This window comes from Clinocottus analis, unplaced genomic scaffold, assembly GCF_023055335.1.
Source record: "Clinocottus analis isolate CAN_PGR_092001 unplaced genomic scaffold, fCliAna1.0.p SCAF_25, whole genome shotgun sequence".
Taxonomy (NCBI): Eukaryota; Metazoa; Chordata; class Actinopteri; order Perciformes; family Cottidae; genus Clinocottus; species Clinocottus analis.
This window is the reverse complement of record NW_027175987.1, coordinates 5,084,330-5,187,308: the sequence shown is the minus strand read 5'-3', so window position 1 is coordinate 5,187,308 and position 102,979 is coordinate 5,084,330. Positions and strand designations below refer to the sequence as shown.

Here is a 102,979-nt window from a genome sequence, read left to right as displayed (position 1 = left end):
AATTGGATTAAAGTGTTTACTTTTGCCACAAAATTATTGTGCGGAGGGGGGGGCAAGTTTGATATACGTCATAGGGAGCCATGTTTAGGTGTTAGGTTATATGCTATAGTCATAATCTTCCCTGAATAGTACAATTTAATAGTTTAGCAAGTGGCAAAGGGCTAATCAAATTGCAAATGTGTGTATGAGTGCAAAGTCAATCGAAGCACGGAATCGGGAAAATCCATTTATTCAGCTGGTCCTGTTTGAAAATTGACTCAGAACTATGTTTTGCTTCAAAAGGTCCAAAGTCTTTCCGCAAGTCTGGTGTCTTGGTATCAGTCCAAATCACAGCGAAGGAAAACCAGGCTGATCTGTGACTCTTACCCTGTGTGTCAAAGCACAGGGCAGTTGGAGGCGACGAGCTCGTAGTTAAAACATTGAGGTGTGTGTTCTCTCTGCGGCTGAGCTTTGGTGTATCCGGGTGCAGTCTGACAGGAAACAAATGGTCCAGCTTTGGTCTCTATTTACTATTTATCGCACCAGCATTTCTCAGCGGTATCGGAAGAGGGATTTGGTGCTTGTGTGTAATTGTGTTAGAGTCCTCCCACATGCTCTCCCCAGTGCATCTTCTGTCTCCTCTCCTAATCTATGCTGTTTGTCTCCAGATAAGTGATATCCTCCTCAGATTAGGATCTGGTGTGCCTGCCTTGCCCACCTGGAGGGGAAGGGATCCCCAGGGCATCCCTGTGAGGTGCAAGCTGTATTTTTAGCTTCCTAATCCTTTTATTGCTGAAGCAGAAAACACCACCCGCTTCCATTAATTGTCCGAGGTAATCATGATACAATATGCCAGAGAGGAAGTGCTGGCTTTTGCAGGTTTGACATTCAGGAATTTTGCCTGTTCTGGTCGTAGAGGCTGGGATTTGTGGGAAAAAAAGGCAATAGTCTGTTTTATGGCCCTTCATAACAGGCCATCTCATATCAAGTTGGACACCCTGCATGGCTTGAGTTTTGCAGATCAAAAGAAAATAAGTTCACAGCCTGTAGTAACGACAACTTCCTCAAAAACCACAATGATCTTACTACAAATTACACTTTGTTAAATAACGCAGGTCAGATTTACTAAACTGTTCCTGCTTAGTCTGTAGAGACATGCTGGCGTGAGAACTGAGCTGTTCTAATCTTTGGTTGAGCGGATGTTTCCTTCAGTCTGTCAGCATCGCTGTGTGTGTGGCTCTATATTTATTTCACTAGCCTAAAAACAATCACTGTAACTATTCCCCGGGGACATGTCTCAACACAAGATGATACAGCATGACAAGAAGAAGAATGTTGGATCCTGTTTATTGTGACAGGACTATATAGCACTGTGTTAATATAAGAGTAAACTCCCTGCAGAAATGCACAATGAGCAACAAAAGTTGCATTAAATAGCAGCTCTGGCGCTTTTTTTTTGTTTGTATCTCTTTAAATTCCCATACATATTGTGTGCTGACATTTTCTTTATCTAAAACGAAGTTCAGTTGGACATTATGTTCACTGCATATTACTCAAACATGTCACAAGTGCATTGCATGTGTCAGGAGTCCGTTCAGCTTTTGCTGAGCTTTATCCAAAGTACTGTATTTGGTTCAATGGGACATGAATTGCTCAACATCCTGTTGAGTTCCACAGTCCAAGAAATAAATGGAAGCTTTGCTTAACTGCCCTAATTATTGCAACAGACCCCCAATACAGGGGAGGGAATCACCACAGGTCCCACGATACAATATCGTCACGATACTTGTCCCGGTGCGATATTATCGCGATACTACGATACATTGAGTATTACGATAAATCACGATTTATTACCTTTTTTTCAACCGCAAATTGTCTCCAAAGGGAAACTTTGTCAACAAAAAATGTATTGATTTTACTATTCTAGGACCAAAACGTTTAGAATTGATTAAATAAAAGATAGATACTTGGCTTCCGTGTATCAATACAATATTGCCATGCAAAATATTGCGATAGTATGCTGTATTGATTTTTTTTCCCCCACACCTACCCCAATACAGGGAATACATCAATTGTAAAAAAAAAACATCTTAGAGGAGCACGCCCCTCACACAAGACAATGGAGTCTGGGATAAATATTGAGTTGTCATAATAAGCCGACAGACACTTTATCTGAATCCTCTTCATATTTTCCCTCATTCCCCTCATCTCCAATAATAGCAACACATGCTGTGCTTCAATATTCTTTATTGTTCAATACTGCAGTGCATAATCACCACTGTTATCATTCCATACGTTTTCATTGTCAGCAATCACTCAAGTGCCAAATAAAATGTAATGAAGACAACACTGAAGCATGACAGATCTTTCAGACCAGTTTCAGAATATAATATCATCACAATAGTGGAAAAGGAATTCATATATGAGAAGAAAAAAAAATCCTCTCCATCACATATGACTTTTATAAACAAATGAATCTGATTTTGAATGATTATGAAGTATTATACATACTTTTAATAAATAGGTGTATTTAATATTAATTTGATGTTTCATACAGGTACATGAAAATAAAAAGCACATCCATGTAAAAAGCAACAATGTCGATCAGCATTTAAAAAAAAAAAATAGAAACGCTTTAAACACAACAATGCTCATATGACTGCTGTGGATTGGAAGGCACTTCCTTGGCAACACATTGATCCCTCTTTCATTTTTTGGGACCTGAAATGGAATAAGAAAAAAAGACTTGATAAGAGTTAAACATCTTGGGTTTCTGCATGCTTTGAGGCTCTGAGTAATCTAGTAATGGCAACGACACATCTTGACATCTCCACCTTTCTGAGAAAGTTGTGTTGTCAGCTTTTAAAGGGAGTTATTACTGTTCGGCCATTACTGGCATCTCTCCATGTTATGTCTGTTATCGGGATGACTAAATAATGAAATAATGAATCACGCTTTCAAAAGCCCCTTGATTGTGATATACATTTGTCAGATTTCTCAGAACAGTACAGACAGTATTATCTAATTCACTTGAGAAACTGAATACCCGAGAATGTGTCAGCCTCCTTATTTTTATAATCACCTATAACACAAAGAACTCAAATTAACCTAAATGGACACTTGTAGAGGACCTCTCTTGACACAATCACTCACCAGCTAGAACTTATTGCGTTCACTGAGCAGATGTTGGATTTAGGACTAAATGGCAGTGAACCCATCAGGCCGGCTGTCATGGAAGATCCCTGAACAAAGGGATGACTATGTCCAAAATCACTGCTCTGACGATAGTCTGAGTCCCGGCGTCGTCCAGCGAATGTCTATGTTGAGATTTAGTGTGTTTAATGAGAGCCAAAGAAGCACAGAGCGTTTTTCATTGATAAGAAATCCACCCTCATCTGTTCCTGTTCATCGTTCTACTTTTCTTTTTTGTCCTCAAGTGTGCATCATGCTTTTTATAAAATTTTTGGTTTTAAAGCCACTGATAGAAATGTGTAATGTTTATAAAAATCAGAGGGAGTAGGACGAAAATAAAATACAATAAAATAAATAACATTGTGAGTAGCATTAAAAAACATGTAACTGTCGTGGAAAACAAATTTCTTGTTGAGATAATCAAATTGACCTGTTTTTTAACAATTGAACATTTGTCTATAAAGTACAAATGTATATGAAATGTAATATGTATTTAAATTCATGAAAATACATAAAGAAACTATCAATCATCAAAGGCATCGTTTTACTCTGACCACTTCACATCTAAACACTGACCCAACACCTGTTCATTACGCACAACTGTTTCACAAAGAGCTGGCATGACACAGTTAATAGAAATAGAGCTGAAATGGTTCATTAGTCAGTCGACAGAAAAAGTAATTAACAATTTAAAGAATCGATTAATCATTGCAAGTAATTCTTGAAGTGGAAAAAACGCTAAACATTCACAGATTACAGCTTCTCCATTGAAAATATTTTCAGTATAATCTGAATATTTTGGTGTTTTAGCTGTTGGTCAAATCAAACATGACATTTTAATATTTCTTGGGCTTTAGGAAATTGTGATTGTAAAATTTTAAAACGATCGTGAAATATTTCAGACAAAAAATAATCAACAGCTTAAAAAAAGTGTGTTACATTTGCAGATACACATCACTTGTTCACACATCATAATGTTTCAGATAAATAAATACATGAAATACAATTATTTCTGTCACTTACTTAGTGAGTGATGTGTGTGCAACTTCAGCAACTATTAATAGTGTTGAATTAATAAAGATAAAATACATAACAGGACCGTGTTTTAACACAAACAGTAAAGAAAAGTCTATATTTTAAAAGCATAGAAATGTTGCTGGCAGATGCACTACAGACATGTTTCAGAATCAGATTTCCTCCACATCTCGCTGAGAGAAATTTATATAAATATATATAATTAGTATATCTTAAGTCTTAATTAACCATGTTACTTTGCCACAGGGGATGTTGGTAACAAATCGGAGTGAACTGAACCCCACCCAAGAAGAACAAAAACGCTTTTACTCACATGCAATATCTACGATTGCATGCAGAGTGGACTCATTGCTAACCGTGTTAGCAATCTTGCACATCTTTTGTAATCTGAAAAAAAAGAAAGTGGAAAAAAAAATCCATGAATATGTTATTTTAACATCTTGTATTTCAAACGCCCACAATATGATTTGCCTTGTCTTGACAATTTAAAAAAGTTACAATTTTCCTAAAAACTGTACAGGCCATATATATATATATATATATATATATATATATATATATATATATATATATATATATATATATATATATATATATATATATGTATATATATATATATATATATATATATATATATATATATATATATATATACAATAAATATATCATACAGCGGACAAACACGGTGATATTTAAGATGTGAAATGAGGTTTATAGGATTTGTGTGCAATAATTACTTAAACAAAAGTAGGCAGGTGCATACATTTGGGCACCCCAACAGAAAAATTACATCAATATTTAGTTGATCCGCCTTTCGCAGAAATAACAGCCTCTAAACGCTTCCTATAGCTTCCAATGAGGGTCTGGACTCTGGTTGAAGGTATTTTTGACCATTCGTCTTTACAAAACATCTCCAGTTCAGTCAGGTTTGATGGTTTCCGAGCATGGACAGCCCGCTTTAAAACAGACCACAGGTTTTCAATGATATTCAGGTCTGGGGACTGAGATGGCCATTCCACAACGTTGTACTTGTTCCTCTGCATGAATACTTTGGTAGAATTTGAGCGGTGTTTAAGGTCGTTGTCTTGTTGAAGTATCCAGCCCCAGCGGAACTTCAACTTTGTCACTGATTCTTGAACATTGTTTGCAAGAATCTGCTGATACTGACTGGAATCCATGCAACCTTCAACTTTAACAAGATTGCCAGTACACAGCCCCACAGCATGATGGAACCACCACCAAATGTTACTGTGGGTATATAGCAAGTGTTTTTCTTGGAACGCTGTGTTCTTCTTCCGCCATGCATCCCGCCCCTTGTTATGTCCAAATAACTCAAGTTTAGTTTCATCAGTCCACAGCACCTTATTCCAAAATGAAGCTGGCTGTTTCAAATGTGCTTTAGCATACCTGAAGCGACTCTTTTTGTGGCATGGGCGCAGAAAAAAAGGCTTCTGCCACATTACTCTCCCATACAGCATCTCCTTGTGCAAAGTGCGCTGAATAGTTAAACGATGCACAGCAACACCATCTGCAGCAAGATCATGTTGTAGGTCTTTGGAGCTGGTCTCTGGGTTGAGTTTGACTGTTCTCACCATCCTTCGTCTCCGCTTATCTGAGATTTTTCTTGGCCTGCCACTACGGGCCTTAACTAGAACTGTGCCTGTGGTCTTCCATTTCCTCACTATGTTCCTCACAGTGGAAACTGACAGATGAAATCTCTGAGCTAGCTTTTTGTATCCTTCCCCTAAACCATGATGTTGAACAATCTTTGTTTTCAGGTCATTTGACAGTTGTTTTGAGGCTCCCATGTTGCCAGTCTTCAGAGAAGATGCAAAGAGAGCAACTTGCAACTGGCCACCTTAAATACCCTTTCTCATGATGGGCTTCACTTTTGTATGTAGGTCAACCGTCAATGAGCTTACCAAACAAATTTTGTGTTCCAATAATTAGTGCTAAAGGTATTCAAATCAATAAAACAATAAGGGTGCCCAAATTTTTGCACCTGCCTACTTTTGTTTAAGTAATTATTGCACACTTTCTGTAAATCCTATAAACTTCATTTCACTTCTTAAATATCATTGTGTTTGTCTGCTATATGATATATTTAATTGGAATTGCTGTTCCGAACAACCAATGATACATAAAGGAAAATCTTGAAAATGATCAGGGGTGCCCAAACTTTTTCATACCACTGTATATATATAATATTAAAATATTATTAAATCCTGATATAGTGGGGAAGTATGTCAGATACACTATTTTTAACTAAGCTCAGCAAACATACCAATAAGAAGAGCATAAAAAAGTAGAAGCTAAAACTTCCGCCTCAATAAAAAACAATCCAACCTGGCGTCTGGAAAGTGAAGCAAATGCAGTTTAATGCAAGTTTAAGCTTAAACTTTCATTCTTTCCAATAGCCAGCAGGGGGGAACTCTTCCTGTTGGGAAAATATGTCTAATTGTACAGAAGTATTTGAGGAAATGAGCCTACTTCTCACTTGATGTAATACTTCAGTAAACATGGTAAACAATGAGTTTATGGTCTTAATCGCTAGTTTCAAGCCTTCTTTAATACAGCATAATGTTCATTTAGTAAATGATGATCCCATTTAGAGTAAAATAGACCATGATGCAGGATATACGTTAGGTCGTGGCTAGGTTATAATAGACAGGTCACCATTAGGTGTGTTGTCTGGTCTGGGATTGGTCTATGTTTTAGTCTTAGAACTTTAACCCTTTCACAGTGCGTTTTCAGTTCATGAAAGTTAATTGCAACCTTTTCCGTTAACTAAAAGTGTCGTATTCAATGTTCGATTGTTCTAATCTCCATCCTCTACTGTCACTTCAGGTTGCAGCAAGAAAAGATGGCGATGACCAAAATGCTAAACCGAATGCGGAAGTCCACAAACCAATGGGCGACGTCACAGTGATAACATCCAGAGTATACACACTCTTCAACTCTGGCAGTTTGTGTTTTCACTTATAAAAGCTTGTTAAAAAAAATAAATCTGGGCCTTTAAAGCACAATACTTGATGATGAAGGATGGCACCACAGAGACTGAGCACATTATAAAAAGAGCAACATGAGAGGCAAAGACATACATACATGCTGGTCTTGAGCAATCCCTTGTGTTGTGATAAAGTCTATGAAAGTGTGTTCTGCACTCCGGCGAGAACTTGACTGGTCCTGCTTAATAGAAAAAGTCTCATCAGGCAAAATGATAAATATTTCAATTATTATTTCCTCTTCATCAACTTTTCTAGTACTGTTAAACTATCTAAATAAAATACAAGAAGATGATAGCTTTACAAAAAAGAGAAGGCATATGGAGCGTTAAACAACAATATTAGAAAGAACAAGATACTGTGAACGTGAAATGTCATACTGAGTGTGTATTGATACGACAATGAGGCATCGCAAACACAAACTCAGTTGTGTCTTGTCCCTCCAAACTCATAAATTCCAAAGTGAAATTTAATTTGCTAAAGTTTCCCTTAACATAAAGCTGGGGATAGACAACCTTTACTTACTAAAGGCCGGTTTCTTTTCTTTCCCGATTCTCTAAGATATTGGGAAAAAATCTGTATGGAAAGGTTGATGATCACAACGTTTAATCGACAAATTGGAAAGGTGTGGTATCAGAGAGATTGTTCTGAATTGGGTGAGACGCTATAAAGAAACGAGCAACAATTTATACACATAGGTGAGCAAAGATCCCACCCATGGATAATACTTGAGAGTCCCTCAGGGTTCATTATTTGACCCGGAATTGTTCGTTTTGTACATAAATTATATGCAAAGTGTCAAAAACACAGACGCTTTGATTTATCTGCAGACAATATTTTGAGAATTTGATGCAGCTTTTGGAAGTGATCACGATGGGAATAAGTATATTACAACTGTGGGTTGACATAAATTATTATTCAATTTCAACAAAACCATGCTTATGCTGTTTGGCGTTGGATGGTGTAGGATAAATATTAACGTACACGTTATCATAGACAATGTTACAATAAACAATCTTACCATAGAAATGGTATATGAAAATACATTTCTGGGTGTGATATTATACCACAAGATCTGTTGGAAACCTCATATAAGATATGCAAAGTACAAGTATTGCAGTTCTGGATCCTAAAGCATTGCAGCCTCTGTATTGTTCACTTGTATTACAGTATCTGTGTCAAGGTGTTGGGCAATGCATACGCACGCACATTGCATTCATTATGCATCATAAATAAGAGCCATACGGACAGTAAACAAAATATGATATCACAAAAACATAAACACATTTGTTTAAAGTCACAAGCTTTGAAGTTCTTGGATCTGGCAGAATTTAGGACAAATTATGTACAAAGCAAGAAATATAGTAGTTCCTTATAATTGCATCACAAACTAACTTATTGAGTCTAACTAACTTATTTATTATGGCATTGTTAAACAACCTTTTGTGTTTTATAAAAGTTAATACATATTTTATTATGCATTTATAAGCAGTTAACTATGCACTCATGAACACCTTTAGTCATAACACAAAACAATAGTAATGAGCATCCTATAAGTTAGGCCTTATTGCATATTGTGTATATAGTTGTACAAAGTGGAAGGGAGCAATACCAGAAAGGGTTAAGGAGTCAGGGTTCAACGGGGCAGAACAGAAGACTTGAGTCTTCACTTATAAATCACTTGGGAGAGTTTCTACAACAACATTTAAACTTCCAGATTTTCACACCAATAATGAAGTCTCACAGCTCCTGAGACAAATAATCAGCTTAACCTGGCACTGCTTTCAACTTAATTCTGTCGGCTTTAGACCATGTGCTGTTTCTCTGCACTACTGCCGGCTAAGCCAAGCAACCCTCCTCTGACCCATAGGAGTGCCAGTGTTCATGACGCCTCCAAGACTTAAGTATACTGTATGTTGGCTTACAGGAATGATTTTCTCAACGTTTGCGATGGGAATGTAACTTCTCTGGTCCAAAACAAAAAAAGGGATCTTTGCATTCTTGATGTTGTCTCTGATTGTGATTTTCTTACCTGTGAAATGCTGAATGAATTTGCCTTTCAAGTTTACATCTCTAGGAACAATTTCTGGAAAAGAAAAATCCCTGTTAGCTCGTCAATCAACTGTCATTTTTCAACAATTGAGAGATTGACAAAAGTTACACATTAGTCATGATAAGTATGATTATTATTGTCCTCCTGCAGGAAATGTGTCAATATGACCCTTTTAAGGTCAACAAGTGGGTTCACTCTTATTATTCATGATTAATGTGGATTAACATATGTCTAGCACGCACTGCATCTTATAATTTTGAACTACAGAAATCTAAATGAAATTGATTAATTGTGAATCATCATTCTCGATGGAGATTTTTTATTGTCAGTGGGGGCATTTCATAAAGTCTAGACGGGGTTATGGCGTCCATCTCCCCCATACTCAATGCCCATGCAAACAACTCACAGAGGTGTCTGATAACACACTGGCAACTCTAACAAGATAAAGAGATTATTGTTTGGGATTATAATGATCATCAGATTAAGTCCTCGCAAGTAGTTACTGGGCTCACGTTACATTAGCCCCCAGACCCAGGAACATATAACACTGTTTCTGCAGGACGATGAAAGACAGAACATTTAGCCAATTTGAAAGCCAGCAGAAGAAATGTTTTTTAAATACATAAAAATTCCTAACCAGACTATTCAAACACAACTATGTATTGTAATATTCTACAGTATGGACATGTAAAAGCAGACTGTGCCATCAAACCAAAACTGAAATGTGAAGAGTGAAAATGGCAGCCTGGATTACACAAAGCCAGCTAACATGATGTATACTGCACCAGTGTACTGTATTTCCCAAGCCTTCATAAAATATATGTCAACAAAACTAAAACAAAAGGCAATAGCTGCCAGTCTAAAGCTCATTTATTGTCCCATACATATGAAATTAGAAACAGAAAAAGCATCTTATGATTAACACGCAAAAACAACACACGTGTTTCTCATTCCTCCTCATTGTGTTCAAAACATCTATCCTCGCGTGACCATGAATCTTTTGGTAGTGTCACACGCACCATTTGCTAATATGCTGCTTTTAATAACCTCAAAGATAAATTCCATCAAATCACTGGTCTGAGAAAGGTACTTTTCCAATTACATAAGCTGGGGCCAACACTTTGAGCTTTGCGATGCCTGTGCAACATCACTAAAACATTATCTAACTGAGAGTGAAGGAAAAGCTCATCTAATGGTGCAGATAAATAACACCGTATGTTCACTCTGCTCTTAATAGACTCCCAATGGATATGCCACTGACGCACAACTGTACGCCAAAGCCTCATGCAACTTTGTCTGTGAGCTCAGATGATTGAAGAGGTTTGTATCAAAGACTTAATTAAATGGATTAATTCCATTCTGAGCATAATGCTTCATTTAACCAATAAAGACAAAAAGGCACCAAACCCATTTTCACTTGCCAGAGTCATCTAATATGTCCAACGACCATTTTTGAGAGGAGAAAGTAACAGGGTCTATTTTTTTAATCTAATATTTAGAGCTGAAGGTCTGTAACCTGGACTGGACTCTTTCTAAGCCTCCTCGTATGGACTTATCCCGTATGACTATCAAAAAAGAATGCCGTAAACTACATGAATGTGACTCAACAACATCCGTGCCCGTGTCTCTGCTCTGCTGGATGCGTCTTGCAGAGATGCTCTCGATTGGAGATGCTTTCTGAGACGTCACAGTGGCGGTCATCATTCATATTTAAGATTCCACAATGAATCACACTGAATGAATCATTCACAAGTTTGGCACATCGATGCTCCTCCTACATGAGCTCCTACTACCCATCATGTCTTCGTTCATCGATCAGTCGCAGTTTGAATGATGGAGCGATATAGCCAAAACACAGGGTGAAAAGGAGAAGAACACCATACATATCCCAGTTTCTGATAGAAGGTCTATGGCTATAGCCCCCTTTTCCATACACAGATGAAGTACACCTTCAATACATGCATTATATACAATTTAAACTGAGTTGGACGTTTCAGAGACAGACAGATCTACACGCTGTACCCAGTCTTTTAAGCATATTCTTGCTATTTATGGGAGGAAAACCTTTTTTCCCCTTCCATATGTCTTGAATTAAAATGCACAGACCAAGTTCCATAAGGCTCCACAGACCAGACTGATGACAGCTGTCTCCAACAGTAAAATGGGGATTATGTTTTCATCAGGACCTAAAAATAAATCTTATCAGCTTACCAATGAGTCTACTGTTATCCAGCCTAGGAACATAGAAAGGCTTTTCACGGGAGGAGAACTTCATGTCTTGGACTGAAGTGAAGAGTCCACTACAGCGCCTGGAGATGGGTTTGACCCGATGCTGGCTGTCTCTGACAACCTGTAAGATTAGATCCAACAGGGTTCTTCTTTCTTTCTGCTTGATGTCCTTGCTGTCCATACACTGGCCCGAAGTGATGAGCAGAAAGAAGATTGTCAACAGAATGTGCCATTTCCTCTCCACCTGCATGACTTCACTGTCTGAGAACATAAGCAAATACGTTTTTCTTTACACATGCTGTTGAGTCTATCTAATATGAACAGCCAAAAAGACAGCTGTACACTTTGCATCATGCTGAACCCCAATTGCTGCCATTTGAGATCCTTGACATTCCCAAAAAAAGACTCCAAAAAAAAAAAAAAAATCAGTCAGAGATAACATACATCTAAAAGTGGAATTAATAACCAGAATGCACTTGACGCAGCAGCTACATTTCCTGTGTAATACATGGGTAAAACAAATAGTCAATCTGACTTTAGACTTACTTTGGGAGTTAAATGTGCGTATGTCCTGGAGAGGGGACGCAGTTGTCTTCAGCAAATTCTTCCAGGCGTTGTGGTCCGGATAGAAGATAGAGAGAGTACAGCCGGCAGATTGTGCTCACCACCGTCTTTCTTGAAATAATGCGTCCCTATTTATACGAGGAGCCACCTTCTTGAAGGTAATACAATCGATTTTGTGTGGGTGGTTAAGCAATGTTGACATCTTTGGTGCAATTTTTTCCAGCGGCATTCGCTCACTTCGCCATGCGCCCCTCCTTTACGCACCAAAACATCATAGTTGGATTTTTACAAGACAATTCTGCTGCCAAAAAATATATCCCTTACAGGCAAAGTAATGGTGAAACATCTAAAAAAAATAGCCCAAGTGAAATTTCCATTGACAAAATATATTGATAAAGAGCGTGGCGCGGCAGCGCGCAGGAAAGTAGTTTTCCAAATGGACCAACTTGTTGAACGTTGGATGCAGAAGATAAGAATCTGTGGGCCTGTAAGCTTCTAGCTGACCTGTCAGCGTGTCGATGTTTTTGCTCAACGATGTCCAAGTCTTGTGACCGCCTAAGCGCTGCAGAGAATGCGCCTCCAGGAGCAGCCATCCGGCCGCTTTCCACCCTTCCTGAATAAAATCTATAATTGTGAAGGAACTTTTAAAAAGCACGAGATTTCAGGGCACATTTAAAAAGGCGTTTCAAGGGAGTTCAAAAAGTGAGTGTACTTCTGATTCAGAAAAGCAATCAAACAAGTTCAATGTACCCAAAATGAATACAATATTTAAATATATATTTAAGTACATTGGTTCATATTTTCATCTGTAATTTATTGTCGGAATGTGGAGGCTAAAGCTTCTTTTATTTCTGCTGAGAGGAAGTTTGGCACTGGCAGCTGGACTTTGCATGCAGCCTTTTATATTATACGGGTGGCGTTGGACGAAAAACTCATCTTGACGAAGAGATGTTATGTGTCTGTAAATCCAAAGGAAGAATGTCCCCTCACTTGTGATGCAAATTTAATAAATTGGGGAAATGGCCAACGGTGTAATTATCGTTACTATTTCTTCAGTAAATAATACATGTAGTGAACCAGTATACCTCCAATCCAGTCAAGCAATTACTCATCAGGTCTTCCTTGAGAAAAATGAAAGGCGTCCTCCCTCAGAAACGACTGAAAGCTCTTATAAGGATCTGGAGAAAGCAGTGCTTTACTCAGGTCGCTCTCCTGCCTGGTTTAGGGTGCAGGCATGTAATCAAAAGCTTCTATCATGACACTGGATCAATAATTCTTCCCCTCGTTTTACAGTTTGAAAAAGATGCACAAGTTCACGACCTCTCTTCGAGTTGCATTACAAATACTGCCAACAATTTAGCTATTGGACGCCTTTGAAAAACAAATAGTCCTTAATGAACTCAGAGGTAATCCGAAATGTTGAGCAGGTTCCAAAAACAATTCCGATTAAATGAGATTTACTTTCCAATGCACCAGTTTCACTGCCAGAGTTGAACAAGTGTGAATTGTTAGCTACACATGACTGACATCTTATGGCGGCGTATGGAACCGCTGTTAAAAAGACATGCAAATACTGAGGGGTGCATATTACAAAGGATACAATAATACATTATATTTATATTTGGAAACAAAAAGAATGAATGCAAATTTAGGTTATAATATGATTAACAATGTAGACCAGTTCTCTCTTTGGTCGCTTATATGACAAAGATGGAAAGGCCTTTCAAGGTGCCTTATCCAGTTTACTCTCTTCCACAAGATTATACAAGATGATTGTCTGTGTATTATTGCGTGTATTTCTGTGGTATCAGAGAAGTAAAGATGTTCTTGCATGCTTGGATGTGCTTTGTGTCCCGCTCGAAGCGACCATTAAGTCCATGCAGCCCAAACTCCATAATGACCAGAGGGCAGTGAAACCGGAAACTTTGAAAAAAAAATACAATTTCACGTCACACAAGGTTCCCACCTGAAACTGAAGATCTGCAATCCACTGTTGTTTTGGAACTGTGTCTTTCTTTTTCAACAACTTTATGTATATACTTTACAGAAAGTATATACATAAGTACAGAAAGTACTTTTAGAGAAATTTTGTAGTCCATGAAACCGAATCTCCAGGCTACGATGTGATTAAAAGCATGCCAACTTGTGTTATTTTGATGGCTGTAAATGCTGCCCTCATCCCCTTTCATTGGTGTGTGATGATGTGTAACATTTTGCCAAAGTGATCCGGAATACACGTTTGTATTCTTTACAATATAGCAGGAACTCGGCTTCTCATACCTTTTTTTTTTAGCCTGCTTTAAAGAACATGCACATTACGTTCTTAAACTTAGACACAAGTAAAAGAGTTTCACTTAAAATGTCCTTCAAGAGAACTACACTACATTTCAAAATTGATCACAATAACTGTATATTTTCTCTTAGAGAAACTACAGATCTTTTCCGTTCTGTCTTTAGCAGTACTTTCCGGTGTGATGGTTGGCTATAGAATCTGAAATGTGTTAATTTCTCATTTTACCAGAACTAGTACAAGCCTAATTATAGTGCAAAGGTAAGATGGATTACCGTTGAATTATTTCTTTACATAGTTTTTTTTTAAATCTATGAATGTAAATATAATTTGACAGCACTACTACAGCAAATCAAAAAAGTATATTCTCTGTGAAAGAAAACAACACAAAACTACTGAAATATTATTGATGCTTTTTAGCTAATTATAAAAGAGACCCTTCATTCTGTCATACATGTATTACCAGGGTCTGCTCTTTATTTTAAAGAGCCCTAAGACGCTCCTCTGAGATAAGACGCCCCTTAACAATACTGATATTGTTAATATTAGATCAGATCACACTTTGAAATTCGCCCACTGCATTCAAACATAAGTTTAAATTATAATGTTATTGATAGTCACGCTCTAAATGTGTTTTCCTTGAGCATACTTCTCGCACATATATTTGTTATATTGATGTATTATATTTGCCACTTCCGGACGGTTACTATGGAGACGGGTCGAGCGCCATGTCAACTTGTTGAAGCTGACTTCACGTTTCGTGGTTGAGCTCCACGCGCTGTAAATTGCGTGGATATTTGATCGGAAACCGGGAGACATGTCGCAAAAGTAAGCATATTTGATCAGAAACATGTCGTAAAGTTATGGGTATTTGATCAGAAACAGGGAGACATTGTCGCAAAGCGTCCCAGCTGCCTTCGCAGTTATTGCACCGTGAGATTCATGCAAACAGCCCGAGCGATGTGTGGGGAAACAAAGTTTCACTGTCATGCTGAGCATAAAACATAAAGGAAAATACATTTCATTTTGCATTAGTTATAACGCCCCACGTTACTTCGACGTGTGACGCAATGTAGCGTTTAGAAACCAACGCGTACAGTTTTGAAACTGCAATTTTGAATTGTCAAATGAGTTCAGCTTAAGTTCAGCATCCAACTACACGACGGTAAGCAATGCAGGTAAATAAAAAAAAATAAGCACTACTGTTATTTTAAAGTGTGTACTAGAGACACTGGTTCTCCTGCTGGCTTCATGTTTGTTTCTGTTTCATTGACTACTGAGCTCTGGCCATTGTTTTCTGGCCTCGTTTTTTCCTTTACCTTCCTCACTGTGTTACCCCTCCGCATTTGTAAGGTAGGACCTTTTATGAAACCAAGTTACAGATACCACAAAAGACACACAAAGGTACAATCTTACCATGCATATCTTCCATCTTGGAGTTGTTTCTCTCATGTTGGTATTTTCCCATGATGGCCTGCAACAATAAGACTTATTTATTTTTGACTATCACTCACCCACCATTGATAACTGTTTCCCTGGCCTCATCTCATCATATTGTTTCCACTATTTCAGGACTAACAACGAGCTGTGGGCAGATGCTCAGTTAGAGTTGAGCCGTCTGCTCACTGAGGAAATAACTGCTGAACCCCGTCGCCCAGAAAAGGACAGGGTAGTGTTCTTCCAGCGTCTGGCCATGCTTTTTGTGCGCTACATCCAAGTCTTCAGACAGCTTGAGACGGTCTATGACCAAGTGGTCCACCCTCAAAAGAGAAGAGTTATTCGGGCAATTCTTGAAGGTGTGATTGGGAGGGTGTTAGAGCTGAAGAATGAAATGGTGGAAAAAGAGTTTTCAGAGTACCACTACATGGATGATGTCCTTCACGATTTGAAGCTTACACCTGTGAGTTTCATTTTTGCCAGAGCAAGTTTTATGAAATTGTTTTTCTGAAATCACCTGAGCAAAATGATGTTGACTCGTTTACACAGCAGGCGTTGTCTTGATCTGTGATGACACCTCAATAATGATGATACTCAACAGCTTTTATTTTCTTTGTTGTCCCTCCAGGCAGACTTTGAGATCCCTATCCCTCGCTATTTCATCAGTGATCGCAGCGAAGAAATAAAAGAACGAAAAGCAATGCTGACAGAAATCCTTAAAATGGTAGAGCTCACTGAAAGCCCAGAAGTGAGTTCAAAAGAAGTTGTCTGTTCTTGATATTCTTGTTACAAAACATCAAGGAAATAGGCACACAAAAAACAAAACGATTGTTTTAATTCATTAATTGTTATATGTAATTAATCATGTAAAACAAATGTTTCAATTATTTTGTCCCTACAGCCTCTAACGACTAAGGACATGAGTCAAGAGGAGGCCATTAAGATCATTCAAGTGGTGGAGAGGGCCCGTCAAGGACGCCTGAGGGCCAAATTGAAGGAGGAAAGCAGAAAGATGAACAGGATACAGAAGATCAAGGACCCTGGAAAAGCTGCTATTGAGTCGGCCACAGTCTGCATTCAGAAGGTCATCTGTTACCAACATAACTCGACTCACTTCTTTCTCAGCCGCTGTCATTGGCTTATGTGTCGTCTTGCATGCTGGACAACGTGTGTGAATGTGATTTGCAGGTGTGGAGGGGCTACATAAACAGGAAGAGGGCCAAGATTGCTCGGGAAGAAGAAATTATTTTTCTGGGAATGGTGAGTGCCATCAATTTTGCTACTGGCCTTAAACTGTAAAAATAGATCCCCACTTTTTACTACTTCCAATCTAAAAGCTGAAAGATATATACTTTAAGACCTTTTGTGTTCCTAGTCTTAAACCTGCCATTTTCCCAATTTGCTTTTCTGTCAAAAAAGGAGCAACCACATCATGGTAACTGTAAATAATCACTGTATTACTCTTCAGTATAAAATAATACAGCACTCTGTCCTGGTTATTTTTTTTCGATGAAACCTTTGAATTTAGTTTCCTTGATTCTAGTTTCCTTTCGTTTTTATATATATAGTATGGTCTTTTTTTAATGTTATAGGCCGTGGATCCTAAATACCAGGTGCCATGCCCTGCAGTAATCAAGGCCCAGGCTAATGAAGCTTGCACACGGATTAAACGGGAGGAGCACAGCGCAGATTATTGGAAGTCTGTAGTGGCGGTCACAAACCAACTACGAGAAGTAGAGGGTCATGACATGAGCAAGTCCATGAAAGACCAACTCCGGCAGTGGTTCATTGAATGCCGGTCAGGTTTCACAGAGGGCTTGTTCTGAATTTTGATAATTAAGAGCATTTTCACGTTGAATAAATCAAACAGCTGTGTTCTCACCGTCTTCCTTTTCTGTTTGATTTTTTTAAATAGTGATGCAACAGGATTGTTTCCGGACTACCCAGACGACGAGGATGGAGGCTCAGCCCTCATTTTTGCTGAAAAGACCCCTACGCAGGTAAAATACACCGTCAAAAGTCAGAGGAATGATTTATTGCATATTTTTACTTGAGATTTATGTTTTGGTGATATATTTTTCAGTTATTGGAAGAAATTGCTGCAAAGGAAGAGGAGGAGGCCAACACCAAAACAAAAGGAAAGGCCGAGAAGAAGGACAAAGGAAAAAAAGACAAGAAAAAGGAAATTGAGGAAGTAAGTTGTATCAAATAGTTTATTGTTTATTGTTTGATATAGTATTCAGCAAATTCTGTCAATAAAAGAAATGTATCTTATGCAAACCAATCCTTGTCTACAAATTCAGTGACGCAATGTATCTTTATTCTGAACCTCAGGAAGAAGAAGCAGGATTGAAGATGCTACCTTCATCTTTTCTGTCAGACTTGGAAGTGGAAAGCAAAACCTTTGCTGGTATGTTTACATGAAAGAAGATCAAAATAATATGTTGGATGCCATTATAAAGTGTAGTCTCTCAATGTAATTAAAGTAATAACTTGTAACATCTTCACATGCTAAAAGTATGATTCCACATCCAGTTCAAAAATAGTAAAAAAAAAAAAAAAAAAGTATGTTTATGGTAAACATAAAATTTGAATGATTATGCAACATATCTTTAAGCTTTCCTTGTATTTTGGCAATCACTACCTCTCAGTCTAAAGTATCTGGGCGGCTCCTCCTGTCAGTATGTCCTATAGTGTCCTTAAACAAGACACTGAACCCCAAGTTGCTCCCGTTGCAGCTCCAGACCATTAATGTATGAAAGTGTGCATTTATGTATGAATAAGATGCAAATTGTAAAGCACTTTGTCCAGCAAGGTAGAGAGAAGCGGTATGAATGCAGTCTATAGTAATGTACTATTGTAACTCATTCACAGAAAGCCTGAACTGAATGTTTGTCATCTTCAGATTTTTGGAAAACCCGCAATGAGTCCAGAAACTTCAACCAAAGGCACGAGGTGGAGCTGATAAAGGAAGAAAATAGGAAAGTCATTGAGGCAGAGATTCGAGTACAGGTAATGCTGACTACGTGAAATAAAACATTTTAGATTTTAAACAACACGTGTTAGAAAACTAACAACAAAGCATTCAGTGCCCAGGTGACTGGTGTTTTAAACTGATGACAGCACAACATGTAGTTGATGTGACACTTCGTGGCCTGTTCTGCTTTCATCAGGTAGATCAGCAGATGAGGCAAGAGTTGGCTGAATGGAAGCTCGCTGTGGATAAAGACAGGGGTGGTAAAACCAAAGGAAATGCCAAGGTAATGATCGAGAGGAAAATCTACACTGTCTGTATGTCTGGGAGGTTGGGTCAGATGCTTTAGTTGAGTTGTGTCTTGATATTTATTTTTCTTTACAGAAAAAGAAAGGATCGAAGAGTGGGAAGAAGAAAAAAAAGGAAAAAGATTTGACATCTGATAGGTGAGGTCACACAGAGGAGGCACTTGTGACGTACATGGTTTTCATTAGATAATTAATTTGTATGAAGTCAATGAATTAGTAACAGTTGCTGGAGAAAACATAATTTGTTCACATCTGCTAGGACCCTTGAGTCTCTGTGTCAGGAGCTGGTGGAGCAGGGCTTGTTGAAACAAGCAAATAGTGTTCGGCTGCAGGATTACTTGGGTAAGATTTTGTATATTGTTTGTAGAAACTAGTCTCCTTTTGTCCTTAAAATCATAATTGTATATGAGATCTTAATCTGATTGCAATCACTGTGTAGACAAAGTGCAGAACTCTCACAATTGAGCATTTTGTAACAGTCAAGGTGACTGGAAACTGCATAGCAATGATGTGCTGCCCTCTGCTGGTTTGTGGTGGCCAAAACACTATAGATCACAATGAACAATGTCACATTTGCACAGTAATCCTAATGCTTCACTGTGCAGATTAATAACTATTGGACTAATAGTTGTTCCTCATTGTTGCTAGGCGACTATAACTACCTTGGGACCACGCTGAGGCAGAATGATATTGAGCCCATGCCATCATTGTCAGATGTGCGCCAGGTCCTATCTCTATATGCAATTTTACCATTGGGTATGAACATTACTTAATTGATATTGTAAATAAATGTAACTGAACGTATTGTTCCTAGATTGAATAGATGTGTGTTGTTGCAGGCTCTCAGGTGGTACATGAGAAGGCAACTCTGATAAAGACCATCCTGCTGGCAGGGCCTGCAGGTGTAGGCAAGAAGATGTTGGTCCATGCAATCTGCCAGGAGACAGGTGCCAACCTGTTTGACCTTTCTCCTCTGAACACGGCAGGAAAGTACCCGGGCAAGAGTGGTCTCGCCATGATGCTCCACATGGTGTTTAAGGTGAAACAGTCATTGCCATTTAAGTTCTAAGTAATGATGCCGATTAAGTTGTTTCAATGACTGCCGATAAAGTTATGATTCTTTCCTACTAAATTAAGGCATAAGTATAACCTAGCCTATACTGTACATGCAACGCTTATTCTCATCAGGGAATTTATGACAAAAGTACAGTTTTTCATTATCACCTTCACATAGGTTGCAAGATTACTTCAACCATCTGTCATATGGATTGAAGACGCGGAAAAAATGTTCTACAAGAAAGTTCCCAAAGAAGAAAAAGAGGTATTTATGGGCAGAATATAAGATGAACAGCATTTCTATGTTGTTTCAAACAGAGCACTTTTTTTTATATGCATGGTAATTTAAATCATCTGATCTGCGTTTGCACAGTTAGATCCCAAACGCCTGAAGAAAGACTTGCCCAAATCTCTCAAGTTGATCAAAGGGGAGGATCGTGTTCTGATAGTAGGAACCACTAAAGACCCGCTAAGTGCTGATATCAAGGCACTGTGTAAAATGTACAACAAAATCCTCCTCATCCCAAGACCTGACTACGGCTCAAGATACAGTAAGAATTGGCACTGTGGAGAACACTTTTAGTTTTGGTTGTTGTGAGGAAAAATGACCTTTGACTCTGTTTGCCTTCAGTCTTGTGGAAGCAACTGATCAGAAACCAGGGAGGTGACATAACCAGAGCACTGGACCTCAGCTCTCTCGCAAAGATTTCTGATGGCTACACACCAGGTCACCTGGTCCAGGTGGTCCAGACCATTGTCACCAAGCGTCGCATCCTTCAGCAGGCAAACAGACCACTGACTGCTGCCGAGTTCATTGCTCCATTAGCGAAGATTGACCCTGTGTACCAGGCAGAAGAAGAGGCTCTTAAAGTACAGTAGATATATCATATTATGTTTATATATATTGTAACTGTTTGTTTGCATATTCATTTAGTTTTTGTGTATCACCAGAACTGGTATGCAAAGACCCCCCTGGGAAAGAAGAGGATCAAAGCTGCAACAGAAAAGGAAGAAGGACAGGCATCAGCTAAAGACAAAAAATCAAAGAATAAGAAAAAATAAGTTGGTCATGTTTTTTATCGGAACTGAATGTATTCATATATATTAAAGCTTGGATGTGAATTGCCATCTGATGGCTGTCCGTTTTGTGTGTGTTTTTAATTGGTCCTTCCATTTCAGGATTTAGAAATAGTGAGCCATAAAAAAAATACTTACACTAGTGTCTGGTGTTAGAAACACAATGGTAAAAACTTCTTGTCCCCAGATTCCATGCTTCACAAAGGACTTTGTGCGATCTATAAGGAAGGACAAATTTTCTCCAAAGATAGAACACTATTCGTCACTCTATTTCTGCTGTTAGCGATAATCAAATCTCATAATTGTGTGTTTGTGTCAATGTTTGCTTTATTTTCACTATTGATCTTGCATTGCATACTTCTACTACATTGGATTGTGCCTGGAGTTGACTCTTGAATCGACTTGAAATATTTACCTCAATAACATCACCCATCATAGACGCGCATATGCAGCCAACCAAACTACAAGCTATTTGAATATGAACTGAAGTAAATTCAGCCTGGCTCGGGTGGACAGACTGTTATACTTAAGGCCACTCTGTGGTTAGACATACTAAGACTGTCAAGGGCATCTAATGTCGCTCTGCTCTATGGCTACCTGGCTCTCTGGCACATGGTTATATGGTTACATATAATACTACAATTGGAATGTGGCTTACAGAAATAACACAGAACTAACGTCACTGTGTTACACACAGCATCTGGGTCATCTAGTCTGGGCTCATGGTCAGATGTCAACTGTAGACTTGTTTGTGATCAAATGTATGTATTGAACATTTCTATATTCCTATACTATGACCGCTGTCAGGTGTGGAGAGTCTGGACCAGAGGAAATGTGACACACAGGAGGGAGGGAGGCAAGAGGGTGGGGGGTTGTCAAACAGGGGTCCAGAGGCTTAGGTGGAGTGTTCAGCTGTTTTGTCGAGTTCTATATTCACTCAACACATCCTCACATTGCCTTGGTCCCTTTAACGTCACTCTATTTTTAGCCTGTGTGCATCATCAGAAGGATGCTGCACACGAGAAGGCCCACATTTCATAATATCAAGTTGATCTGTTGTCCGTTTCCACTGTGACACGATTTGAGGCCTTTTCTTAGATCTGTTTAAGTTCAATCTTGATATGACGTTCTGTTTAGAAATAAGCATTGAAAGCCATTAAATGCCCCGATTTGTAATCTAATATATGTTTATTTGGGGACAAAAATCTTCAAGTAAATGTATTCTCTTCATCCTTTCCCACTGAAATGTCAAAGAAAGTTGTTAAAAGCTTAGCAATAGAGGGGCTGCAGGAGATCTGCAAAACAGGAGGCCGTTCCCCTCTCTGTGACGACAAGCGTTTTTTTTGTGCCTCAAGAGATTATACTGTCAAGTTTCACTGGATTTAGAAGTGCTCAGTGGCACATGGAGCTGTCTATCAACGCGAGGCGAACACAATGCTGGGAAGTGCTCGTTTTGTTCTGTCTAGCTGTCTAAATTAGGGAATCCCACAAAATAAAACCCTGTTTTTTTTATGTAAACAAACCCCTCAGCAATCAAAGATGGAGGAACAAGAGGAATTAATGTCAGCATTGCACAGCTGTTGTTTTATGTGTATTTTTGGTATCCAGAGCTCTGCAATCATGGTGTGCAAATCACCTCGTCACTTACTCTGATGTCAGTGAATGAGCTCACACAGGAGTGCCCATCAAGGGATACAAGTGTCTTTGTATATGTTGTTTAATCTTTTGTGACCTTTTGACCACAGCAGTGATGGAATCCCCCTGTGGGGATGCATGGACCAACCTGAGGTTCAAGACACTGAAAGATATGAGTCAGCATTGTGAAGAGCATGTGATTAATCTGCATATAATGTACAGAAGCTTGGACCTGTCGCTTTGGTGGAATAGCGATCTAAGTTCAAGCAACCTGGTAGTGAATTTGATTGTATGTAAAACAACAGACAGTAAACATAATATGTAGACACTGAATGTGCTACATGAAGGTAGCTTAACTTCTCTGCTGAGATGTGTTCAAGTCATTTGTACTACGTGCGTCTCTCCCTCACTCCGGCCCACTAGAAAACCATCAAACACACTCAGCCTATTGCATACATTTTGATGGTTTTCGATAGTTCCATTGATGCTGGACATGAGTTGCCTCACACTATTAAAGCCAAAGCTATCTTTGCCCTCGTACTGACAGAAGGCTATTTTGGAAGTTAGTATGTGGGGAGAGATATGTCAGCTGTTCAGCACTATGCTCCATCAAAGCAAGAAAAAAAGAGAAAGCGCTATAGGCTGTCTGCTTTGGGGACGGGAACGCAGCTTGTAAACCTGGGCATGCTCTCCTCTGGCTAAACGTTTGTTGTTAATCTTAAAGGCTTTGTGTGAAGCAAGACAAGACTCGGCCCCTTTGCCATGGTGGAAGTTTATATTTTTGTTTTTAAGTTGAAGGTTTTGGGTTTTCTTGTCATCGGTGGATATATTCTCTTTAGGGAACCCTTGTTTAGGTTTGAGGTGGGTACATTGCTGCAGGTGATCTGATATACTGTATGTGTGTGTGTGTGTGTGTGTGTGTGTGTGTGTGTGTGTGTGTTTATATATATATATATATATATATATATATATATATATATATATATATATATATATGTCTATTTTTTTCTCGTTGTTATTGCTTTGTTTGCATACTTTAATATGAGAGGACCAAATCTTGAACTCTCCGTTGTTTCAAGTTCGCTGAACTAATTGCAAAGATGTAATTTGCTTTATTTTCTTCGTTATTTATTTATCTTTCATGCCATCTTGGAGAAGATATGTATGGGTATCATAACTGATCAGGCCTCTTAGAGGTGGTCTAGATAATGGTTGGTAGATGCAGTGTCATTGTGTGACGCTTTCTGAAATGTCAATTTAGTTCATGAGAAAGAATGGCCCTCCTCTTGGAATACGTAGAAAACATCACAGTGATAGTGGGAGGAGGCGGCATCTAAAAAGCGTGCCATGATCTCACGTATTAATCAATCACTGATTGGCAGTTCTCATTTGGTCTCTTGTTTTTTTTTGTTTTTTTTTAAAGCTTCCCCTTCTTCCTATTTCTTTGCATGCAGCCTGATCACAGCTGAGTCTATATTGGTGGTGCTGAGCTAATCCACGAGAGGTGACAGAGATTAGTCTGCTCTTCTTAACCGAGTACTGGCATGCCATCGCTCCAAGGATCTACTACACCAGAGGGATGCCATGTGTATCCATTTTGATTGGCAAATGTTGCCATCTTGGAAGCGATGGTTTATTAAATTATTAGCCTGAATGGAATTTGTTTGGCATATGAACTTAAGTTTAGTCCATTACCTGAAAGAAGCTGACTGGCAGCAAACATGAATGAGGCAGATTTGGGCAGACTGTTACCTGACATATATTGTTTCATCATCACCATTCTAGTTGTAACCCCGCTGTGACAAAAAGCAAACAACATTCTCCAATCATACTGAGAGAAGAGCTGGAGGCATGGGAGACAATATACCTGGAGGAATAGTAGCTGCTGCAAGTAAGTTTTCTTCTCGCACATCAATTTTGGTGTTGTAGCAAATATGCTTTTGAATATCTAATGCTGCGTGTGTTTATGTGTCAGAGAACCGTCTGCAGGTGGTGAAGGGCTTGGAGGATGTGGAGGTGTCTGAGTGTGAGATCTGCTCCTTTGAAGTGACCCTCAACCTGGCCTATGTCGAGGGTCTATGGTCCAGAGACGGGATGCCGCTTAAGTCCAAGCCCAACTGTCGCATCAGCACACATGGGAAGAAACACTCCCTCCTACTGAACAGGGTGGCTCTGGGAGACGCAGGGCTGTTCGCTTTTCAGGCCAAAGGCATTCAGACCTCTGGCAGACTCAGTGTCACAGGTAAGCTAGTTATGTAGAGTGTACCACTAGCCACAGCATCCAATTGTGTCCATGTGACCAAGACAATGGCCAAACTAAGTTGAACATTTTCCAATACATTGTTTTATGGTCTTGCAACTACATTTCCTTAGTTGTACTTTGTGTTGTGCTAATTAATAAATGGTACCATGCTGATCTGCTAAACTAAGATGGTAAACATTATATCTGCTTTACATCAACATATTAGCATCAATGTGAGCATGTTAGCATGTTGATGTGAGCATTTGACTCAAGGCACTCCTACTGTTAGTACAGTTTCAATATGCCACTAACATAGTTGAAGACTCTGAGTCTTGTTTTAACATTATAAAACTTATTTTGAGCTTCATCGTGTGTGAACAAACAACACTAAAAATACAAAAAATAATTACATGGCTATCAAAAAGCGACCTTACAAGCAACTTCGATAAAGTCTGTTTGGTTAAGTCACGGTTTGGTTATCTTCTGCCAGCTAGGGACATCTACATAATGAAGGAGCTGGAGGATGTTGACACGATGGAGCGTCAACCCGTGAACTTCCTGTGTGAGGTCAACCAAGTGGATTTGGATGGTCGGTGGTATAGAGATGATGGCCGAATTCGGCCTGGAGACAATATCAAGATCAGACAACAGGGTGAGAGACCAACCATGGTTATTACAGAAACTAATACGCCTCAAGAGTATAAATACTCCTAGGTCTTGTGCTCAACTTTGCTAAGAAGCTGTGTCTGAATGGTCATAGTGGTTGTTTCTTGGTGTAATTATGTGAAAAATCAAATATATCACCTGGTTAGGCACAATTCATAATGATAAAACATTTTAATTTGATCTGATTGCAGGTAAAACTCACTCCCTGTTCTTCAAGTCAGTCAGGCCACAGCATGCTGGAGAGATTAGATTCACTGCAGAGCGTGTATCATCCTATGCAACTCTCACAGTGAAAGGTGAGCCGCCAGACATGATTTAACATGGCTTTATGGATAACATCATTTCAGGTTTACAGCCTTTGCCTCTCCTTCAGAGCTCCCAGTCCAAATAGTGCGTCCTCTAAGGGTCAAGATAGCTATGTATCGCCACCGGGGTCTGCTGGAGTGCCAGGTGTCACGGACCAATGCTCAGGTCAGGTGGTACAAGAACAGGAAGGAGCTCCTGCCCAGCAAGAAGTACCAACTGATCAGCCAAGATGTCTACAGGCAGCTGACCATCGACAACGTCTGCTCTTCAGATGAGGACACCTACACCTGTGATGCAGGAGATGACAACACCTCTTGTCAGCTTCTGGTGGAGGGTGAGATGGCTGCAATCACAGTAATCAAATTAAACAAAATAAGGTTTATGGCCTACAATATGTTTTACATTACTTTTATTTAGAAACAGCCACATGTTTCAAATGTGCCAACTATGCAATCCAGAGTGTTTGTAAGTGAGAAGTTGGGTCAGTACTGGTTACTGTGTTTCATGGCTGTGCATGCAGAGCAGGCTATCAAAATAGTGCGAGGGATGAGCACAGTGGAGGTGATGGAGCCAGAGCCAGCGCTGTTCCAGGTGGAGACTAGTCTGAAATCAGGGAGGCCTCCCCGCTGGACCCTGAACGGGGAGGTGCTGGAGCCATGCGCAGCAGTGAACATCAACAGGGAGGGCACGCTCCACAGCCTCTGTCTCACCTCCACAGAGAGCTCCATGTCTGGGTCCATGGTCTTTGTAGCTGGCAAGAGTCGTTCCACTGCTCAGCTAATTGTCAAAGGTGAGTTGGCTGAACCTTTGTAACGAAATTGGATTTTTTGTAATTTTAAGATTATTTTAATATTATTGTAATATTATTGTACAGTAATGTAAAAGTCAGTAAGAACCTCACTCAGTGCAGTTTGGATAGACTTTTTTATTTTATTTCTTTATATATATATATATATATATATATATATATATATATATATATATATATATATATATATATATATATATATCAGCAATCTGCATTCCCCCGAGAGTGGTTTGAGTTAAACAATATTAGCACTTATTTTCATTTTGAAGTTTTATCCTGCTTTGTTCCTTATGTGTGCTCAGGAGACCTATATCCTCTGCATGACCCTGAATATGACTAAATGGGTAGAGTGAATGAATTCATGATTTTGCAGGAGTGTTTCATGAAGTGGCTTTACATCTCTCTCCTTTAGAGCGACCTCTTGAGGTTGCCCGCCACTTGGACGACGTACAGGCGAAGGAGAACAGCTCTGTGACTCTGAGCTGTGCGTTCGTGCCCTCTCCCAGACTGGTGCGGTGGTTTAAAGGCCGTACAAATCTGAAGACCTCGAACAAGTACAGCATGAAACGGGAAGGGAAACGAGCCCAGCTGACCATTCATGGCTTGATAGGGATGGATGCGGGGCAGTACCGCTGCATGGCTGGAGGTTCACAGAGCACAGCACAAGTTCAGGTAGAAGGTAGGCTAAACATGGTTTGGGGCAAGCAATAACACATTTTCTGTGTTGGATATTCATTATTTTCTGATAATAATTCATATCCCTTTTTATTGTAGTGCGAACGCTAAAATTGGTTAAACACCTTGAGCCAAAGGAAGTTGAGGAGGATGGCCTTGCCACATTTTCATGTGAGCTCAACTATGTCGTTGCCAATGTGGAGTGGCTCCTCAACAATGTTCGCATCTATTGCAACGCCATCTACAGAATCCAGCACATGGGCACGATGCACAGTCTCACCTTTAAGAAGCTGCGGCCACAGCAGAGCAGGGTCACCTTCAAAACAGGACTTCTTGCAGAGACAACCACGTTAAATGTCAAAGGTCAGCCTAGGATGTATTTCTTTTTTGATTTAAATTTGTTCATTTCTGAGAAACATGCTCATTTATGTGTGATGATCTTGGCTGCAGAGCGCCCAGCAGTGTTTCTGAGATCTCTGGAGGATGCAGTAGGGGAAGAGCAAGGGAATGTCCGCCTGCAGTGTGAAATCTCCAAAGAGACAGTGACCCCTGTTTGGAAGAAGGATGGTATGGTCCTGACCGCTGATGATAAACACGAGTTACTCCAGTGTGGGAAGTCCATGGCACTGATCATCCATTCCCTGAGCAAGGATGATGCTGGACAGTACACTTGTGACCTGGGCACCAGCCAATCAAAGGCCAAAGTTTCTGTACATGGTGAGTAGTGCTAAAATATTGCTGATTATTGGCAAAAAGCTCTACTGCATAAAAAATGAAGTGTGTTTTTCAGTCACTAAATGATTGATAAAATGACACAGGGAATTATGTTGCATTTTTGAATTTGCATCGACACTAAAGCACTTACAGGAATTCAAATATAGAGACAATTGGATGTAATTTTAACACAAAGATGCTCAATTACTTTCTGTCGTGTTACAGCAAATGTGTTTCTCTCTTTTCTGGTTCTCTGTGAAGATCTATTTAATGTAATAAGGCTCTTTTGTTGTCATATTTGCCGACAGACTTACACATCACTATTTCGCAACGTATGAAGACAACATCTGTTTTGGAAGGTGAAAACTGCACTTTTGATTGTCACCTTTCTCATGACGTTGAGGACGAGCCTTCCTGGATGATCAATGGCCAAGTGGCGGTCACCAACAGCCGAATTCAAGTTATCAACAATGGCCGTAACTATAAGATGACCATCAAAGATGCTATACTGACTGATGCTGGAGATGTGGTCTTCACAATTAAAGATCTAAGCTGTAGGACCATGCTTTTTGTTAAAGGTATGAACCTGGTTGTCTGAGATAAAAATTATGTGTAATGTTTCATCTTTTCCTTTCATGTAGGGGGAACTTGTATCTGTGTTTTATTTTTAAAATGTATCTCCTTTAGAGAAGCCAGTGCACATCTTCAGGGAGCTATTAAATGTCAAGGCGGTCCTGGGCGAGGACGCAGAGCTGAGCTGTGAGATCACCAAACCAGAAGTCCCCATCCGTTGGCTGAAAAATGGCCACTTGATCAGACAGGGCCCCAAGTATGAGATGACTGTGGAGAAGAACCTGGCGCGATTAGTCATCAAGAACAGCATCATCAAAGACTCTGGAGAGTACTGCTGTGAGGCCGATGGCATTGCCTCGCGTGCCAAGCTGGATATCAGAGGTAGGTGAGGGCTTTCAAAATAAATGTTGATGATGGTTATGAACAATACAATGTATTGTTCTGAACTGTAGTATCGTGCAATACTAGCTTCAAGGGACATATCTCATTTTGATTTGTGGATCGGCAACTGGTCTCCTAAATGTGAAGCGTATTATTGCTTATTAAAAACACCTTTCATTCTTCATTTTTCCTTTCAGAACTCCAGCACACTTTTGCTATCGAGTTAAGGGACACGCGAGCAGAGGAAAAGGGTAAAGTGACCATGGAGTGTGAGACCAGGCGGCCAGCCAAACGAGTGACCTGGCTGAAGGGCATGGTGGAGCTGAGGTCTGGCAGGAAGTATGTCATCAGGCAGAAGGGTGTGGTGCTGTCCCTGACGATCACCAGTCTGGACAAATCCGACACAGACATTTACACCTGTGATGTCGGTACCATGCAGAGCCGGGCCCAGCTGACTGTGCAGGGTGAGAACATATATGGGGAATACTGGGTATTGCATCACTGTGGTTCAGAGTCACGGTAGTTGGGCTAAAGCTACTGTGTGTGGGCCACATCAGGACGAATAGTGCATGTCAGCAAAAAAAAATGTAAAAATCCGTGGGTATAAATGCTAAGCTAAACTTCTTTGCCAAAATTACCCTTAAAATAAGTTTTATTAATATTAAAAGGCGCTGTATTATAAATTTTGAGCATTAATATGACAGCAAAGAGCCATTTGCCATGAACAGATATAGTTGAGTTATTCCTACCTGAGCAGAGAATAAAGACACTCTCCCTCTCTGTTGGTTATCTAATCTTCCCCGTGCTTTGTTGTCATAGCCGTGCTGGTCGTGCATAGTTTTAGGTCATGTTGTTGCATGTGAGCATGATCATGACTGCCGATCTGCACAGACAATACATATAGGCGTAGCACTCCTCTGATTCCTTCTCAGGGAACCACTGTTAGCTCGATCAGCAAATGCAATGTCAAGCGCTGCCAGCACCGTTAGCACCTGTAAGCTGCCGGTTTGTGATTGCCTTGTTACATCGTTGTGAGGCAATCTAAATGCCCCCAATCTCGTATGTTTTACCTTTAAGTGTAATGCTCAGTGAACTACCAATGCAATATTTGATGTTGATAGGAATTTTAACTTTTCGATCTGTTGCATGTTTCTCTCAGGTGAGAAGGTGTTGATCCTGGATGAATTAGAGGATGTTGAGTGTCTAGAAGGTGACACAGTCACGTTCAGGTGTCGGATTTGTCCCAGTGACTACATCGGAATCAAGTGGTACCTGGACGAGACTCTGCTGTACACCAATGAGCTCAATGAGATCCAGATGGTGTCCGGAGGCTACCACACCCTCACATTTAGACAGCTTGCTCGCAAAGACACGGGCACTATCTCGTTTGCAGCGGGGGACAAAAGATCGTATGCCTCACTGTTGGTTAGAGGTGAGTTTTTAATCTGCCAGTGTTCTATTGTGCATTCTCACAAAACATTCCTTATTCAGGGTTAATTTCTTCATGTTACCAGAGAGGCGTCCCACCATCATTAAATCCCTGGAAGACTGTGAGGCTTTTGAAGGAGGTGGTTTAGTTTTGTCTTGTTTGGCCTCCAAGCCATGTCACATCCTGTGGTACAAAGATGGCTGCCTGATGTGGAACTCCTCAAGGTATTTTGCCAGTCGTTCCGGCTGTGAAGCCCGGCTGACAATTCGGGAGGTCAGTAACAGCGATGCCGGAGTGTACGAGTGCAGTGCTGGATCTGTTACAACTAGGGCTGTTGTAACTGTCAAAGGTATGAAAAGATTTGTATTGACCTGTTATTACAGGATTGGTATTGTCTACAAGTCCAACATTAAATGCCAGTGGGATGTGACTGATTATAATGGCTTGTACAGTTAGTATTTTCTAATAATATTATTAAAAAATGTGTATCCTTCAATTTTTCCTGTTTGTTGTTGTATTTTTAGCCATCCCAGCAGAGTTCACCCAGTCTTTAAAGTCTGTGGAGGCCAAAGAGGGGGAGACCGTGACCCTGACCTGTGAATACTCCCTGCCTGGGGTCCAGGTCCACTGGAAGAGAGGTTTTGAAAGCATTAGGTCTGGAGACAAATATCTGATGAAACAGAGGAAGACAATCAATTCTCTGACCATTAAAGCTCTGAAGCCTGAGGACTCAGGAGAATATACCTGTCAGTGTAGAGATCATCACACTGCAGCAAGCCTCAAAGTACACGGTATGCCATTCACTTGTACTCACCTTCATGTGCATTTTATCAAACCTAATTTGACCAATAACCAACAATGCACAGTTCCATCAATGCACAATTTCACAGAAGTGTATTTGAAAGCAAAATTCATCATTTTCTGTGTCTGATTCTCACATATTGGCTGTTGTGCTCTGCAGTAATATTGACCCATGCACATTAAATCAGTCTATACTGTGGGCATTTGTCATGAAAGGCAGCCAGTGGAGCCAGTTCACCAGATTATTTAGACTAAAACCACCCATGGAAAAAGTTTTTATCTTCCAAAATTCAATCCAATATTGCCACTGTAATTGTCAATGCTTGATTCTCTTAAATCATAAAACTACTCTGATTGTTAAATATTTCAATTACACAGAAGGATGCTTTCTGTTCTGAAGGGTTAAAGTGTTTTATTGAGTTCTGTGTGGTATTTTCAAATGTTTATGCTGACTGGCTGCCATAGTATTCATGTGATGAAGCATCCCCATGCATCAAACCTTCATCAATACTGTGCATAGTTTCACCATTTTCACTTTGACCTTCACTGTATTATGTTCCAGCTATTCCCATCACATTCGTACAACAGTTAAAGAACATGCAAGCAGAGGAGGGAAGCAATGTCCTACTGCGCTGTGAACTGTCTAAACCTGGAATTCCAGTGGAGTGGAGTAAAGGACATGAGCTGTTGAAGAATGGAGTTAAATACCAGATCAGGAAAAGGGAGACCACCTTGGAGCTTCTGATCTGGAAGCCTGTTTCAGAGGACACTGGGGTTTACAGCTGCCTGTGTGCTGATCAGGTGACAACCTCCACTGTCAAAATCACAGGTAAGATAACTAATGGGCTCATGGGTTTCAGTGTTGTAATGGATTTAAGTAAACCTTAACAAATAATGTTGATAATTATCAATAATTCATCCATCTCACCTGTGATTTCTCAGCTCTCCCAATAGCCTTCAAGCAGAAGCTGAGGAATGTGCTGATTGAGGAGGGCAGCACTGCGACTCTACGCTGTGAGCTGTCAAAGTCTGGCCACACCGTGGAGTGGAGGAAGAGCGGGAATGAACTCATCAAGAATGGAGAGAAATACCACATGAGGCAGAGAGAAGTGCTAATTGAACTGAGGATCTTTGACGTTACGCTCGAGGACAGCGACATCTACACGTGCATCTGTGGGAGCATAGAGACCACCGCAACGCTGACCGTTAATGGTAGGCGTTTGCGATTGAAATTGTGTTTTATTTTTTATATGGAGCAGGAAGATATATTAAAAAAAGACAAAAGCAGATCAGTAATGTTACTCGTGTGATACTCCTTGTTACTCAGGTAGCATTTATATAACAAAATATAATTAAAAGAGCAATACAATACTGAATTTAATTTTCTAAACAATGTGCACATGTGCTTTGCCAACTGTGCAACTGAACTATGAATGTCATTTAAACTAAAGGTTTTAAAAAAAGAAAGGTTTTCAACATCTGACATTTGATGGCCTACAAACAAAAAAGAGAGACAATAGAGATGGAATCATGCAGGAAGTAGCCTACAGATCTGAGCATTTACGAATGAAAATTAAAAAATTGCAACGAAAACTCAATTTCTCATCAAAGCAAGGGCACACAATTTTGTTTTAGCAAAATATCGCAATGATACACAATATTGCTCATTAAATTATCGTGATTATCCATTTCTTTCTCATGACCTGACTTTATCTTTGCCTGTCAGCTCTTCCTGTCACCTTCAAGCAGAAACTGAAGAACTTCCAAGTGGAGGAAGGACACACCGTCACGCTGGATTGTGAGATCTCTAAAGCGGGAGTCCCAGTGGAGTGGAGGCTTAATGGAGAGCTGCTGGGGAATGGAGAGAAGTACCAGATTAAGCAGAGGGGCTCGGCACTCGAGTTGATCATCAGAGACGCTGAACCAGAGGACAGCGGGGTCTACACCTGTGTGTGTAGAGAGCAGAGGACAAAGGCCACTGTTAAAGTTATTGGTATGTTCAATGTGTGAGATGAGTGAAAGTGAAGCATACATTCTTGTCTAATTGTTAATTGATCCTTTTTTTAGAAGTATTTTGAGCTACTTGTAAACATGCTCACTAACAGACATGTATGCTAAACCTATTTTTCTCTCTTTTTTTGCCTATTCTAAAAATAGTGTATTTAAATATTCCTAAACTCAACAGCCTTAAAATTGCGTACATTGAATAAGACTGGAAAGCTATGACTTTTGTCGAACTAATGAGCCCAAATGTATTCATATGTGAGGATGTTGGTCCCCATAGTGGCCATTTCCTTGCAGCGAAGCTATTTTTTGACCCCTTATGACCTTTAACATAATCATAGCCTCATGGAACTTTACAACAACAAACTAGAGATTCATGACTTTAAATTTTTAACTCACAGCTGCATCTGAAATTAATATTCAGGTTCCCAGCTCTCGGTTGATGTGTGCACCACATCTATGCGGCTTATACTGTTGACCTGCTATTTCGCGGAGTCTCTTGTGGTTACTGGTCATGCCTGTGTTCTAGTTTACATGTGTAGTACAGTATCTGTGTTTGGCTCCACAGCCGTTCCCGCCACATTTAAAGTAAGTCTGAAGAACCTGGAGGCTGAAGAAGGGAACAGTGTGACTTTACGCTGTGAGCTGTCAAAGAAGGAAGTCCTGGTGCAGTGGCAGAGAGACACTCAGGTGATATCTGAGCAGACATATCGGGGGAAGTATCAGACGGCGCTAGAAGGAAAGATGGCTCAGATGACCATTCTCAATGTCCAGCCAGAAGATGCAGGGAAGTACAGCTGTATCACAGGGGATCAGAAAACCACCGCTGAAGTCAAAGTGAAACGTAAGTTTTAAGCGTGCAAAGAACAATGAGAACACATCCGTTGCCTACATTAGATTTGCAGTACATTTAAAATAATAATTGTTTGGTTATAAACAAGTCATTGTGATGATAATATTTATAAAGCTGTTGTTATGGGTGCTGCTCTTTGACAGTCCATGACTCAGCTGTCTCAGTAGATCTCTTATTTACTACTTAGTGATACAAAACTACAGATCCCATAGATTTAAAAAAGTCTATGTACAGTTCGTTTTGAGCAAAATCCCCAAGCCCATACCTATGATGCCAAAGTTTAATGGTGGCACAGAGAAGTAGGATATGAAAATGGAAGAATTACTCTTTGTTTTGCAACAAAAGAAAACAACTCGAGGAGTTAGGGAAGAGCATGAGGGCAAGAGCTTTTGTTTAGGAGGAAATGACACAAAGCAAATCAATGAATACGGGGTTTTCTTCTTTACCCACAACAGAGCTCCCTGTGACATTCAAACGACAGATCCAGCATCTGGAGTTGAAGGAAGGTGACAGTGGAGTTTTCTGCTGTGAGCTCTCCAAACCTGGAGCTCCAGTGGAGTGGAGGAAAGGCAGGGCGATCCTAAAGCCTGGAGACAAATACCAGATGAAGCAGGAGGGACCTTTCACTAAACTGGTCGTCAACAACGTAGAGCAGAGCGATGCTGGCAAATATATCTGCAAGACTAAAGACAGCCAATCGGCTGCTGAGCTCACTGTCCAAGGTAAGAGAAAGTCAAGTCCCCCACATATGTTGAATTCAATATTTTATGAAGCACATTTCTTGAACATTTTTTTGTAATCCTCCCAATGTATTCAACAGAATTACCTGAGCGCAGGCGCCAAAGAGGTCAGCTCTAACGTAGTACAATAAAAAACAAAATAGACCCAGTGTGTATTGGCACTGTGTGAGCTCCATTATGTAGCTTCATTGAAGCTCAATGGAGAGATTGTTTCATATCTGGTTATGGCATAATGTCACAGTACTTGGCGTGTACTGTACATTACTTCTCATCAGCTGGGTGAACAGATACAGTAGATGGGATCATCAGTATTAGCTTTAGTGATTTTCATGTCATCGATATTACATGTTTAATATGTAATATTATTCCATACAATTCATTCCACTGTCCAGTTTGAAATGAATAGTTAGTTTAGTAGAACAACTGATTGTTGAGCATGAAAGATTGTCTTGTGATCATACCGGCTGTCTTGTTTACTCCACTTTGAACTTCCATGTAATATTTATTATGTTCCTTGTCATACTTAAGACAAAGAAAAACATTATTGAATTCAGTAGAATTGTGCACAATCATATCATAATTATAATTTCCTCTGTTTCCTCTTTAGTGTTTTTGAGATGAGATTAGCTCTACAATCTTTATTTGGCTCTAAATTGTAATTTTTGGTAAAGCTTTAAGCTGCAAAAACATTTTGAAAATGAATTCTCATGTGATCATCTAAGTGTGAGAAGTACCTTTTCTGCTTTTATTTCTTTTCTTGATTTCCAATTTTATGTATTTTTTTAAAATACAAGATTTTACTATCATTGACAGATTTACCAGCAAGTTTTAAGATGCCACTAGTCAACCAGGAGGTGACGGAGGGCAACAGTATGGTTCTGCGCTGTGAACTCAACAAACCGGCCCCTTCGGTGGAGTGGAGGAGAGGAGGAGCACTGCTGAAAAATGGAGACAAATATCAAATGAGGAAGAAGGACCTTCTGGTGGAGATGAAGATTTCGGACCTTAATCTGGATGATGCTGGAGATTACATCTGTATATGTGGAGAAGAAAGCACAAAATCTAGGATTATTGTGAATGGTGAGTACCGCATACATGACTGAACAATAAGTTGCATTAAGTGCTTTTGAACATAGTCAAACAGCTCATGTATACAGTATATCAAAAGCTAAAATATCAAGATGCTAAATACAACTGAATCAGTCAAGAGTCAAATAACACAGAACTAAAAGCAAAACGGGCAAAATTGACAGAAGCAAATCAGTTGTTGGTTTCTGTGCTTCACAACTTGCATAATAATTGTTGGAATATATCAGTACAGTATGGTGGTATAATAAGTGATGCATGTTTTTGCTATTATGGCACAGCTTAAAAAATGTATCCAAAAGTCCAAAAGATTCCCAGATATTTTTATTTTGGGGACATCTTTGCTAGTGTACTTTTCAGAACTTTGAAACTATGTGTCTTGTATATTAAGCTTTGTCTTTGATAACCTTAGATTTTCTGTTTATGATGCATTTTATTTTTCTGCCCACTTGTTTTCTTTGGGCTCATAATGTTAAAGTTACTTTTGTGTTCATCCCAAAGAAACCAACACCTAAAATGAGACCAGGTGACATTTATCAGCTATCAAGGCTTTCATTGCGCTGAGAGAGCAGCAAAACAGACATTCCTCTGTACAAAAATGTTTTGATATTCCATCCTGTGGTCCACTCTAGAGCGGCCCATCCAGTTCCTTCAAGAACTGAAGAACATTCAGGTGCAGGAAGGCAATGGAGTAGCACTGTGCTGTGAGCTCTCCAAACCTGGCACTCCAGTGCAGTGGAAGAAGGGAAACAATGCGTTGACCAACGGAGAGAAATACCAGATGAAGCAAAGTGGCTCCACCTTGGAACTCCTCATCAGAAAAAGCCAGCCTGAGGACAGTGGCACATACAGCTGTGTTTGTGATGACATAACAACTACGGCCACCATCATCATCACTGGTGAGAGCCATTACACATTAGGTTTCAGAAAACATGGTGACACTTTGGCGATTTGCACATTCTATGCAGTATTTTTACGTTCATTCCTCAGCAATCCCGGTAACTTTCAAGCAGAAGTTGAAGAACCAGGAAGTGGTTGAGGAGGGCAGTGTGACACTGCGCTGTGAGCTTTCTAAACCAGGAGTCCCAGTGGAGTGGAGGAAAGATGCTCAACTCTTGAAGGAGGGAGACAAATATCAGATGAAACAGGAAGGCAGGATGGCCGAGTTGCTGATCAGAAATTTGATTCTCACAGATTTGGGGGAGTACAGTTGTTTTGTTGGTACAGTTGTGACTTCAGCTGACATCAAAGTAAGAGGTATGTTGCACATGAAAAGACACCGTTCAGCTGCTTATTTGGTGTTGTTTGTTTAAAGAAATCTTACAAGAAACAAATGAAAGTTAGCGTGCACTATTCCAATTTTGCATAATTTCTTGATGTTTTTTCCTCAGCAATTCCTGTAACATTTAAACAAGAGGTGGATGATTTGGACGTGAAGGAAGGGGACAGTGGAGTTTTGTGCTGTGAGCTCTCCAAACCTGGAGCTCCAGTGGAGTGGAGAAAAGGCAGGGTCGTCCTCAAACCTGGATACAAATATGAGATGAAACAGGAGGGACGTCTCACTAAACTGATCATCAACAACACTGAGGAGAGTGATACGGGGAAATACACCTGCAAAACCACAGACACACAATCCACTGCTGAGCTCACCGTCAAAGGTAAAGTAGAAAACCCAGGCTAAAACCATGATATGCAAGCCTTTCTTAGATTTAATTCAATTAAGAGAACTGACTAAAATAGGGAAAAGTAAAATGGTACAAATCAATACAAGATGTTATACAATTTAAAATTAGAAGTAAAAATTTCAAAGTAACTGCTACTGATTAACAAAACATTTTCAAAGAAATCAACCAGTCCCTGGTTCTTGTCCTCGCAGCTCCTCCAATCACATTCAAGACAAAGTTAAGGAACCAGCAGGTGGAGGAGGAGAACAGCGTGACGTTGAACTGCGAGCTGTCAAAGCCCGGCCTCGCTGTGGAGTGGACGAAAGGACAAGAGGTGCTGAAGAATAATTTTAAGTACCAGATTAAAAATCGAAACAGCAGCATGGAGCTGACCATCAAAAACGCGCAGCTGGAAGACAGTGGACTTTACAGCTGTGTCTACAGGGACGTTAAGACCACAGCCAACATCACCATTACACGTAAGCGAAGATTGCAAATGCATGCAAGTGAAAAATGAATTGCATTTGGCAGTAAAGTTATGAAAATAGTATCTTTCAAGGAAAACACGTTCCTTGTTACAGCAGCCTCTTAAAATGTTCTTAATTTTGCTTCATTCATATACACATTTCCATTATTAATTCATTGTTTTTCATTGTCGAACAATGGCTTTTTTTTCTGCTCTCAAAAGTACAGTGGTTTCACCTCATGAAAGTCAAAGGCAGGCAGGCAAAAAACAATACGTGAACCTTTTCCACAGTTATCCCCCTCACCTTTAAAATGGGTCTGAAGAACCAGGAGGCCCCCGAAGGAGGCAACGTGTCCCTCCGCTGTGAGCTGTCCAGGGCCGGGGTTCCTGTGCAGTGGTGGAAAGCAGACGACCAGCTCCATCATGGGGGAAGATACCAGATGACACTGAAGGGGAAGACAGCTGAGATGCACATCAAAAACATCCAGCCCGAGGATGTCGGGGAGTACAGCTGTGTCTTGGGAGAGCAGAAGACAACGGCTGAAGTCAACGTGAGAGGTATTTGACATGCTGCCGTTTACACTTCAAACTTGTCTTGTTGTGCGTGTAGTTGTTGTTGTTGCAGTAATCTTTCATGATCCATCTTTTGCCGATGCTGCTCTGTGTTCTGTGATAGCTCTGCTATTTCACTGTATTTCTGTTGCTTTGAGAAGCCATCGCCAGAGTGAGAACAAAGCCCAACATAATTACGTCAGTATTTTGTAGGTGTAAATTCAGCATTTCTAACACAATGTTTCCTTTCCTTCTGTTACCAGCGGCGGCGTCAGTGTTCTTTGAAAAGGAACTTGAGAACCAAGCAGTGATGGAGGGTAAACCTGTGCTGCTGTCTTGTGAAGTTTCAAGTGCTACTGTCCCTGTCACTTGGAAGAAAGACAACACTTTAGTGGAAGAAGGGGGGCACTGCATTTTAAAGAAGAAAGGCCCCACTCACACACTAGAGATCAAGAAACTTAATCTGGAGGATGCTGGGGAGTACTGCTGTATCAGTAGAGGCAAGAAGACCACCGCCAAGCTGATTGTGAGGGGTAGGTGGATGCGACAGCAGAATTTTACTGATATGTTTTACTAACCCCATGAATAAAAACAATAGGTTGCTCTCATCTAAGTTGTTGTAAATATTTCCCATTCCATCTCTAAAAAGCCAGCTGCATATAGCTTCCTCTTCCTCCACAGAGCGCGTGCGGATTGTCAAAGAGCTGCAAGGTATTACGGTGACAGCCGGTGAGGATGCAGTGTTTGTGTGTGAGCTGAGCCATGCAGACGTGAGTGAGGGTGTCTGGTGGCTCGGCTCCAGCCCTCTGCAAAAGAACGAGATGAACCAGATGTCATGGCAGGGTCGCCATCACCAATTGGTCCTTACCATGACAACACCTGAAGAGACGGGCATTGTGGCATTTGTGGTCGGGGAGGAGAGGACCTCTGCACGTCTGCTGGTTATTCCGAAGGCCAAAGGTGATTCACATTGGAGCCAAGAGTACTTTTCTTTTTTATTTAGCAGAACTCAATGACTTGTTATTTTAGCTAAACGCTTTCCCCCGAGTCTTTCTAAAGTGGCATTTTGTTTCACATTGTAGTTGTATTTGAGGAGAAGCCTAAAGACACCGTAATCATGGAAGGAGAGACAGCCACTTTGTCCTGCACAACCTCTGATTTCACCTCGCCGGTTACGTGGAGACGCAACCACATCCCCCTCCAAAATGGTGATAAATATGAGATATGCAAAAAGGGAAAAGTCAACCTATTGCTCATCCATGATGTGGATCCCCTGGATACTGGCACATACTACTGTGATACAGGAGATGTGCAGAGTAGTGTCAAACTTACTGTAACAGGTAAAAATTAAAGTAATGTTGCTTTTAGATGGTAGATTGTAGGTGAACATACTAATAAAAAAGAGACTGTACAACATACCTTCCTCTCTTGGAATGCTAAATGTTATGCATGCTTTCTTAAAAAAAAAAAAAAAAAATTAAATCTGTCATACTATATTATACTATAGTACTGTACTAAATTACTACACTATCACCAGACGGACACATCTCTTTCTATCCTTTTTCCCAGAGCTCCCACCATTTTTCCAAGAAGAACTGCAAAGTGTGGATGTCGAGGAAGGTGGTTCAGCCTCTCTGTACTGCGAGCTGTCTAAACTTGGAGTGCCGATTCAATGGCTGAAGAACAGGCTGCCACTAAGAGCCGGCAGGAAGTACGAGATCAGGCAGGACGGCTGTCTCCTCCAGCTAAACATCAAGGATCTCAAACTGGAGGACAGCGGCAATTACACATGTCAAGCAGGAAGTGCAGAGACCACTGCAACTGTGTCAGTGAAAGGTGTGTGCATCTGGCAGTTCACAATAGCTCTGTTTCCTCTGTTTGCATTCAACCACACAACAAAATAGAATGTACTGCAAATTTTAACTACGCCAGAAACTAAACTTAGTCCTAGAAAAAAATATGTATTTGTTACCCATTACTTTTTAGTACAATTTCCAACATATAAATTGTCACACAAATGTTTCCAAATTGAATTTAATCAGTGCATTTTGTTGATAGAACTGAATGCAGTCCAGCCCACATATTTGCGACAGTGAACCAAATTGCCGCATGTTCTATTATACTAAACTGACACGCTAAACCAAGATGTACAATTGTGTTCTTCCAAACCCTTTTTCTCAGAGCTCCCTCCATTCTTCAAGAAAGAATTAAGAAGTGTGGAGGCTGAAGAGGGAGGTACAGCCTCTCTGTGCTGCGAGCTGTCTAAAGCTGGAGTGTCAGTACAATGGAAGAAGAACAGGCTGCCACTAAGATTCACAGGGAAGTACGAGATGAAGCAGGATGGCTGCCTCCTCCAGCTGCACATCAATGATCTCAAGCCTGAGGACAGAGGCAGCTACACATGTCAAACAGAGAGTGCAGAGACTACTGCTACTGTGTCAGTGAAAGGTAAGAGCATTTAAAGATTTGAATGGGAATTTAATTTTCAGTGTTACCATCATCTAAACATAGTGATTTTTCACATATTTTTGTGATAATCAGAACTTCCTGAAAATATATAGAATGTATTGTTATATGGAACAATACATCCACTATATCCAATATAGTCCACTGATCATAATGTATTACAGAAGTTGGCTGCAAAAACATTACTGTAATTTCAACTGCTTATTTGGGTTTTACTTGCTAACGTCTTCTTCCGTCACACTAAAACATTTTACTTCATCATTCTCTTGCCCTCTTATTTCTCCCAGAACTCCCAGCTTTTTTCAAAGAGGAATTGCAGAACGTGAAAGCTAAAGAAGGAGGTACAGCCTCCCTGTGCTGTGAGCTTTCTAAGCCTGACGTACCAGTACAATGGAAGAAGAACAAGCTGCCTCTGAAAGCCGGCAGGAAATATGAGATGAAACAGGATGAGTGTCTTCTTCAGCTCCACATCAAAGAACTCAAACCTGAAGACAGTGGAAGCTACTCATGTCAAGCACAAAGTGCAGAAACCACGGCTACTGTGTCTGTAAAAGGTTTGTTCATTTAGAAATAAGCGCATTTTACAGTATAGCTCTATATCATGGACAACTATTTTCAAATGATTAGTTGTTCACATCAGAACTTGCTGAAACTTAATATTTCCTTGTCCAGTAAATCTATTGTATTCATCTTGCTTTAGCCTTTACCTGATTTTGTCTTCAAATAAATTTCTGTTCTCTAAAAACATCCCAATATGTTAGTTCCTACATATTTTATATTTCACAGAACTCCCACCATTTTTCAAAGAAGAATTGCAGAACATGAAGGTAGAGGAGGGAGGTACAGCCTCCCTGTACTGTGAGCTGTCCAAACCTGACGTATCTGTACAATGGAAGAAGAACCGGGTCCCGCTAACAGCCAGCAGGAAGTATGAGATGAAACAAGATGGCTGCCTCCTCCAGCTCCACATCAAGGATCTCAAACCTGAAGACAACGGCAGCTACACATGTCAAGCAGGAAGTGCTGACACCACTGCTACTGTGTCGGTGAAAGGTGTGTGCTTTTGGAGAATTCAGACTTTATTACTCTCTCTAGTTTATCTGGTTCATTATGTTGGAAAAATAGGTTTTCCAAAAAACTATTTTGTGCTGGTGAGGTTTTGAGCCTTTTTCCCATTGCATACTCAACTCTATTTTGCCTACCTGATTTTCTCAGAGCTCCCTCCATTCTTTAATAAAGACTTGGTAAGTGTGGAGGCTGAGGAGGGAAGGACAGCCTCTCTGTGTTGTGAGCTGTCTAAGCCTGGAGTACTAGTACAATGGAGGAAGAACAGGCTGCCACTGAGAGCCAGCAGAAAGTATGAGATGAAACAAGATGGCTGCCTCCTCCAGCTGCACATCAAGGATCTCAAACCAGAGGACAGTGGCAGCTACACATGTCAAGCAGAGAGTGCTGAGACCACTGCTACTCTGGCAGTGAAAGGTAAGTGTATTTGGCAGTGAACGTGTAGTATTTGCTCTGCATGCTTTTGGGCATTCTCTGAAGTTTATGGAATATGTTATGTTGCTGTTATTGTTTTTCCGCTATCTACATTCTACGTTGGTTGAACATTGATATATCTGTATTATCAAACACATTTCCTCCTATTTGTTAGGACTCAAGCATTCTCTAATTCCAAAAAATATGTATAATTGTGTGTTTTTTCACTCAATCCATATCCATATTTGCAGAGCTTATACCATTCTTCAACAAAGAATTACAAAGTGTGGAGGCTGAGGAGGGAGGCACAACCTCTCTGTGCTGCGAGCTGTCTAAAGCTGGAGTGTCGGTACAATGGAAGAAGAACAGGCTGCCACTAAGAGCGAACAGGAAGTATGAGATGAAACAAGATGGCTGCCTCCTCCAGCTGCACATCAAGGATCTCAAACCAGAGGACAGTGGCAACTACACATGTCACGCAGAGAGTGCCGAGACCACTGCTACAGTGACAGTGAAAGGTGTGTGTGCATTTGGCAGTGAACATTTTAATATTTTCTCTGTAAGCATTTGGGCACACTTGAGATTCTCTGACGTTTATGGAATATGTTATGTTGCTATTATTGTTTTTCAGCTATCTACATTGTAAGTTGGTTGAAAATCTTTGATATCTGCATTACCAAACACATTTCCTCCTATTTGTTGGGACTCAGGAATTCTCTGATTCCACATAAAATAATACCGTAATTGTTTTATTTTAACCCCCAATCCATATCCATATTTGCAGAGCTTATACCATTCTTCAAGAAAGAATTACAAAGTGTGGAGGCTGAGGAGGGAGGCACAACCTCTCTGTGCTGCGAGCTGTCTAAAGCTGGAGTGTCGGTACAATGGAAGAAGAACAGGCTGCCACTGAGAGCGAACAGGAAGTATGACATGAAACAAGATGGCTGCCTCCTCCAGCTGCACATCAAGGATCTCAAACCAGAGGACAGTGGCAACTACACATGTCATGCTGAGAGTGCTGAGACCACTGCTACAGTGACAGTGAAAGGTGTGTGCATTTGGCAGTGAACATTTTAATATTTTCTCTGCATGCATTTGGCCACACAGCAAACCCCAGTGTACTTTCTTGAGATTCTCTGACGTTTATGGAATATAATATGTTGCTATTATTGTTTTTCAGCTATTTACATTGTAAGTTGATTGAAAATATTTGATGATATGTGCATTATCAAACACATTTCTACCAATGTGTTGGGACACTGTCCAATTCCACATAAGATGTATAACTGTTTTTTTTTTTCACTCGATCCATACTCATATTTGCAGAACTTGTCCCATTCTTCACCAAAGAATTACAAACTGTGGAGGCTAAGGAGGGAGGCACAACCTCTCTGTGCTGCGAGCTGTCTAAAGCTGGAGTTTCAGTACAATGGAAGAAGAACAATCTGCCGCTGAGAGCAAATAAGAAATATGAGATGAAGCAAGATGGCTGCCTCCTCCAGCTGCACATCAAGGATCTCAAATCTGAAGACAGTGGCAGCTACACATGTCAAGCAGAGAGTGCTGAGACCACTGCTACTGTGTCAGTGAACGGTGCGTATGTTAAAAATGTAGTGTTAACAATGTATTCAATATGGAAGCCCATTTCCACTAGTAACATAATTGGAAATTCTGACATAAAAAGTCATAATTATGAGACAGACAGTCATAATTATGAGATAGAAAGTCAAAATTCTGTGCTTTAGTGGTGCTGCTGGCTTTCATTTTATTTTTTCACCAGATAACAGGAAGGAAAAAAAGAAAATAAATTTCAAAAAGCCAGTGCATTGTATGTATTAAAAAAAGAAAATGTTGTCCTCTTCTGGTTTTAAACCTTTTTCCATTCCATACAATCTGCACCCATTTCTCAGAGCTCCCATTATTCTTCAAGGAAGACTTAGAAAGTGTGGAGGCTGAAGAGGGAGGTACAGCTTCTTTGTACTGCGAGCTGTCCAAAGCTGGAGTGTCAATACAATGGAAGAAGAACAGGCTGCCACTGAGAGCGAACAGGAAGTATGAGATGAAGCAAGATGGCTGCCTTCTCCAGCTCCACATCAAGGATCTTAAACCCGACGACAGTGGCAGCTACACGTGTCAAGCAGAGAGTGCTGAGACCACTGCTTCTGTATCAGTGAACGGTGTGTATGTTCAAAACATTTTGAGAAAAATGTATTCAAACACCTACACAAAACGATTTAAAGGAATTTGATGATTGTCTACAACTTTTAGTAAATATTATTTGGCCAATATTGCAAACTCAACCCACAACATTGTAGGTTGAAAGAAAGGTTGCAATATTGTATGTATTAAAAAAAGAAAATGTCCTCTTCTGCTTTTAAATATGTTTCCATTACACTGAAGATGTATGATTTTTACAATCTGCACCCATTTCTCAGAGCTCCCACCATCCTTTAAGGAAGACTTAGAAAGTGTGGAGGCGGAAGAGGGAGGTACAGCCTCTTTGTACTGTAAGCTGTCTAAGCCTGGAGAATCAGTACAATGGAGGAAAAACAGGGTCCCACTAATAGCCAGCAGGAAGTATGAGATTAAGCAGGATGGCTGCCTTCATCAGCTGCACATTAAGGAGCTCAAACCTGAAGACAGTGACAGCTATACGTGTCAAGCAGGAAGTGCAGAGACCACTGCTTCTGTGTCAGTGAAAGGTGTGTGCATCTTGTTATCTAATTGACAAACCTACAGTTAAATCATGTTCTTTTTCTGTTCGACCTCCACCACGCATCAACAAAATATGTTTAATTCTCTTGTCTAGCACTACAACCGACTCCACCAAAGGTAGAGCCTTCTTCAACAATACTGCCACAGGCAAAGGGCACGGTTTCCAAAACAACAACTCCATTGGACCAGAAGCCTGGACTCCAAGAGCCCAAACCTGTTCCTCCAGAGCCAAAAAAGAGAATGAATAGAAAAGCATCTACTACAAGTTTAGAAAAAGATGTGGAGCAATTGTTTGACCAAAAGCAGGGCATCCAACCTGCTAGGTCTACAGAGAAAGACTTTGGTGCAAAGAACGAAACACAACTGGTCAGGCCAAAGGAGAAAGACAGTGAGACGGTCAAGAAAGTTGACAAGTCTATAAGACTACTGGGGAAGGAGGATGAGGTAGACATGCAGGTGGAAGAGACAGCAAGGCCTTTGGAAACAGAGAAAGACATTATCATGGAGAAGAGAAAACCAGGGAGGAATTCAGAGCAATTCGTCAATGTTGACCATAATGCAAGTCAGCCAAACAGGGTTCCAGGAAACACTGTGTTTGAACAAAAGAAAAAGGAAAATGAAGTTGAACATAGTTTAAAACATACAGGAAATGCTTTAGAGAAAACAAGTGAAGTTGAGAGGAAGGAAAGCCATCCAGAAAAAGTCCAGTGGAAGAACAATGAGGATGAGACACAGCTTGTAAAACCATCAGAAAGGTTTATTGGGAATATAACAACACAAGAAGAGAAGTCTACAGTAAAGGAGGGAAAAGTAGAAGAAGGAGAACCGTTTAAACCACCTCTAAGGTCTAAAGCAAAGGTAACGAATGTAAAGGAATTACCAAAGGAAATTGAGAAGATCATTGTCCAATCAGTGAAGCCTACTGTAAAGGATTCTGACGGAGACCATGTGAAAATGCATGTGTCCACAGAGGCAGAAAGAGAGAAAAAGCCACAGAAAGTAGTGCCATCTGTAAATCATCTGGACAAACAGTCAGTAGAACAGCCTGTGAAGACTTTAGAGAAAGAGGCTGCATTTTCTCCTCCAAAACCGCCGGTGAGGATAAAAAGCAAAGTTAAGGGGTCAATAGAAAGGCAATCATCAAGGGACACAGAGACAGATCAAGAGGATCAACAGATGACAAAAGTGTTGGTTAAAACAATGGAGGCTCAGCCAATTAAACAGTCAATAGGGTCTTTGAAAAAGGAGGTTGAAGAAAAACCAAGAATTCAGAGGAAACTATCCTTAACATCAGACACTGAAATAATAGAGAAAATGAAAAAACCTGTGAAAGCTGCGGAGGACGCAAACATAAAACAGGTGATCAAACAACCAGTAAAACCCATGAGAAAAGAGCCTGGACTAGATCAGGAAATGAAACTGGCAGTCGAGCCAATGAGCCAACAACAAACACCAAAAACAGACATTCCTCTCCTTTATATTTCTGAAGATGAAACTTTCTCAGAGGCTTTGACTGACATAACTTCAAACCACAGCAATGTCCAGCCGCCTGCTTCTTCTGTTGAGCGGTTGACCCAACCCGCTACTCTTCCTCCAATTATTGTCCCCCAGAAGGTACAACCGCCAAATGAAGCATCACCAGAGATGGACATCAGCGTTGAGGATGAACCAGAAATGCAAGAGGCTGCAGTCAGGATCCAAGCTGCCTTCAAAGGCTACAAAACCCGCAGAGAAATGCGACCTGTCTTTAAAGAGGTGTTTAAGAACCAGAGTGCAGATCTTCATGGTACGGTCACTCTAGTGTGTATTGTAGAGGGGAAACCCAGCACAGCACGCTGGCTGAGAAACGGCCAACAAATCATCAATGACCAGCGATGCTGTGTTCAGACTACAGAGAACGGTGTGTGCACACTGGTGATTAAAGACCTGACCATCATTGACAGTGGAGTCTATACATGTGAGGCTGTGAATAAGTTTGGTATGACCTCCTATAATGGAAATGTAACAGTAGGACAGCCTCAGAAGCCTGCCCCGATTCATCCGCCACTTGCAACCATAACCCCTCTGCAACTCGCCCCGCTGCAGCCTGGAGCCCAGGCCAAACCACAGACTCAGGATCTGCCTCAGACTCATACCCAGATGCCCACTTCAGCTTCAGATTCTGCAAACTATGTAGAAAATGTGAGTGTCTCTCTGTGGGAGACCTACAACCTGACGGAGCAGGACACTCAGATGGCAAGCCTACAAGAGAGGAGAGGATCCTCACTCATTGCTGCCAGCTCCAGTGAGTTATACAAAAATGATCCAACTGTAATCCTAAGAAATATGGATTTACTTATATACATTTATATATTTACAGAACACTACTAAATGGTTTCTGCTTTAAACAGTGTCGAGTCCCTCGGATTATGACACAGCTCCGGATATGATGGAGCCTGATGGAACTGGCCCAGCTGTACCAAGGTTAGACAGCAGAGAGAAGATCTGAGATCTATTTTGTTATCTGACTTGTATTGCTAATCTTTTATCTTGTGCTCATGAAGATACACAAACTATATATGAATATTGTTACAGGGAAGTGCTAAAAGCAACAGACCAAGTGCTTCCAAATGATGATAAAGAACAGATGGCTCCTCCACAACCTGCTAAAAACCTACTCAAGGTCAAAGGTCAGCAATATTGATATCTTTAAATGCTGTGCTTAATTGATCTTCCCACAAAGTGTCCCATCAAGTATATTATACTAAATTTCCTCTGTAATTAGGGGCTCATGATGGTAGACTGAGGACGCCATCCCCTAAGCACCACCGCGCTCACACACCCTTAACTAGTACCATCTCTGGATCAGAGTCAGAAGGGGAAGAGGATAGACGAGAGGTACTGTCTTTAAATGTTTTTGTATGTTGGATGTATGCACTAAATTAATAGTCGCAGTAGTAGGCATAATCCCATTTGATTGTATGAAACGTAAATTATCTAATATCTTTTCTTTTTTCATTCCAGACATTTGAAATGTACGTGGCTTGTGCGGATTGTAGTCCAAGCATCGAAAATAAGGACAGTTTTGTTCTGAAGGAGGGCCAGTTTGTAGAGGTCCTGGACTCTGTTCACCCTGACAGGTGGCTGGTGAGAACCAAACCCACCAAAACAAACCTTGCGAGACAGGGATGGGTGTGTCCAGCCTACTTGGAGAAGAAGAGGAAGGTATGCTGTATAAATCAAGGTTTCTGCACTAATACTGTGTAAACATGTTATATTATGAAACATTAATGTTATAGTTTGTTAGGTGTTCTGTTAGCAGAGACACTTTCTTCAAGTAATGACAAGTGAAAAGACTTTTAGTAACAACAGTGTTTTTAATAGGAGATCTTCCCGCAACTGAGAGCACCTCAAGAGGATCTTGATGGAATAGGGTCTACAGGAGAAGAGTACAGGAGAGCTTTGAGGTCTGTTATTGTGCATTTAACAGAACACTATAACAACAGAACACTGTTGTTATTGAATACATGTATTGTTTCATTGCATTTATGCTTATTATTGTTTCTACTTGTTGGTTATTCTTGCACGTATTCCTTCCAGCTTGTTGATAATGTGCATTTAGTGATGATGGAGAACTTATTTGTTCTAATAATAAACAGTAAAAACGAATACAGTTGCATCATATCTAATCTGCCTCAAATTCCCTTTATCTTTAGCCAACTGATCCAGGGCCTGATTGATGGAGAGGAGGAGTTTGTAAAGGAGATGAAGATGTTCACCTCTCACCAGCTAAATTATTTGGACTCGAGCCGCCACGTTCCCATTAACATCCTCAACCAGAAAGAAATCATTTTCAGAAATGTCAAGGACATTGTGTTTCTGCATGAGAGGTAACCAACAAGAAATGCATTATGCGTCTTCTTTTATAGAAGAGATATTGGATGTTTCAAATGGAGATCTTTCTGGACAGCTGTCTGCATGATGTTTTCCAATGTCCTTTTGAACTGTGTCCTTTTCTACTATAAAGTGTGATGTTGGCATTATTGTCTCAGGTCCCTCCTTCCTGGGCTGAGAGAATGTGCCACAGACGATGACGTGGCCATGCACCTGATCAAGTATGCTGAGGTCTTTGAGAAATACCTTCACTACATGGTGGGACAAGCACAAGCAGAGGCCTGCGTCACTGACAAGGCTGTCCAGCAGTATTTCAAAGTATTCACAAAATCTGTTTGCATTTCGACATTAACATTTAACATGTACATTGTGGAAAGTCAGGTGAACAGGCGCATTGTTATACTAATCTATTGTTCTTTGTCGCTCAACACACTTTAGGAGTTACCGGAATCTGGGAAGTCTGACGCACCGGTCATGGATGTCCTCACCTTCCTCCAGCGACCAGTGGAAAGGATTCAAACCTACCAGGCTTTACTAAAGGTCAGCATACAGTTTTATTTTTTACAAATACATGTGCGGAACCTTGATCATTATTTGTCAGCGTGATAGTGGTAATGCCTGGAAATTACTCATTTCCATGGGGCTGAATAGTACATTTTTGCTTATTTCCTTATCTTGCAACTCTCTTTTAAACAGGAATATAGTAGAGACATTTTATTATTTTCATACAAGAAATATATTTCATTGTGTTCTGCTGTTTCACAAATTGCAATATGCCCTTCAAAGTGTGTCAACTTGTGCCTGAGATGTAAAAAAAAAAAGAAAAATGTTATTTGCAGGAGCTGATCAAGAATAAAGCCAAAAGTGGCCAGAGCTGCTGTCTTTTGGAGGATACCTTCTCCATGGTGTCCTGTCTGCCCTGGAGGTCTGACAACCTGCACCAGGTGTCCCTCATTGAGAACTACCCAGCTCCTCTAATCGCCCTGGGTGAGCCTGTGAGACAGGTAACTACAGATGACTGACATTTTCCATTATGAACATAAAAACTTAACCCAGGGTTTGTTTAAGCACATGAATAGTGTGACTGCAAAATAGCTCATAATAGTTTAGTCACAAGTTTATGCTTTCTTTCCTTTGAGCTGAAAGGAGTTTACATTTTGCCAAGTTAACCAGAAAAAAAAGTATATTTAGTTTTTATAATAGAGTGTAAGACAGCCTTTTTTTATTACCAAGTTGTTCTATTAAGTTAAAAACGGTGTTCCACAATACTGCCTAAATAACCAAATTACTTGAGAGGATACCATTCTTCTATGTGCCCTCTGATTAAAAAAAACTGCCTCCCCTTTAGGGAGTCTTCACAGTGTGGGAGGAATCTCCAGAAATAAAGACGGCCGCTAGAGGGCATCAAAGACAAGTCTTTCTCTTTAAGGAATGCATTGTACTGTGTAAACTGAAAAGAGACACCTACACCTTCAAGAACAAAATGAAGGTAAGATCTGTTCTCCTGCTCTCTTCCAGACTTTGCTTTCTGACAGTAGGTAAAGCAGTACAGAAAAATAAAGTGTTCAATAGAATGGAAACTTTATTCATCCCCAAGGGGGAAAATTGGTTGTGGCGACAGCAGCAAGCAGATTTACATATAAGACATTTAAGAACATTAAAAAATAAAAATGCAAAGTATAGGAAGTGTGTAAATAAATATAGTATAAACAGTGAAAGCGGTAAAAAAAGAAGAAGAAAGAAGCAGATATAATATATACAGTGAAAGCGGTACAATACACAGATGGGATGAAAAGTCCTTTTCTGAATCTCACATTTCAATCTCCCCAGCTGAATGATGTGGAAATAAAGGAGACTGTGGGTGGAGATGAAAAGTCTTGGGGGCTGTGGCATGAGCACAGGGGTTCAGTGCGGAGGTACACACTGCAGGGCCGCTCCACGCTGGTCAAACTCTCCTGGCTCAAAGACCTGAAGGAGCTCCAGCAACGCTCCAGCCTGCCCACTAACAGTACGTGTGTCAATCGTACGACGATCAAATATTTTCATATCTGTTAACGCTTAATATGCTATTTTCCTAAAACTACAATGACAGCTGTGACAGCTAAATCATTACATTGACCATTACATTGATATGGCATAATACTTTCAATGCGTGGTGAGTGATTTCTGTATTTATGATTGTGTTCATCAACAGACCCACCAGTGTTTGAGTCACTGTTGTCTGACTGCACAACTAAGATGGGACAGACAATCAAACTGACCTGTAAGGTCACGGGATCACCTAAACCATTGGTTAGCTGGCTCAAAGGTCAGAAATACTATATGATGTGTATATATTGTACAAAGATGTTGCATGAATTACCTTTATTAATCCAAGGATAAAGTATGGTGTGGTTTGGTTACAACGATTGCTTCACACTATATATCTGATGTCCACCTCTTAGACGGCCTTCCACTAGAGGACGACCCCCGTCACATCATCACAGCAGACCGCTCAGGCATCTGCAGTCTAATCCTGGACAGCATGACTGCAGAGGACTCTGGACAGTATGCCTGCTATGCGACCAGCTCCATGGGCAGTGCTGGTACTCTGGCTAAGGTCGTGGTGTGCGGTGAGTCTGTGCACGCAGTTAGCAATACCAGCTCCTGCAGGGGCGTTATTAAGAAAATAAATGAATTACAAAGTGTGTGTGTGGAGGTGAGGGGGGTGGGCCGGGGATATTTACCGAGAAATAACTCTGAACATTCTATGATTTAAGTTGTACATTTCCAAGAACCAACGTAGATATTCTGGAAAGTGGTGATTTTACATGCGGAAAACTTAGAAATATCCTCACAAATGATTATTCTTTAAGATTATTGAATCATAAATGTGCAAGAAAACAACTCTCTGAGATTAAAGCCACAAATGTATGTCTGAATTTCATTGTGGTTTAAGTGGTTTTCTTACGTCAAAGATGACCTCTGAGCAAGGAAAAGGTCCTGAAAGATACATATACATGTTTTCTTTTATGTACTTCATGAACATAAATAAATTTGCACTCTGAGGCTCACGTTACCACAGTGGTTGCTTAACAAACGAGAGAAAAAAAAGAAATATATATATATATATATATATATATATATATATATATATATATATGTATATGTATATGTATATGTATATGTATATATATATATATATGTATATGTATATGTGTATATATATATGTGTGTATATATATATATATATATATATATATATATATATATATATATATATATATATATATATATATATATATATATATATATATATATATATATATCAGACAATATCCAAGTTTTGTTTCTCATAAATGGATTTTAAACCATCATATTTCTTCTTCTGTCCAGCTCCACCCAGATTTGTGAGCCGACTGGAGAGTGCTTGTCTGATAGATGGAGAGGATATACAGTTTACCTGCTCCACACTTACTGCTCCTTTACCACGAATCAGGTATGGCAAAACAGAGCAAAGGTAACCACAGTATGTTACATACTATTTTGGTCATTATGTGTTTGAAACACATGCACCTTTGGGTTGGGAAGGTGGTTGAAAGATGGAAGAGAGTTGACTGACCAGCAAAAATACTTCATCCTGAATGATGCTCGCAGTGGAATCTTATGTTTGACGATCATCAGAGCAACAGAGGCCGATATTGGACAGTATGAGTGTGAGGTATACAACTCCTATCCATAAAATCTACAATGTATTAAGATATCCAGATCCGAGATTTCTCTGTAAGACACATAACATCAAATGTTTTGTGTCGTTTAGCTTTTGAATGAGTTTGGCTGCATCAAGTGCAAAGCAGGGCTGTGCCCCGCTTACGTTCCAACCATTGACATCGAGGATGACCAACCACAAGACTTGCCTCCTAAAGGTAGGACAGCCAGAGTCACTGAAGGTAAAAATCCTCCACACAGGATGCAAACCCAAGACAGGGTTTGTATATGGATGCTCCTCAGCTGTGTTCGCGAAAGGATGAAGCACATGCCATTGTCCAGCTTCACTCCAGTTCACCTCAAATCTGATCATGTCACCCTTTTTACTCCACATCATATGACATCTCTTCATTTTCCAACAAACTGCAACAATGTGCATCAATGTCCACATTCAACCACTACCACCATTCTACCCACTTGATGTCATTGTGGGATTGTTCTCACGTTGTTCTCTTTTTTTTCATTTCACACCCAATCACACCATACGCAGCTCCAACTACCATACCAGTTGTCACTTGATCCCCAGGGAGTATGGCATGGACTGGCTGTTTATAATGTGAAATGCATGAGTTAATAGCACCCGCTCTACATGTTCATTTTCTTGCCATTTATAGTATTCCCATTTGCATAATGTAACTGTCAAAGTTACTTAACGTAAAAGGCAACATGTGATGACTAATGCACACTTCATACTAAAAGTTAAAATGTTCTGTCTCTGTTGAATGCAAAAATCAGTGGCTACCCTTCTGTCAATCCACTACATTGTACCACATTAAACCCATACCTAAACACAACCATCTCTAACCTAATACATTAGAATTTGAATCTCTCCTCTTTCGTCTAATATGTTTTTCACTTTCACTTTTGTTATAGTCAGTCATGTGAGAGAAACTCCCTCAAACTTAACCCCTAACAATACATGTTTCTAACAGCCTTCTATTGCCATCACCCAGCGGGATCTCGTGGCTATCATTCAACATAGACACCATACTGTACTTCTCAGCATCCTCACCCATGAAAAGACATTAATACATGTATTGTATGGAATGTTTTTTTTGTGTTTTTCATCATGTTTCCACTTTCCACAGAGGGCATGCATTGGAACAGACTAGACTGATATTAGGATACAAAAGTCAAACGAACCTGGAGATGCCAGAAACTAACAGCAATCATTTGAATAAGGAGATAGCAAGTAGTACTAATACTGTGCAATATAATATGTAGTGATTTTACAACTGAAATATCTGTTAATGTACCACTGTTACTATCATAGGACATTTTGTAGACTAAAGTAGAAAATGACTCAGCCAAATTAAATGGATTTATTAGATGTTGATAAAAAAAAAGATGTACTGTAAGTTTAACACATGATATTCTCTATACAAGCTATAAATACATTTTTTTCTGTATTTATGATACCAGTTCACCATGTTTGCCCTTCCATTGTCCATACCCTACATGTTTTTTCATCTTCCCTCTACTATTCCTAAAGCAGGAACTTCCTCACATGGACCCTTCCATGTAAGTCATCATTGTCATGATAACAAATAACCACTCAACATTCTCCTCTTGACAACGCATGTCCAGCTAACTCTTCACTCCTACGAACACGAGATGGTCATGTGCTGGGCAGGTGTTTCCTTTACCCGCATGCAGGAGTGGGCGTACGCTCATGTCCTGTTGATGTGTTGGGTTAGTGGGTTTAAACCCTCACGTACTGAGGTAAGAAAAGCATTATTTCTGTTCCCGGTATGTAAGGTAATGTAATGTTTTCACTTTTCCAATGATTCAGTAAAGTACAGCCAGTGCAACATAATAACTTCTTCAAATATATTTAAAGAGTGCATATTCATTTTAAGTGACACTTTTCGTAGACGCGGACTCAGAGGGTTGGTCAACTGCCTTTGTGAAGAAATGGCTCCAGACTGATTTCAGCCCCACTTCTATTGCTAAGATGCTCTTCCCTCCTGGACACCCTGAACAGTAAGTTTAGTGCCCCTCACATTACTTCATGAACCTTCCTTTAAACAGACATCCACCTCGACCTGCTACACTTTGTCAAAGGTTGGTTGATATATTAGTGTCCCAATTGTTAGAATCATGTGGTTAAAGAGTAAAAATTTTAAATCGTAGAATCTAATAAATAGTTTTGTGACTAGATAGTGTTTTTTTTTCTCGATTGATCAGATTTTATTCTTTTGTTTTGTTTTCTTTGTTTTCTTTGTTTTCAGAGCTGAATGTAGTCCTGAAGAGGCTGTTCCTGCCTCAATATCCATGGATCAGGTGGTCCAGCAGCCTCTGTGTTACGTCGAGGAGGAAGAGGAGATCTACATCTCCGAGCAAATGCAGGAAATTACAGATAGTATGTTATCTCTTTAACGTAAGTATGACTTCTATCCAACTTTGTGTGAATTCTAACTGCTCTTTTATGCTGCTCAGCTCCTCCCTCCATCCATGTACCCACGGAGGACATGTGTGTAGAGCCTGGCACACCGGCCACATTTACTGCCATCGTTACAGGAAGGCCTACTCCTACTATACAGTGGTACAAGGTAGGAGCGCTGCAGATCTGTGGGTCTACTTGGAGGGTTGGTGGCAGGAATGTTTTGAAGTTACATGAAAGGACAGACAAAATATCGTATTCCTATTATGCAAGTTGCTTTTGTATATACACAGTAGTATTTTATGTGCCTGAATTTAATAAGATAAACATGGGTACCATGCAGATAATAATTATATCTCGCACACTTTTCTTTTATTTCAAGTTTATATTGTCCTATGTAAAATACAAAATAATTTAAAGTGGCACTGTCAATGAAGCATAACATTATTTTGAGGTTAAACTTCCACCCTTGTAGGTCACAGGGGGATCGCATTGTGTTTTGTCACAAGATAAAGTTTAACCAGATTTTGTGGACCTTGTAGCTGTCCCTAATTAAACGTAACTCTTTCCTCTCTGATTGGAGGATGGAGAGGAGCTTGCAGCCAATGATAATGTGGAGATATCACAACATGGAGCCCGCTGCTCAGTGACCATAGTGTGCCCTGAGGGAGAGGACAGTGGCATATACACCTGCTTCACCTACAATGACTCTGGTCATGCCTCATGCCAGTCTGAGCTGACTGTGGAGGAAGGTGAGACAACAGAAATGCATCATTAATCTTCTAAAGACAGATTAATTCATCAGTTCTAACTGCGATGGCCTAAAGCATGTCACAAAATGATAGTGCTGTAAGGAAGTTAAAAAAAATCTATTGCGATTAATGTTGTATTCAAAGGTTTTGTTTTCTTTGCAGGTCCACTGGAGTATCAGGAGAGAGAGGTGGAGCTGGGGAAGAGAAGGAAGCTATTCTCCGTCTATGATGTCCATGAGGAAATTGGAAGGTGAGTCTTTACTTGAAATGTATGGAGTTTAGTCTTCTCACAAGCACTGTTAAGATTTGATACGATCAACATCACCTCCTTGTGTTTTAGGGGAACCTTCGGGGTAGTGAAGCGTGTAGTCCACAGACGAACAGGGGAGGTGTTTGCTGCCAAGTTCCTGCCTCTGCGGAGCAGCACTCGGACCCGGTCCTTCCAGGAGAGGGACTTACTATCCCGTTTGGCTCACCCCAGAGTGGCCTGTCTGCTGGACTTCTTTTGTACCAGACGCACTCTGGTGCTGATCACAGAAATGTATCCTTTCTGTTTATTGCGACAATATATTCAAAAATTGTTTTCCTCACAGTAGATTTAGTTTGTCAAGTTGAATTTGTAATAAATTAAGAGTTCTTTAACAGCATTTCTAGCTGCTGTTCTCATGGACTGTTGGATCATTTATTATTGAAAGGATCAGTTGCAGAAAAAGAGGTGAATCTTCTTTACAAGTTTAAATATTATGTATGGCTGTTGGCTAATATGCTTTATTTTATTTCAGATCCAGTTATACATCCAGCAAATCCTTGAAGGAGTTGGTCACATTCACAGCATGAACATGCTGCACCTGGACATTAAAGTGAGACTTCAGGTTCAACATTACATTATTGACTGTCATTATTTTTATCCGTTTCTTAACTTTTACATTTTTATTTACACTCCCTTCAGCCGGATAATATCCTCATGGTGTATCCGCCCAGAGATGAGATCAAGATCTGTGACTTTGGCTTCTGCCAAGAAATAGACACATCCAGACACCAGTACAGCATGTTTGGTACACCAGAGTTTGTGGCCCCGGAGATTGTTCACCAAGAACCAGTCACTGTGGCCACTGATATTTGGTAAATTGAATAACTATTAATCGTAATTGAAACTTGCATCAGATAGTATTTGTGTGAATTACAAGGAGATTTAAATATAGGCTAATAGAAATGTACAATAAATTGTGTACAATTGTAAATTACAGTGCAAAATGAGTCACATTAATACCTCTTACTCTCTCTGCTAGGTCTGTGGGTGTTATAGCCTACATATGGTATGTATCAAGGCACTTGTGATAATACTCTTAAAATCATCACAAAATACAATATGCAATCATCAAGAAGCTGTGCATTTGACCTGAGTGTCTTTTGACTCTTTACACCACGCTTTATCTTTTTCTTCATAGTTTGGTGTGCCGATGCCCTTTCGTGGGGGAGACTGACCGTGCTACACTGCTAAGAGTGGAGGAGGGCACCCTGAACTGGGATTCCACTGATGTCACGAACAGGAGCCCTGAAGCCCAGAACTTTCTCCACATGCTCCTACAGCCAGATCCAGAGTAGGGAACCTGTTTTACTATTGCCTCCACTGCCACATCAATCCAGTCACTCAAAGGCATCAAACATATGTCCTCATATGCATATGAGTTCTTACAACTCATGCAAATGAATAGAAAGTCCCATTTCATGTGACAAATGAGCATGAAGTGATAAGCATCATGCCATTTCTGAAACCAATGTATGTAGTCCTGTAAAAGCTGCATTTATCTAATTTCAAACCTAAGTGATCAAAAGTGATATCATGTGAGGCTCAACCAAAAATCTGCAAAACCAAAAATAAATAATAAAATGACTGAATGCCGCATTAAGTAAGCTCATCATTCTTTGTGACTGTAGCTCCTTCTTCCACATTACTGCCAGATGAGAATAAGATAGTTTGCAACCACCATGGTACATTCTCACACAGCTGCAGGGATGGAGTGGTGGACTCCAGCACACCCTGACTACACTAAAAGGTGTGGTTTCATGGTGCAACGTAACACACGTTTGACTCTTCCCAATTTTCCTCTACCCAGGAAGCGACCATCTGCCTTTGAGTGCTTAAGCCACGAATGGCTCCAGGTGAGAAGAAATACAGCTCAATCTGTGTTTTAATCAAGCTTCACTGGATTAAAAATAATACTACTCAAACTAAAGAACACAACTAAACACACACATCTTGTGTCCACAGGATGAACATGCAGGTGAAGATACGGATGAAATCAACACAAAGACTTTGAAAATCTTCATCTCAAAAAGGAAATGGCAGGTGAGTTACCAGTCTTCGAAAGTAAACCACAACGTCAGGGGACAGCAGGAAGTACGAACTGGCTACGTGTATTGTTGATAATGAACATGATTACATGAGTTGATGTCACTGTAGATTGTATCTTGTCCTCAAAAGGAAAGCTGTTGTCTTAATCCGTCCTCACCAATATCTGTTCCATCTATTTCCCCAGCGTTCTTTGACTTGCATTGGGTCAGTTCTCACATTGAGGCACATCCCCGAGCTGCTGGACGCTCCTCTCAGAGACACTGCAGTGACAGTTCCCCGCGAGCCGCAGGAACACAGCAGCACCTCTCCGAGCAGTGGCTCCTCTTCAGAGTATGACGAGGCTGACTCTTTGGACTTTTTCCAGTACTGCAGCCCGACTGAAGAGGAGGAAGACACTGAGGAGGAGTATGATCCTTTAACGGAGCGTGCGCTGATCCCTGAGACTTTAGCCAAACTCCACCTTGATGCAGAAGAGGAAATGACATTAGAGGAGGAAGAGGATGGCGAGCTGGGAGGAAGGAGGAGTGTACTCGAGCGAAGTATGAGTAGACAGTCGGTTGGGTCATCAGATGTATCCGGTCAACTGACGCCTCAAAGGGAGCGTAGGTTGAGCAGTAGTCAATCTCTCTACCTCTCTGACGGGGATGAGGGTTCAGGGAGTGACGGGGGTCGTATCCCTCGTGGCAGCGTCATCCGAAGCACTTTCTACAACACCTCTCATCAGCTTTCACCCATGTCCGCCAGACACATGACATTACGGGACAAATTCCAGGCCAAAAAGCAGGAGAGAGGCCGCAAGCCACTCCGGAGAAGCTTTTCAGGACGTCTAAACGAGCCTCTTATTGAATATGTGGAGGATGAGACAGAGACCAATCGTGGCCAGAGACGGGGATCTGTGCAGCCTACAATACAGAAGTCCTGTTCTTTTGACAGTGGTGTTGGACTCACCCACGCTAATGTTCCCCCCCACAGGAGGAGCAGGTCTCTTGATGAGTATTCTCGGCGATCTCCCAGTTCACCCAAGCGCACAATGTCAGGGGAGGAAGAAGGCTCTCAAAGTCTGAAGGAAGATCTAACAGATGATGAAGTGGCCGGGAGAAACTTCTTAGCTATCCCGAGCCCACAGCGACCCACAAGAAGAAGAGGCTCTGTGGCTCCAATACAAGGCGCCGGCATGCTGGGTGGATCATCTGTTCCCTCAAGTACCCTTGCTAGAGGCAGAATGAGCCCCAGACTGGATCAGGAGCAGGCAGCTGGCAATACCTTCGCTGGCTCACAGGGGTCTCTGACTGAGTCGTCTATTTTGGAGCATGGTGGCTCCGAGTCTTCAAGTAGACTCGGCTCTTATGAGGAGCTGAGTCATGGTCATCTCAGAGGGAGAACCAGATCTGGAGAGAGTGAAGGGTATGATGATCAAGGGGAGCCTCGGATTTTAGCATCCTCATGCTCCTTCCAAGAAGTTAAACCTAGGAGCTTGGTTCCCAAGGCTCCGCCACGTAACCGCACCCGCTCCAACCCCAACTTATCCGCAACCAGCAGAGGTCAGCCAGGGACATCACTTACATCGAGCACTAGTCCCAGCCTCTCTTCTCTGCAGGCTCCAGACAGGCCTCCCAGAGCCAAGGACAAGAAGGAGGGATGTGGCCTCCAAAGGCATGCATCCGCTCCAGCCCTCGAAGTCCTCGAAGCTCGGCCACCTACAGGAAAGTCCCCCAAGCTGGGACTGATGAAGATCTTCCGCAGGCAGTCCTGGACTGGCCATTCATACTCCCAGCTGGACAGCACAGAGTTGGGACCCACATTAGGAGAGATCATGATGCCAGATACTCCCACCATGTCTCTGAGGAAGAAAATGAGAGCTTCAGCCTCCAGCCTGACCAAGCTGTTTACCAGGTCTTCCAGTAAGGAGGACGTGAGTAAAGGAGGTGAGATATTGTAGGTGATCCACATTTTCCAAAAAATAGGAAATGATGTTAAGCAGCATCCATATTAAGAAAAAAATCTAAAAATGTATTGTATAGATATTAGGATATGGACATGATTTCTTTATATTAATTTTAATTTACCTGAGTTATGTTTTAATGTACAGCTACATTCTTTTGTATTGAATGTAATGTTTTATCATTCCTTGTGTTGTTTTTGTGTTCTGTTTTTACAATAGGGCCAATAGTAAAGGGAACATCTCCCATCCCACCTGAAAGACAGCATAGAACTGCTGAGAGTGGAAAAAAGAGGACCTCCAAACTATTGCCTTCTTTTAAAATACCTGCTTTCAAAAAGTCAAAAGGTAACACATAGGCGACATTCTGTGTACTTGGTGTTTCCAGTCCAAAATGGCCTGACAGCCTATTGTCATTTTGCTATGTGTGTTTGATCTACTTCATAATTTCCAGATTTCTTGGTGCGGCCCAACAAGGCTGAAGTCCTCCAGTTAGATGGAGGTGGAGTCCTGCTGGTCTGGAAACCAGTCCAGTCCAGTGACCCCGTCACCTACTGCGTGCAGTACTGTACAGACGGTAGGTTCCCAGAGATGATGCAGCACTACAGGAATTATATGAGGGGTTTCTGTTAAGAGGAAATAAAAAAGTTGTTTGACAAACGTAATTGTTCTTCCGCACTTAGAAATATATCTCATCAAGCATGTGCCACACATCGTGTTTGGAATGACGCACTAGATATTTTTCTGACTGTTTTTTTGTTCATGCGCCTCCTCAGGTGCGGACTGGACGGTCCTGTCGGACGAGGTGACTGAAAGCTGCTTTGTGGTGAAGGACTTACCCAAAGGAGCCTCCTATGCGTTTAGGGTGGGTTGCATCACCAAGACAGGAGCGGGACCTTTCAGCGATGCTTCAGCATCGGCTGTTATGGCTACTCATCCTGAAGGCAAGAACAATACTCTGATGCTGCATGTTTGCTGTCACTGGTTTGGTGGTTTCAGTATCTAAAGCAATGATATACACGTCAACTTTGAAATCTGCACCGCAAGGTTGCGTTGTTTTCACCTGTATTTATTCTGCTGTACAGAAATTCACATTCCTCTAATCCAGACTGAGTCACTGGGGTCAAAGGGCACTGGGTCAGAACGACAGAACTACAACTTCCTCTCTGAGATCAACAGGTAGGGATTTTAAGTATAAGCTGCAATTTCTGATTTAGTTTGTTTGCATGTGATCAGATTTTGAAAAAATTTCCTCTTTTGTTTTGTTTCCTCTCAGGGGCCGTTTCAGCGTCGTCAGCATGTGCAGGGATGCTGAGACCAGCCAAGTGTTTGTGGCCAAGATCACCCCTTACCAGGCAGAGCAGAGACAGTTGGTGCTGAGGGAGTACCAGCTGCTGAAGAGGCTCCATCACCCTCACCTGGTGCAGCTGCACACTGCCTATTTCACCTCCTGCTACTTGGTGTTGGTGGAGGAGTTCTGTCCCGGCAAGGAGCTGCTCTACAGTCTGGCATCCAGGTAAACTCTTTATTCTGTCCTCGGGGTGGTTGGAGTCTAGGAGGGGGTGGGGGGATACTGCACTAATTAGTGCCAACAGGACACATTTGGCCCTTCCAAACTTGCGGCCATGCTGATGTAATTAAAGAGAATGATTTAATGTAATGTCAGTTCATTTTTGTGCAGCCTTTTTTTTTTTATAAATCCCAAACAAAGCTGTCAGTGTGTGTTATGCCCTCTCAGAGATCTGTATGCAGAGACTCACGTTGGAGAGCTGTTGGTTCAGATCCTGAGTGCAGTCGACTACCTGCATAGCCGTCGAGTCGTCCACCTGGACCTGAAGTCCGACAACATGCTGGTGGACGACAGCAACCACCTGAAGATAGTCGACCTGGGCTCGGCTCAGTCATTCACGCCCGGTCAGCCTCTCAACATCGAGCACATTCACGGCCTATCGGAGAGCAAAGGTATTTCTAGTTCAATATCAAGGAAGATTGTGATGCGTGCACTGTTGTGGATTCTCCTTATGTACTAAACCTTTGACTGTCGTTTGTCGTGGCCTCCAACAGACTGCCGCAGCAAAGGTACACACTCTTTAAGGGAGGACGGATTGATGGATGGAAATAATCCAGCCTAACTTCATCCACCTCAGCTGATCCTATCTACCATAGCCTAACAAATCCAAGCCCACTTTCTTATCTTTTTTTAATCCGTCTCTGTCTTGTTTGAGTCATTTTTCTAATTCAGAAAATTCATAATGTGAGAGAATGTGGCATTGACAGTAACAGCATAACTCTTTATGGACAATATCCTGTGTCTGTCTGTTTTGTCAGTTTATATTGTCCTTCCTAAAGCTCCGGAAATCCTTGAAGGTCAAGGTGTTGGACCTGAAACTGATGTTTGGGCTATTGGAGTTCTGTCCTTCATCATGTAAGTATAGATATACAGGTGAAGTTGTTACATTCAATATTTAGTTGCGAGATACTTTTTTTTTTTTTTTTTTTTACAAGTTTGCAAAATAGTATCAGAACAAAATCTGACATGTATGGTATGATGCTAGACAAAATGACAATTCTAAAGATTGAATCACATAATCTTTCTTTAGATATTATTATTTTTCATCATGTAAGATTTCATTACATAGGCTGATTAGTTCAGTCCAATAGTTGTCCTACTACTGTTACTGACTACATCTTCTGAGATGCTTTTTCCCTTTCTTCTCTAGGTTGAGTGCCGACAGCCCGTTCCATGCAGAGCACGGCTGGGAGCAAGACAGAAACATCAAGAAAGGGAAGATCCAGTTTGGACGCTGCTACCCCGGTTTGTCAGAGGGAGCCTTGAACTTCATGAAGAGCAGCATGAATAACAAGTCCTGGTAAGTGTCTCTCTGAAAAGTTTGCATTCGCGGGTTTATTTGCGGGACAATGTGTGAATTCTAATATGATAAAACAAAAACTTGTAGGGGGAGACCCACTGCAGCCGAGTGTCTCCAGAACCCATGGCTGCGCGCCCATCGCGCCCCACACAAAGGCCGACAGTCCAAAGTGTGCTTCTCCACGGACAAGCTGAAAGATTATCTCAAGCAGAAGGAGGAGAAGCGAGACCAGGTCCGCACCAAGCTTCAAGGCCCCTTCTTCCAGTGAGGCTCCAGTGAGGCTCCACTGCGGGCGCTTCTAGAAACTACGCAGCCGACACGTCAGCTCATAGTTTCCTTTGTGGCTCGTTTCTGGATTAGCTGGAGCCCGAACAGATCTTTAAAATCATTTTAGTATCCTCTGATTTTGAAAATGTGATGCGTCTTAATGAGTTTTCAAAGTGTATTTATCCATTGAATACGTTAGTGTGTTTTGGTTTGTATGGAAAAAGATCAGGTAGAAGGTTTAGTCTCAGAGTGCATGGGAGTTTGTGACAAGAGAAACTTGTGTTTTGCTCCGAAGTATCAGACAGACGCACCTGTTTGGCCTTAAAAAGGGAAAACAGCTTTCTGTGATATTCTTCTTCATATGGAAAGCAGAGGTTTTTTCTGAGTGATGTATTGTATTTAAAAATGTTCACGTTTTGCCTTAAAATGAAATGTACAAATGGGAAATTGATTAGATTTATAGTTATAAGTTTCATCATAAATATTGGATCAGTCATCCACCAGAATGAGTTGTTGGATGAAAGATCAATTAAATGGCACACAAGTGGTTAGTCAATGTCCTCATGTTCTTTATTCAGTCTCTTTTTCACACAAACAAACACAAACGTACATGGAAATGTTTTAAATGTAACATATGTAGTGGTTTTTATCTCAGATGCACTAACTTCCTTCATAATAGTTAAATGATATGCAGCTCGTGAGTAATTATTAAACTATCGTAATATTAGTTATTATCTTACACTTAACTAGTAGGGAATTTATTTCTACGGTATCAGAATTCAGCATCAACTATTTTGCGGTGAGGAACTGATGTGGTCTCCACATTTAGGCCAGTGTCAAACTTTGGCTCATGAAGACCAAAAGGTAGCACCGAATTTGGCATTTCACACCTAGATATCAACCACTGGTTTTACTAAATCTAACACAACCCCCTTTCCATCAGTCAAGAACAAACATCTTTAAATTCAAAGTCTCCATCTGAGCATCAGTGAGCATGAAACTAAACAAACACCTGTGACTATATACCATAGAGTGTAAAAGCAAAACAAATGTTTCTCAAGATGAAAGTTTATTTTAGATGTGAGATGGTCATTTGCAGTCAGTGAAGTCTGGTTACTGTTTCCTTCTCATGATTTCGCCTCCTGAATTTTCTGGATTTCCTGTGTAAAGAGAGATGATGATGTTGTTTTTTATGCCTTCAGTCAATGTCCAGAGGGTCATGAATGTGCAATGGTCTATGCAGCAATAGCTACAAAGTATTAGTTAGTAAGAAAAAGGATAATTTACGGTTTTACTTACATCGTTGAGGAGATCTTTCAGCTCCTCGTAAGCCTTCTCTAAGTCATCATTGATGATCACAACATCAAACACTCCAGGCTCGTTACCTAGAGAAGAGAATGGGATCAGCTGCAATGGTAATCTATATTTCCGCATAATATCCATGAAGAAGAGCTGAGAAACTTACTGAGCTCCATATCGATGCGTGCTGCCTCCAGGCGCTTCTGTAAACTCTCCTCTGTCTCTGTCTGTCTGTCCCTCAGACGAGTTTCCTGAGAAAGACAAGCAAACAAGACATGATTTTTTTTTTTTAACCAAGAGCTGCTCCACAAAGTGACACGACAGCTGACATGTCACACATTTCACAAAGTTGTATTTTCAAAGGAAGTCTTGGTATGAATTTGTTGTGATTATTATGCCAGAAATGATCATCTATGTCCCGCATTGACAGCCACTTTGCACAACAGAGGTCAACGAATCCAAAATGACATAAATGCAATATGTAAAGTTGGACATTTACCAGGATCTCCATAGACGGAGGCTGGATGGAGATGTAGATGGGATTCAGGTCAGTCTCCTTAATCCTCTTCACCCCCTGGATGTCCACATCTAAGATGCAGATTTTGTTCATGGCCAGCACGTCTTCTATGGCAGCTTTACTGGAGAATCAATGCATTGTTAACATTTTCAAATCATACAAAACAATATGCTCTTTAATAGAACCATGGCTATACATCTGAATATGGACGGGGCTTGGCAGTGTTCAACCAGATATAGAGAGTGCAATCGTGTAATTGTGTCATTGTGTTATTTTGGTGTGCTTGTCACACAAAGTGACACAAGTAAGACGATCGCAGCATTAATACAAGCGGCTCAGAGTCGCAAAGTGAGTGTGTGTTGCCTTCAGAATAAGAAGGAGAGATTAAATGTGACACACACGTAGCTCTTTTTGAACCGAAGGGGGATGGGGAGGGGGGGGGGGGGGGTCGGGGGGGTTGAAGATCTGCCATCTGCCACCAGACTAACATATATCCTCTTGATCCCTGTGGCAAAGCCTGGGTGTAGTCTTTTATGTAATACAACAGTCTTAGTTTCTATTGAATTAAGCTGAAACAATATCACTGATACGTTATTGTATTTTCACTATCATTAACTTTTCATCTATGTTGTGTTGTGAAACAGCATTTCAAACAAAAAGAACCACTAAAATCTACCGATGATGTTCTTTTCTTTTGCAGGTGAGCAGTGAACTAAGTCACTGCATGAAGTGGTATGCCTTTGGTCTCCAAAATTAAAGTATTTACTGTAATTAAATAAAATGTTTACCAAAGGTATTCGTGCATCTAAATCATAATATCTTTTTCGCGAGGTTGCTCTTGATGACATTGTGAAAAAGATGTCAAAAAAAAGAAAAGAAAATGTACCTTGTTCCATACATGTTTCCTGAAAACTCAGCGTTTTCAATGAAGTCTCCATTGTCAATTCCCTCCTGCATGGCCTCTCTCGTTGTGTAGTGGTAGTCTGTAAGATTCATCATTTATAATGAATACAGCTCTGCCATGAAAACTTGCACAATGGAAAGAAATTATTCAGATGAGGTGATGCAAATCAAATGAACACTCATGACATTTCTTTGTGAAAAAAATGAAAGAACATCCAGGCACCAAGGCTGGACTTGTTTCCACGTTCCTGAACACAATGTTTTCTTAGCTGACCGTGTGTCTTCAAGCGTACGATGTTCTCATAAAGCAGCTTTGAGACTGTGTGTGTGTGTGTGTGTGTGTGTGTGTGTGTGTGTGTGTGTGTGTGTGTGTGTGTGTGTGTGTGTGTGTGTGTGTGTGTGTGTGTGTGTGTGTGTGTGTGTGTGTGTCATTATCTAAGGGAAAAGCCTGGAAAGATGAGAAAAACCTTTTTTCTTGACAATGACTTTGTAGAGATGCCTTTAGTATTACTGGTACAGCACACATTATATTGTCCATACCAGATCCATATGCCTAAATATTCACAAAATCAAAACCTCTGGGATCTAAAACTGTAGAAACAAACACGTTACTACAAACACGCTTCTAACACTGATGGACACTGCGATGGCACACAATCATTAGCATGAGAACATGAAGGAGTCCGCTCAGACTGAAGTCACAATCTGAAGGGAAACGCTGGATATAATAGGAGGTAGCACTGCTGTAATGAAAAAGATAATATGCCTGAAAACATGGCAGACAGTACTTTTAAACAGCACTAAAGAAAACTGTACCACATGAAAGATGTGATGCAAGATCAAAACTTCAGTTCGACCCAACGAAAGCAAAATCCATTGTCGTGTTCTAGATTATTAAAAATCATCATCAACATCTGTGATTGCCGCCAGAGATAAAAACATGAACAGAACATGAACAAGTATCTTAACACAATAATGAAATGGACATGACAGCAGTGTTTCAAAAGCTCAGAGGGATCCTCTAAATTCCAAATTAACTTTACGAAATAAACCTTTCTCCCGTGACGCTAATGGTTGCTTGCAAATCATCAATGCTCTACCAGCCGCAGTGGGAAATGGGACACACTAAACCTCATGGGACTGGAAAGGGGAATCACTACCAAGGCATCACAGGGGGGCTATTTTCAAAAGCTTTTTACTCCAAAGTGTAAACCGTCTGATCCAGATTCCTCTGATCATTCAACGTTTTTTGGTCTTTTCTCTTTTTGTTTGTTACATGACAAATTCCTATACAAGTCCAATGGCAGCATGTTAGTATGATGAAAGTAACCCCTCTGCCTTAAAAACTGTGATCAGGAATCACATTGAGGTCACCTTTATCTGTGATTTCTGATTCGTTTGGACAGGAATAAGAAGGAGACTTGTCTAAGTCTTCATTGGAGAAGACGGCTGCTATGGGCAGTAAAATGGCCCCCAGAAGCATTGGGAGCTTGTTCAGCCCTATGGAGAAAGCAAAAAAGGCACAGAGAGAGGTTTATCTCTTTATATCAAGCGAGTCATACAGGTGGGACAAAGCCATGTCTGCAGTTCACTTGGGAGTAAGAAGTGTTGTGAGCGTGAACCGGCAGGTAGGAGAGGCTGGCACAGAAACAAAAAGCAAAGAAGCCTAATATATGCTTTTATCAAAGTTCTACAGATTCAAAGTCCAGGGCTCGTATAAGGCAAATCACGGAGCATGCCTTTACACCCTAAATGCATATTGCCTTGTGAGTTTGCTCAGAACATCAACCACCCACTTGCAACACTTGTGCAGACCCTAAAAATACAGTTTTGACTCTACCTTTGCCATCTTCCTCTCCTGGTCGGGGATTTCTTGTTGTGTCTGCAAGGAGAGAATTCCATCATTAAAACCCAGAAATAAGGTAATGACTCTTCAGTTATGTTGCCTTTGGTAGAGATTAAAGTGGAAAGTCTCAGCAGTAAAACATTTACTGATTCAATATCTCTATTGGCATGTTAAGAATTGGAGCATCGTTCAAGCTGAGAGACAGACTCCTGTCCAACTTCCTCCTCAGACGAAGCCAATAACCAGCACACACGTACGTGACACACTGAATCCGAAGACACCCTCGTGATCACTCATCAGCCTCTTCATCAGAGTACTCTTCCCTGCGCCAGAGGGGCCGCTCAGCACCACCGGCCTCGGTCCTGACATTGATCTGCGATGGACGGACAGATTGGGGGAAAAGACTCAGGAGGATGCTCAGATTTATGCCGCGAGAAGAAAAAAAAAGTTCAGCGGGCGCACATTCAGCGTAAAAGGTTTGGGAACAGGGCCTTTTAGTGAATATTTCTATGCTATATTATTTCATGAGTGTTTTTTCACCAAAACACTCTTTCTATTATAAGTAATTAAGCCCACCAACTATCCTGTCAACGAAGGTTCAGCAAGGTTAATCCTTTGATCCAAGCTCTTAACCGCTACACTGTCAGGTCCCAGAAATATTTCCACACGTCCATGTCCTTATTGCTGACTTGTGAGACAGCCGGAGGCCCTGATTATAATGTTAAGAGTGCTTGTTAATGAAGTCATGGTAGGTCAGCCAGCAGGATTAATTGGAGACCAAGCAGCAGGAAGGGTCGTGGAAAGGTGACCCATTTACCTGCTGTGCTAAAGAGAGGGGGATATTTCAGGGACACTGCTAAATCAATTTATTGAGAATCCCCCCTAAAATCAATAACTCAATAATACAGTCAAAGTCTGCAACAGTCCAAAAACATCAAACCTCTCCCTTCAGCATCTTGGTCCTAAAAATAATGCACTGATTTCACATGCAGTTTTACATAAGAACAGTGACAAACCATTTATTTTGTAACCCTTTTTCTTAAGCTGGTTGAACTAAAGGAGCCAAACATCTATTTTTGCTTAAAGTAAAGTGTTGCCCTCAATGCAACATTTCCTCAGAAGCTTTATCTGCTCACTTATTCAGAACATTTTAGATATCTGAGCAGCAAACAAATACTGTACATACATGAATGTGCAGTATAACAAGCTGCACTTGAGCTGTACATCGCAATACAAATACAAAGCAGCTATCCTTTGGCTTTAGTTGAGGTTTGCACCTGAACTCAAACTCAGATTAATCACAATTGAATGTGTTTATTATGCAGTTCCTTACCTTTCTATGTCGTAGAAACGTTCAATAGCAGATGAGTCGTCAACTAGGCTTCTGAATGGGCTACAATGAGTGTGGGTGTGTGGGTGTGTGTGTGTGTGTGTGTGTGTGTGTGTGAGTGTGTGTTAGTCTGATTCACTGAAGCGGCTCACTGTCCGTCTGAATTACCACCACCTCCCTTCAGCTCATTGACCAATCAAAGGTGTGCATGCTGGCTTGTTTTTATCCACACCATCCACACAGGAGCAGGTCTCAAGACCGTGTGGGCAAGGTCAACGGTTTTCATCAACAAATGATTGCATGACCTGCAGCAAAAGCTTTGTTTACATGTATTTATGGATTGTTTCTACTGTCAATCCAAAGAGAGGTTGCTTATTAAGCATCATAGTTTGAAAGGAGAAGGCAGGTTGAAGTTAAGTAGGTTAATTACAGTTTCATTATTTCCAGGCTTTTCTTGGATGAACTTAAAAATCAAACACAACTACACAAATTTGGTTTGGAAGAAGAGTTGTTTTGTACCTCCATTTATTCAGGATAGTTTCAGTAAAGCCCTGTTCACACATAAAGTTTTACATATTCATACCTGGAAGCTGCCCAGTACAACCAGTCTATTCAGTGGCACCACTAGAGCAAGTCGGTGGTTAACTAGTGGGAATGAGAGAACCATATGTTCTACTATTTCACTTTTTCCACGAAAATGGATGGACATTGTAGTAACTGGAACATAATGAAACCATGGATTTTAAAACCGCTGACTGCTGATGGACTCAAAATTACATCATCCTGCTATTAACTCTAATTAATTCAGGATTTTTTTGATGTTTTCCTCCCCTGTGATTGGACCTTGTAGTGTTCTGTCTCACGCAGTAAAAGCTCAGAATAGCAGGGTTTAGTGTCCCTCGACTCCAGATGAGCTGTGATGGGCTCTGCCAGACTAATCCTGCACCGACCCACTTCTTATCAGGAAACTTCCCCACAGAGTCATTATAACAAGGCTGTCGACAGGCCTCAACCACACAAAGTGCTTCCAGTCCGTTCACGTCTAAAATCCACACACTCAACAGGTGAATATTCATATTACCCCCCAAATAAGATTCCTTGTGAAACCATAACTTTTTTTAGACACACGTTTTATTGAAATAACATTGATAAAATGTGATTTAATGACCCTTTACAAAGAATCACCTCAATGAGAAAGACAAAATTAGACTGAATGTAATAAGATTATTGTGAATGTTTTCAACTTACTGAGCTAAACAAATAATAAATGATCTAATCAAAGACACACTGTACAGTAAATACAGTTGGGTTGCTAGTCAACATCATACACACACACACACACACACACACACACACACACACACACACACACACACACACACACACACACCGATCCAAACATACACAAAACTATATACATGTGCTTTGCATGTGATTCAACTATTTCTTTTCCTCATAAAACAGAAAAAAGGGTTACAAAATCGATAAATATTGTCTCAAAGTGTTGTTTTTTCTATGTGTTTTTCAGTGCCTGAGCTCTCAGTTGCTTTGAGATGCTTCTTCTGCTCAGTTTGATGTTGCAGCAGAAACATGGATAATGTACAGGGCTGTAAAGGAAGGTCAAAGGTCACACTTGCTGCTCTTCGAATTGTCAGGGGTTAGTAGGAGTACACTGACAGGTAGGACAAGGAAGGAGGAGGAGAAGGAGGAGAAGAGTGAAGGAGGGAGTCTGTGCCAGGCCAGCTGACCACAAATCCACGCCTGATTGGTTCAAACAGAAGAAGCCCCTCTCCTCATTGTGAGTGGCTGCGTCACAGGTAGACCCGCCTCAGGTCTCCAGGTGAGGTGATGGTGTTGCACTGAGGACACAACTTCTTTGCTCCCTAAAGGAAAATGTAAGACAATAAATGTTTTTGTTTTTTTATACTCACATATACTACATTATATTACTTCATGTTTATGTGAATCAACACAAATCTGATGTTTTACCAGCGTTCGAAGCCAACACTCCTCACAGTGAACATGCCAGCACTGGATGGAGGTGAGAGGGGTTGTGTACGTATCCTGCAAAAAGAAAACACAGGTGATTATTACTTGTGTAGTACATACAGCTGCCACTAGATGTCCATGTGAAACTATACAATAACAGCTTTAAAAGAGGATTCAGTCAAATCAGCTTTTATTGAAGTCCTTTAAACAACAAGAAAGGTCAAGCTGGGGTGTTGAGTGATCAATTACATTACACTTTTTCAGTTTGCATGTATCGTAAAATACACAATGTTTCAGTAACTATCTCCAAAGGATAAAAAGACATGGTAAAAAAAAGGTTCTTCACTTTAACATTCCACCGACTTGCCTCCTTACACACTCCTGTTAGTGCGCTTGTATTTGAACAAACACAACATATATATTGTTGTATATAAGAGGGCTGTAACTATACATTTCATTATAGATTAAACCTATTTTTTCTGTTAATCCGCAAATCATTTGCTGTGAATTAAATTAATTATTAATCTATAATAATAATAATAATTCCGTAGAGACCAGCTATACAGTATGATTTTTATATAGTTTCTTTGTTCAGTCAACGACCCAAAACGATGATATAAAACAGAGCAATGAGTAAACATGGAGGATTTTTGCTCAATAAATGACTCAAATGATTACTTACAATTGGCTAATTGTTACAACACAAGAGTAAGTAAGTTATTGTTTTCAAAAAACTATATCGAGCTAAGATTCAAGATTAAGCCCATGAAGTATAATATAGAATGGCCAATAAAACATACGTTAAAACTCCAACAGATTTATATATATATACACACACACACACACACACACACACACACACACACACACACACACACACACACACATATATATATATATATATATATATATATATATATATATATATATATATATATATATATATATATAAATATGTGTATGTATATATATATATATATATATATATATATATATATATATATATATATATATATATATATATATATACATAAAGTGTTTCACATATTTACAAAAAGCAAAAAAAGATAACACAAACAAATATGTGTCATATTACCATTTCCACAATTACAGTAAATTCCAGTATGCCAGAACTGATTGACTTATTGCCTTCGGTCCCTAAAGGAATATTTGCGGTTTCTGCATCACTGCGCTGTGATCTTTATGTTGTGTGTCTGCTCTGTTGATTTGATTCGGCTTCGTACTCACCATGCAGATGAGGCATTTAAATCTGTCTCCTTTAGACAACTGTTTCTCCAAATCCCGTATCCGCGCTTTAAGTGCATCCAGAGTTGTCAGTGTGGAATCCTCTGAGAGTCTGCATGCACACACACACACACACACACACACAGACACACATATAGATGGACGGTAACAGGAGGAGAGATGGGAGGGTGCGTGAGTTAGGCAGACACTGGAGAGTCATTTATAAATCGAAGACAGATTAAATTATTCGCTGGCCAACATGGACACTGAGCATGAAATTTAGCAGCAATCACATTGCCTGCATTCGCTGTCTCATTTATCATAGGCAGAGTGTGTGTGTGCGTGTGTGTGTGTGTGAAAGGGAGGTGTGGATGAGAGGGTGGGGGGGTGAGATGTCAGGATCCTCAGCAATGGACTTACACAGAGACACACGCACAATTACAGGGTAGACTATATGTGCAAACATACTGTACAGCGAGGCAGACAGGCTGCGATGCTTTAAGTGTGATGAAATGTGTGTACACGCCTGCTGTGACCTTGATTGATGATATCATCACATTGATATAGTATTCCTTTGCAGCAGGCTGGGGGGGAGCAGGGGCAGGTAGTCTGGACTGATACCACAAAGAGAGCCCGGTCCCCAAAGTACACTTTACAGTAAGACATGGTATATCCTCCTCAGCTCTGATTGGCTGATTCACACCTGATGTTACACCCAACCTACGTTACTTATGACTTAGTTCTGACGTCTGAACTGTGTGAGTCCACACCGAAACAAAATCTTCAACATCAGACTTCTTACAAAAAAGGACGAGAGCTGGAACAGTATGTGCTGACGGTATAACAGACATCCAGACTGAATAACAAAGAGGACGATTTTACTCAAAGAAAGAAAGGTACTGTGTGAAAGAACTTTATTCATTGGGAGAAGAACATCAGTCTTTACCGTGTTGTACAATATTACAGATACATGCTACTGTTTTCTTTAAAACTATAAGTCTGACAACCTTAAAACAATATCTGCCTTAACCCTTTGAACTATTTGTCTCTTGTTCTGTTGCTGTTATGCTGCTGTCTGCTGCCCGATGCCAGTGTGCTAGCGTGCATGTCTTTATTGTAATGTGTGTTAGGATTGTATGCCAGTAACAAATATGTTGTAAATGTTTGGACGTGTGTTGCTGTCTTTTATATATTTATATTTAATTTAGCCCCGACCCCTTTCAAGAGACTTTGCCTTTTTACAATTGGGATTATTAGCGGTGATGCCATCTCTGACGCGGAGAAATGAGACACAAACATGTTCTGTAACATGTATTATAAGCTCTCAGTGACAAACTTACGTTTCAATCACAGAGTTTTTGCAGGTTTTGGGTAAACCAGCTATGCTGCTGTCCAGTCTCTCTCCACTGCTGGTAGATGGACTCCCTGAGTGAACAAACAAATAAAACGGATAAATACAGAGCCACCTCACATCTTTCTCCTATACAATTATTTATGTATTCTCTATGTAATCAATTGATTTATATATTTAAAGTTATCTTAACTCACCATCATTTGACCATTTGGAAAATTCTAGGTTTACTCTGGAGTCACTGCTGCTGCTGGAAAAATATAACAAGACCAATATTTTAAATTTAAAAAATGGCCTAATCAGCTGTGATAAATGATAAGGAATAGATGCTATGATGAGTTCTATATCTAATTGAACCTCCACTGTGAATGAACATACTTTACTGTCGTGTCCTTGGAGCTTTCTCCTGAGCACGGGATTACATCTGTCTCTGAGTATCTGAGAACAAAGGTCAGGGAACATAGAACAACACACAGATAACAACAAGTGAGACACATATATAGTTTACAAATGTTGAACAATGGTAATAGTTTGACTGAAAAAAAAGCTTGTAAAGGAGTTTTTATTGGTCATTGAGGTGAAGATCTTCTGTTCTAAGTTAAAGACAGCTTTTCAAGACAGCCAGCATTGCTCTTCACACCAGAATGTGAATAAGGAGAATGGTAAACTCAAACATGCAATCAAATGCAGTGCTACTACTGAGTTAAAGGATACTGCGCTCTGCCGTACTCCAGAGTATCATCTCCATCTACGTCCAGGTCTGCGTCGCTGTCCCTGCATTCTTTAGCCGTCGTGCTCACCAGCACTGCACCTGAGGACACGTTTTTACAACCAAACAAATGTTTTAACAACTGTGGCAAGAAGTCGCTCATAAAAGGATATCTTAAAAAACATGGGCGGTGGTGATTTCTCAGGTCAAGGAGAATTTTCCAAATCGCAAATGTTATGTTATGTTCCCTGTCTGCTTGTCGCTGTCAGTCAGCATGTAACAAGTCTGCAGGTCAGAGATTCTCATGTAAAGGAAACCGTTACTTTCAATCTAACCTTCAAGGCATCCTGTTCCGCTGTAATCTGGACTGAAAAGTTCAGTGGTTTTTCAACTGTCACTCAGTCACATTTTTCACCCTCTACTGAACAAGGGTCACACACACATGGGTACCTCGATGGCACACGCACACGCACGCACACGCACACACACACACTTATGACAGGCACAGATTTGTGCTTACCTTTATACCCCCCCACTATAGACGACATCTGCATCCTTCTTCTCTCATTCCACTCGTCCTGCAATGGCACCAAGTCTGTTGAACCCTCCTGAAACACACACACACACACACACATAAACATAAAGTACACAATATCACTGTCTTGGTGAATATGTCCATATGCCTCCCGTAGCCTTGAGCTATGTATCTGCTTCTGTGTTTTCATAGCTGTAAACCATCGCCGGTAGTGTTTTCACATGAGTACACAGTGAGCTGACAGTGACACTGATGCTACGTGAACAATAGCAGTCAACAGTGATGGTCGATTGCAATAAAGCTAGAACAACGATTGTCATCTGTCTTATTAAACACACACCTGTCCGCTTTCTTGTTTCCTCCTCTTCAGCTTTCCAATCCTGACTGGGAACAGAGAATAGAAAAGGTTGAGATGGTCATCAAGATACTTTAAACACAGGCTTCAGTAACTTCAGCTGGTCCCTTTATGATTTTTACCTTACAAACTAAAGGGTTCATTCCTGACTGCATGAACGAGGGGCCAGATCACATGACATTTTGTGTAATTTTGGGTCTCAAAATCCAAATGCTTTCCATATGATAAAAATGTGGGGGTTAGAAACAGGCAGTAGTTTGTGATAGTAGTCACTCAGTGAAAAGTAAAGGACTGTATAGAGGGGAGGGTTTTGTCCTTTCCCTTTTGGCTGAATGTTGTCTGACTTTCTTTGGGATATTAGGGGATGCTCTTTGTTTCTCATACTCAATTTGCTTATATATTTTTTACATACAACTTGTGTCATGAAAGTTCTGTCTCTGGTTCAGGGATTTATTAATACGTTTATTGATGGTGCACATTAGAACTTCCATGAAAATATTTCACTTTAAGGGCCGGCTGTGCCTTCTTTCATGTGTGGGGTAAAAAACAAGTTTTTTTACGGGCTGTGCCTTCCTTCATGTGTTTCTGTTGTTTACCACTTCCTTGTATGCATGTGTTGCTGTCTGGGTGTGGCACTTAGTCTCACTCTCTCACCTGCTGCCAATCTACCTGCACACTTGCGTTTAATTCCTTTATCAACCTCCTACATCATTAGGTTTTCCAACAAAGTCCTCCACCTGCCTGGGATCTCTGCCCGCCCGCTTTGTCAGTCTGTTTCCAGCTCTCTGTCTTGCTCCATCGCGAGGCTCTGTCTAAGGCTAACGAACCCCGTCTCTCTAACCACCAGAATACATCTCCTGTGAACAGTTACCAGAGTTCTACTTTTGGGTCCAAGAAAGTTTATGGAGCATAACAGTTGCACCAATTTGTAACACTGTTATATTATTTTGACATGTCGAGGGGGTGGCTTTGCATTTTTTTTTTTAAGGCAAGAGGAGGATTCAAAGAAAACAATAATACACATGGGAAGGGCCTTGAAACCATATAATTTGTTTAAAAAAAATGTATTTCGTAGTTTAGATTGAAAATTAACATAATATGTAGCTAAAGGAATGGATACATTGTTTGAACTGTGGAAAAATGAAAATAAGAGACCAAGCCTAAACTCAAAGTTTCAGAATCTATATTTGTTCGATGTAAATAAATATTGCAACCACTTATATTTAGTGTGTAGTGTTAAATAACATCCAGTTTGAATTAACCTGTTCAACATGACGGGGATGAACTCATCTGACAGCAACAACATCAATAAATACTAACTTCTTTTGTTGTTTAAGATCTATTTTAAGCACACTTTATATGTGAATGACCCTGTAACACAATCACAGAAGAAGTTGACCACATTCACACGCAAACCCAGAAGTACATCGAAAAAGCCAGAAAGCACAGCTGCAGGCTTGACGTATACAACTTGTGCAGGATTTTTTGTCAGTAGATGCAAAACGTTCCTCTCGTCCCCATCGTGTCACCCGGCCCCCCCCCACTGCCCTCTTTGATATGAAAGTTAACATGGCAGAACACCAACTGCACCTCCTCTTTCCCACTGTGACCTGACTGACTGCAGATTGCAGAAGGGGACATTAAGTTTTAGGGCCCTCTAATTCCTGCTGGATGACAGTGGACCCCGGCGGAGGGACACACAGAGAGCTGGTGGCCGTGACCCGAGTGCCGCCATCCCAGCAAATATAATGAGGGTTAAAGAGATGGTCATAGATGAGGAAGAGCTCATCAAACAGAAAGAGGAGAGAGAGAGGGGGAAAGAGAGAGAGAGGTTGATTAATCAACAGAGGAGCCCTCCTCCTCCTCCTTCTGACATGTATTTAGAAGCTCATTATGCTGTCCTGTTATAAGGACCAATAAAGGCTAACAGACCTCGACAGCACTGGCAGTTTGAAGAGTCAGCTAAGAACCGGAGAATCTCAGTGTTAATAATAACTGTAGTAAGATGTCTGTGGTGTCAGCCACAGCTTTAAGGACACTCTGCCAGTATACATGTCTGTATCAGTGCACAGGCTATTATATCACTTTTAAAAGAGTTACTATTGTTTATCTATTAATGTATTGTTTGATTTATCTTTTTTTGTTATCATTTAGAGTGTTTTATTTTTATAAGTTGTAAGTAATGGCTTCCTTAATGAATCATTCACTAATCATTTGCTTCATAGAACGGTTTGAAGTCATTAATCAGACCCAGACTAGTGTTTATTCCACTATAACGTGTTCTCTACATCATCCCTAGATAGATTATGGTCCCAATCCTTCATTAATAACATACTAACTTCATTCGACTGTGGCGATTAGTATAACATTTATCAACCATTGATAAAACCATAAGTCATATCTTATAAGCCCTTTTGTAGAAAGTCATATTATTTCTTTAAATTTAGGGACTGGAAGCAAAGCTCAACAGCTGCTCATTCTAGTGAAACGTGATGATGAAGGAAGTGCTTCTCGGTGTGTCTTACCAGCTTGTGTGCAGTCTAGGTGGGCTCCTGCGCTGTGGGGGCGTAATGGGGCGGATTTGACGTAGCACCTGCACCAGCAGAGGTCATCGACTGTTAACATATCAAGAGGTCAAAGTTGAAAGGTTAATAGCTCCTCTGCTCGTGTGGGCGCTAGGCCGGTGTGAGATGGTGTGGGAAAAAGGGTGATATCTAAACCACTGGTGAGGGGTGACGGAGCGGGGGCGGGGGGTTGGACGAAACACATAACTAGTCGCATCAGTGTGAATAAAATAAATTATAATGTTTTTTAAAGACTCCGGGTCCTTTTTCTTTTCTTTATTCAAAGCCATTTAAAACGGAAGACTTGAAGGAGTCTACCGTACTGAGTTTTCAACATTTAGGCCACTCTGCATGCGTCCACGTACCATTTAGTCGTGTGTGTCTGTTGGCCCGGACACGGAGAAACGTCTGCAACAGTCAAAAGGACAACATAAGAATGCGTTGTTTAAGTAGGAACAGCAAGCACAGGAAATCGCAGTACGATAGTAACACACTGGATATCTTTATTTCTCACGATAGTAACTACTGGTGTTTAGTGATTTCATAGTGCCCAAATCAAAAGTATCAGATCAAAAGTTTGAGAAAAATGATCAAAAGAATTGTACAGATATACTCTGTGATCCCAAGTAAATGAAATAATAAATCAACTTAAATAATCATAATAATAACTCTTGTTATTAGGTTTCTGTTTAGGAAAAGAAAGGTGCATTTACACATTTTAACTTTTGCATCTGAGCACTAGTGGCCACACAAATGTTCAATCATGTCACTCTGTAAATCTGAAACTACTGATAATCTGAGACTGGATTAGTTATCATTTAACCTCACCTGGTATCGATCGGAGTGGGCCTCATCAGATATTCGAGGGGGCGAGGTGGGAGAACCTCCTTCGCGCTTGATATGAAGCGAGAGGGACAGAGACTGGTCAGAAAAAGGAGAAAGAAGAGAAAGTCAGAGAAACTATCACACCTACTGTGTTCACTTTAAACTCACAAGGACAGCAACTGTTTACCTTCGGCGTCCTTATGAGGTGGTTGTGCTGCACTGGAGTGGCACTGCAGAGAACAATCAAATTGGAAAATCACCCAAAAGCCCTCAAGACAGTCACACACAAGTCAACTACACTATGTTCCCATTAAATTTGCAAACACAATATTGTCTTTTAAATGTCATCTTGTGAATACCCACTGCTTTTATCTTGTCTGAATTTGTGTCTGAGTCTGTGTATAACCTCATTTTACTCTTTCTCACTTCATGTCTATCACATAGATACTGTACACATGCACACACACACACACACACACACACCGACACACACATGCAGTGTCCCCGTGGGCCAAGTTCAATTTGAAACCATTACTGTCCACGGAGCGGTCGTTAAGCAGATTTGGAGTGTAATGTCTTTATTGGAGGAATCATTCTTCTGGTCTAAGCAGCAGGTAATGTGTCTGTGTAACTGTGTGTCTCTGTGTGTGTCTGTGTGCACACTCCTGGTCCTTGTGTGTATGTTTTAGACTGTGAGTGTGCGTGTGCTTAGGGCTCAAAGCAACCATTAGAAGGACATTATCCACCCGCTGTGTGATTGGTCGCCTCGAGGCCGCAGGCTGTAATATGAAATATGTAGGAAACAATGAGGCAGCTTGTAAACACTGCACGCAGGTGACAGAGGAGACAGGAGATACCACCTGGGGAAACTAAAGGGAATGGTGCTGTGTGTGTGTGTGTGTGTGTGTGTGTGTGTGTGTGTGTGTGTGTGTGTGTGTGTGTGTGTGTGTGTGTGTGTGTGGGAAGCAAGGGGGATCCCTCTGGCTACAAAATCTGTCAACGTTTATTATCACCTGAAAGCTGAACAGAAATAGAAAGTCTGGGACACAAAACAGGAAGAAAATGACAAATGGATAACTGAAGGAAGTATAGTTTGAGGTAGCAAGTGTAGAAGAAAATTCACTGAATGAGTGAGATCAGAACATGATACCTGATATGTATCTGGGCAAGTTCGGTCAACTCCTGCTGCATGTGATCCTGCAGCTCTCCTGGTCGTAGAGTCGCCTGGCAGACTGGACAAACTGGGGCCTGAGCATCATAGAGAGTCTTCACTTTGCCTGGATAATAAGGAAAGGGAGAGTGTTAAAAGAGATGTTGCAAAAAAAATCAGGATTTTCTATATAATAAAAGAGAAGTAAATGATGCTGTCCCACAATTCCTTGCGCCAGCCTCATACTAAAGCGACACACCATTGTGTCGTCAATAACCGTCGTCGCTGTGTAATTATGCGCTAAGATAAATCGAAAACATCAGGAAAACAGGCTGGATTCTGTCTGGACAGGGATCCTAACTTTTGCACATTAATAAAGGACAAACATAATATATTATTATCCATCATATAAAAAACATCTGATTTGTGAATTATATTTTTTTTAAATATTCGTCACTTGATAGCAGTCAATTTTCAACAAAGGCCTCAAGCTGGACTTGAACCTGTGATCTTACTCTCTAGACCGCCATGGCACCTAGTGTAAGATTTCTATAGTTGATAACAGCCTTCACTGTGTGTGCGTGTGTGTGCGTGTGTGTGCGTGTGTGTGCGTGTGTTCAGTCGACTATCTGTAGTATTGCCATACAGTGGCAGTGAGAGTAAAATAAGGTTACATACACACATAAACACATAGACGGACTGCTATGGGCCCCTGCTGTCAGTGTGTTGACATCATAGGCTGTCAATAGGAACATTACCCAGGAGGGCCACTCGGCCCATTGGGCCCCACTGATGGATTACTGCTATAAGCAGCCAGCTGGGAGCCTGCGGAGCTCTACTATATCAAGATTTTACCTAGTAGATGAGGTGATTTACTCGTGAAAGACATCAATCACATGTAGAGAGCTAGTAGGCAAGATGCACCTAATTTCCATCACTGCACAGTCAATGGAAAACAAATGACAGAGCTGACAACCACAATTTAACACGTTTTAATACAGAACATTACAAACAGATTAGTCTCTTGGACAGTTTCTCAGTTTCCTCTCAATGTGACTGACTGAACTTCCTTGAGGATCTTATTATCCGAACACAGGACTCACACTTTCCCACTTTCTCCACTCTAAATGACCAGCGACGTGCGAGCTCAGATGTCTGACGGCAAGTGCCGTCCCCTGACATCAGTTGAGCTATGAGCCCCCACAATGAGGAACCAAATAGGACAAAATGGCCTCTAAATAAAACATGGGATGGAAAATAGAAAGTGGAGTCAGGTGTCCTTGGAAGAGTGACAGCTCTCCTGGTTTCACCCCTTTCTCTCTCTCTCTCTCGCCTTTTTTTTTGCATCCCCTCGCGGAAGTCTAAATGACTTTTCCGGACACGCATCGAACGTTCCCGGGCTTTCTGCGCTCTGCCGCCCGGAACATGCAGGCATCAGTAAACAATGAAATCTCTGGGCTGAAATTGAATTTATAACCACATTACCTGGACAGATAACGTCTCTGAATGGCGCCGCGATAAGAGCAATGGGATTTGATTTTCAGGTGTTTTATTGGTCCACTTTTTGGATAAGCCCCCCCTGATCCGACTACAGCCTCTCCCCCACCCTTTACCTCTGTCCCACACAAACATCAGATTTAATTATGAGCGGGCATTTGGATGTATGGATGAGTGTGTGTATGTGTCTGTGTGCACATGCTTTTGCTGAAGCCTGACTCTGGGCTTGTGCTGCGCTCTCATAAGTGACAGTTGTTGGTTCATGACCACCTTTTTACACGTCTCCATCCCCCCACTGCCCTCCGCCCCAGCCCACATAAACCCTGTCAGTATCAGTCAGCCTCAGCCCCTCTTCAGCCTGGGGGGTCTCAGACACATAACAGGGGGCTGTAAAACCTGCCTGTGGGGCTTGTTAACTGTTCCCTCACTAAGGCAACTGGCTCGGATGGATTGGCCCTCTCTGGCAGAGTTTGACTGGCTCATCTCCAAATGTATTTGCTGTGTCTCTGATTGTTTCCTTTTTCTGTCTTTCTGTCTCGCCAGTTCAGGACCTTATTTTCCTGGATGTACATCCTTTGTCCAGCTGTCATTTGCTCTCTTTGCTTCACTTACTGTTCCCACTTGGAAGGATGCTTCTTTGACTAAATTCAAGGCTTTTTCTATCTCTATTTTTTGGTCACTTCAAAATTGACTACACTATTTTCACAATATTATAAAAGCCCCACTGTGGACTACAACTGTGCTTTGTGTACGAGTGGAAAACCTTTCTACAAGGTATTACACAGATGAGCATACACAAACATACCTTTATACAATCTCTTATCTACCCATGGATTTGAAGAGATCACACCCTTAGGGAGAATAACTCATCAGATCGATGTCTGTGCCGTGTCTGCACTATCAAGAACATCACAAGATAGTGAAGTTCATGTTTTGTAAATAAACAAGCTTTCGTCCTTGTCCCACACTGTATGATTGATGGTCAAATCCAGTTTCTGTTGTTTCGCATCAAGACATGGACTGTGACTGTCCTGCGTTCAGTGCTCGCCACTGCAACAGAGAGATCAGAATCCAGCTGACAAATCCTGAAAGCTTCGAGTCCCCCCGAGGGCCTGGGTAATGGCCGATTGCAGCGCCCATATGACGGCTGCCAGTTCTGCTGATGCAGACGGAGCGGAGATGCCTAACGTGACCTTTAGTGAATGCCACATCACATCAGGCCTGGATGTCACTGGCTGACATTATGCTGGGGCATGAAAAGGCTGTTCTGCAGGGGAGACATGGTGACGAACGTCCCCCCGGTGACAAACCTGTGGACGTGGTATAATTCTGATTGACGTGAGGAGGATTGGACGGCTTTGAATGGCAGGGGACGTACGAGCAAGCGTCCGGGGGAGCTTGTGGAGGATGTGTTGCTTGTTTTGCGTTGGCTGGGTCTGTTTTTCTCTATGTTCACTGGCAGTAAAGTGCTGAGACAACTCACTCCAACTGGCATCATTATCCCAATCATCAAACAATTCTCTAAGCACATCAGAAATCCCTCTATAAAGTCGTAACAAGCACAGACTCTATATAACCAGTAGGCATGTAGAGATTGGCGGGGGGAGTAAAGTTAACGCTTGGCAGCTAACTGCAGTGGTGGGTTGTGTAGGCAGGTCCTTGGCACACTTTCAGAGGAGATGGAGGGCTATAAAAGCCATTGGCTCCTGCCACACCTGTACCCCGCCCTATCCCGCGGCCTGCTTCCTATTTAAAAGCATCACATGCAGGATATTAGTCAGGGTTTTTTGCCGTCTGTGAGGTACAGCTAACCTCTGAAGCGAAGGGGGGAGAGGGGAAAGTATGCAGGCCGCCGTTTGTATTTTATTGGGGAAATAATGGCCTATTGAGAGGTTGGGTATTTAATGAGCAACATAATAGGCCCTGTAGTAACACATCTGCTATGAGCAGAGTCATTTCCTCAGCTTTCAAAGGCTGCTGCGCCAGCCTTTGAAAGCTGCTTAGTTGCCTTTGACTTAGTACTTCTCGATATCTGCTTTTTATTAATTGCAGAATTGCTACACCAGTACTACACAAAATACAAATGTGCTGCTTGGATCCATGTTCAATCCTAACCACATTTAACGTCCGATGAAGACAAACTCCCTCTACTGGCTTGACCACAAATTTCTCACTGTCCAATCTAATCCCAGCATCCTTCAAAAATATCCCTCCTCCTCCTCTGCAATCAATTGTGTTTAATGTATTAAAGACACTCACCACAACCACCGCAACCTTTGGCCCTTCCCCAAGTCAATGCCTAGTTAGACCACTAATGATCATTCATTGACTAATAAGATCTGTATCAACCTCTTGTGGAACATTGATTGGCCTTTGGCCTCTGTAGTGCTCTGTGCATGATGTGGACAACGGGAGCCGGCAGTTGTAACTCCTGGGGAGTCAGATGATGAAAATGTTCCTGGTGGGAATGGACAGAAATCCTTAACCCCAAATAGACTCATTCTGAAGCACCTCAGGCCAAATCCCTTTTCTTCTGCCCTACAGATCAATGGACATAACCTCTCTGACCACAAGTCAATCAGCGCACAAACCCCCAATTTCTCTCATTCTTTCTCTCTCTCTCATCTTCTCCATTAGTCATCACAATTGTTCCATCAGGTGCGGGCGTGGTTCAGCATGGATGTGTCCAATCATCTCACTGATGGAGAGTGGACTGGTAGCTGTGCGACGGTCCCTGTGACCATTATTCCCCTTTTCAGGACCTGAGGGCAGAGATCGAACCCTGCCTCCGCTTCGCTCCAACCAATCAATCTGGCCCTCATTGAGATGCATGGCTCAATGATCTTTGATAGTGACTTACAGATTGTAGAGAGAGAGTGGAAGTCAGGGGGGAAAGTTAGGACTGTCCTTGGGTATTTGCAGTAATATGAAGCTACTTAGAAGCCACATCATGGGGGAATATCTCCAGGTCTATTTGAAGATTAAAATATCTGAAAAACATCAGATCTGCTGATTCATTGTGGATGCAGAGCTTGTAAATGGCAATTTAATGTTGTTGTTTTTTAAAATAATAATGAAGTCAAGTGGCCCGCTTGGTTCTGTAACTGATAACCAAAAAAGACCATTATTTGATCAGCCTAACAGTTAAGGTCCAAATTTATAGTTGCAGGTTTGGGGTTTGTGTTTCTCCCTGAGTGGATCCAAGCAAACTCTCTATCAGCAGAGGAGAGATGATGTGTGAACCTTGGAAAAACATGACACGACAGACATGAGGAAGAAGAGAAGTACTGATATAAGGAGGTTCACATCTTTTATTGCAAGTAATTGACAAAGATGACAAACAAGGTGATGTTCTGTCTCTACTTGGATCTGTTCGGGTCCTGGATCAGGCCAATTATTCTCAGGCCCTCTGCTTTCTTTTAGATCCAGTCATTTTTTTATGGTTTGGGGTAAGGTTTGTTTTGAATCAGGTTGAAAATGATTGTTTCATGATGATGTCAACTTAGTTTACCCCTACCAAGTTCGGGCCCTACCTGCAACCTTTGTTGCATGTCTCCCCCCCACTCCCTCCTTATTCATGCTCTCATATATCTACTGTCAGGAGTTATGATCCTCCAAAAGCTGAGATGTAATCAAACTCATACTCTGGGCAGTAAATGCCAAATCCAGACTTTGGCATCCATTTTCTGACTGCTGTCTGTTAAAGTCAGTGCTGTCGCGTTGGATCAAGAAGCCACTGACAGCGGACGGCGAAAGAGATGTTCACCGGTGGCCTGTAACTCAGTCTGATGCCATCAACCTGCACTCGCTTGACAGACTGGAATATACTGTCATACTATATCGTCATGACTTGAACCTCTCTCAACACACTATCAATTGCCATAATCGGTTTAGGTTTAACTTGAGTTCATTTTTTGCCAGGATGGAAAAGGTTTCTCCATCAGCCACATTTTAATGTTCATCCCATTTTAATGATTATACAGCCTTGTATGGGTTTTAAACCATCTACCACAATTGGATTTGGGAAGTACTTTTCAACCAAACAGTAGTGAAAACACAATGGTGCTTCTATTAGCTCCGGAATAGTTGACATATTGCAGAAAACGGCGACATCCACGCCCCGCTTGTTAACAATTTGAGCTGCAATGAAACCCCTGCCAAGGTTTTTGGGGTTTCAATGAGTGCCTTCCTCTGGAAGTAGGTAACTTATGAAGTCATGTGTAGCCTGCTGTGAGGTATTTATATTTCATGTACCGGCTTGATTGCTGCAATATATTTTTCTTTTCTTGTATGTCGTTGTGGGTTGACGCAAACTTGTTGATCCAAACCTATACATTACTTCTGTCACGACCGTCTCAACCACTCTTGAGTGTGTGCGAGTGCGAGAGAGTGCGAGAGCGAGAGAGAGAGAGAGAGACAGAGGGTGAGTGCATATGTGTGTCTGTGTGTGTGTCTGTGAGTGAGTGAGTGAGTGAGTGAGAGAGACATCAAGAAGTTAATAGACAGATCACAATCCCTCATTAGACCCTCATTAGTTCCAAAAATACAGATCACTATTAGCCGGCCGCTGATTAATACACAGCAATACTCCCTCTGTGTCTCTCTTCCTCTCTCTCTCCCTTATTATTCCATCGTTTCCTCATCACTTCTCTCTCATTTTCTTTTCCCCTCTCGCTCCTATTCCCAATTAGTGGTTAATAAGGAGAAAATGAGCGGGTCGCTTCGTTGCCTGCATCAACCACTCGACTTTTCTAAACAGTCTTGGACAAACAGTGTGTAACTGTGTGTTGAACTCACTGAAGAGTTTAATTGTAGCAGGACTCATCAGTGGTACTACAGACTATAAAAAATAATCCTGACGATATAATTGTTCAGTTGGGACCATTTTCTGACAAAAGAGTCCAAAACAGAGCCCAAAATTCCCAAAATGCCTTGAAAATATACTCCCCAGATATCACGCCTGAGCTTTTTGCATCAAGTAGGCGACTTTGGTGCCAACTTTGACACATTGAGCTATGTAGGCACACAAACTGGGTTCTCTGTCACACGCTCTTAAACTTCTTCAACAAACATCACGGTGGCATTTTGGCAATTTTAAAAACAACAAAACTCAAAAAAAAAAAGTGAGCTCTTTGAACACAAGCACTAACATGTTTTTTTAGAAAGGGAAAACAGTGGATTTATTGCGTTCTTAGTATTGCCGTCAGGTGCACGAGGCAGATTCTGAGAATTTAGATGAGGTTTCCAGATGGTGGGGAGAGGTTTCAAGTAAAGTTATTTGCATACATGTAACAAAAACAGTCTCAACATAAGATGTACCATTATGACTCCAAATGAGTTTGCTCTGAAAAATAAAAGGGGTAAAAAGAAGGAAAGACCTAAAAGAAAGGGAGGAAAAGAGAGAAATGAAGCATTTTATTACAGAAAAAAATTTGAAAATTAGGATTTTAGGACAATTTGCTCCTTTTTTCCCCAAATAATTTAATTCATGTACTTTTCTTGTGATTTGTTTGGTTTGCTGTGTACTTGTGGGTTCTTCATGCTGAGTTCTGTTGAACTGGTTTCATGTCTTGGAAAACTGCACCAACTGCGTGAACATAGTTACAATAAAATACATATGACAAATAAAAGAAAGTAATGAGAGAGAAGAGAAAACAAAAGAGAAAAGAGTGTCACCCAAAAGAAGAGCAAGCAACAAAGTGAGAGCCATACTACTCCCTCCTTATTACAGCCGTGCTGTATTTTGTCTGAAATTTTATGAGAATAATAAATAAAAACACTGACACACCGAAATCCCAGAAAAGGAGATAATTTTCTGTTTTTCTGTAGTCAACATGTTTTGAACTAAATTGTCCTTTTCAGCTGATCATTTGGGTGGTTGACACACTCTTCTATGGCAAAGAAAACACACCCCACCTGCTTCCCCTCACACACCTGTCCCACATACATTCTGTGCAGTGCAGGTGAGCGTCGATGCCTTTACCATTAGCGCCACACTAACACACTTCAAATAAATTGTTGTGTTCCCCCTGCAGGAGACATGCCGGGTTTAAAGCCCCGCATTGGGCCTTAATCACAGTGTAGCAGGCCTCCAACGTTTCAGCCACCACCCCGCAGCGTCCCTCCCTTCAGACTCATGAGCGGGCATCATCACAGATAACCCATCTGTCTCCCCCTCTCTTCCAGATAACATCTGATACTGTCAAAAACTGTGTTGACTGCTGCTGGTACAAGGGGACCACAAGCAGCTGGCGCTCTGTGATACATCTGTATTTGGGTTAGTCACACTTCCTAAGTGATGTTATTGTGTCTGCCTGGATGAGCAAACAATTACAGCAGATGACGTCAGTTTAATCTTCAAATAGTGGAAAGATACAGATGATTGAGCAGCTTATCTTAGTAACCCACACACAAAGGAAAGGTAATCGGGGCATTTAAAGCTCTGAGCTTTGAAGATTACTTCATATTACATTGTGAAGGTGAAGAAATCTTGGAGGAAAAATTTACTTTGTACAAATATTGAGGGGAACTCTTGTGTAAATGTACATTAATATTTTTAGCAGATGTTTTCATTCTCCAAGAAAAGTCTCGGATTTACATTATACAGACATATAGACATTGAATGTGATAGACGTAAAAAATGAATTTCATGAAACGTTCCTGTAGCTGCTAGATTTTCTGTGGATTTTTAGGATGTTTCATTAAAATAACTGCAATAACTAATTTTTAATCTCTTTTTCATGTGATCCAGAGATTAACGGTCTCGAAAGATGACAACGATATGAAACATAAAATCTAACTAAAGCCACAACAAAAATGTAATAATATAAACTTCACAAATTAAAATATTTGTTGCAGGTCTGTTGTCGTAAATTCAATAATATCGTAAACATGTTTAAGTTATAGGTTCCCCCTCCATGTGATGAAATACTTTGAGTTCAACATTAAAAATGTTCCAAGTAAAATTTCCTAAATGTTGAAATCTATTGTGCGGTTTAAGCTTTACACTGCAAACAAAGGTGGGCAGTAAATAATGCTTTTATGGTTGTTTTCTTTTGAGTATAAAGGGCATCCTTGCATGTTGTGTTTGGTATCCCAGCACCACACTGACTCCACTCGACCCTGAAAGCTCGCTGAGAGAAAGATATATTGAGCTTTAATACAAAACTCTCAAGTGGAGGGACGATCCTCCACATCAAACTAGAAATCAGTTGTGAGAGTTTTAGTTGTGTGTGTGCGTGTGCGTGTGTGTGTGTGTGTGTGTGTGTGTGTGTGTGCGTGTGTGTGTGTGTGTGTGCATTGTCAAAGAGCAAGTGTGAAGTGAAACTAAGAGTGTGAACATGCACACTTTGTATTGGTTTGTGTGTGAGAGAGAAATGTGTGTATGTGCTCGTGTTTTTGTATCATTTGCACAGTTGGACTGTGTAGCCCCGGTGAGCGCAGCGCAGTGTGAGCCCCCGTCGATACGCCCATCCGATCTCCCCTGTCAGCAAACACAGGAGAACAAAGAGGCCTGTGGCAGCGCCAGCGGGTATAGATCTTCTCTCCTGTGTTCTCGCTCAGCGGGGTCACGCAGGAGCCGCTCACAGTTCAATCTCCTCTACTTGACTGATCAGGAGCTTTGAGCCGCTGCTAATGAGACTGGACCCTCTCCAGTCTGCAGGACCCTAAACCAGCCCACCCAGAGAAAAACCAGGAGTCCACTTAGATACAAGTAGCTTGCTCAAACTGTGATTCAAGTTAAAACTAATTAATATCAATTATTGGTTTTATATAGTCTTGGTCAAAGCCCCTTTTTAGTCAAAATCTACTTAGTACAGAGACGCTGATTCAGTGCATATGATATGAATTTTACACTAAAATATGTAGGAAAAAAGGGCCGTACATTTAGACTATACCCTAAAGCAAAATACCCTATAGTATTTATTTTTAATATTAAATCTATTCCGGCATGAAAAATAGTGTGGATCACCAAGATATACTGTAACTCAAATACTGAAGTGATATGACACAAACACATGTTTAAAAGTTTGGACTGTATTTTAATTTTTTTTTGTATTTTCTTGGGAGTAATCTCCATATTTTCCAAGTGGGATTTAAGATAATCATATTTTGGTGGATATCCGATAACTAAAACATTTTAAAAATTAAAAGAATGTGTATTTTTTAGAATTGAAATGTCACAGTATATTTATACATGACAGGGCATTAAACCCATATTTTGATTTAAAAAAAAATATCATAACACACTTATAACACACATTAGATTCTGATTTAAGAATCAGCGTTAGAATCAGTTCAGGTTAAAGGAACATTATGGAGAAAAAAAAGCCACAATAAGGCAATGAGACGCCCGTTTTTAATCAAAAAAAATGTTCAATTCTAAAAACATGTAAAAAAAACTGCACTGGAAACGTGTTTGATCCCATTGGACACATTCAAGGTCGCTGACTGCACTAGATTATCACGGTGGATGTTTCACAGTGTTGAAGCTGCCGTGTGACTTTCCTTTTGTGCTACCGTAGCATAGCAACTTGATGTTCTATAATGGTGTCTGTCATTTGCATTGAAACAATCCACAGCATGTATCCCATAATCATTCGGTGATTGATTTGTAATTGCACTAATAGGGTCACGACCGAGACAATAGGATGTGTGAGGCAGAGTCCCTGCTCTTACCCAGCCTCACAGCCTCGCAGCGGGCCTGCTGAGCGCTGCCTGTGTGGTCTGTGGGGACAATTAGCACAATCTCCATACTAATGGCAGCCTGTAATGGACACTGCTGAGTCGGCCAGCCACTGTGTGTGTGTGTGTGTTTGCATATTATGTATGTGTGTGAGGGAATGTTTGCATATGCGCATATCCTTCAGAGTGAGTGCCTTCCTGTGTGTAGTTGAGCGTCTGCCTGCCCTCTGGTGTGTGTGTTTGTGCGTGTGTGTGTGTGTGTGTGTGTGTCTGTGGATAGAGTTCCTGTGTTCATGTATTTATGTGTGTGGGTCTGCCTTACAAGTGAGTGTGTGTAAGTAGTCAGTAGCCTGTATTTTACTGAGGTGACTGCCACACCACCAGCACCCCCTTTGCTCGCGGCTCTAACCCTGATCCGCGTCCAGTCATTAGCACCATAATAAAGAGTTGAGACGACACGTAAAAGGTTATATACTGCTGGACTGCTGTTATCCGATCAATTATCAGGCCTGTGATTTATGGCTCAGACCCAATGCTATTCTCTGAGGAGAATTGGGGGAGTGTTTACACCCCTACACAGCGGGGTGAAGGGTCAATCCTGGCAACCTTTGACCTTTCAGGCAGGGGTGCACCGGCACTGATGGGAGTGTGCGAACAGCACTGGAAGTGACTAAATCGATAAGTAGATCTTTAAAGATCCATGTGTAAGTAATCTGTACTGTTTCCTGTGCTTTAACATGTTTGAACTGTCACATGCGCATACTATAAATAACTTTCTCTCTAAGAGTCTACATATATTGCTTTTAAGTAAACTATTGAGTGGCAATATTAAAGGGAGAGGATAATGAGAAAATGAGGGAGTCAATACACCAATATGGCCATGCTTTCACCCAGAAACCTTTCCCGAATATCTTCCTTTTATTCAAATTCAATAACTTTGAAAAACAAAGCTCACATTTGATGATCTACAACGGCTGCCAATCCTGCTTAAGAAGCCACTGAATAATGTCAGGACGTCATGTATTTGGGAAGTAAAGCTATCACGCCTGGCATGCTATTGACGTGCTTTTGTCAAGCTCCTCCACAGCTGGGAGACTTGCAGCGAGCACAAGTGACATGCTGTAATGAGGTCTGTGTGTGACACAAGGCATATATATATATATATATATATATATATATATATATATATATATATATATATATATATATATATATATATATATATATATATATATATATATATGTGTGTGTGTGTGTGTGTGTGTGGTCTTACTGTATGGGCACACTGCTCCTCAACAGCATGTGTTTAACCTGAGCATTTGGCCTCTCTGCCCTCCCTATCTGCCTGACTGATTTGTCAGGCTCTGGGGACAGGATGGAGACTGTGCGTGTGTCACTTCTGCGATTCACTCTACAGACATATCCCCTCTGCCATTACCCCAAGCCTTTACTATACACACACACACAGACACACACAGACACACGTCTTTGATGTGAGATCAGAGGCAGCTGTGATGCAAGTCGATCAGGTGCGTAGAGAGAAGTAAAGAGGGAAAACGGAGCGAAGGGAAAAAGGAAAGATGGCCTCTGTTACATTGAGGTTGTTGTATTAACAAACCCTGGCGCTCTCTCTCTCTCTCTCTTTCTCTCTCTCTCCCCCCCCTCTCTTTCTCCCTCTCTCTCTCTCAGAGGCAGCGCTGTTCGGTCACAGTAGGCGACGCAAGGACTACAAGATGTGCTGTGAGTGACTCATGTGTCGGTGGAACATGATGTTGACCGTCAAACAGGTGCTGATGGTCACCACAAAAAGAGCCCCACGCGCACACACACCCACATAAAGACATCCCCACGCTACTGTAAAAGCCGACTGCCAGACTTGTAGAAATCGTGTCTGTCTCCGACAAGCCGTGTGGTCCACAGCCTGATACTCAAAAACATTTCACGATATTTCGGCCTGCATGGAGGCTGTAACACACACAGATACACACAATCGCCACACACACCATGACGTATTAAGACAACATGTAAACCAAGGAAAACTTACATGTTCCCTCTCTCCAGCCCTTTTATGATGAAGGGAAGGAGGTAAAAAGCCAAGAAGAGTTTCCCCTCCTGCCAGGATGAAAGCCTCTTTTACTTGGGAGAACATTAGGAGAACAAACTACCATCACAACAGGAGGGGGAACAGTCAACCGTGCAGTGCTCTCACATCAAACACAACCACCATTAATATCGTAATGCTTCCTCCCTGAGTGTCTGATATCAAGAACAAGACTACCAGTGTGGCCGATACAAGAACTTGTTGCACATGTCTTTGAGAAATTGTAGCTTTAAAAACAGAATGAATAACATAGTGGCTGCAGTATGCGACGCTGCCAGGTAATTATTAATCAAAGCTTCTTGGTCTTAAACTTGATTAAAGATTTAAAAAGAAATGCTCAGCTCAACTGTAGTTTATTTTACAAACAATATTGAACATGTTCATGATTTCATGAAATACTTGAGTATGAGTTCACTTTGGATGCTTTTTTCATTCTATTAGCCAACACTCCAAGTCGTGTTGTTCATATTTAGACCTCATTATTACAACATTTCTACAGATTATTTTCTCAAATTTGTTCGTGACAGATCACACCGACACAAATCACAAACAAAAAGGAGCGTGAAAACAAACATGCATAAGCATATGGTGAGTGTGACTGTTGATGCATGGAGTGCACACGCAAGTCCGCCCGATAAGGAGTATACACTCTGGGAATAAAAGCGGGCAGCAGATACTATATGTGTATGCATGAGCATCGAGTGGTTGCTATTGATCTCCTGTGGCCTGCCAGTGGGATGTAAACACTGTGTCTTTCAGCAGGAAGCTTCACTCAATACGAGCAGCCGTCAACAACTGCTACACAGAAAACACAGCGCACAGCCGGCCTCGCTGTTATTAAATCAGCACGCACGGCTCGAGTATATGTCTTGGTGTGTTTGATTGTGTGTATGTGTGTGTGTGTGTGCGCGCGAGGGAGAGACATGTCAATATACTGTACAAATAAGTGTATAAAAAGTGTACAAACATGCACTGCTTGTGGGTGAAAACCGTGTAACAGCATAATTGTGATCATTTTAGTGATTTAATGGCAGAATAACCACGCGCTCCAGACAGCATTAAGACACTAAGACCTAACTCACATCCATCTGAACGTGCGCCCGCATGCATACACTGCGCACACAAAGCATGTCAGCTGTGTCTGGCACAAGCGCAACAACTTCAAACTTCACCACTGAGATAATCCATGTGCCAAATCTAAGATGAATCTATGTAATATTGATTCTGTTCGGGCGGCGCACTAGTCCGCTAACAATCCATGAATAACCGACTGTAGAGGACACTTCCACAAAGAGCGCATCTAGTGGAGAATCCTCAATGTGTTTTACACTTACATGTTTCCCCCCTATTAACTTCCTGCAGAATTTCTTTACGCTGAGGTGAAGATTTGGCGAGTCTCTCAGCGCCTTCTTGTCTACAACGGCCTGCGCTCGATGCGCTTGTTGGTGTGACGTGTTAAATGTTAAATACCTGTCGTCACATTAATTACCAGTCTATTTCATTAAGCTCATATGTTTCTCTTTACCAAAATCAACCCACGCAGACTCACACCGGTGATACGCACATAAATAATAATACAATAATTGTGCATGTACAGTATGCTTTACTCTATTGCTAAAAAAAAGAAGTATTAATGATGTCTCTGACACACCAAGTCGACAGCCACTAACACGCATGACAGGAAACCACAAGTTCGGTGAAGGAATTGGATTTTTTTAACCATCCCAGATTGACCAATATGTAAAGCGGCACAGTCATTTCCGTGAATGTAAATCTGTTCGTAGTCCATTTGTATGACAGCAAAAACAAATTTAGAACAAGTCTGATAAAATGTTGCAACTGACACTGTCAAGTTTTGCATCGGCATTGTCAGTAGGGAGGCTGTTTTACCCGAACGTGCAAGAAAAACATGCTTTCTCGTCAATTTTGACGTTCTTCACGAATCAAGAAAAAAATATATATTTTGCGGCAACTTGTGTGTGAGCATGCAAGAGACGTGCAGGCTTTACGGCAATTTGCGGGCAACAAACAGGATTTGCGATGAAAGCAGTGCTCACAATCCACTTCCAAGAAACTGGCTTCAGGTCAATCCAGATAATTGTTACGGTAGAGAAAATAAAAGTGAGATAGCCGTGCTAAATATGTAAATTCACTGAGACCAAATGGCAATACTGCCAGTTGGTCAACAGTTGACTACGTTTTGTTTGGTGGTCTCTGTAGATCTCTTTGTCTACTCTGCAGGTGAAGGTTTTCACTTCTCTGACAGCCACAACCAGGAGTTTAGCATTTAACAAGTATCACATCACAGGGGCTTTCAAACATCTGGCCCCAGTTATCACAGCTCTCACTCAGCTTTGCCACCACAGTCAGACACTCAGACACTCAGACACACACACACACACACACACACACACCCCACTCCTTTAGCGTCTGGCCACAGCGTGTTTGCCACTGAACTCCTCTGGTTTCCCAACTCCTGTTTATGGTAAAAGGGACATTTTAGTTCCAGCTCAGGCCTGCAGCGGCAAGCATCTCCCTGAGGAAAATAAGCATGATTCGCTCCAGTGAAGACATCTGCCCTTTGAAAGCGAGCGTGTCTGTTTGAACAGCTGTCAGAGCAAACCGTGCATCTCAGACATTCCCTGATAAAACAGAGGCAAGTCTGGGAGGGAAAAACGTCAGAAGACAGACACTAAATGGACAAGAGGAGACGTCTACTGGCAGGGATGTGAGGAGGTGCCCTACCTGCATGTTGTGGTGACAAGGAAGCATGAGAGGAACGACAGCACTTGGTCACCTGTGCTCAGCACTGGAGACTATGTGGCATATCAGAGGACAGCCAACCTAAGCATCAGCGTTTCCCTCAAGGGTAAAAAAAAAAAATACTTACACAAAAGTGTAACTGACCACGTCCAGTTTTGAGGACAGTGCCTTGCTGAAGGGCAACGTCAGGCAGATTTTGAATACCTGACATGGAGACTGACTCACTTGGAGGAAGCCCATACAGACATGAGTGAGAGCACGTAATCCAACACAGAAGGTCATTTCTATGATAAAGAAAACGTATAAAGTTTTAAAGTAGGTTTTTATCATTTAGTTTGTACTTCAGCGAGTATTTGCATTGCCACCGCTGCAGCAGTATGCGAGCAGTAGACACACTCTCACGACCAGAGAAGATTTCAAGCTTAACAGTTAAGACTTTTGGTCCTGAAGTGACTGTCTGTTACCCAGTCAAGAGGAACAAGTGTATGTCAGACTTAGAAAAGTGCTGGGAGCTCAATTGCATTAAAGCTCTTAGTTTGCCTGAGCTGCAATCTAATTGGATAAAGCTGGAAAAGCTGCTTCCAATGTGCACGAATCCATTTTTTTTTTTTTTTTAAACTCTTTTTTTGGAGGAGAGATGCTCCCCGTGTTCTAGTCCTCCCCATCTTTTGTCCTTGTCAACATTCCCCAAATGAGATTCCCAAAATCAGGAGGTGAGGGGAGCACGCATGCACGATTGCACAGAGCAAACATTGTCAGACAGACACACCTCTCACGCCAGCATGCTGGCTGGCATCTCTTTCCTTTCCCGTCCTTATTAAAATTCCATATTGAGATTCCTTCCTGCCACTCCGCCTCCCTGGCCCTGTCACTCAGCCACCAACCAGCGACAAAATCAGCAAGTTTCAACAAAGACACACACATATGCACACACGGCACACAATCCAAACTTTTCTTAAGACAACTCGTCCCTGCTCCCGCCCTTTTTGTGTGGGATGAAAGTTTCCTTTAGGTGATATGTATGAAAGCGCGTATCAGCGTCTCCCTCTCCTGCCTTCGCCCCTCTCCATCTCTGCCCCCCCGCTTCTCATTGTCATTATTTTCAATGGTGTTCCCCTCTGATCTGTCGGGTGCTCTCTCTCCTCTCTCTGTCTTTCTCTGGTCCCTTTCATCTGTCAGGCGCTTCTCTTGGCGACCGCCACTGAGGGGGTTTGATTTCCCATCATGCCTAGCATTGCCTCCCTGACTCCGGCTCCCTCTCTCCCCACCCCCTCTCCCTCTGAGGCGAGTGTTGTGCCCCCGCGTCGTTGGGCAATTATCCCCGGGAGTAATGAGGAGCGGCTCTCCCTCCACGCCGCACTGACTGACACCTCTCCCACTCATTTGTCAACAAATCAGACGGCTGGTGTGGGCGGCCATATTGAGCTGAGGGTTGTCGTTGGGAAGCTGAGGCTGAGGCGCATCGCCGCGTCTCTCTTTCTCTCTCTCTCCCTCTCCCTCTCTCCTTTTCTCTATCCTCCTCCATCCCTTCCTCTCTATCTCTGCCACCTCGTTATCTCTGACAGGGTGTCATTCGTTCCAACTCTCACTCCTCCTGTGTCAACCCTCCACACGCTCCGATGTATTTGTGTTCCTCAGCCGCCAAGAAAAGTCAGACTTCCAATAGACCTAATGGTCATATGTGGCTAATGATCACTAAGCTGAATAAGTGACACTATTCAATTTATTTGTGTCAAAGTCGGTCACAGCCAGTCGCTGTAAACACTTTGTCTAACTACGATAAAGACTGAGTGCAAAAGGGAAAATATTTTCAGATATGTCTTTACCACAAAGGCTCCTTTCAATTTGTCACCATTAGTCGATGCAGCTGTAGAGGGTATGTAAAGCTCACCTGCCATGTCGTGTCAGAGTGAGCAAAGTCTTTCATGTGCCAATTAAACTCTGTATATTTCACTGCATTCTTTAAAAGTGTGAGATCAGAGAGCGTGCGTGAGCTTTACATGTGTACATGCTGAAACATGCCTCCGCACTGTGTCTGTCGGTCGAGTGTGTACTCACTGTGCTCTTTGCGCTCCTCGGGGCTCGATGATGCCTCTCCATCAGACAGCAGGCCGGACATGGAGAACAGCTTCCTCCCCGAGTCCTCCCCAGCTTTCAGCGAGCCGCCTGGGGAGCCAAAGTCAAACTCCTTCCCCTCCACCTCCGGGAAGCAGCTTTTCAGCCTCTTGGCAGGGGTGAAAGCTGAATGGTAAACCCCCGAATCCCTCTCCTCTTGCGGGCAGGAGAAAGGTCGGAAGGCGCCCACCCCGCTGTGGTTGAGCATGCTCAGGGTGGAGCAGTCCAGGTTTGGTGGGGTGAACTGTGGGTGCAGGTGGAGCAGGGTGGCTGGGAAGTCTCGGGAGGGAAAGGTGCCTGACATGGGGCCCTGGCGCTGATACATGGAGGTGAAGGTGTAAGAGGCCGAGGGAAAGGGCAGGTGGAGTTCCTTCTCCACGGAGGTTGGGACACCGAAGGGCCTGGACGCCTGGCAGGGGACAGAGGCGTCTCGGCCGGCCTCGGCAGTGGAGGCAAGCACCATCAGGGCGGGGGAGGCCAGTGGAGCTGGCAGGTAAGAGGAGCTGTCCATCTTAAAGGGGCGGTGGAGGTCCATTCACCTCCCTGTTAGTGGTCCTGAGGAGAGGCAGAGGAGAGCACACACAGAGTCAGAGGAGAGTTCTGCGGTTGAGTGTAAACAGCTGAGCTACAACACAAATAAGAGCACAAAAATAAATTATACATTGTTAAGGATTTAGATTATTTTTTCTTCCATGCAAAAAAATGTTTTCTTTATGCTGTATTTTCATAATTAATTGGATCGCTCTTAGAAATATATATTATTTTTTTTACAAGTTCACAGATTTTTTGGGGGATAATTCCCAATGCCATTTTTTTAATTACAGTTTTGGACTAATTTCTACAGAAAAGTGTTGGAGGAGGCGTTCTATGACTGTAAATAATTATGATAGAATACATTGACAGTAAAACACACAAAAGTAAAGCCTAAAGGCACAATAGATATTGATGTGTAGGCAATTAAATTTGGGAACTCTTTTCAAAACATTCAGGAAAAAAATACTCTTTTTTCTGTGTAATACATTAATATTCTTAGTAAATATTGTCTGATTGTGTCCAAAGCAATAACAGTGTAATAAGCATCCGGGAAAATAAGTTTATCCATATTGTTCTTCTAAAATGTGAAACGCCAAACTTTACAATGACATCAAAGGATAAACTGAATTGAATTAATTGCACATTATTTTAAAATAATACAAAACAGGTTGAGCAACAATATATTTGAGTCGGAAAAAAATGATTCATCAACTAATTAGCTGTTTAAACTGGAACGTAATGGATATAATTAGTTCTTGGAAAAGGCCGAAATAAGAAAGTTAACTTAGAGTACAGCGATTCTCCTCAGTGAACCTACTACTTCAGTCTTGTTTCTATAGTTAATGAATAAACATGTTAAATTAAACAGAATGAGAATGAAAGTTTGCGCGCTTCAGTGTAAATCCACTTAAAACACTTTCCCTGAACACATTGAAAACAATGACTTCTACATCATTCAAAAGCGCAAAAGTCAAGATTTGACACTGTCGTATTCGAAGCATTCTAATTTTCTCAAAGTCTTTCCATCTTTTCTAACCTGAGAACAGTTTTCCAGCCGAAGCGCACAAATTCTCTTACTTTAGAAAACAATCACGACAAAAGCTTCACAGCCGACAGAACACATGGCAAGCAAACAACCAATTAAAACAATAAAAACTAAACCTAAGCTGTAATCACTTGCGTTATCGCGCAGCATCACACGGCACTTACCGCGTAGAGAGAGAGCGAGAGAGAGAGAGAGAGAGAGAGAGAGAGAGAGAGAGATGTATTTCTCCGCCAAGCAACTCTCTCCTTCTTTTCAACTTCTAATTTCAAGGACGCAGCACTTTCTCTCTCGGTCGCGCAGGAAAGTGAGAAGAGAAGAGAAGAGGGAGAAGAAGAAGAAGAAGAAGAAGAAGAAAGAAAGAAAAAAAAAGCGTGCAGCTGGAGGCAGCGTCGGCTTTTCCAGTCCTCCTCCAGATGTTGCGAGTGTTGAATAGTGAGTTGCCGCCGAGATGTGTGGAGTTTAGCGGGGTGTGAGTCGCTGCGTCTCTGGGCTGGATCAGAGCATCAGTGAGTGGACTGACTGCGGGTCGGTGGGTCTCTGTTGGTCTCTCCTTCATGCGCTCCGTGTGACAATCCCCCCCCCCCCCCCACCCCTCTTCTCCTCTTCCTCTGGAGCCCCCCCTCCCTCCCTCCCCCTCCCTCTCTCCGATGCTCTCTCCCCCTCGGACACATTCATTTCCTTGCCCTCGCGAGTGAAATTGATATAAAAGAAGAAGAAAAACATACAGTACTCAGTTTGGCCAAAGAAAAGATAACTTTGAGGTGCCAGAGCATATAGCTGGAAATATAGAATTTAAATAGAAAATCTATATCCTTTCTTGGAAAGGATTTGTTTTTATTAGTCTACAATGATACATAACTTGGAATTACACCTGTAAATACTTTGAAATTTGGATGATCACATCTAACCCAACAAATCTATTAGAAAGGACACACATGCACTATGAAGACATTTTACTGTGAGAAAAAGCTTGAGTTTAGGTAGAAGTTAACCCCGTCAAGTCATCACTTTCACTGTGTGTGTCGATGTCACTGCTTTCTTACTGTGAATGGCAGGTGATGGAGTTATCCTCTGTTCGTGGCTCACTGAGACTGTACAGTCTCCAGTATGTGTGATTGACACTTTGGAACATTCCCTTTTGATGAGACACAATGCAAACCAATGGTATTATTTGTCACAGATAATCTGCTTTCAACTCCAACACATTAGACACAGCGTCATATCTGCATTATTCATATCTGATTTCCAGCACAATGTCAGAAAGCACAGCTCAAAGCGCCACAAATCAGACCAAATCACTCTTAATTTGTTTTTATCGGTATTGGTATTGCTTAAAGACTTTTTGGAATAATGTAATTGAAATAATTCCTTATTCCCCGGAGCCAATCCAGAGGCTTTACACTACTAATCTAATGTGACACGCAATTTCCGTCTCTCAGACGATTGCTTCCCCTCAGGTCCCTGTCTTTAATGAACAGCCATTTGGCTGTGAGCCTGTGCGCTTGCATGTGTGTGTGTGTGTGTGTGTGTGTGTGTGTGTGTGTGTGTGTGTGTGTGTGTGTGTGTGTGTGTGTGTGTGTGTGTGCGCGCGCAAAATCAGAGAGCAAGAAAGAGTCCCGAGATAGGAAATAAGTGAATTGGGAATATCACAGCCAAGGAGAAGATACAAGGAGGCGGCTTGTAGCTGGAAATCAGTGGCGGTTAGCGTGCTAACTCAGCCTGAAAACAACTGGATAATTGGGATTAAAAAAACACAAATATTGACTCTCTTGCCTACGTTTAGGAGAACCATGATATAGCCTGGCCATTTTATTTGCAACTTACATCTCCATCGTGATCACTAAGATGAAACTTCCCATGTGAGCCATTTCCTCTCACACCTAAAGACAGCCGGCTGGCCAGGAGGCCGAGGGCCAGACAGCAGACGCAGACCTTGGATATGGACACATAAACCAGAGTCCAGACTATCTCTGTAACAGTCTAGCCCTCGGACCAATATGGGAGCATGTAACACATGTCTTCCTTGTGACAAGGCAAGGTCATTACTCCGCTTAAGGAGCCTCACACATTGTTTTGGAGTGAGACAACCACATGCCGCCACACACACAGTCAAACAGACAAAGTCCCAGTCCAGGGTGAGATGAGACTGAGACAACATAGGGGCTGGATTCCCAAATGAAGGCTGCCCGGGGCAAGGATAACCTTTGTTTCCTCACAAATTAATAATCAGAGGTTTTCTAGGCAACCAGGACTTTTAAAAAATGTCAAAAATACCTTAATTTGCAAGCTGATCAGTAAACACACTCACCACAAGTAGCTCATTGACATTCTGATTATTATTTCCACCCTGCACCTCCAATTTGCCCCGTTGTGGCTGTGGGTGGTGTATAGTGGATGATGATGGGTGTGTGTCCTGCAGGCCCAGTGAAGTGTTAATGATGTCCCCGCTGCCTCAGCCAGGTTATGGCACAGGGGCCGTTAGCCGCCCAGGGTAAACTGCGTGGCTCCCAGAATAAATTGCCACCCGGAGCCACGCAGGCTGGTCAGCCAGCCAATTACAGGCCTGCCCGCTCAGCTGAGGATGATGGGATACGATGTTAATTGTATGTCTTAATTTTCTGGCAGGAGGTGAGTCACTTGGCTTGTCTTCTTGACGGCCATACACACACGGATGCACACACACGGAGTGTTGCAATTTTTATGTATGTTGTTTATGCTTTGATCCAGTCTCTTTATGTGTCTTTGTTCTATTTATCAGCGTGATCACATGTGCTGTCTTACAAATGTGAGTTTTGAATAATTTCCAGGCAATTTTTAGATCATTTAAATGTTACAGTTCAGTCTCTGTTGTCTTCGTTGTAATCTTCAACAAGTAAGAGATGAGTTAACGGCAAATTAAATTAATGTGATGAGAGTTCCACACTTCTTTTATTAAGATGCCAGAGGTCATCAGCGGAGTCTTTTAACTTTCACAATGTGTAATTGGAGTGGTGAACAGTAAATAATCATGTCTTTATTTTTTTACTCTCTTCTCATTCCCAGTTCTTGTTTTCGGGGCGTGGAGCAAACTAAGTTACTGCTGTAATCATTTCCACAGACCAATTAGTGATAATTACCTTTTGCTGTGACTCACAATCTCCAATTAAAGCAGATTGCTTTCAAAATTTATATGATTTCCACTAATCAGAAGTAGAAGAGCAGGAAAATTAAAGTTTTTTAAAGTGATTGTGCCTGCTGGAAAAACTGGAGAGAGATTCAAAAAAAGAAAAAGTGTACAGGACAACAGAGTGGCCCAGCAGGAGCCTCCCAGTGGCGGCAGCAGTGGTAGAGATGAAGAGTGCTCAGTTGTCTGGAGTCGGTTGGGTAGTAGTTGTCTGGTGGAGTTCTGCACTCTCCTCAGTATATCAACATAGAGACTGTCTGGTAGCAGTGCTATGGAGAGAGAGGTTAGCTACTTTATTAACATAGGGAGAGACAGCGCCAGAGCAGAGCAGTCTGCCAATGACTGAGCAGTGGAAGTGAGACGAAGAGAGAGGCCATCGACCAGACAGCTACAAGATGGAGTGGAAGGGAACGTGTGAGAGATGAGCTGTCGAACATGTGACAATGTGTGTGTGTGTATGAGGGAAAGTGGATGTGTGTGTGTGTGTGTGTCTGTGTGTGTGTTTGTGTGTGTGTGTGACAGCTCCCAAAGCAGCCAGTAAGCGTGAATGTGAGGAGGAATACAGAGAGGTGCATTATGGTCTCAATCATTGATCGCTTCCTCCCAAGGGGGCTGGTGACTGCCCCTCACCAAACACACACACACACACACACACGCACACACACACACACACACACACACACACACACACACACACACACACACACACACACACACACACACACGCTAACATCCTGTATGTTTACACATTCACAGCACACCCGTGTCGGCGGGCCGATACTGTTTGCATGTACTCAACTTTGTCTCTACTGCT

General features: G+C 41.3%; 5 protein-coding genes across 6 annotated transcripts; 2 read left to right on the top strand and 3 right to left on the bottom strand.

Moving 5' to 3' along the window:
* Positions 1 to 4,528: 4,528 nt before the first annotated feature.
* On the bottom strand, positions 4,529 to 11,743 carry alkal1 (ALK and LTK ligand 1). The gene is made up of 4 exons (XM_068591135.1): positions 11,476 to 11,743; positions 9,244 to 9,297; positions 7,312 to 7,395; positions 4,529 to 4,593 (listed from the first exon to the last, which is right to left on the bottom strand). The coding sequence occupies exons 1-4, from the start codon at positions 11,741 to 11,743 to the stop codon at positions 4,529 to 4,531; spliced, it is 471 nt and encodes a 156-aa protein (XP_068447236.1).
* A 3,313-nt stretch (positions 11,744 to 15,056) lies between these two features.
* On the top strand, positions 15,057 to 21,231 carry zgc:153738 (uncharacterized protein LOC558115 homolog). Its single transcript, XM_068591157.1, has 19 exons — positions 15,057 to 15,175; positions 15,920 to 16,247; positions 16,413 to 16,532; positions 16,686 to 16,868; positions 16,973 to 17,044; positions 17,377 to 17,582; positions 17,700 to 17,784; positions 17,868 to 17,978; positions 18,119 to 18,194; positions 18,690 to 18,796; positions 18,958 to 19,044; positions 19,143 to 19,204; positions 19,326 to 19,408; positions 19,715 to 19,822; positions 19,906 to 20,105; positions 20,301 to 20,387; positions 20,496 to 20,673; positions 20,754 to 20,992; positions 21,074 to 21,231. Exons 1-19 carry the CDS (start codon positions 15,165 to 15,167, stop codon positions 21,182 to 21,184), a joined length of 2,454 nt encoding a protein of 817 aa, XP_068447258.1. The 5' UTR covers positions 15,057 to 15,164; the 3' UTR covers positions 21,185 to 21,231.
* Positions 21,232 to 23,565: 2,334 nt separating this feature from the next.
* Positions 23,566 to 63,652, top strand: obscna (obscurin, cytoskeletal calmodulin and titin-interacting RhoGEF a). The gene is made up of 81 exons (XM_068591159.1): positions 23,566 to 23,695; positions 24,620 to 24,725; positions 24,810 to 25,076; positions 25,567 to 25,728; positions 25,934 to 26,038; positions 26,116 to 26,382; positions 26,569 to 26,838; positions 27,269 to 27,535; positions 27,631 to 27,894; positions 27,982 to 28,248; positions 28,554 to 28,823; positions 28,933 to 29,199; positions 29,397 to 29,663; positions 30,359 to 30,631; positions 30,714 to 30,977; positions 31,153 to 31,419; positions 31,992 to 32,258; positions 32,372 to 32,641; positions 33,156 to 33,422; positions 34,002 to 34,277; positions 34,742 to 35,008; positions 35,840 to 36,106; positions 36,745 to 37,011; positions 37,103 to 37,369; positions 37,504 to 37,770; positions 37,989 to 38,255; positions 38,534 to 38,800; positions 39,058 to 39,327; positions 39,476 to 39,754; positions 39,877 to 40,134; positions 40,364 to 40,630; positions 40,976 to 41,242; positions 41,548 to 41,814; positions 42,047 to 42,313; positions 42,476 to 42,742; positions 42,991 to 43,257; positions 43,524 to 43,790; positions 44,069 to 44,335; positions 44,653 to 44,919; positions 45,178 to 45,444; positions 45,552 to 47,741; positions 47,848 to 47,920; positions 48,032 to 48,126; positions 48,222 to 48,334; positions 48,461 to 48,661; positions 48,821 to 48,903; positions 49,153 to 49,326; positions 49,489 to 49,648; positions 49,769 to 49,870; positions 50,170 to 50,334; positions 50,679 to 50,819; positions 51,161 to 51,338; positions 51,525 to 51,638; positions 51,775 to 51,942; positions 52,706 to 52,808; positions 52,901 to 53,030; positions 53,130 to 53,235; positions 54,952 to 55,060; positions 55,309 to 55,439; positions 55,517 to 55,629; positions 56,044 to 56,212; positions 56,375 to 56,462; positions 56,553 to 56,753; positions 56,867 to 56,927; positions 56,995 to 57,072; positions 57,162 to 57,334; positions 57,502 to 57,528; positions 57,661 to 57,813; positions 58,330 to 58,375; positions 58,485 to 58,562; positions 58,753 to 60,493; positions 60,730 to 60,855; positions 60,962 to 61,084; positions 61,284 to 61,451; positions 61,593 to 61,686; positions 61,784 to 62,023; positions 62,246 to 62,469; positions 62,572 to 62,586; positions 62,836 to 62,932; positions 63,228 to 63,377; positions 63,465 to 63,652. The coding sequence occupies exons 2-81, from the start codon at positions 24,686 to 24,688 to the stop codon at positions 63,643 to 63,645; spliced, it is 18,825 nt and encodes a 6,274-aa protein (XP_068447260.1). The 5' UTR covers positions 23,566 to 23,695; positions 24,620 to 24,685; the 3' UTR covers positions 63,646 to 63,652.
* Positions 63,653 to 64,771: 1,119 nt separating this feature from the next.
* guk1b (guanylate kinase 1b) lies at positions 64,772 to 68,578 on the bottom strand. The gene is made up of 8 exons (XM_068591158.1): positions 68,467 to 68,578; positions 68,204 to 68,245; positions 67,738 to 67,863; positions 66,347 to 66,443; positions 65,443 to 65,581; positions 65,110 to 65,194; positions 64,944 to 65,029; positions 64,772 to 64,804 (listed from the first exon to the last, which is right to left on the bottom strand). Exons 1-8 carry the CDS (start codon positions 68,576 to 68,578, stop codon positions 64,772 to 64,774), a joined length of 720 nt encoding a protein of 239 aa, XP_068447259.1.
* A 2,188-nt stretch (positions 68,579 to 70,766) lies between these two features.
* rnf220b (ring finger protein 220b) lies at positions 70,767 to 97,972 on the bottom strand. 2 transcript variants are annotated; one of them, XM_068591539.1, is made up of 15 exons: positions 97,367 to 97,972; positions 80,263 to 80,389; positions 79,300 to 79,342; positions 79,116 to 79,208; positions 78,653 to 78,695; positions 78,249 to 78,338; positions 75,709 to 75,752; positions 75,354 to 75,441; positions 74,839 to 74,935; positions 74,503 to 74,562; positions 74,322 to 74,374; positions 74,114 to 74,198; positions 72,777 to 72,885; positions 71,529 to 71,603; positions 70,767 to 71,422 (listed from the first exon to the last, which is right to left on the bottom strand). In XM_068591539.1, the coding sequence occupies exons 1-15, from the start codon at positions 97,956 to 97,958 to the stop codon at positions 71,351 to 71,353; spliced, it is 1,671 nt and encodes a 556-aa protein (XP_068447640.1). In that variant the 5' UTR covers positions 97,959 to 97,972; the 3' UTR covers positions 70,767 to 71,350. The 2 variants fall into 2 exon arrangements, with proteins under 2 accessions (XP_068447640.1, XP_068447641.1); XM_068591540.1 differs by lacking the exon at positions 78,249 to 78,338.
* Between the last annotated feature and the right edge of the window lie 5,007 nt (positions 97,973 to 102,979).

Excerpts from the sequence above, each read along its gene's own strand:
- guk1b (XM_068591158.1), bottom strand. The coding sequence starts at position 68,578 with ATGTCAGGACCGAGGCCGGTGGTGCTGAGCGGCCCCTCTGGCGCAGGG. Across the intron at positions 65,582-66,346 it reads GGAAACATGTATGGAACAAG|TAAAGCTGCCATAGAAGACG; the intron begins GTACATTTTCTT and ends TTGATTCTCCAG. Across the intron at positions 65,030-65,109 it reads ACGCATCGATATGGAGCTCA|GTAACGAGCCTGGAGTGTTT; the intron begins GTAAGTTTCTCA and ends TCTCTTCTCTAG.
- zgc:153738 (XM_068591157.1), top strand. Across the intron at positions 16,533-16,685 it reads AGCTCACTGAAAGCCCAGAA|CCTCTAACGACTAAGGACAT; the intron begins GTGAGTTCAAAA and ends TTGTCCCTACAG. Across the intron at positions 18,195-18,689 it reads GGAAAGCAAAACCTTTGCTG|ATTTTTGGAAAACCCGCAAT; the intron begins GTATGTTTACAT and ends TGTCATCTTCAG.
- rnf220b (XM_068591539.1), bottom strand. The coding sequence starts at position 97,958 with ATGGACCTCCACCGCCCCTTTAAGATGGACAGCTCCTCTTACCTGCCA. Across the intron at positions 79,209-79,299 it reads ACCTCATAAGGACGCCGAAG|TCTCTGTCCCTCTCGCTTCA; the intron begins GTAAACAGTTGC and ends TTTTCTGACCAG. Across the intron at positions 78,339-78,652 it reads CAGACACACACGACTAAATG|TCGATGACCTCTGCTGGTGC; the intron begins GTACGTGGACGC and ends ATATGTTAACAG.
- alkal1 (XM_068591135.1), bottom strand. The coding sequence starts at position 11,743 with ATGCAGGTGGAGAGGAAATGGCACATTCTGTTGACAATCTTCTTTCTG. Across the intron at positions 9,298-11,475 it reads GGATAACAGTAGACTCATTG|AAATTGTTCCTAGAGATGTA; the intron begins GTAAGCTGATAA and ends TTTCTTTTCCAG. Across the intron at positions 4,594-7,311 it reads GGATTGCTCAAGACCAGCAT|ATTACAAAAGATGTGCAAGA; the intron begins GTATGTATGTCT and ends CTTTTTTTTCAG.
- obscna (XM_068591159.1), top strand. The coding sequence starts at position 24,686 with ATGGGAGACAATATACCTGGAGGAATAGTAGCTGCTGCAA. Across the intron at positions 27,536-27,630 it reads AGCACAAGTTCAGGTAGAAG|TGCGAACGCTAAAATTGGTT; the intron begins GTAGGCTAAACA and ends TTTTTATTGTAG. Across the intron at positions 30,978-31,152 it reads GGCTGTTGTAACTGTCAAAG|CCATCCCAGCAGAGTTCACC; the intron begins GTATGAAAAGAT and ends TTGTATTTTTAG.